General features: G+C 40.6%; 3 protein-coding genes across 6 annotated transcripts; all 3 read left to right on the top strand.

Annotated features, from left to right (window-relative positions):
- Window positions 1–10,620: 10,620 nt before the first annotated feature.
- VPS26A (VPS26 retromer complex component A) lies at window positions 10,621–35,904 on the top strand. The gene is made up of 9 exons (XM_059899445.1): window positions 10,621–10,734; window positions 15,346–15,495; window positions 22,290–22,365; window positions 23,481–23,637; window positions 24,272–24,436; window positions 26,089–26,195; window positions 29,402–29,470; window positions 31,410–31,552; window positions 34,166–35,904. Exons 1-9 carry the CDS (start codon window positions 10,726–10,728, stop codon window positions 34,277–34,279), a joined length of 990 nt encoding a protein of 329 aa, XP_059755428.1. The 5' UTR covers window positions 10,621–10,725; the 3' UTR covers window positions 34,280–35,904.
- Window positions 35,905–40,163: 4,259 nt separating this feature from the next.
- Window positions 40,164–64,028, top strand: SUPV3L1 (Suv3 like RNA helicase). Of its 2 annotated transcripts, none has more exons than XM_059899315.1 (15): window positions 40,164–40,514; window positions 46,019–46,096; window positions 46,483–46,590; window positions 48,051–48,165; window positions 49,322–49,490; window positions 51,288–51,399; window positions 53,452–53,529; window positions 54,828–54,919; window positions 55,902–56,082; window positions 56,619–56,712; window positions 57,443–57,662; window positions 59,670–59,750; window positions 60,107–60,283; window positions 62,744–62,892; window positions 63,551–64,028. In XM_059899315.1, the coding sequence occupies exons 1-15, from the start codon at window positions 40,241–40,243 to the stop codon at window positions 63,984–63,986; spliced, it is 2,364 nt and encodes a 787-aa protein (XP_059755298.1). In that variant the 5' UTR covers window positions 40,164–40,240; the 3' UTR covers window positions 63,987–64,028. The 2 variants fall into 2 exon arrangements, with proteins under 2 accessions (XP_059755298.1, XP_059755299.1); XM_059899316.1 differs by lacking the exon at window positions 40,164–40,514 and adding an exon at window positions 40,543–41,084.
- A 4,324-nt stretch (window positions 64,029–68,352) lies between these two features.
- On the top strand, window positions 68,353–122,902 carry HKDC1 (hexokinase domain containing 1). 3 transcript variants are annotated; one of them, XM_059901003.1, is made up of 21 exons: window positions 68,353–68,421; window positions 73,074–73,291; window positions 78,944–79,120; window positions 79,811–79,894; window positions 84,546–84,708; window positions 90,378–90,526; window positions 90,629–90,748; window positions 94,413–94,508; window positions 95,611–95,713; window positions 97,922–98,105; window positions 100,776–100,931; window positions 102,038–102,271; window positions 103,106–103,410; window positions 105,020–105,165; window positions 105,259–105,378; window positions 114,386–114,481; window positions 114,658–114,757; window positions 116,146–116,329; window positions 118,275–118,430; window positions 118,934–119,167; window positions 121,964–122,902. In XM_059901003.1, exons 4-21 carry the CDS (start codon window positions 79,832–79,834, stop codon window positions 122,109–122,111), a joined length of 2,757 nt encoding a protein of 918 aa, XP_059756986.1. In that variant the 5' UTR covers window positions 68,353–68,421; window positions 73,074–73,291; window positions 78,944–79,120; window positions 79,811–79,831; the 3' UTR covers window positions 122,112–122,902. The 3 variants fall into 3 exon arrangements, with proteins under 3 accessions (XP_059756986.1, XP_059756987.1, XP_059756985.1); XM_059901004.1 differs by having other exon boundaries at window positions 79,726–79,894; window positions 95,614–95,713; XM_059901002.1 differs by having other exon boundaries at window positions 79,726–79,894.
- Window positions 122,903–130,272: the final 7,370 nt, after the last annotated feature.

The raw sequence follows: 130,272 nt of genomic DNA, 5'->3' as shown, positions 1-130,272 counted from the left end.
CTCCCTGTTAGTGGGGCATTAGGTGATCAGGTATTAAATGGAATCTTGACCCAGCTCACAGTGGTCATTTTTCCAGTCCCTAAATGTGTAATTAGAATGGACATAATTGGTAGCACAACCCCACATTGGCTTCTTGACCTGTGTGATAGGAGCTATTGCAATGGGGAAGACCAGGTGGAGACTGCTAAAGCTACCCACTCCCATCTGCCAACAAATCAAAAACATTTCATCCTGGGGGGAATGTCAGAGATTAGTAGTACCTTTAAAAACCTGAAGAATGCAGGGATACTAGTCCCCAGTGTATCTCCATTTAATTGACCAGTCTGGATCTTGCAAAAACCAGATGGATTCTGGGGGGTGAGAGTAGACTATCACAAATTCAACGAAGTAGTAGTTGTACTTGCAGCAGCTATGCCAGATATAGTACTTTTGCTGGAGCAGAGTTACACAGCTTCAGGTATGTGGTAGGCAGGCACTGAGGTGGCAAGTGCTTTCTTTTCCATCCCTATCAAAAAGGAGAATCAGAAACAGGTTATGTTCTCTTGGAACGGATAACAGTATACATTTAGTCTATTCTCAGGGCTATGTTAAATCTTCTACCCTCTGCCATAATATAATCTGAAGACACTTGGACTAGCTGGACATCTCACAGAATATCACAGTGGTCCACTGTATCGATGGATCATGAGCCTGCATCCAGACCCCCATGTCATGGGCCACTGATGGACTGACATCTCTCCCTCAGCTCAAAACTATGGCCGTATGGTGGGGGGTAGAGAGTGTTCTTTATGACTGACAAAGCAGGAATAAGATCAAGCTGGGTTCATAGGTGGGTTGGCCTCTTATATAGGTTCAAGTCAAAAATGGATGGCAGCTGCACTGAAATGCCAATCAGGGGTAGCCTTGAAAATAGCTGTGAGAGGAAATCCTCCCAATGAGCAGAGCTTCAGGTGGCATACCTGGTCATTTACCCTGTGTAGAAAGAGAAGTAGCCCAAGGTTAGGATATACACAGTTTCATGGGTAGTGGTAAATGTATTGGTAAGTTGATAAGGGGCCTAAAATAGAAAATATTGGAAGACTGGGGAGTAAGAAGTCTGGGGTAAAGGCACATGAATGGACCAGTGAGAGAAGATGCAAAGTGTGAAAATCTTTGTGTCAAATGCCAATGCCAATCAGAAAGCATCCAGTACAGAAGAGGTACTAACAACTAGGTAGATTAAATGACGGGCAGGTATTAGTCAGACTCTGTCACAGGCTACCCTAATGAGAGCACAATGAATTAATGGAGGAGTAGCCATAACGACAGAGAGGGAGACTATGCATGGGTTCCCACTGACCAAGGCTACTTTAGCTACTGATGTTGCCAAATGTCCCATATGCTAGCAACAGAGCTCACTGCTGTGCCGCTGATATGGCACCATTCTTCAAGGAGACTTTGGAGGCAGGTTGACTATATTAGGCCACTTTACAGCAAGGAGATTCAGCAGTGGCACATGACGATGGGATCCACTGGTGACCCTAGATGCCACCAACATTATAGAATGATAGAAGGGTCTATCGAAGGCACAGCTGAGGTACAAGCTTGGATATGATATACCGAGGTTGGCACACCAACTGCCAGGATGCAGTATACATGCCAGATCAGTAACTTCTATATTGTGCTGTGCCCTTAATATGTGGAGAATATATGAGTCCAGGAACCAAGGAGTGGAAGTAGGCTAGGACACACTTAACATCAAGGCTACTTGGGGAATTTGTGCTTCCTATCCCTGCAATTGTGTTTTGCAGATTTAGATGTTATGGTACCCTTGGGGAAATGTTTCCACCAGGGGACACAGTAAGAATCCTATTGAACTTTAAGCTATGGTTCTCATCATTCAGGCACTTTAAGCCCTTTGTGCCAAGGGATGAACAGTCAATAAAAAGTAACCATCTAGGTGGGGGAAATGGACCTGATCAGCAGGAGGAGAGAGGGCTGCTGCTACACAATGGGGACACGGAGGACTATCTTTGAAATCCAGGTGACCTACTGAGGCTTCTCTTAGTACTTCCTTACCCAGTTTTGATGGTAAATGGATAAAGTTAGCAGTTAGGCCTGAGAAGTGCATGGTAACCAGGGGCTCAGATCCTCATGGTTGAAGATCTGGGTCAATCCTCCAACTAAGCCATCTAGACCAGTAGTGGTGTTAGCTACGGATGAGAGAAAACTACATTGATAACAAAGGAGGAATTTGACGAGTTTTGATTATATCTTGTTACCAGTTGCAGCAGAAGCAGCTGCAGTTCATTCCACTGACCCTCCCCTCGTAAGTTTTCCCTAAGAACCCTCCAGTGTCCTGAAAAAGCGGCTTCCAGAATTTATATGAAGCAAATGGATCTAAGAGGCACAAAGGTGGACTGTTATGGATGCTGTGCTGTACTGTGTTGCCCAGATTCCCCCTTTAGAACTGGAGGACTTATTCCTCCAGGTACTGGGAAGGTTGGCTGATAGCTACAACTTCTTAGATGAAGAAGCCACATCATCCAAGGTCATGCTCCGTTCCCAGGATAGCTCACAGCCAAAGACTCATCTATGTGGGGGTATAAAGGTTCAGACCTCATGCTCCACTTGGGACAACTCTGAAGGGACAACTGCTTCAGAACTCTCTATGGTGTCACACGAAGACACCATATTGTGATTCCATTGCAGCTCAGTTTATTCCTGTCTAATCCTGCTTCCTTCCAATCCTCCACAGGCATTGATCCGAAGGACACTCCCTAATAAATTTCCTCTATGGGTTTGCATCTCATAGGACACAACTCATAGGAATTATCTTTATAGCATTTTACTTCTGGCGATAGTTGTTAAGTTATACCCTAATCTTTCCATTAATAAATTTATCTGTGATTATTTAACAGGAACTTTGCGAGTTTTTATGCCCAGTAGGACGTTACTGTCATGAGACTTATCTTTTGGGTCCCCAAAAATACATAGCAGAAAAAATAAGGCATGGTTTAGAAAAATATACATACTGTTTTGCATTTTCTAGTTAAGTGATAAGTTTTACACATTTGAAGAAGGGGTAGATAGTCTAGGCTGATTTTTATCAAAAAATGACACCTTTACTAAGAAAGATCTTAAACTTGCCACAAAGAAAATGTAGAATATTTCTATTTTTAGAGAGGTAATTAGACTAATAAAAGAAGTACGAGCTTTAGAATTTCAAAGTCCTGGCTTAAATACCAATTTCACTCTTTATTAGCTTTGTAACTTAAGGCAAGTTACTTAATTTTGCTAATATTGTCTACGGAGGGCAATGTTGTGAAGGGGTTAATTGTGTGGCCTCTGAAGCCAGATCGCCTGGGTTCAAAGCTGTCACTAACTAGGTAACATCAGATGAGTTAACTCATTTAACCTCTCTGTACCTCAGTCTCCTCCTCTTTAAAATGAAGATAATGATAGTGACTACCTTATAGGTTTGTTGAGATTAAATAAATTAATGTATGTAAAGTGCTTAGAACAATGTCATTGAGTGATGAATAAACTTACAAGCTGTTATCGTTATCTGTACTATAGGTTAACAGTATTTGCCTATAGTGTTGTGGTGAAGATTAAATGAGGCAATACATGTGATACGATTAGCTCAAAGCCCCTAAAAAATTGTAATCATGAACATGTGTTATAGCTACTTCATAAGATTGTTTTAAAGATTCCTGGCATGGCCAGGTACTGTGCTAGGCACTGAAGATACAAAGGGGAACAAAGACACACCAGACAGCCTTTGCGCTTGAGTTTAGAGCCTTAACAGGGATCAAGTGAGAGTGAATGTAATATGTTAGTCTTGCCTGGCACAAAGGAAGGTAGATAGATAGAAGTAAATATTCTCAGGCAGGGCTTCCCTGCTGGCGCAGTGGTTGAGAGTCTGCCTGCCAATGCAGGGGACACGGGTTCAAGCCCTGGTCTGGGAAGATCCCACATGTCGCGGAGCAACTGGGCCCGTGAGCCACAATTACTGAGCCTGCGCGTCTGGAGCCTGTGCTCCGCAACAAGAGAGACCAGCGCACCGCGATGAAGAGTGGCCCCCACTTGCCGCAATTGGAGAAAGCCCTCTCACAGAAACGAAGATCCAACACAGCCATAAATAAATAAATAAATAAAATTAAATTTTAAAAAAATTATCAGGCACACAGGGGAAATAGTATATAACCCATGTTCTTTCTCATTCTTACTCCTTTACCTTTTGGGTTCTATTTATCAATCAATCATTTGCCATAATTATAGAGTTTGAGGGAAGGGAAGGGGTTGGGCTTCTTTCAATTTGTACCTTTTGTACCTCTCTAACTCACAGTCACTTTTTCTCATATTATACAATCAACAAAAACCTACTAAGGACCAAGACCCCAGGAATAAACAGTTAAGACTACTCACGATGTAGGGGGGGAAACAAATAAATAACTGTAATACATTACATTATAGATTTTTTTCCAATTTATAATAGTTATAAACAAAATGCTAAGGCAGCAAAGAGAAAGGGATGATTGATTTTGCAGAAGCTTTTTGTCTCCATTCCCTCAGCACGTAGTCTGTTTTACCACTCAAATCACTGCTTAAAATATTAATACGATTGATCTTTCAGAATTCTGTTTGTCTTCTTAGGTTTATACTAAACCAGGGTTTCTCAGCCTTGTCATTATTGACATTTTGGACAGGATATTTCTTTGTTGTAGGGGGCTGTCCTGTGCATTGCAGGATGCTTAGCAGCATTTCTGATCTTAGTAGCACTCAGCCAGACTTGACAATCAAGTGTCTCCAGACATTGCCAAATGCCCATTGCCCCTCTTGAGAACCACTGCACTAAATCAATGATTATTTGTGGACTACAGTCTTATTAGTTATGTTCTCACCTTATAATGGAATAGTAATTATTTATCAGTTATCATTGGTACATAGGAACTAGGGACTTTACGATCATGATCATTCAGCTACTTGATATGTGATTTGACATAAAGGAAATTACATCGGTGATTTATGCACAAATCTACATTTTTAGATGTTTATATGTTGATTACTGGATGTTTTGTTTCTTTATCTTCACAAGGACAACATGCTATTAAAATGGGACTGTCAGAGAATAAGAAAGAGCTCTTGGAAATCAAAAATATAATAGCATCTATTGGTTATCTATTGCTATGTGATAAATTACCTCAAAACTTAGTGGCTTAAAACAAGAATAAACATGTATTATTTCAAATAGAGTTGCCATATGATCCAGGAATGCCATTCCTGGGCTTATATCCAGAAAAAACTATAATTCCAAAAGATATATGCACCCCTATGTTCATAGCAGCACTATTCACAATAGCCAAGACATGGAAACAACCTAAATGTTCATTGACAGAGGAATGGATAAAAAAGATGTGGTACATATATAAATGGAATATTACTCAGCCATTAAAAAAAGAATGAAATAATGCCATCTGCAGCAACATGGATGGACCTAGAGATTATCATACTAAGTAAGTCAGACAGAGAAAGACAAATATCATATATCACTTATATATCAAATTTAAAATATGACACAAATGAACTTATCTATGAAACAGAAAGAGACTCACAGATATAGAGAACAGACTTGTGGTTGCCAAGGTGCGGGGTAGGGGACGGATGGACTGGGAGTTTGGAATTAGCAGATGCAAATTATTATGTATAGAATGGATAAACAACAAGGTCCTACTGTATAGCACAGGGAACTATATTTAATATCCTGTAATAAACCATAATGGGAAAGAATATGAAAAAGAATATATATATGCATAACTAAATCACTTTGCTGTACAGCAGAAATGAACACAACTTGTAAATTAACTATACTGCAATAAAATAAATTTAAAAAAATAACATGTATTATTTCATAGTTTCTATGGATCAGAAATTTGGAAGTGGATTATCTAGGTGGTTAGGGGGGGGTCCCTCATAAGATTGCAGTTAGAATGTTAGCTGGGGCTGCAGTCATCTGAAGATTTGACTGGGGTGGGAGGGTCACCTTTCTAAGATGGCTCAAACACCTGGCTGGCAAGTTAGTCCTAGCTGTTTACAGGAGGCCTCAGCTCCTCATTATGTGGGCCTCTCCATTGGGATACATGACATGGCTGCTGACTTCTCTCAGAGTAATTGATCCAGAAAAGAGCAAGTCAGAAGCAGGCTTAGAAGTCATACATCATCACTTCCACCTTACTCTGTTGCTCATACAGACCAACCTTGATAGAATTTGAGAAGGGACTACACAGAGATATGGATCATTGGGGAGCATCTTAGAAGCTGTTTACCATAACACAGTAATAAAAAAAAAGTTCTAAGAGCTGGAACATAAAATCAGGGAAAATCACCTAGAAAGGAGAACCAAAAGACAAATAGATGGAAAATAGTAAAGAAAAAGTAAGAAAATGACAAAATCAATCAGGAAGCCCAATATGACTAATAGAAGATTCAGGAAAAGAGGAGAGAAAAGAGAAGGGAGGACATTATCAAAGAAATTTAACAAGGTTGTAAGTTATAAAGTCAACATAGAAAAGCAATCTCTCTCTCTCTCTCTCTCTCTCTCTCACACACACACACACACTCAAGCATTGAACAATTGGAAAATGAAATTTTAAAATTCCATTTACAATATTATTAAAAATATAAATGCTTAGGAATAAATTTAACAAAAGATGTATAAGCTCTCTACACTGAAAATTACAAAGCCTTGCTGAGAGAAATTTAAAAAGACCTTAATAAATAGAGAAATATACAATGTTCATGGATTGCAAAGCTCAGTATTGTTAAGATGTCAATTTTCCTCAAATAGAGCTCAATCAATTCCAATAAAGATCACAGCAGCTTAAAAAAAAGTGGATTAACAATTCAAAAATTTATATGGAAACACAAAAATCTTAGAACAACCAAAACACTCTTGAAAAAGAACTAATTTGGAGTAACTACACTTCCTTACTTTCAAGGCTTACTATAAATCTATAGTAATCATGACAATGTGGTTTGTGCAAAGATAGACAAACAGATCAATGAGACAGAATTAAAAGTCCAGAAATAAATCCATAATTATATAGTCAATAGATTTTTGACAAAGGCACCAAAGCAAATTAATGGGGAAAGGAAATTATTTTCAACAAATGGTGCTGGAACCATGTGGACAAAAATAAGCCCTCAAATCTTACCTCACATTATTTGCAAAATTTAATTCAAGATGAATCACATGCTTAAATGTAAAAGCCAAAATTCTCAGGTCATCCAAAAACATTATTAAGAGAATAAATAGTGAAGCTACACACTGGGAGAAAATATTTGCAATTAATATTTCTGATACAGAACTTGTATCCAAAATATTTAATAAACTCAATAATAAGAAGACAGACATCCTAATGAAAAATGGAAAAGTATTTCCACTTTTTCCTTTCTATTGAAGTACAATTGACTTACAGTATTAGTTTCACGTAAAGAACATAGTGATTTCTTATTTTTATATATTTTATCTGTACATTATAATGCTGACCTGAGCATCAGCAATAATAGCGATGAACTTTAAAACATGTATAAAGATGTTGTCCCGTGTACACAAAAAAGCACATTTAACCATAGTGTAGGGCTAATCCACAGATCACTGTTTTCACAGAAATTTCTCCTTTATAAACTTTAGGATTTTTTTGTTTTCCTTCCTTCTACTTTCTTAGAGTTTAATTTGCTTTTGTGTGTGGGGGGTAACAAAACACATAAAATATACCATTTTAACCATTTTTAAGTATAGAGTTCAGTAGTGTTAACTATTTTCACAGTGTTGTAAAACAGACCTCCAGAACGTTTTCATCTTGCAATCTGAAACTCTGTATCCATTAAACAGCAACTCCCCTTTCTCCTCCCCTCAAATCTCTAGTAACCGGCATCCTATTTTCTGTTTTATAAATTTGACTACTTTAGGTAACTCATATAAGTAGAATCATACAGTATTTGTCTTTTTGTGACTGGTTTATTTCTTTTTTTGGCCATGCTGTGAGGCATGCAGGATCTTTGTTCCCTGACCAGGTATCAAACTCGTGCCCCATGCAGTGGAAGTGTGGAGTCCTCACCTCTGGACCGCCAGGGAAGTCCTGTGACTGGTTTATTTCACTTAGCATAATGTCCTCAAGTTTCATCTATGTTGTAGCATATGACAGGATTTTCCTCCTTTTAAAGATTAATATTCATCTGTCCATGAATATTTGGGTTGCTTCTATCTCTTGGCTATTATGAATGAACAGGAACGTTCATATGTGCTGTGAACGTGAGTATGCAAACACCTCTTTGAGACCCTACTCTCAATTCTTTTGGATATTCACCCAGAACTGGGATTGCTAAATCATATGGTAGTTCCATTCTCACCTTTTTGAAGAACCTCCCTACTGTTTTCCACAGGGGCTGTACCATTTTGCAATCTCACCAATAGTGCATAAGGGTTCTGATTTCTCCACATCTTCACCTATACTTGTTATTTTCTTTTTCCCAAATATTAACCATCCTAATGAGTGTGAGGTGACATCTTGTGGTTTTGAAGTGCATTTCTCTGATGATTAGTGATGTTGAGTATCTTTTCATATGCTTGTTGGACTGTTTAATCAGTTTGATTTTTTTGTTACTGAGTTGTAGGAGTTCTTTAGATATTCTGGGTATCTTATCACATATATGATTTGCAAATATTTTCTCCATTCCATAGGCTGCCTTTTCACTCTGCTGTGTCCTTTGATGCACAAAAGTTCTTTTCTTTTCTTTTTTTGGCCGCACAGTGGGGCATGTGGGACTCTTAGTTCCCTGACCAGAGATCGAACCTGTGCCCCCTGCAATGGAAGTTTGTGAGTTTGACGTAGCTCCATTTGCCTATCTTTGCTTTTGTTGCCTGTGCTTTCGGTGTCATAAACAAGAACTCATTACCAAGAGCAATGACCTGAAGATTTTCCCCTATGTTTTCTTCTAGGAGTTTTATAGTTTTAGGTCTGATTTTCAAGTCTTTAATCCATTTTGAGTTAATTTTTGTATATGGTATAAGATAACGGTCCAACTTCATTCTTTTGCACATGGATACCCAGTTTTCCCAACACCATTTGTTGAAGAGACTGTCCTTTCCCCATTGAGTCATCATTGCACCTTTGTCAAAGATCATTTGACCATATATGTGAGCGTTTTTTATTTTTTAAAGACTTTATTTTTCAGAGCAGTTTTAGATTCATAGCAAGTACAGAATTCCCATGTATCCCCTGCTCCCCTCCACATGCTACATGTGCTTTTAATTTCCTGAGGCGAACACAGATTGCAGATTTTAAACCTTTCTTCTTTTCAAATATACGCATTTAAAGCTACAGATCTCCCTCTAAACACTGCTCACTGCATCCCATAAATTCTACTATGTTGTATTTTCATTATCCTTTAGTTCAAACTATATAAAAATTCCCACTGAAACCTTCTTTGAAGAGGTTTAGAATTATGTTGCTCCCCTTCCAAACATTTGTGGATTTTCTGGCTTTTTGTTATTTCTAGTTCAATTCTGCTGTGGTTAGAGACCAAACTCTAATTTCAAGCCTTTTAAATTTGAGACTCGCTTTAAGACCCTGCCTCACAAACCTGATGCTGTTTTGTTATGATGGGAAAACCGGTAGGTTCAGACTCATTTTTTTTCTGCTTTGGTTATGTATACAGTGCACTGCGGTGGCTCAACGCTAAGTTTTGAGATCTTAAAACAGTATTCCTAACACACCACTGTAAAGCAATTATACTCCAATAAAGATGTTTAAAAAAAAAAGGGAAAAAAACACCAGTATTCCATTCAGGGCCCGTCCTCTAGGCTTACACCACCGTGATTAGGCTGCGGTTAAAGACAGAGTACTTTTGAGCAGCATCATTGCGCTTTTCAGGAACGCCTTCCACCCCTCACGGAATGGGAGGGCGGTACAAGTGATTTCTCAGACCTCCACAGCTCGGGGCGGATAGTTTGGGAACTATCTGTGTACTTTACGAGGCAACGGATATAGTATACCTTTTTTTTTTTTTTTTTTGGTCTCCTCATAGGTGACAAAGCTTCTGAGTTCTCAAAACTCAGAAGCTGAGGGAAAAAAAGTAAGTTGGGTAGAGTTCGAGAATGGTGGCAGAATGCCTCATCCCCGAATTGACAGAGCACGTCTCTTGCGAGGCCTAACGAATCAGGGCCTCGGGTAACAGCGCCCCTTCAACTCCTCGGCCTAGTAACCCACCCGCAGAGATGGCCTCCCGCACGAACCTCTTCTTTCCTCCTTTCTTCTTTCCCAGCTGCTCAAACTTCCACTGGAAGTGGAACTGGGTGTGGCAAAAAAGCCCGTCAGCCAACCGCCGGTCAGCGAACCGCCCGTCACGTGACAGACAAGAGGGCACGGAGGAGCTGGGGAACCTACGTCCGCCCTGGCCCCACCCACTTGACGCCACTCAGTGGCCCCACCCCCTCCGCCGTGGGGTGGAGCACGAGGCCCCGCCTCCAAACGGCCTCTCCTCGGAGGGCCAGGCTGACCAGTAGGGCGGGGCGAGAGGCCCGGAGGGGGCCAGTGCTGGGCGAAGGGGAGGAAGGGAAGGGAGGGGTCACGTGCGGCGAGCGGCCCGAAGTCACGTGACGAAGACGCTGGGCGGAGGGAGCCGGGGCTGGGAGTTCTCCTGAGGGAAAAGGAGTGAAGTGTGGGGCACGCGGCGGCGGCGATGACAATGGTGAGTACGCGGCGGCCCGCGCGCTCGCTTGCAGCCCTCGCCCCGGAGCGCGCAGCGGGACGGCCAACGGCGGGCCAGATGTCGCGGGAGGGGCTGCGGGGAGCGGCTGGAGGGGGTAGGCGGGCAGGGCGGGGGGCCGGGTTAGGCCTGTTTGGCCGCCGCGGGGTCGGGGACAAGAGGGCTGCGCCGCCCCTTCCCGTCTCGGCGATGCCCGAGCACCTGCGGGTGGCGGCGCGTTCTCCTGGCCATGTCGGAGCCTCTGCCCGCGTTCCTCGATCGGCTGTGGGGGCCCTGGCTGGGTACCCGGACCCCGCCTCTGCGAGGGCCCGCCGCCCCCTCCCCTTCCAAGGTAGCCAGCCCCTCTGCTCCTCCCGGGCAGCCTCGCTTCCTTTCAGGTGGGGTGACCCAAGAGTCCCCCAGTTCCGGACTCGGGGGGACTTGGTCACTATCTTCCAGTGTTGATCAGGAGCTTGATAAACTCCGTGATTTTTTTTTTTTTTTTTTAGCCTGCATACGGTGATATTCTGCGATTTCCTGAACCCAGTTCAGCCTTGATGTTGACACTTGTAGAATGGGAGAGAAAAAGAGAAGGACGTTGGAGGGGAGGACGTTTTTAATGCAAAAGGCAGTAGTTTCTTGCGCGCTGTTTTAAGCGTTGGGTCTCGTTTCCCTCACCAAGCCATTCTGGAAACTTACCGCTTTGGGATGTTGAAATGGCCTAGGGAGCAGAGGAGGAAGGGAAATCTGAGTACTCTCACCACAGTGGGAAGCACCAGCGTGGGCACGATGGCGTTTAGCTTTGTGTGTGTTGGCGATCTTCTCTAGATTTGATCTCATTTGGCTCATTTTATGGTAGTATTCATTTACTCGGTTCACTTAGCAAGCTTATGTTGAGCGCCTACTGTGTGCTCTCCTTAATAGTACCTGCTTTCCCAAAGCTCACCCGGTTCCGTAAACTGCTTGAGACTTTTGGCTTATAGACCAAGCTAGGTTTATTTAAAAAAAAAAAAAGTTACTTTGAATAAATACATTTTAAAGTAAGAAATCGAGTTGTTTTAATTTATAAAAGAAAGTGAGGACAGACATGTTCATTCTTAAACTTGGAACCTTTTTCTCTTTTTTTTTAACAAATAATTACAATACTTAGGTGCTCCCAGGGGTCCTGAGCAAGACTGAAACAGCCCTTACTCTCTTGTAGCTTGTAGTCCAGAGGGAGATAAACATTTATTTGTGTAATTATTTGTTTAACGTGGAAACAAATAATTACAGTTGTGATAAGAAGGAAGTATTGGGGGACCTTGCCTAGTCAGGGAGTTAAAGAAGGCTTCTTTAGTTGAATATAATTTGCAAAGAAAACTTAAAAGGCCCTCCTATCTTTTGCTTACATTTAAAATTATTACTTTTAATGAGCTTTTGAATTATGTTCAAGAGCAATTTTTATTTTCAAGTTACTCTTGAAACAAACACAATTGTAAAGCTTTATAACACTGAAATGGGCACAAGTGTAATAATATATGTATGAAAATTTGCTGTTTCATTGTTCGTGTATGCCCTAAGTGAATAAATTTTGAGAGCCTCTCTTCTGCCTCACCTTGAGTTGCATTTCTTTACAGCCACTGGATGTAGTGAAATTTCTTTAGCGAGGGCTAAAAAGTTTGTATTTTAACATATACACGTGTAATTTTGCTAGATGGTAATGCTCAGTGTTAGGTTTACAAATTATGTGAAAAATCTTAAATTAACCTAAATTCAGTGATATGTAGTTTAGGCTACGATTGGAAAACTGTGAGAACAATTGCTCTAATATTTAAGTAGTCATATATATTGCCCTCTAGTTATTTAAAGGCCGCCTAAGAGTTTGAACCTGTATATTGTCTAGTATTGCTGCTGAAAATCCCCTATTTTGAATGCTCACTTGAAGATATCTTTTCTAAAAGAACTTGGTAGTCTTTCTCTTAAAAGATTTCAAAACTGCCTTCTGTAATTTCAGCAGAAGTATATGTTAATATATCCTAATCCTCTTTACAGCTTTTATTCCTTTTCCTTCTTCTGGTCTTCACCATTCTGACCATTTTTTTTCCTCTTTATATATCAGAAGTATTATAATTTGATTGTGAATAATTTTAAGAAGATTTTAATTTTGTGACTTTTTGTTTGAAATACAGAAGATGCACATCTTGAAATAAAAACTTTATTTATTTGGCCACACCATGCGGCTTGTGGGATCTTAGTTCCCTGACCAGAGATTGAACCCACGCCCTCAGCAGTGACAGCGCAGAGTTCTAATCACTGGACCGCCAGGGAATTCCCTTTTTTTTTTTTTTTTTTTAGAAATAAAAACTCTAGAAGACTTTGGGTAGAGAATCTTTCTTTCAACTCCTTCTAGAAGGAAAACAAGACAAACTTTTTTCTCAGATATTTTTCTCTCTGTTATCTACATGCACAATTTTCTGGAGGCTTTTACTAAGACTAGTTCATTTTTGATGTGTCCTGGTGTAAAAAACTGGATGTTAACCCAGTGCTAAATTCTCATGGCCTCATTAACTTAACCGTGTTAAAGTGCTGTAGTTTATCATTCAACCTTTTGTTTTTCTGCATATGCTACACTAGGCTTTTTTTATTCCTTCTGATCTCTCCCAATCTTAGTGTTTTGATTGTGTTGAAAAGTAAGTCCATTTTTAATTTTTAGTTATGAAATACTTCATGCATACAGAAAATAATAGAGGATAACACATAGTTTTTACATATTTTTAATGCCTAAGACTTATATTTTTACATATAGTGTCAAAATAAAACTTATTGTTTACAATTACTCATTGTTGTTAGTTAATTGTGAAGTTTTATGTGACTTTTAAGTCTGTTTTATACCATTTTAATTAGTGGCAATTTTGATTTTGTTATTTTATTTTTGATTATTTGATCTTTTAATATCAACTTTCAAATCCCAGTTCAGCTGTATGCGTTAAGTATATGTATATGGGAAAAGTTACCATAATATTTCATTTGTAAAACAATTTTTATAGTTTTCAAATCTCATTTTCCTGCAACCAGCTCTAGGAAGTATTAAGGGGGAATAAGAAAATTAAATTTTATTTTCCTGCTTCTATTTTATAACCCGAATTTTGGACTGTCATCTTCTACCCTTTCATAATTGCTCCTCCCACAGCAGCACCCCCCCCCCCGCCACCCCGCTTTGTTGGCTCAGTGCTTTGCACACAGTTGATAAATAGTAACTGATTTTCAGCTGCTATACATTCTCATATTTGTAACTCTTAGGAGAATGTGTACCATTTTGAGCAAGTTTTAAAGTTAAAACTTAGGGTATGAAAGCTAACTAGGAAGGGACAGTGCACATGCCCTATCATTGATGTTTTTCATTCTAAGTTAGTTCAGAATAGTTTTCTAATTAAAACTGTTTGTCATTTATAATATTGCCAGGAAAGATTAAAACATCTTGCCAAAAGGAAAATTTGCTGGTTATGTCTTTGGAGTATGTCATAAGTACTAATCTGGCAATTCTTTGAGTTGATTTCTTGAAATTATAATCCTTTTGTTAATAAAGGATTAATAAAAATAAAGAAGTGGGAATTCCCCGGCGGTCCAGTGGTTAGGACTCCGAGCTTTCACTGCTGAGGGCCCGAGTTCTATAACTAAGATCCCACAAGCTGCGTGGCACTGCCCAAAAACAAAGAAGCAAGCTCAGAATTTAGGAAAACACTATCTCCTTTGATCATAGTATCACCCTATGACCCACATAGCCTTAGCAGGATCATTAGCTTGTTTGCTGTCCTCCTGAGGACAGAACTGAGCCTTAACGCAAGTTCCTTGCTCTAGATTTTGCTACTGCACCAATACTAACTTCCTGCGGGAGGGCTGGTCTTAACCAAACATGCCTAGTTTTAGCTCACTTCTTTTGCGTATTCACAAAATTTACAGAAATTTTATTAGTCTCCTCCATTAGAGCCAGTTTTATTCCAAGGGCTTACACAATGTAACACATGCTGTTCAGACCTATATAGCAGTAGATTTTACCATAAGTAGTACATTGTAATAACTCATGAGTAATTGGGATTGTATGAGTTTCATTATAGCAGTATAATGAAAGAACCTCATAGATGTATTACTCAAGGTAACCTTTCAAATCCAGATGTTAGGATTAATTTTTTAGCCACGCGGCATGCATGCGGAACTTCCCCAACCAGGGTTTGAACCTGTGTCCCCTGTAGTGGAAGCGGGGAGTCTTAACCACTGGACCACTGGGGTAGTCCTTTTAGATCTTTGGTATATGTTAGTATTTGATTATTTATGGTGGTTGCCTGTGGAAATGATTGAAATTATAGCGTGTTTAAATTTGTTTTCTTTTTTGTCTTTTTATTTTATTGTGGTAGAAAACGTAAAACATAAATATATCCTCAGCAAAATTTTAAGCGTACAGTACAGCATTAACTGTATGCATATTGTATGAAATTTTAGTTTTGATGTAGTATTTGATATAAGTTCTTATTTCTTTGTGAATTCATAGATTAACTGTAGGTTATAGGTAATTAAATTTGAATTAAAAAATGTAGTGACTGACAAAACATAATTATGAACATTTTCCTTTTATTTCAGAGTTTTCTTGGAGGATTTTTTGGTCCCATTTGTGAGATCGATGTTGTCCTTAATGATGGGGAAACCAGGAAAATGGCAGAAATGAAAACTGAGGATGGCAAAGTAGAAAAACACTATCTTTTCTATGATGGAGAGTCTGTTTCAGGAAAGGTAAATATTTTGTTTGGAGAATTACCTAGTTGTAGAGTATTAGAATTAGTCATGAAAGTGGCTTGTGCTGTATCTAAATTTGAATGATTTTATTAGAGATGGAAAATTTTTTTCAGAAGGTCAGTTAAATCCTTGATTCAGTAGAATATTTACAGGAAAGATTCTTAAACTGCAAGGGTTATAGGCGCAGAGTCTAAATTAAACTGTGTGCAAAATTTTGTGTGTTTGTGACTATGTGCATCTGTTTAACTTCAGACAGTTTCTACAGTGGGGCTGTGATCCATTCAAAGTTTGTTTCTCCTTTAACATAAAGTTGAGTTGTGGAGATTGGGGATAATTCTCTAGTATACCTTTCTAAAAGTTTCTTTCTCATTCTTTATAGTTTATCTGTCTGTACTACTGTCACTGTGTCTGTTGATCTCATTTCTTGATACTCTGTAGAGGACTTAAGTACATTTGGAATGTGTCCATGCATGGTCAGATACATTTATGATACCTTCTGTGGTTTAACTTTTTCCTCCTTTTCCTTACCAAGTTATGTATAAGATTGTTCTTATACCTTATGGAACATGATTAGTACTCATCAGTTTGTGATACTGAACAATGGTAATATCCTAGATAAAATCAAGTCATAAAACATTTGAAATAATTTTTCTAAATATAAAATATTAAGAGTTTCTCTCCCCTGCTTGTTAAGGTGATACATACACATGGTAGACAGTTTGGGAAATAAAATAATTATCTATATTCCCATCATATGGAAATAATTTACTGTTAAAATTTGAATGTGTTTCCTCCTAGTCTCTCTGCATTAATGTATGTATAATATATTAAGCATACCTTTTCCCTATTATTGGATATTTAAATAGTTTCTACTGTATTTTTCAGACTGCTTGTAGTATATCACCGTATCTTTAGTAATACAGACATGTTTTTAGTAATAAAACTTTAGTACGTAAGTTTTTCTCCAAATTTCTGTAGGATAAGATTACTTCCTTAGAATGAATTCCTGAAAGTGAGTTGCTGGACCAGAAGACATGAATATTTGAAGGGTATCAATACATATTAACCTGGAGAATTTGCATCAAATCACATGTTCACTTAATGCCTTGTTTCACTCAGGGTACTACTGAATATGGTCACTTTTTAATCTTTGCTATTTCTATAGGCAAAAATGATATTATTCTTTGATAGCATTTCTTTGGTTACTAGATAGGTTGAACTTAGGTTTATTAGCTATTTTACTGCATCGTCTATTCTGGTCCTTTGCCAGTTTACTTACTGATGTCTTAGTGTTATATCTGAAATAAATTTTTTGCTTTTCTACTTTACTCTCCCTTTAAAATGATGGGGAGAAAGAGAAGAGGCCTGAAAGAGAGCAGACAAAATCATTAAAAGGATGGAACATGTCAAACGAGGAAAGGAAATAGTGTTTGTTCTGTAAGAAGCTGCCAAACTGTTTTCCAAAGTAGCACTACCATTTTCAGCAATGAATGAGAGTTCCTGTTGTACCCCATTCTAGCTAGCATTTGATGATGTCAGTGTTGTAGATTTTGCCCATTCTAATAGTTTTGTACTGGTATCTCATTGTTTTAATTTGCAGTTCCCTAATAATATGATGTTGAACATCTTTTCATATGTTTATCTTCAAATATGTATCTTTTTTGGTGAGGTGCTTGTTCAGATCTTTTGCCTAATTTTCATTCGGGTTGTTTGTTTTCTTCTTATTGAGTTTTAAGAGTCGGAAACAGCCCTTTTTGGAAAACAGCCCTTTCTCAGATGTGGCTTCTGCAAATATTTTCTCCCAGTTTATGGCTTGTCGTCTTATCTTCTCATTTTCTTGTTACATGTGTAAATTTCCATTTCCCTGAGCGACTGTTCATATATTTATTGGCTATTTGATGTCCTTTGTGAAATGCCTATTCAAGGCTTTGGGGTTTGGTGGGGGTTTTTTTGGCTCATTTTTATACTCAGTTGACTTTTTTTCTTATTGATATGTAGGTTTTTTTTTTTTTTTTTGGTATGTTCTTGATACGTGCTTCTCAATATAGAGTCCTTTGCATATGTATTATAAATATCTTTCTGGCTGGATTTTTCACTATCTTAATGGTGTCTTTGGATGAACAGGAGTTCTTAATTTTAATACTCTACAAATGTTAGTTTTTTTTTTTTTTTAACAATGATGTTCTTTCTTTAAATTTATTTATTTATTTATTTTATTTTTGGCTGTGTTGGATCCTCGCCTCTGTGCGAGGGCTTTCTCCGGTCGCGGTGAGCGGGGGCCAGTCTTCATCGCGGTGCGCAGGCCTCTCACTATTGCGGCCTCTCTTGTTGCGGAGCACAGGCTCCAGACGCGCAGGCTCAGTAGTTGTGGCTCACGGGCCTAGTTGCTCCGCGGCGTGTGGGATCCTCCCAGACCACGGCTCGAACCCGTGTGCCCTGCATTGGCAGGCAGATTCTCAACCACTGCGCCACCAGGGAAGCCCCTGTTAGTGCTTTTTGTATCCTGTTTAAGACATCTTTGTCTACCGTATGGGCATGAAGATGTTCTCCTGTTTTTCCTATAATTTAAAACAATTTTACATTTCACATTTAGATCTTCAGTTTTTTGGAATTGATTTTGTCTTTGTGATACGGGAGTCAAGGCTACTTGTTTGTTTGTTTGTTTTTCCCACGTGGATATCTTATTAACCCAGGATATTTATTGAAAAAGCCATCCTTTCCCCCACTACACTGCAGCATCACCTTTGTCACTAGCCAGAGGTTGTATGAGTCTGTTTCAACATCTCTATTCTGTTCCATTGGTTTATTTGTGACATATACTTTCATTTCTTTTTTTAAAAATAGCTTTATTGAGTTGTAATTCACATAAAATTCACCCTTCTAAAGTGTACAGTTCAGAGGTTTTTACTATATTTGCAGAATTGTGCAACTGTCACCACTATCTAATTCCATAATGTTTTCGTCACCCCAGAAGAAACACCATACCATTAGCAGTAACTCCCTTGGTGCCATAAACTGAATGTTTGTGTCCTTATAAGATTAATGTGTTGAAACCTAATCCCCAGTGTGATGTATTGGGGGGGTGGGGCTGGGGGAGTTTGGGAGATGATTAGGTCATGAGGGCAGAGCCCTCATGAATGGGATTAGTGTCCTCAGAGAAATCCCGTGTGCACCTTCTGACATGTGAGGACATAGTGAAAAGACAGCCGTCTGTGAACCAGAAAGCAAGCTCTCCCCGGACACCAAATCTCCTGGCGCTTTGATCTTGAACTTCACAGCCTCCAGAAGTGTAAGCAATAAATTTATGTTGTTTTTAAGCCACCTAGTCTATGATATTTTGTCACAGCAGCCCGAATGGACTAAGACACCTAGCATCCACTAATCTATAAATGTGCTTTCTTTCTCTATGGATTTGCCAATTCTGGACATTTCATATAAATAGAATCATAAAATATATGACCTTTTGTATTTGGCTTCTTTTACTCAGCATGATGTCTTCAAGGTTTATTCCTTTTTAAAAAAATTTTGGTAAAAAATATATATAATAAAATTTGCCATTTTAACCATTTTTATGTGTATAATTCAGTAGCATTAATCACATTCACAATGTTGTGCGATCATCACCACTATTTTTTTTATATAAATTTATTTTATTTATTTATTTTTGGCTGCATTGGGTCTTCGTTGCTGTGCTCGGGCCTTCTCTAGTGCGGAGGGCAGGGGCTCCTTTTCGATGCAGTGCATGGCCTTCTCATTGCAGCGGCTTCTCCTGTGGCAGAGCACAGGCTCTAGGGCGCACGGGCTTCAGTAGTTGTAGCACGTGGACTCAGTAGTTGTGGCTCCTGGACTCTAGAGCGCAGGCTCAGTAGTTGTGGCGCACGGGCTTAGTTGCTCCGCGGCATGTGGGATCTTCCTGGACCAGGGCTCAAACCCGTGTCCCCTGCATTGGCAGGCGCAGTCTCAACCACTGTGCCACCAGGGAAGCCCCCATCACCACTATTTTAAAAATTTGTTCATCACCCCAAACAGAAACTTTGTACCCATCAAGCAATAACTACTCTTTTCCCTTTTCTCCCAGTCCATGGATACCTCTAGCCTACTTTTTTTTTTTTAGTAAGTTTATTTATTTATTTATTTTTGGCTGCGTTGGGTCTTCGTTGCTGCTCGCAGGCTTTCTGTTTGCGGCGAGGGGGGGCTACTCTTTGTTGCGGTGCGTGGGCTTCTCATTGTGGTGGCTTCTCCTGTTGTGGCGCATGGGCTCTAGGCACATGGGCTTCAGTAGTTGTGGCATGCAGACTCAGTAGTTGTGGCTCACAGGCTCTAGAGCTCAGGCTCAGTAGTTGTGGCACACGGGGTTGCTCTGCGGCATGTGGGATCTTCCTGGACCAGGGCTTAAACCCGTGTCTCCTGCATTGGGAGGCGGATTCTTAACCACTGCTCCACCAGGGAAGTAAGTCTCTCTAGTCTACTTTTTTTCCTATAAATTTGCCTGTTCTGGGCCTGTTCTATTTCATATAAGTGGTCATATAAGATTTGTCTTTTTGTGTCTGCCTCATTTCATGTAGCATAATGTTTTCAAGGTTCATTCATGTTGTAGCATGTATCAAAACACCATTCTTTTCTATAGCGGAATAATATTTCAGTATATATCTGTGTAGTATATGGATGTACCACACTTCTTCATCCATTCATCAGTTGAGGACATTTCAGTTGAGGATATTTGGGTTCCTATTTGTTGACTGTTAGGAATATTGCTGTACATTTGTGTGTTAAGTTTTTGTGTGACTGTGTTTTCATTTCTCTGGGGTGTATACTTAGGAATGGAATTGCTGGGTCATACGTTAACTCTATATTTAACTTTTAAGGGAACTGCCAGGCTTTTCCGATGCAGCTGCACCATTTTATATTCTCTCCAGCAATGTATGCAGGTTCCAGTTTCTTCACATTCTTGGCAATACTTATTATTGTCTGTATTTTTTATTGCCATCTTAGTGGGTGAGAAGTGGTCATAATGGTTTTGATTTTCATTTCCCCTAATGATGAATAATATTGACATCTTTTCATGTGCTTATGGCTATTTGTATAACTTCTTTGGAGAAAAGTCTGTACCTATCCTTTGACCATTTTTAATTGGGTTGTTTGTCTTTTGACTGTTGAGTTGTAAGAGTTCTTTATATACTCTAGATACAAGTCTTTTGTCAGTTATGTTTTGCAAATATTTTCTCTATTTCTGTGAGTTGTCTTTTCACTTTCTTGGTGGTGTCTTGAAGTACTAAAATTTTCTGTTTGATGATGTCCAGTTTATCTTTTTTAAAATTTCATTTCTCATGCTTTTGGTGTCATCTGAGAAACAGTTGCCTATCCAAGATAATGAAGATTTACACCTATGTTTTCTTCTAAGAGTTTTGTAACTGTAGCTCTTACATTTAGGTCTTTTATCCATTTTGAGTTAATATTTGTATATGGTGCGAGGTAGGGATCCAATTTCATTCTTTTGTATGTTGAGATTGAGTTGTTCCAGCACTATTTGTTGAAAAGAATATTCTTTCCCCATTGAATTGTCTTGGGACTCCTGAAGCATATACTTTTTTAAGTTAAATTTAATTGCCGTCTGTCAAAAAAAGCTACAGAGAAGGAAACAAAATTACCCATAAGCATACATTCCAGAAGTAACTCCTGTTAAGAGTTTTTTCTGTAGTTTAAAAAATATAATTGGCATTATACTTGTATACAGTTTGACCATGCTTCCTTCATGTGACATACCATGCACATCTTCCCACATCATTAAATATTCTTTGACCTTATTATTTTTATACTTTAATTATACTCCATCATATGATATACTACAATTTGTTTAATTATTTACTTGTTTTTCTGAGATATTAATTTGGAAGGCAAGTAACTAACTCATCCTGGTCACAGATATGGAAGATATAGAAACATGAATATTTTAATTATGTAGTTTACAAACAGAAGTAACTGAACTTTAGTTTTATTGGTCCTTAATTTCTGTTGTGTTTTGAAAACACTATTTGGAAGAAAAGCTTTTAAGAGTCATGCTACCAATATTTTTTATAGTAAAGAATAAACCCGGAAGTATGCTTTTTGGTATGTTAGCTAATCCTTAAATGTTTCAAATTTTGTTTTTAATATGTATGTACTTTATAGATATTTTGTCAAATTAAAATGTATAAAATTAAGGTTTCCATTTGGCACATATGAATTTAGGGATTTTAGATTATATATTTAATTTGAAAAGTACGTAAGATAATCATACTCAAAATTTAAATCTTTAGACATTCTGTTTTTAGGATGAGTATCAGACTCAGGGCAATAAGCATTGCTTTTAAGATAGGAATTATAACAATATATTGTTGGTTATAAAAGGCTGAAAGTGATCTTTAAGATCAGTTCTTAGAATTAGTAATAACCTTACATTAAAATGCTGTTGTAGAATTTTTTACCTGTTTGACCTGAAAACATATTTGAATAGTTGAAAGTTTTCCCTTTTATTGAGTCTTTATAGTTTTCCAGCTCTAAAGAAGGATTCCTTACTAACAAAGAAGATGCTTTAAGTGTACGTATAAGTAATAGGTTCATACTGATTGTATATGAGTAGGTTTTACTTTCTCTGGCGCTATAAGGTCTAGGTAGGATCTAGGTATGTGGTGGTGTCTCAGACTTAAGAACTGAATACCTGAAATATTTATATATTGTATTCATCTGGAAGCAATCTGCTAGTAGGCCCACAAAGGATTGTTAACGTCTCTTACAATTTCATGTTTTGGCAGGTAAACATAGCCTTTAAGCAATCTGGAAAGAGGCTAGAGCACCAAGGAATTAGAATTGAATTTGTAGGTCAAATTGGTGAGTTTTAAAATAGTATTACCTTTTTTTCTTTGATAACTGAGTTTGAAGAGAGTTTGATTTGGCACTTAGCTTTATGGAAAGAAGGAATTGATTTTGCGTAATAAAAGAGGATTTATTTTATAAACATTAAATCATGTTTCTTTTAATTGTATTAAATGATATTTGACTAATCCTGCCTTTATTTGTGATTAAACTTAATTACTAAAAGTGAAAGGAGTTATGTAAGCTACCAGCCTTGAAAAATAATTCAAGTAAATTAGTTTACTCACTGAAATTTCCATCTGCCTACATTTTTCACTAGCTTTATTCACAATTAGCAGTGTCACCTTCATCCTTCACTTTCTAATTACCCATGCCATTTGTCTTCCTAACTTAGTGTGTACCTGTAGCCAGACTCACTTGTCAATAGAAAATTCCATGTGAAAAGGAAAAGTGTAATTTCTTTTTGACTTAGATCAACCTTGTGTATGTTTCCATATGTGTATTTCAGAGACATTCTTGATTTAGTAGGAGTTAAACTGTATAAATCTTTTGGTACTGCAGATTCGGAAAAGAGAAAAGAAAATAGGTCCTAGCTTTCTAAGTTTTACTGTACATTTTTAAAGTATCAAAATTGGAATGGGTGGATATTTATTTACATGTCTATTTTGGATGAGATTATATTTAAGGGGCAAATTATAGTAATTAACTGATAGTTGATTTTAGTCTTTTGCGTATTATAGTTTTATCAAGGTAATATATTTGCCTAACTAAAGCAAAACAACAAGACAATACATTTTTTGCCTAGAAGGGAGGAAGTTCAAATAATTGCTGGAAATATGTCTGTTAAAACAGCTTCATACTGGGCAAACCCTAACTGCATTAAAGGAATGAATTCATTTTTTTATAATAGAAATTTTCATTTTGCTATGCTGCTTGAATTTTTTTATGCCTAAGTAGAGCATAATAGGGAGAAGGATAATGGAATTCAGATCATAGCTCTAGTATTTAAAGTGGAGGCAAATCCAACTAATTCTTTCTGTAAAAATTATTTGCTTTGGAAGTAAAAGTTTGGGTTTTAATGAGATGGGTATTAAATATAATTGGTCTTTTTGCTTTTTAAAATTTCTTAGAACTTTTCAATGACAAGAGTAATACTCACGAATTTGTAAACCTAGTGAAAGAACTAGCCTTGCCTGGAGAACTGACTCAGAGCAGAAGTTATGACTTTGAATTTATGCAAGTTGAAAAGCCATATGAATCTTACATCGGTGCCAATGTCCGTTTAAGGTATGAACGTGTATCAGAAACTGTAGACAGAATCAAAACCAGAAAGTAATGACTACTATTGAATGTCTTATTAGAACTTCTAATTATAATTTTTGGACTGGAAGACTTAAGATTTTTAAAATTCTGTCAAATATTTTGTTTTTTTCTGGCTAATGCTCATCTGATGTAGTAGGAGCCTTCTGTAGTTTTAGAGAATCCTATTATGAGAAGTTTTAGTCATACACTTCCCTGTATGAATCGTTCTTAGGTACTTCATTTGTCCTGTAAATGGAATTACTCTCTAAATCCGTTAGTTTCCCAATGAATCTCATTTAGTGTATGGTTAAGAAGTGATCTAGAAAAAAAGAAAAAACAAAAAGCAGTGATCTAGAGAGATGTCCTCAAGTAGGCTTGATGATGGTACTTCAAATTGATCTAAAAAGTATGTACACTATTCTTAAAATTGAACTTTGTATTTTTTCCATGGTGGGGGCATTTATTTAAAAATTAAAACTTCTTCATGAAGTAAATGGAGTAAATTGATCCCTAAGGAGTTCCAGCAAGGAGAAAGCAGAGTTGCAGTTAATGTTTGCTTATTTAAAACACTGAGATATATCACAGGAGATTTAACTTGTCCTCTCCATTAATTTTGTAGGTATTTCCTTAAAGTGACGATAGTAAGAAGACTGACAGACTTGGTAAAAGAATATGATCTTATTGTTCACCAGCTTGCTACCTATCCTGATGTCAACAATTCTATTAAGATGGAAGTGGGCATTGAAGATTGTCTACACATAGAATTTGAATATAATAAATCAAAGTAAGTACCTTTCACAAACAGATAATATAAATGTTCAGGGAAAATTAAGAAATAAACCTTTTATGTCTTTGTAAATTGGTCAAGGTAAGGATAGAATCAACATTAATCTGATGTTAACAGACCAACAGAATCTCTGAGCTGAAAGAAACTTTAGGAATTTGGTTTTGTTTCTGACTCAGTTGCAGATGTCTTTCTTATTCTATTCCTGGTAATCGGCCGTTTTTTATAGAGGATCTCACCATCTCAGAAGGCATCTAATCCTATATGTCTCAAAAAACTTATCTTTTTGTCTTGAGATCATTTTAGCTGGTCATCTCTTTAAAAGTAAGCAAAAACGCTCTTTTTCTGACTACATGAGCAATACATTTTTATTATTAAAACAATTGACAATGTAGAAAAGTCAAAGGAAGTAAAAATACCACATATTTTCACCATTACTACTTAACCACTATTAAATCCTCTTGTATATCTTTCCATGGGAGGGGGTATATATGTTTATATATGTTGTGCATTTTCAGAAATGGGCTCTTATTTTATTTATTAATGCCTTTTAAAGCTTTATTATGGAAAATTTCAAACATATACCAACATATATATCTAAAAATATTAATAATTTCTTAACCTCATCACATATCTAGTCTGTGTTCACTTTTCCCTAATTTACTCATAAATGTTTTTTCCCCATATGGTTTGTTCAAATCAGTATCCAAACAAGACTTGCTCAAATCCAGTGGATCCAAACACACTACATTTGGTTTTTTTATTCTTAAATCTCTTTTAATTTATAGGTTTTCTCTTTTATTTATTTATTTTTCATTAAAGTTTATTTGTTGAAGAAATGGATGTTCATTCTTTTATCCCCTTCCTGTGCACTCTTCTGTTACATTATTTTTATTACTTGCTATGTCCCAGTTTATATCACTGAAATTGTGATACACACACATTCAGGGTCTTAAATTATATTGTTGATAAAATTATTAAATGTTTAGGACCTAAAACTTGTCACTGGAAGCCTCCCTTCAGACTAACATAATTGCATTAATCAACTCTTGGGATATTATTTTGAGATCCAAACCTGGGAGAAGTTTAAAAAAAAAAAAAAAGCCCTCTGGGAATTACAGGAATTCCTAGGTTTGCTACCATATTATTTCAAGGTCCCTGGGAAAAGTCTTTGATTAGTAGGTAGCAACAAACTCAATTTATGGAGTCTCTCTTTGTGGCCAGGTGATTTGTTAGCTGCGCTATTCTAGCACTTGGAGTAATACTGACACTAAACCCATGTGTAGAGTTTTTAATGTTCAAAACATCTTCATACACCAAATAAAAATTTTCAGACATAAAAATCTTAATTTTCCATGCTTACGTTCTTTGGAAACTAAGTTAACCTCTACGTAGGGACCAACAATTAATCAGGCTAATTCTTCCCTCTGAGGTGCATCGATGGTCAAGTAAAGTTTGCTTCCTTATTTTTATAGTAAAATGATGAGTACTTTTTTGAAAAAAGAACATTAAACACATGAATAGTCAGAATGGTATTCTTAAATAGTAATTATCCTACAGATATCTAATAAAGCCTTTCAGGACATATTTCACTCTTTTTGTTTGTTTTGTAAACTGATATTTAGTAAGTGACAAATACTCTTTCCCCAAAGGTATCATTTAAAGGATGTGATTGTTGGAAAAATTTACTTCTTATTAGTAAGAATAAAAATCCAACATATGGAGTTACAACTGATTAAAAAAGAGATCACGGGAATTGGTAAGTTGAAGAGTATTTGAACTGAAATTCATTTTAGTTGAAATTTTGAAACCTTAAAATATTGTTTAAACTTAAAATAAATATCCACCTTGGATACTAACTTTGATACTTAATATTGCTGGCAGTGAGTTACTCATTTATGTTTTTAAAAAAATTAATTTTTGAATAGATAATAAATTCACATGGTTCAAAAATAAAGTGTGAATGATTATACAGTAAAGAGTGTCCTATTTATGTACTCCAGCTACTCATAGGTGATATGTTTATAAGTTTTAAAATCCTTCAAGTATTTATCTATATACGTGCAAGTGCCTCTATATTACACCCCCCCCCTTTTTTTTTAGTTAAGTGGTTATATACAATACATACTTTAGAGTTCCTTACATATCAATGTGTGGGAACACTTCCTCATCTTTCTTACAGTATTCCATTCAATGAGTGTACTAGCTATTGGTGGACATACAGGTTGTTTCTAGTCTTTTGCTATTATAAACAATGCTTTAGTTAATATCATTTCACATATGTGTTGGTTTGTGTGCAAGATAAAATCTTAGAAGTGGAATTGCTGTTTCCAAGGGTATATTCATTTGTAATTTCGATTCATATTATCAGTTTGTCCTCTTTATGGACTGTACCAGTTTGCATTACTACCAGCAATGGATGTAGGAGGGTGCCTCTTTCTCCTTGTATTCTCATAAGCATGATGTTATAAAACTTTTAGCTGATCTCATGGGTAGGGGGAAAAGTTTAATTCATTTTTCTCATCTGAGTGAGGGTGAGCATCTTTTCATGTGTATAAAAGCCATTTGTATTTGTTTTCTGTAAACCACCTATCCATATCCTTTGCCCCATCTCTATTGGATTATTAGTCTTTTCCTTTTGATGTGTAGAAACTCTTTATATATTAGGAAAATCAATCCGTTTTTCTTCTTTTTTTTTTTATTTTCTTTTTTGGCTGCATTGGGTCTTCGCTGCTGCGTGCAGGCTTTCTCTAGTTGCGGCGAGTGGGGGCTACTCTTCGTTGTGGTACATAGGCTTTTCATTGCGGTGGCTTCTCTTGTTGCGGAGCATGGGCTCTAGGCGTGTGGGCTTCAGTAGTTGCAGCATGTGGGCTCAGTAGTTGTGGCTCGCGGGCTGTAGAGCACAGGCTCAGTAGTTGTGGTGCACGGGCTTAGTTGTTCCATGGCATGTGGGATCTTCCTGGACCAGGGATCGAACCCATGTCCTCTGCATTGACAGGCGGATTCTCAACCACTGCGCCACCAGGGAAGTCCCTCTCTTTCTGTATTAAAAGCAGCAAAATTTCCCCAGTTTGTCTTGCTTATGGTGGTTTTTGCCATCTAGAAGTTCTTGATGTTTATATAAGTCAGATTTATCAGTTTTTACTCTTATGGATTCTGGGTTTTATACCACAGTTAGAAAGCCCTTTTTTACACTGAGGTTCTAAAAATAATTTTCTGTGCTTGATTCTACTAAAGTAATATATTATAGTTTAGGAATTTTGTTTAAACTTTTAATTCATTTGGAATTTGTCCTGATGTAAGAGATCAACTATGGATCCAACTTTACTTTTCTCCAGATAGCTGACCAGTTGCCCCCAAATCTTCTATTGGTTCATAACTGCTTTTTAATTTTAATTATTATTACTTTTTTGGCCACGCCATGTGGCTTGTGGGATCTTAGTTATCTGACCAGGGATCAAACCTGTGCCCCCTGCAGCGGAAGTGTGAAGTCCTAACCACTGGACAGTCAGGGAATTCCCTGATTTTAATTAATATTTAGATTTAGTTTGTTCCCTTTAACTTTGCTGGTTTTCTGCTAAAAAGAATTTTAGGCAACACTTTTTAAGAATTTATAATTGGTAGTCATGATTTTAAATATTTGTAATTTCTTAATCTCCATTTTTCACCTGCTAATAAAAGTTAAAGTGATTAGGGACTTGCCTGGTGGCGCAGTAGTTAAGAATCAGCCTGCAAATGCTCAGACGTGGGTTCGAGCCCTGGTCCTGGAAGATTCCACATGCCGCAGAGCAACTAAGTCTGTGTGCCACGACTACTGAGCCGGCGTGCCACAACTACTGAAGCCTGCGCACCTAGAGCCCGCACTCCGCAACAAGAGAAGCCACAGCAATGAGAAGCCCGTGCACCTCAATGAAGAGTAGCCCCCGCTTGCCGCAACTAGAGAAGGCCCGTGCACAGCAACGAAGCCCCAAGGCAGCCAAAAATAAAATTAATTAATTTTTTAAAAAACCTGAAAACTGTCTGTGGTTTAGAGAATAAAAAGACAAGCCACAGACTGGGAAAAAAATATTTAAAAAAAAAAGTTAAAGTGATTTAAAGATATTAAAACCAAACTTCAGGTTCCCATTTGTTGTTTAAAAAGAAATTGTTTATTTAAACATTTTTTTCTAGTTATAAAAATTATGTTCGGTTCTGGAAAATTTTAAATAAAAAATAATTTGTACTCATAATCCAGAACCGACCTTAGCCTTTGCATATTATATATTTTACAACATTGGGATCAGTACTATATGTTTTAGTGTTCCTTTTAAACTTATATCATTGACTGTTTAAAAGAACTGTATGTCAGGTATTCACTTTGATGTTTTGTCTATGTTAAAGTTAACATGAGAAAACATTTTGGGTGTTGCAGAGAAAACTAGCATGTCAGTGCACTGCTATGCATTGCTAGTTTCTATTTTAGCAGATATTAGAAATGATAGAAGGCAGTCTGTGAAGATTATTTCTGAACTGTATACATACAGTTGACCCTTGAATAACATGAGGTTTGAAATGCATGGGTCCACTTATAGCGGATTTTTTTCAGTAGTAAATATTACACTACTACATCATCTGCAGTTGGTTGAATCCACAGATAGGGAGGAACCGTGGATAGGGAGGAGTGGAGGATACAGAGAACGGACTATAAATTATACACAGGTTTTCCTGTGTGTACGGTCAGGCGCCCCAGCCCCTGCAGTTTTTCAACAGTCTATTGAATTACCTTTGGGAGGAAGGGAGTGAGACCTTCAGTTGGGTGGTAAGTAAGTGTAGATCAAGAAATAGAAAAGAATGATCAACATTTTCACAAAAGGGGAAAGTAAATTAGTACTAAAATAATGTAGTCAGAAAATAGGAAGAAGGTATAAGTCTGGAAATCATATTCTAGCAGTATTTAAATTAATATCATTTACATTATTGCACTAGGACCCAGCACCACAACAGAAACGGAAACAATCGCTAAATATGAAATAATGGATGGTGCACCAGTAAAAGGTAATAAACTTTTCATTTACTTTTAAGTTACAGGTAGTGCAGATAGCAGTGTTCATGGCAGATTAGTTTGAAAGTATTTATTCAGTGTGAATATATCTGTGAATTCTTAAAATGATTCTTAAAATGATTTTTAAGATCATCTTTGTATAAATGCTGAGAAGACTATAGTAGTACTTTCTAGTTTGAAATAAGGTTTAATTTTTTACTCAGTTTAAATTTAGAATTTAGAAGAGACATTTATGGATATCTCTTCCCTAGTTCTGAATTTATAATATTTTAATTATCTTTTGTTACAGTAGTTTCTCTCTGTACATCTTTTTTACTCATGCTGAACATAAGGTGCAGTATAATTGAGTATTCATTTCTGTGGGATTTTGGAGTTCTTATATAGCCCTCAAGAAAATAAGCAGTTCTCCTACTAGATAATTTTCAGCATCTAAGATAATGAAGCCAGTATTTATCATTTTAAATTTATGTCTTTGGCTTTTTCTTACTCTGTTAGTAATTACTTCAAAGAGTAGTTACCATTTACTGAGTACCAACTATAGATGAGGCATTGTATTCTCAGGCGCTGTCAAGTTCCCTACCACCCTTTGAGTTAGGTAGTGGTAGCCCTTATTTTATACATGAAACTGAGATTGTAGAGGTTAAAAACTTGTTAAAGGTGATATACTGTAGGGGAGGCAGAACTTTCCCTCTACCCATCTTAGATTTTCAGCTGGAATTCTTTAACAAAAAGATTAATAAGAGAAAAACAGTTGATAAATGCATGTACACATCACCCAGGAGAAACCTCAACAAAAAAGTAACTCAAAGCTGTGACTTAGAATTTTAGCTTATATAGCATCTTGAAAAGAACAATAAATTTGGAGAGAAATGACTGGGCAAAGGAGAGCAGTTTAGGCTTCCCAGGGCGGCAAACTACGGGCAGGTAAATATGTGGGAGAAAACCAATGGAGTAGGCTTGTTTGCAGATTCCTCTGGTGCCATCCCTGGGCTGAAAAGCGGCTGTCTCCAGTAAAAGGAGAATTTATATCCTGCCTTTAGGCAGAACAGGGGATTCTTTTCTGCTTTTGCTGCTGCTTAATTGCCTTCAGCTCAAAATAATCTGTATGTCAAAGAGGAATATTTTTCGGTGATATATTCTGGTTTCCTTCGATAGCTAATCATTGCACAGTTGGAGTTTGAGTCCAGGGGTTTCTGACTCCAGGACTCTTGTGTGTGTACTCTTATGTTATGCAACATAACTTTGTAAAATTCCAGCAGCCACAAATTTTTATGTAAAGTGATGGGTTGTACATCTCTAAGGAAATAGATATACATAAGAAAAGTATTACATAAAAAGGATTCAAAGCAGAATATGCAAATACTCATTCTTAGAGAAGCCATGAGAATCTGAATAGCAATCTTTTTGGTAATGAAGGAATGTCATCATTCTGAACATGTTTGTTGCTTTGGGTGAATTAGTAATAAGTATTCAATAATTTATACACATGATTAGAAATTATGGTACAGATGAAACAGATGGTTAAGTGACTTGGCTGGAGTTGGGATTCAAATCCAGGCATTTTGGCTCTAGAGCAGTGGTTCTCATCTAGGGGCAATTTTGGTCCCCCCTCCCTGGGGACATTTGGCAATGCCTGGAGACATTTTTGGTTATCATTTGGGGACTGCTACTGGCATCTTGTGGGTAGAGGCCAGGAATGCTGCTGAACTTCATACAGTGCATAGGACCTTATCCACGGCAAAGAATTATTGGGCCTCAAATGTCAATAGTGTCAAGGCTGAGAAACCCTTGTCGAAAGCTTTTGTTATGCTGTTGCCTTGTGAGGAACTGAAGCATTAACGTCTTCTCTATGATGCTTAGTTTTAGGTGTTATGTAACTATTGATATATTTAATCATCCTTTAGAATTAAATGGAAATTGCTTTTCTTTCAGGTGAATCAATTCCAATAAGATTGTTTTTAGCAGGCTATGACCCAACTCCAACAATGAGAGATGTGAACAAAAAATTTTCAGTAAGGTACTTTTTGAATCTAGTCCTTGTTGATGAGGAAGACAGGAGGTACTTCAAGCAGCAGGTATGGTGCCACCCAGATGTTATTTTGTTCTTTGTCAATTCTAAAAACACCTGGAAAGCAGCCACTTTTCTAAGCTTTATTGTACTGAGCAAGTAGGGGTTTCTAAGTAAGTGAAAACACTGACAGTATGATATAGAAGTAAGCATGAATGGAACTATGTTGTAATCCATCTCTTCCCGGTCAGTCTGCAGGACTCCAGAATGGGCTATAATTTGGCAGGGTTTTTTTTTTTTTTTTTTTTAATTTAATTTAATTTTGCGGCATGAGGCATCTTAGTTCCCCTGCCAAGGATCGAACCCGCGGCCCCTGCAGTGGAAGTGAGGAGTCTTAACCACTGGACTGCCAGGGACGTCCCTGGCAGGGCTTTTATTGAAACCTTTGTTTTTTATAAAAACAATACCTGCTATTTGTTAAAAAAAAAAAAAATCAGGCAATAAAAAACAGAATGAAGTAAAAGGTCAACAAAAATTCTGTCACCATTGTGATTAGTTTTCTAGACAAATCTGTATATGTGCTTTTAGATCATTATTATGCATATTGTTCTTTTTTTTTAAATTTTTATTTATTTATTTATTTATGGCTGTGTTGGGTCTTCGTTTCTGTGCGAGGGCTTTCTCTAGTTGTGGCAAGCGGGGGCCACTCTTCATCGCGGTGTGTGGGCCTCTCACTATCGCGGCCTACAGGCTCCAGACACGCAGGCTCAGTAATTGTGGCTCACGGACCCAGGTGCTCCGCGGCATGTGGGATCTTCCCAGACCAGGGCTCGAACCCATGTCCCCTGCATTGGCAGGCAGATTCTCAACCACTGTGCCACCAGGGAAGCCCGCATATTGTTCTTTAATTTGTTTTTTCAGTCAATAGTGTCTTGAACAGCTTTCCTTTAGCAACAAATAAAGATTTCCTTTATCACTTTTAATGACTGCATCAACTTGATGGATTTGGGGGTTTCCATTTTTCCATAATTAAACAATCCTCTTATAAATGTCTTTGAGATGACCCAAATCTAATACTTTTTTAAAAAATTTATGGCTGCGTTGGGTCTTCGTTGCTGTGTGGTGGGCTTTCTCTAGTTGTGGTGAGCGGGGGCTACTCTTCATTGCAGTGCGCGGGCTTCTCATTGCAGTGGCTTCTCTTGTTGCAGAGCACGGGCTCTTGGCGCGTTGGCTCCAGTAGTTGTGGCTCACGGGCTCTAGAGCGCAGGCTCAGTAGTTGTGGCGCACGGGCTTAGTTGCTCCGCGGCATGTGGGATCTTCCTGGACCAGGGATCGAACCCATGTCCCCTGCATTGGCAGGTGTATTCTTAACCACTGTGCCACCAGGGAAGTCCCTAATACTTTTAAAATGTAAGATGTTTATCATAAAACTTGTTCTCATTTGAAAATCAAAAGCCTTTGGTGAATTTTGAATAAAAGATTGTGATTAGAATGGTCTTCTGTATTCTGAATCAGATTAATAAATATTTGAATGTCAGTTGAGTGTTCAAAACTAAATTAGAAATTATTCTGGAAAAAAAAAAGAAATTATTCTGTGTTGAGTACTGTGACGAATACAAAAGCTACCTTTTTAAACATGGTTTGTCCTCAAGGTCCTCACATTGCCGATATGTGGAAAGAGAGATTGTATAATTAACAGAAAACTTAAGTAATAGTTTGACAGTAATTTGGAAGAGAGAAAAGTTACTCTGCTAATGCTGCCATAATGCTATATAATTAAACATAGGTGATTTATAATTTCAAATTAGATTATATGAAATTTACAATTTCCAAATCAGTTACATATTGTGGCCCTATTGAGTAAGTATATGCTTCCCACGGGCATTCATTTGGATGTTTAAATTCTGCTATGTTGGTTAAAAAACAGCCTGCCATGACTTTATGAAGCAAGTAATTTTAAGAATTTAGAAGAGAAGAGATCTCAGGATGTATTGGTTAGGGTAAGACTTAGATAGGCAGAGGAATAGGGATTTGAAGAATATAAAGGGGAAGATGGAGGGAAAGTTTAATTTGAAGTGCGTTAGAGGCAGAGAGTAACCCAGTTTGGCTGGTGGGGTACTGGGGTCTAGGTGGGGAAGAGAGTGATGTTGATAAATTGGATAAAGGTTATGGAGGGCTTGAATGCCGGGTTGGAGATTTATCCTGGAGGAACTGAGAACTACTGAAGAGTCATCCAAGCAATGTTTTAGACTAATCTGGAAGTGATAGGAAGGATAGCTTAGAAAGGGGTATCAGGCAAGGGAGGGAGAGCCATCTACCAGGAAGCTATTTTAGTATCTCAGGTTGAAGTGACAAGGGCTTGAATTTGGATAAGGGCAGTGGAACAACAAACAAAAGATAGATTTTAGGAATTCTTTAAAGCAGTAATAGCTAGAACTTTGTGCCAGATTGGATTCATGGTGGTGGCATGCATGGGTGTTGGTGGGGGGGAGCAGAGTTGGCAGAAGGGGAGGCCCAAGATTAGAATTGGAAGAAAGTGAGTCAATAAGGAAAGAGGAGGGCTTTTGTAGGGAAGAAGTTAGTTTTGTTATGGTTAAAATTGAAGTGGCATTATTTCCATGGTGAAAATATAAGGAATAATATGAGGACATTAATTTGTTGTCTTGCATTTGTCTTCTAGGAGATAATTTTGTGGAGAAAAGCTCCTGAAAAACTGAGGAAACAGAGAACAAACTTTCACCAGCGATTTGAATCGCCAGAATCACAGGCATCTGCTGAGCAGCCTGAAATGTGAACTGAATAGGAGAAAAAAAAGAAAAAAACTCCTATATCTGTTGAGATTTAAGTTCGGCAGGTTAAAGATGGTTGCAGCGTGTAGGGCGGGGAAAAGGCCAAAACTCCATTTATGATAGTCTTCCTTTATCTTACAGTGCTGAGTTTATTTTATGACATAACTAAATGTTCTTCATGTATATACATTTAAAAAAATGCTTTCTTTGAAACACTGGAACTTTCTTAAACTGCCGTGTTGTTTTTTTTTTTAACCACACACTTTCATTTAATGATAAGCACTCAGCTGTACATCAGCATAAACATTAAAGATTTTCATGTGAGTAGGTTGGTATTTGTAATTTTGCTTTCTTTCTGCATAATGTTGATTACAAATTCTTTTATTCTCCTTTTTCATGCTAATGATTACCTCTTATTCTCTACATGCAAAAAATTAAACATTTTGTGTTCAAATAAAATTAGAAAAACCTGAGTGGCCCTTAATCCTGCAAAGATTTAAAACGTGGCATCTCAATATTTTTGAAAACTACATTTTTGTTTTTCCATACATGTTTGAGAAATGCATACGAGTGTTTCGCTGTAGGTGCCTCTGAGTCTACCATTTCATGGCTTCCTGAATTTTGTTCTCTTTGAAGTCTTCTGTGGTGTGAATATTAAATTTTTTTCCATAAGAGATTATGTGGCATGTCATTGCAGCTTTTTTTGGGGGGGGGGTACCATATTAAGTAACCATTTTGCTACTACTGTCAGATAGGTACCACGGTATGTTTTCTGCAATGTGGAGTTGACTCTATGTTGGCATTTTAGTTTGTTAAAACTATATAATTTTTCCATAAATATTTTGAAAAAAATTTTTTTTGATTTAAGGAATCTTTTTAGCACATATATGCAAATATAATTTTCTTGCAAATATTCTCTTCCCTTTTCAGGGGAAAATTTGAGGATGGGAGACTCAGGAGAACTGGTGAAGTATGTAGTTACCCAGATCTGGACAATTTCATGTTTGTTAAATTGGAAACTTGACTAGTTCAAACTCAAATTTAAACTAATTCATCCACTCTGTTTAAATTTTTTTAATATTAAATTCAAGTATTATTCAAAGCCTCTAAAAAAGAAGGTGCAGTCATCTGTTTTTATGCTATGCATGGGGTCTGATCGCAAATACACTAAATGTGGGGTGTAGGAACTAAAATGAAGCCTGTTGTGTGAAACTACTTTCACTTATGGTTCATTGGTTTTTGTACCAATATTTTTTTATACACTTCAGTGCAAGTCTTGTCAGTTAACCTTACTTTATGGGTAAGCTAAGTAACCCAAATTACATTTCTTTAAGCCTGTTTTACTACTATGGCACTTTGAAAAATGGTCAGTAACCAACTTCTTAACTGGCAAAAGGTTCCAGGTACCATGTGCTGGAGCATCTATTTTAAATGTGGATATCTGTGAATGGTAATGTTTTCCTTCATGTAAGTGCCTGTTCAGAGTTTCAAAATTTTAAAATGCCAAATATTTTCATGGTCACTTGCATGTAGTAATCTGGAAAATATTCAAAGAAAAATTGAAAAACAATTGTATTTAACCAGCCTCAAATTGTGCAACCATGATGTATAATAAAGAATTTGAAACAGATACTGAGCTTGCTATTTGAATCATTAAAATATTTATATTCTCAAATCTCTTCTCATTGTCATATTTATCTTTGGGGACAGGATTGCTCAGTAGCTTAGGAAGCTATAATTGTGATGATTAGAAGTTTTTATAAATATTCAATTTCAATTTTAAATATATAATGCTTTTAATTAGGTGGCTTAAAACACTGTCATAAATAGGATGCTTACTCACTTTGCTTGAAAGTTTGTTGCATAACCGATTTAAAAAATAAAAATTTGAACTCAGTATTTGGTGAACTGTAAAAAGTTGGCCAGTTAATTAGAAATGAACTGAAAAAGAAATTTGTGTCTTTAATAAAGAGTACAATATCTAATCCAGTGGTTCTCAACCCTGGCTGCACATTCAAATCACTTTAGGAGTTTTTAAAAATAATCATGCCAGGTCCTATCCAGGCCAATAAAATCAGAATTTCAGGGGCCCAGACATCAGCATTTAAAAACTACCCCAGGGCTTCCCTGGTGGCGCAGTGGTTGAGAATCTGCCTGCCAATGCAGGGGACACGGGTTCGAGCCCTGGTCTGGGAAGATCCCACATGCCGCGGAGCGACTAGACCCGTGAGCCACAACTACTGAGCCTGCGCGTCTGGAGCCTGTGCTCTGCAACAAGAGAGGCCGCGATAGTGAGAGGCCCGCGCACCGCGATGAAGAGTGGCCCCCGCTCGCCACAACTAGAGAAAGCCCTCGCACAGAAACGAAGACCCAACACAGCCCAAAATAAATAAATAAATAAAAATTAAAAAAAAAAAAAAAACTACCCCAGATTGGGGCTTCTCTGGTGGCACAATAGTTAAGAATCCACCTGCCAATGCAGGGGACACAGGTTCGAGCCCTGGTCTGGGAAGATCCCACGTGCTGCAGAGCAACTAAGCCCACGTGCCACGACTACTGAAAACCGAGTGCCTAGAGCCTGTGCTCCGCAACAAGAGAAGCCACTGAAATGAGAAATAAGAAATGAGAAGCCCCGTACCGCAACAAGGAGTGGCCCCCGCTCTCTGCAACTAGAGAAGGCCCGTGCACAGCAACGAAGATCCAAAGCAGCCAAAAATAAATTTATTTAAGAAATAAAAACTACCCAGGATTGAGAACCACTGTTCAAACCATTTAATTAGTTATTTCTCTCGCTGGTGAAGAGAGAAATAACTATTTCATTGTTTTGAGTTGTTAGGGAGGAAAAACTTTACCCACTTTTGTGTTTGAGAGCCTACTAATTAAACTGACAGATTAGCAAAAGAAAAGACAGTTCTAATCGAGTTAGAGGAAGTTCACAAAAGTGTGACTTAACGGGGTGGTTAGAATTTGGGGCTTATTTATCTTATTGCTAGGGGAAAGGGGGTGAAGTACGCTTATAAATGACTTAGAGGAAGTTGTGGGGAGAAAGAGCACTAATGGGAAAGCAAATGATTTTTAGGAAAGATAAAACGATCCTTAGGAAAATAGATGGTAGATATATGATAGTTCTGTAACGAAAGTCTGTTTAGGTGTCGATTTCTCGCTGTCTCTGGTGATGAGTTTATCTTCCCTGGTTCCTCCCTGTGAGGGGATTTATGGCAATGGAGTTTTATTGGGAGGCTCTGCTATTAGGCAGACAGAGGATTTCAGGAACTCCAATGCCTTCTAAAAATTTTATGCCCCAGTGGCATATTCTGGACCCCTTCAATGTGGATCAAGTAGTTGGAATACTCAATTCTAATTACCATGTGAGTCAGTAAAGTCTTAAATTGTTCCTTTTATATTCAGCTAAATCTGCTGAACACATATACAGGCACTCTCCAGGGGGTTTATACTAGCCTGGATTGAAATGTAACACATTTTACAGTTTCAAATCGAAGATATAGTGAGGAAAATGTGCACTCTTAAATATGACAGATCCCTTTTTAGGCTTGGGATCTTCTATGAGCATAATTCTTATGTCTCTCCCCTATTTAAAATCTTTCAGTGACTCGATTCCAGGAAAAGCTTAAATTCCCTATTACAAAACACCTTCAGCTCCAGTTACGCCAGACTCCTTGGAGAATGCTTGCCCTTGTGCCGGCACTTCACTTAAATTCTTGTAAGACTCTCCAGGCCACTCTTGTCTGACACCATCTCCATCTCTAAGTCAAAGAGATGTCCCTTTGTTGTGCTGCCAACGCATGCTGTGCACACCTCCAGGACTGTTTACCACACTTCTAGAAGACTTTTTAATTGTATGGACTTAATAAGCCTCTTGAGGGCTCAGCCTGTTTTGTTTTGGTATACTTTGTGCTTATCACATAATACATTCAATATCTGAATAAATGGATGAAGCTTATTTTCCTAGTGCTTATAAAATTAAAGGTGTCCTCCTTTAGAAAAAAAGATGTGTCTAAATGTAATAAAATTACGGATAAGAACTGTTATGCAACTTAGTATTAGAATAAAGAAAACACACTAGGCTCTCTAGGAGTCTTATCAGGCTGGGAAGAGAAACCAAGACAGCAAAGCAGGACCATGTGGACACTATCTACAAGTTCTACAAATGCATTTGATAGTTGCTCCCTCCCTAGGTCTGGGGAAACTGGACCAGATAATCTCTAAGACCCCTTTCCTGCTCTATTACTCCATGATTCTAAGGGATAAACAATTTGTTATCCAGATCATGATAACCTTACATTAGAAAAATACTCTAGAAATGTCAAATTACAGAATTTGTAGGCAAGATGTGAGGGGGAGAAATCTACTAGAATGTGCTTTTGAGAAAACTTATAAACCAGGTTTTGTTAATAGCAAAGGCAAAGAAGACAGAACTTAGTTTATTCCCTACTGCCAAGGATATCTTTACTTCTCCCACTTCCTTTCCCTGTCTCCCATTTATTTCTCTATTTATGCATTCATTCAGCATTTTCCTGAGTATTTCCTTAGTGCTATTTTATTGCCCTACCCTGAAGGAACTATAACCCAGAGCAGTGGTTCTCAAAGTGTGGTTCCGCAGACCAGCAGGGTCAACATCACCTGGAAACACGTTATAAATTCGTACTCTTGGGCCCCACGCTTGACCCTATGAATCAGAAACTCCAGGAGTAGGGCCCCAACAACTTTAACAAACTTTCCAGATGATTCTGATGCACCCTGAAGTTTGAGTACTACTACTCTAGAAACACAATTATGATACAGTTTTAGTGCTTTGATAGCAGTTGTACTAGGCACCCAATGTATTCAGAGGTATGTAGGTGAGAAACGATGACATAACAACTGGCCTGTAGTTCTGGCATGAATAGTTCTTTGAACTCTCATTAGCCTAAGAATAATAAACATTTTCATTACTTAACATTAACCGTTCGTATGACCAAAACCAGATCAAAAACTCTTGAGGGCAAACGGCCGTCTACTTGAATCCCTGATGTTTAAAAAGTATTCGGTGAATCAAAGGCACAATAGCAAATTGTTACTGAAATCTTATTTGACATACAATATTACAAATCATATGCCGTGCTCCTTCAAGTTGCAAGACCTTAATGTTTTAAGTATAATAAGAGATATGAAAAATCCAACGGCATATCTTAAATTTAAGATGTCACAACCTCAAATGAAACAGTATCCAACTAATGCAAAAGAAATTAAACTTTGCCCCGAGTACAGGGAACATATTTTTGCCACGCGGCTGTGACATATCAGCTGCTAGGATGATGTATACAAACTAATCATATTAAAGTATAAGTACCTACACACGTCATACAAGGAGTTTACCTAAGAACTTGTAGAACAAAATTCCTTAACAACGGTCCTGAAGGGCAGATCAAGTTATGTTCTCTAACGCCTTCTATCAGGAAACGAAAGTTAATAGTCTAAGGAACTTTTGGGAAATGCTCTTCAAAGCTTCGAGTCCGCAAGCCACGCTGGCGCCACAACCTAGAGAGTTGCGCCTCCACCAGTCGCACCCACACGGCTTGGCCGCACTGCCCACGTGCTTCTGAACACTTACCCGCAGGGCCAGCTTGCGTCATGTGACACACCTCGCAGGCCCCGCACCTCATCTGTGACATCCCCAAAGGTGCCAGATTATTTTTTTAAAGAAAGCTGGCTCCGATCTCCAATAAAAGAGAGAGAGAGGACAAGGATTTACAAGCACTTATCTTTTGTGATTTTCGCTTCTAAGCTTTTCCTCTCCTTTACGAGCAATCTTCCGGCACTCCTTTTTCCTTATTGATCGGGCGTCTTCCTGGGCAGCTCCGCTGTTCTGGGTCTTTGCGGGCTGTAGGCACTGGCGCTGTGCGTCACTGTCCGCCGCCGTGTCCGCAGGCTGCTCCAGCCAGCCTCTTCTAGAGCCTGCGGTTTCAATGTCCTTCCCCCGGTGTGCCCTGCTGTGGGCTCGGCTTCCCCCGGGGCGCCAGCCTGGCCCCCGGGCAGCCGTCTGCTCTGCCCTTCGCGCCCACACTGGGCCCTTTCCTGGAACTCTGGGGCGCGTTCCTGCCGTTGCCTGCGCCTCTTCTTCTGCCTCAGGAGGCTCCAAAGCTCCGAACACGTCCTTGTTCGTGCCGCTGACTGTGAAACCGCAGGGCCGCAGCGCGGACGGCGATGTCGGGGCCGAGCTAACCCGCCCTCTGGACAAGAGTGAGTGCAGGAGCTGGCGAGGGCGGCGCGGGTGGTGTTGCAGGGCCCGCGAAGAAGCTTACCCCCGGCCCCCCCCGCGCCCTTCCCCTGGAGGCCCGAGGTCCCCTCGAGCGTTGTCATCGTGCCTGTCAGTGTCTGCCTCCCTTATTGGCGTGTGAGCCCTCCACGGCTTGGGACTGTGTCTGATTGATCCTTTGATGTGCTGCCCCAGAAATGGCCTTCTCTCTTTCACTGTTGTCCTGTGAATGGTTTAAGCCCTCTTGTGATGGGACGATTCACCTTTTTTGAGTCGTTAGGTGGACGACTGATTTCTAGCGTACTCTTTCTCCTCCCCCGCTACCCAGAACTATTGCTCCGAGAAGGGACAAGGGAGTGAGGCATTGAAAAGCCAGAGGAAGATTTCTTTCAGGAGTTTTTGTCATTGACTGGGTACCTACGCAAACCAGACACTGTGTTAGGCTGTATGGTGGTTGCCAAGAGGAACCAGACTCACATCCAGATCTCTTCTGCTCCAGAAACTTACAGTCTCGTGGGGAGGAAGGACCTATGGATGACCAACTGTACTACAAGGTAGAACATGATCAGGGTGTGCTCACCAAAGGTGGTAGGTTCCCTGGTCATCCGGGGCTCCAGAGGGAAAGGAATAGCTTAGCATCAGCAAGTGGCAAGATCTAATCCTATTGCTCCCCTGCAAAACATTGTTTAATGTTTTTCCATTGTTCCCAGTTTAAAAGGGTCTTCAATCCCTGCCTGATCTGGCGTGGGTACCTGTTGGAGAAGCATTGTTGCGCGCCACTCTCTTTGTTTCAGTCAAACTGATGAAATGTGCACTGTGCTCCAGGGCTTTTACACATGATACTCCCTCTGCCTAGAATACCTCTGTAATTCCATTTTCTTCTTCTTTTTCTAAGAATAACAATGGCTAATACTCAGTGTTTGCTAGAGATAGGTACTGTTTTAAGCAAGTGACCCATTTAATCTTTACAGTAACTCTTATGAAGTAGACAGTCTTTACCACTGACAGATATTTATCTAGTCACACAGTAGCACATACATAATATATATTATGTAAACATATATATAATATATATATTTTTTCTGGTTGATTGTAACACATACATATATGTATATAAATATATGTATATATATTATATGTATATATGTATTTTTTTCTGGTTGATTGTAACACATTTAGCCATGTGAACAGGATTGACTGCAAGTAGAAAGATGGTGCATATTTGTGATAGTCATTACAGCACTTAAGTGACTGGCCCGATTTACAGTTTACTTACCTTTTCTCCATTTCCCAAATGGTAAAATGAGAATAATATTTTCTTTGCTTACGTCTCTGGATTGTGAAAGTCATGATAACGTGTTGGGCAAAGCACTTTGAAAAGTGTAAAGGGGTGAACAAATGTAAACTAGTATCACTTGTAAACATTTGCTATTTGAAAAATGGAGTTACCCTGCAGTAGAATCTGTGATGTGTGGAAACTGGGAAAACTATTCCCCTAGGAGCCCAAATAATCTATTGCAACTATATAGCGTAGGTTGATGTGAGGATTTAACAAAATACGTATTTTTGGGTTATCGTATAAATAAAGGTTCTAAGCCTCTCTTTCTTTAGGGTGTAAAATAGCTGGTGTAAAATTCCTTGGATGTATTTTTACTCATGATCAGCTGGTCCCACCAGATTAGTGTTTTGAAATCTTTTGGGCACTGTTACAAATTTTTAAGTGTTTGGAAGTTCTAACAATGAAGTGCAGCTACCTTTGATGGCAGAGTGGCCCTCCCCTTTCTTGGACAGCTGACTAAGCTGGAAGTTTTGGGTGATCTCAAGTGGAACAGTGGAGGAGGAAGGTAGCACCCAGGCACTGAGGTAAGCTAGGTGAGCCCTGGCTGACCATGGGTGATTGATGCACCTCACATGATCTCTTTCTAATTTTTGATTGATCACTGGTATGTTTACAGGATGTGACAACAACAAATAATATTCATGGTGAATTTTATTAGCAGCTGTGACTCCTAGGGAAGGTATCAGATTAATTGAGACAGGTTGTGGTAGTTTCCTCATAGATGCTAGTAGTGGTAGATGGGTAGATGCAGATTGGAACTTGGATTCGTAGGGTTGAAGCCACTCAGCTCCATATTAGTGAAGTGAACTGGAGTCAGAGTTTTGGGGGAAGCTTGCTTGTCAAAACACCTGGATTGGTATGTTCTGGCAAATCATTCATGAAGTACAGAATTACGGTGTAATGCTAAGGGGGTCAAGATTATGGAGACAGTTTCTGCATAGGGTATTAGGCGACACTTTTCTGACCAGAGCACAGCTAGCTTCCTGGATGAGAATCATGCTGTTGATTACAAGGGGAACCTTAAGAAAGAACAGAAGCCTAACGAAGTCATTGTAATTTGATGTAGGTGTATCAGGTACAGATACATTTGAGGGTGTAGGGAATAGTCCTCTCTCACAGCCATCACCTGAGAGAGATGCAGAAGGGTCGGAGGCATTTGGCCTAATGCAGCTGTCTGCTGCAATAGGGGCAGTTTCAGTAAATCTAGTACTAGTTTTTATAATTCCCTTTGTGATGATACAAAAGGTTCATCATGAGTTCAGCCACTACTAGAACAGTATTTCAGTACTTCTTCATATTCAACAAGAGTGCTAATACTAGTTGTAATATTAAAGGGGTGGAAACTAAATGCCACTACTAGGTGGTCTTTGGTACAGTCTCTTCAGGATTGATTCTCCCTTTCCTTTTTGGATCCTAGAGATGTTCTGATATATTCTGATCACTTCTCTCCACCTGTGTTTCCACTGTGACTTTGGCGTTTCCAATTCTGTTTTGAAGAGGTTGAGTTTTGTACCTTTCCACCTGCTTCTCCAACCCTCAAGTGATCATAGAACTTTGATGTATTAAGAAATGGGCTTCTAGTTAATTACTGATAAGTACAGTGGAACAAGCGAATTAAAACGTTTTAACAAAATGGGTAAATCATAAGGTTTAAGCAGTCCCAACCATTAGTAGTAGCTACTTTGTTCTTCATCGAGATGTACGTGGAGTGAGTAAAGTGGATCATTTCTGTGTAAAGACTCATGTGAGGTACATTTACATTTTAGAAGAGAACCTGTTATTAAATCCCAAACTCCCATTGTAGGAAGCTGGAAGAAAGCTATTAACTGGTTAAAAGTTGTAGTACTGAGTCATTTCTACTGTGGCTGAAATCTAGAGAGACTCCTTTAATCACCGTTAATTTCAATGAGAAATAACTGTGATCCCCAAATCAGGTCATTCTGTTAAGAACAGTGAGACAGGGACTTTCCTGGTGGTGCAGTGGTTAAGAACCTGCCTGCCAATGCAGGGGACACGGGTTCGAGCCCTGGTCTGGAAAGATCCCACATGCTGCGGAGCAGCTAAGCCCGTGTGCCATGACTACTGAGCCTGTGCTCTAGAGCCCGCGAGCTACAACTGCTGAGCCCGTGTGCCACAACTCCTGAAGCCTGCGCACCTAGAGCCCATGCTCTGCAACAAGAGAAGCCACCACAGTGAGAAGCCTGCGCACCGCAACGAAGAGTAGCCCCCGCTCGCCACAACTAGAGAAAGCCCGTGCGCAGCAATGAAGACCCAATGCAGCCATAAATAAATAAATAAATAATTTTTAAAAAGAACAATGAGACAGTTAAAGCTTAATTTTTATGAAAAACAAAACTATGTTTCCATATACTTCTGTAGTAGATTAAGTTTTCTTCAGTGCTATTTCCATTGTGTTAATGTTTTTGCAGTTATCTTTTAAATTTTAGATAAAAGAAAGTATTGATACAGAGAAACTTCACTTTTAGTATGTGGGTAGTATTCATTTTTTAAAACAGCTGTACAATATGATTTACATATCGTAAAGTTTATCCATTTAAAGTGTAATTAAATGGTGTATTTGCAGGGTTGTGAAACTATCACCATAATCTAATTTTAGAACATTTTCATCACCCCCAAAAGAAATCCCATACCCAGAAACAGTGACTCCCCATTCTCCTAGCCCCCAGTCCCCTCTGCCCAGCCCGTGGCAACCACTAATCCACATTCTCTTTCTGTTTGGACCTTTCATATAAATAGTATACAGTACGTGGGCCTTCCTGACTAGTTTCTTTCACTTAGCATGAGAAAGTTCATATTACTGAAGCATTTTAAATTGAGTGAAGTATCATAATTCTTGCATAACACTGGAGTATTAGTTACAGAAAATGGATTAATTCTAATAAATGTGATGTCTTCAGTTTGTATTGAGTTTATAGGTCAGCAGAATTTCCCCAAGCAATTGCATGTGCCTTTTTTGTCACTGATTTTTCCACTATTGTAAAGAAACTGTTGCAACTACTGGGTACAAAGTAACAGAGACCCAGAAATATCAGGATAGCTGCCTGTGATAGTAGATGTATTTGTATGCATCTTACATTTAGTTGTGGGAAAACCTAATGGCTAAACCAGCGACTTTGAAATTCCCTCATTCTGTAAAACAAAGTTTTGATAGTGAGATGCTTTATTCAGGCTTAATTTCTTAAGTGAGTGTTGTGTGTGTGTTGTGGTTGGATGAAAATGCAGGCCACCTGGTCTTTCTGTGTTTCATGAGCAAAGACTGTATCAGTTTTAGCCTGCCTTCCCAGAAATGTAGAGTGTATGGCTGGATTAGTAAAATGTTTATCTCTACAGAATAATGCAGTAGTGTTTTAACGTGTGCACTGTTAATACAATCTCAGCTTGATTAAAGTATTTTCACCTGTAAAATTAGGGACTCATAGTGGCATGTTATTTCAGCAGGTATCTAATTCAACCTCCACTATAGCACAGTAATTTCTCTGCTGTCACCCTTGAAATACAGTCATCTAAGCCTTGCTTGAGTACTTTCAGTGACAAGGAGCCGGCACTTTTGTGAGGCAACCCCTTTTCCCTGTTCTAATTATTAGGAAGTTCATGTATAAATTACACTGAAATCTGTTTCCTTCACTTCCCACTGACTTTAGTTATGCCATCTAGAACAAAATATGTATAATCTGTTCTCCCTAAAATCATCTTCAAGCTAAAGATCATCCCTGGCTCCTTTAGTCATTCACATGAAAGCATAATGATCTGGCCCTCACAGTATCGGTTATCTTTCTAGATACCTTTAGCTGCTCACTATTTGATGTTCAGAATGGTTGTAAGTAAACAAAACAGAACATGGTTATCTAAAAGTGGTCTGATGGAGGCTAGGGGTGATGCTAATCCTGTAGCACCTTGCTTAGTCTTCTGCAGTATTACAGGAGTATTGCATTGTTTGACTTTATACTTTCTCTAGACACTATTAAACTACAAAGAGTTTGTGATCAACTAAAACCTTCAAGTTCTTGCAACACTCAGTAGACTGCTGCCTTGAGTGTTACGACTTCAGGTTTCTTTTGCTCTTTGGGCATTTCTCTATCTGGAAAACAGATGTTAAACATATGTTAAATTTTTATATCTCTCTTCCAGATGAAGTAAAGAAGATCTTAGATAAGTTTTACAAGAGAAAAGAAATTCAGAAACTGAGTGCTGATTATGGACTCGATGGTAAGGCTAATAAGATTTCCATTAGAGACATTACTGCTTAGATTACAGCTCTGTCATTATTGTGTGGGACCTAGTGTGGCCTGGACATACGTATTAATACATAGTTGTAATCTAGAGAATGTCCCTGACTTCTGCTTCTCTCCAGGCAGGAGCTCGGCAGGATGCACCTGGTGAGCCAGACACACGGCAGGGGAGCTGTGTGTTCAGCTTTCCTTCATGCTCTACTAGAATATCAGTTTTAGCCCAGATCATAACAAGCCAGCTGTACTACAAGAAAAGAAAAAGACACTTTGAGGAGTTAGGTGTGATGTGTATATGTATTTTTTAAAATGAGAAATTAAATGAAAACTAAATCCTAACCTATTTTGATTTTGTGTTTCCCACAGCTCGTCTCTTCCACCAAGCTTTCATAAGCTTTAGAAACTATATCATGCAGTCTCATTCCCTGGATGTGGACATTCACATTATTTTGAATGATATTTGCTTCAGTGCAGGCAAGTGTTTAGAGACTTTTTAAAATCCTGTTGAGCATACTTTCTGTTTCTTCCTATGTTTATTTCTCTAGTTAGGGCTTGTTTGCTTTAGAATAAGCCCTGTTAATATCCTCTGTAAATAATTCAGTGCTTTCATAGGAGGCCTTCTAGGTCCTTTTGCTTTTATAGTGGGTCCCTGAACTGGTTATTATTATTATTATTTTTTTTTAATTATTAGCCCCTTTAATTATTATTTATTTATGTTTTGTTTTGGCTGTGTTGGGTCTTCGTTTCTGTGCGAGGGCTTCCTCTAGTTGCGGCAAGCGGGGGCCACTCTTCATCGCCGTGCGCGGGCCTCTCACTATCATGGCCTCTCTTGTTGCGGAGCACAGGCTCCAGATGCGCAGGCTCAGTAGTTGTGGCTCACGGGCCTAGTTGCCCGGCAGCATGTGGGATCTTTCCAGATCAGGGCTCGAACCCAGGTCCCCTGAATTAGCAGGCAGATTCTCAACCACTGTGCCACCAGGGAAGCCCCTGAACTGGTTATTAAATCACCCGTATGTCTTAGGCTGGAGGAAGACTGGGGTCTTGATCTGTCATTATCTGCTCTTCACTATGTAGTAATATAGGCTACAGTGAAATAAACTCTCACACAAGACAGAATTAATACATAACAGATTCCATCTGTTTCTGCCACTGGCTTGTTTCTCCCTCATATTAGGACAAAGCTCTTGCTATAAAAGAAAAAAATGTAGGAACATCATTATTTTGTTCCCATAGGCAGTTTGGCTTTGGTTATATTTTTATGTATTTGACTATTAGACTTTTGCCCTGGGCCAGGCACTGAGGTAGAACCTGGACACAAAGCAGAATTGGACACAGCCCCACCCTCATCAGAGCCACTAAGGTGTGGAGACTTCTTGCTGAGGAGTCAATTCACTTTCATGTTTTGTCTCTTAGTGGTCTCTGTAGTTTAAAAAATACTTGCACCTGTATTTCTCTTCAGTAACCACAGGCCTTCTCTCTAATGTATATTCCCAGGTCCTTTGTTTTTTGTTGTTTGTTTGTTTTGGCCGTACCATGCCGCTTGCGGATCCTGGTTCCCCAACCAGGGATCGAACCCGGGCCCCCTCGCAATGAGGTGCCGAGTCCTAACCACTGGACTGCCAGGGAATTCCCCCAGGTTCTTTGTTTTTAACTTAACTTTCATCAATGCTGATCTTTACCTGTTTGCATAGAAGAAGTGGAACATGGTTGTTGAAAGCCAATTTTCTGTTTTCCTGGAAAATATAAGTGAAGTAAGGAGGAAAATGTAAGACAAAGCAGGATCTCAGGAAAGGATGGAGTTCCTTGTTTTAGGGTTTTTCTGTTTATTCTGGCGATGTCCCCTTAATTTAGCTCACTAAGAGTAAAGTTCTCATTCAGTTCAGTTATGGGTAACACTTAGATTGCACATATTAATGCAATGTTTTATTTTCCAGCTCACGTGGATGATTTATTTCCATTTTTCTTGAGACATGCAAAACAGATATTTCCTGTGTTGGAATGTAAGGATGATCTACGTAAAATCAGCGACCTAAGAATACCGCCTAACTGGTTAGTTTCTTTATTTGTGGATTTGAAATTTTCAGTTTCTAATCTTGGGAAATTAGTGATCATTATAGATTTTTATTGTATGCTGGATGATAAATCATAAGTTGTCTAGATTGTTTTGTTTTCTCTAGAAAAGTGGGCAGTTTTGGCAGGCAGTTAACTGGTATCTCCCCTTGAATCCTAATCAGGTTTGGTTTAAGGTTTTATTAGGGCAGATCTAGAGTAGCCCTTTAGGGTGTCATCCTTACAATTCAGGTGTGGCCTTTCTGGTGTCTCAGCTGAATACGCTATTAATGAGCTCTCCCCACCACCACTGTGGCTGGAACGCCAGCATCTCCTAGCACTTTGCCACCTCTTTGAGACTTTCCACTCAGACTCTTAGCAAGCTGTCCTCTGTTAGGCCCTGCGCATGCTCAGCCCAGCCCTTGGCCAAGGACCCAAGGAACTCCCACACAGGCTTCAAGGCACCCCCTCTATTGCGCCCTTTTTTCTCTTTCACACTCTGGCCTTCAAATTCCAGCTGCTTCAGCAGCTTTGAACTTGATCTCTACTGCTCAGCTCAGTGGGACTATTTTACCTTGCTTGGGTTCCACCTCCTTGTGCCCTACCGGGGCACAGCAGGGCTCATCTCAGGTGCTCCTTTCTTTTGGGGCTTGTAGTCCTGCACTGCCTCCTGTCCGTGTCCCCAGGCAGCTGCTGTATATATTTTGTCCAGTTTTGTACTTGTTTATGGTGAGAGGGCAAGTGCTCATGGCCAGAAGCAGAAGACTCAGTCATTTTATTGTATATGCTGAAATTCAGAAGCCTAGGAATATTTATTTATAGGGCATATGTAGAGCTGTGGAAATAACGTGGACAAATCTCTGGAGCTGTTAGCAGTTCAAACTTATTTTAGGTAACTCTTGGGGAAGGGGATTTGTACAGTGGCAAGAATATCCAATAAATTAATTTGCATTTGGATTTTTTTGTCCCCTAGTTAGTAAATGCTATTCTTGGAAAGCAGTCATTTTAGTGTGGATATGAAACTCATCATTTAATTTTTCAAAGATGCTATTTTATGAATGTTAAGAGGATGTTTCCTTGGAATTTTTTTCATTTAATACCTTTGCCAGGATTTTGAGGTTAATGGAATTAAGCTGTTTACCTACTCATGTTTTAGGTACCCAGAAGCCAGAGCCTTACAGCGGAAGATAATATTCCATTCAGGTCCCACAAACAGTGGAAAGACTTATCATGCAATCCAGAAATACTTGTCAGCAAAATCTGGAGTATATTGTGGCCCTTTAAAATTACTGGCACATGAGATCTTCGAAAAGAGTAATGCTGCTGTTAGTATATTACCAAATATTCTCTCTTTTTCTTGTTAATTTGGGGGAGAGTAGAGTGAAGGGGGTAGAGGGGCATGTAGTAATTTACTGTTAACAAAAAGTGCCATATTGCATTGCATCTAACAAGCCATCAAGTGTAAGATGTACTGTTATTTTATGTAAAACTGAGAAAGAAGATGATGCTGCCGACTGAATTCTGACATGCCATCCATTGTTAAGAGGTATCCTGGTTTCAGAGATACTAAAATGTGAAAAAACGTGTGTATTAGAATGAGTGAAATACAATATTACAGAATATTTCACATATACAGAGAAATGCAGGGAATAACATTTAGATAACCTGAGTCCACTACCCAGCTCCCATCAGATTCTAATATTTTGCCATACTTTTTTTTTTTTTAAACTTTTTTTAAGAAATAAAATATTATTGGGGAATTCCCTGGCGGTCCAGTGGTTAGGACTCGGTGCTTTCACTGCGGAGGGCCCGGGTTCAATCCCTGGTCGGGGAACTAAGATCCTGTAAGCCATGTGGCACAGCCAAAAAAAAGAAAAAGAAAATATTGATATAGAGGAAATGCCCTCTGAACCCCTTCTTTGTCTCCTCAGAGTTACCCACCTACTCTGTTGTATTCAATTTACCTTTTTTGAAGATTAGACCTTTGATGCTGTCAACTAGAACTAACGATAAAGACTGAGAAAAGGACTGAATGCCCTGTGGTCTGAGGCATCATTTCAGTAAAGGGGCCACATTTTAGTTCATTATTTTATTATGACTTTATAATGAAAGATTAACCCGTTTTGGTAGGTGATTTGCATTCTCTTTTATTATGTTCTGAATAATTTGTGTAATTTGCATACATAATGCCTCCTTATTCATAAATACTTAAAGTATTTCCACAGAACAAAGACTTTCTTCTACATAGCCTCAGGATATTCATTTAAAGTAGCACATTTAATATCGATAGAATACCATTATTTAATCCACAGTCCATATTCAAATTTTGCCAATTGTACTATAACACTGCCACCACTCCATTTCCCCGTCCGCACCCACCCCACCCTCGCCCTGATCCCAGCATTCTGTTCAGGGTCTCCCCCTGTGTTTTATTGTCATGTCTCTAGTTTCCATTAATCTGGGACAATTCCTCAGTCTTTCTTTGTCTTTCATAACCTTTACATTTTGAAAGACTACAGGTCAGTTGTGTTGTAAATTGTCCCTCAGTTTGGATACGTCTGATGTTTCCTCATTAGTTTCAGGCCACTGTGGAGACCAGCTGTTCCAGTTTGCCTGGAGTCTCCCTGATTTAGCACCAAATGTTCTTCATCCTGGGGAACCCCTCAGTCCTGAGTGGACCGGGGTGGTTGGTAACTCAGATACACCATAGCATTGATGTTGGTCCTTCTCAAAGAAATATATTAGGAGGTCTTTATATTCTTAAATTTTATTTATAATATTCTTCTTGAACATAGAAACAATTTCATTTTAATAAACTAAAATGGTACAGAAACTATTGAAATAGTACAAAGGTAAAAAGTGAAACTGCTGCAATTTCTCATGCTTTTGTTACCTGAGAATTTAGCTGATTTGAGATGTTTCCAAGTTTACTTAGGTTATATAAGAGAGTGGCTTTTATTTTCTTATTAAAATTTTTTTTACAGGATTGGGAATATTTTGTTTCAACTATTAGACAAATAAATTTGGCGTAATGGAGAGAATACTCTATTAAACATCCAAAACTTCTTTTTGCTATTGTTTTCAAGGTGGAAATAATTCCAGTTTTCTTTTTGTCATCTTAGGGTGTGCCATGTGACTTGGTAACAGGTGAAGAACGTGTGACAGTAGAGCCAGATGGGAAACAGGCTGCCCATGTTGCTTGTACTGTTGAGATGTGCAGTGTTACAACTCCTTGTATGTATATACCATTTTAAAAACTGTATGGTTTAGTATTTTTTAATTTTAAAATTCAGATGAACATGTGGAATATGTTTTTTATTGTGAAAAAAATTTTAAATTGAGACAAAGAAAAGAATAGTACAGCAAATACCCAGGACTTACCACTACTTAAAAATGCCAAACATTCTCTTATGTTTGCTTTTGAATTTCTTTCCCTTTTTCTCTTAAAAGAACTGAAATGTCAATAAGTATGAATTTTCCTTTGTATCACTCCCCAGTTCAATTCCTCTCCCCTCTTTTGATCCAATTGCTATCAAATATTTGGTATATACCTTTCCCTTTTTTTTTTTTTTTGATATCACTGTTATGTATTGCCTATCAATACTGTGGATTGTGTGTTTTAAAACATTTACATGATTATCATATTGCATTATTATTCCACAACTTGCTTTTTATTTTACACGTTTTTAGATCTAGTCTTGTTTACATATATATGTATCATGAATATATATCACATTTATTCATTTAAATTGTTATGTAGTATTCCATATTATGACTAAAATTATTCATTCCTCTATTAAAGAATATTTAGGTTGTTTAAAGTTTTTCACTATTACATATAGTACCACAGAGAACTTCTATTTAAGTACTGTAGTTTTGAAAGTATTTTAAATGAAAATTAACTTTTTTCCTTATTATGTAGGCAATCATTTCTTCATTATAGAAAACATAAAAATAAATGCAAAGAGAAGGAAAAAAAATATTTCCCAATTCCACCCATCCAGAATCAACAAGTGTTAACCCTGTGGTGTATATTTTCTAGATTGTGTTTGTATTGTGTATGCATATACTTACGTGTGCATCGTGGGTGTGTATATTAAATAAAATAGGGATTATATATTATGTACTATTTGGTAGCTTGCTTTTTTCATTTTAATAATCTTAACTTTCTGAGTAAATGGATAGTTTTCAAAAAAATCCATTTATTCTAAAAGTAATACATTGTAAAAATTAAAATAGCACATATAAATCAAAATTCCTTCTTCTGCCCTCTCTTTTCTAATCTTGTTTGTATACGCTCAGATATGCTAGTAATTTTTAATCTGATGGTTTTTCAGTATAAAATTAGCTTTCTTTTGTTTGTTAAATGTCATTGTGGGCATATTAAATTTTTCCTTTTTTTTAAATATGCTCCTTGCAAATCCTTGGTATTTTGGGAAGCAAACTAAAATATAATTTATATGACTTAAAAAGAATAAAATAATATGGTTGGAAGCATTTTGGCATTAGAAAATAAAATGAGCCACTATTTATTTTACCATAATAATAAGCTTTAAAACCCCTAAGAAGGAGCAGAGCTGGAGCTCAGGGAATTACACGTTCTTCTCCGGTTCTCCTCCTGACACCCGTCTGGATTCCTGAGGCGCTTCATTTTACTGCAGGGTTATCTACTCCTTGGTCCCAGGAGCTACTTCAACTGCTGTGTGGATGTGTTCTTATTAGGCAGATTCTCCAGGCTGCCTCTGAGATTGCAGAAAATAGGACAATTGAACCTGTTCAGTTTGGGAGGCAGTGCAGTAGAGATGGTCTGGGTTTGAATTTCACGGTTTTAAATCTTACACTAGGGCCAGTGACTTAACTTCTCTGGGTCTCAGTTTATTCTTCTGTAAAATGTAAATGTAGGGGAATTTCCTGGTGGTCCAGTGGTTAGGAGTCCTCGCTTTCACTGCCGACGACGGCGTGGGTTCAATCCCTGGTTGGGGAACTAGGATCCTGCAAGCTGCACGGCGTGGCCAAAGACAATTTTTTTTTAATTAAAAAAAAAAAAAAATTGAGATTAAAAATTTTAGAAAAGGAAATGTAAGTAATAATGATACTTACCTAATGGATTTGTTGTGAGGATTAAATGAGTTGTAAAGCACTTAGAACAAGCCTGCCAGAAACGAAGCACCTAATAAGTAATGATGATGATTATGGTGGTATTGAAAGCTTGAATTTTGGTATTGTGATTTGTTTATAATACTATTGAAGTAGATTGTCTTGCTCATGATAACTTTTTATTTCAAGATGAAGTGGCCGTGATTGATGAAATTCAAATGATTAAAGATCCAGCCAGAGGATGGGCCTGGACCAGAGCACTACTAGGTTGGTGGTCTTATTGCTATAAAACCTGTGCTTTGTGACATCTGCACTGGGATTTATCTGCATTTATCTGCTTGACATTGCGAAATAGAGCAGCTAGATTCTCTTTTGACACAAATCAAACAAAAACGTCAGCTAAGTGTGAGCTTTAATTTTCTAAATATTGTTCTAATAATGGGAAGTCCATTTTTTCTATGATAAAATTAGCATAATCACTTAATTAAAGTGTTCAAATCTTGCCATATTTACACAACCACTAGTAACATTTTGGTGTTTCATGACAGTCTTTTTTCTCATGTATATGGTGTTTTGTGAATATATAATTTTTATCTTGCTTTTTTTTTTCAGTTCTGTTGTTTCATAGACTTTTTTTTCATACCACATATTAATGTTGCATGTTCTCCATTGAAGAACTGTACTACACAGTCGTCCTTTGGTATTTGTGGGATGTTGGTTCCTGGACCCCCACAGATACCAAAATCTGCAGATGCTCAAATCCCTTACAGTTGGATGGCTTCTGCATCCATGAATTCAACCAGACGCGGATTGAATACGTTCAGTCCGCGGTTGGTTGAATCTGCAGATGCGAAACCTGTGGATGTGGGATACCAGTTGTAATTTGTCCCAAAGAGTCGAACATTTTTCCCTATGATTAATGATGCAGTAAAAATCTTTGTAGGCGTAACTTTTTATTCATTTTATTACTTCTTTAGGATAGGCTCCTGCAAGTGAGGTCCATAGACATGAATGAACATTTCTCCTGCTTGATATTGGAGTGAATTTTTGATCAGCATGTTGTAGGGCAAGTGTTTTCAAATTTTAAAGCATAGGAACTCTTTGTGTAAACAAAGACTATACACTAAAGCCTGTAATATAAAATAGATGAAAGTGGATATGCTCAGGGGTAAGGAGCTTGGAGTTTCTTCTACCCACCAGCCCCCCAGCCTCTGAGGCACCTCAGTGATTCCATGGAGCCTAATTTGAAAAAGAAAAGTATAGGACTAATGTTCAGTATTAACCATCAAAATGCAGGTTCTAGTTCAGGCTGGCTTCATCCTCTAGTAGACTCAAAACCTTGGCCAAAGCAATTTAAAAACCCCAAGATTTATAAAAGTGGTGATAATTTTTGCCTACTAGAAGGTTTTGTTTTGAGGTTAGAATCATAGAGATAATATGAAAACACTTGGTAAAGTTGTAAAGCAATAGGTAAGCAAACTTAAAGTATTTTTGGTATGTAAAGTATTGCATATTTAATTTTGTACCTTTAAAATTTTAAAAAATGCCAATTTTGCATTTAACAGGACTCTGTGCTGAAGAAATCCATTTGTGTGGAGAATCTGCTGCTATTGACCTGGTTACCGAGCTTATGTACACAACTGGGGAAGATGTGGAGGTACTAGATTATACACTTTGTTCTCAAGGTGGCATAGCAAATAGCCCAGAGTACCCAGGCAGTGGCTTCATAGGCCCCAGATGGTGGCAAAATCAGAACTTGAAAGATTAGCTTCATTTCCTCATAGTTGACTAGATCATACATAGTTGGTTGACCCTCATGAACTAAAGTTCTGACTGCGTGGCTGTCACACCCTAAGTCTCCAAAAGTATAAGGAGATTCCTTATCTTTTCTTGACAAAACCTTTTGGAGTTTAAACAGAACTCTTTAGAATTAAATAAATCAGGAATGTTGGAAGTTGGAGTCTCCAGCAAAAGTTTGTGATTTTCAAAGTCTCAGATGTCAGATATTGGGGACTTTGATATATATCTGATTGGTAGAGATAGTTTATACCCTTTTTCAAATTCCTAGAGTAGGAAGCAACTCATTTCCATTTAATCCTACTTTTTGTTTTCTTTACCAGACTTCTGTAATAAAATGAAGAAATATTTTTAAATTGGTCCATTACTTTAGTTTTGTGCTCAGCTTTCAGGGAGAGATAGTGGAATATAGTGGAAGAAATTCTGGGTTCTAGTCTTGGCTTTGCTGTTACTCACTTTGTGTTTTTAGGCAAATCACAGAAGGCTAGAACTGGAAAAATCCTCATCAGACCTGATCTTTTATTAGACTCTATTTTATTCTTTCATAAAAGGGAAATAATAGTTAATAACCCTTCTGAAATTACCACGTTGCCATAAAAATCAAATATATATGGAAGTGTTTTGAAAATTTATGAAATCCTCTGTAACATTTTGTTAATTTAGTAATACCAGTGAGAATGGATGGTAACATTTATAATATCAAAATAAATGTTTTTCTGTATTTTCTCTTGAAAAAGTTGGAACTTACCAGTTTCTAGCTACTCTTGATTGTGAGTTTTTCACAGTATTAGAAGAAGCTGAGTTAGGTATGTTATTTTACAATATCATATCGTTTATTGTAGGTTCGAACCTATAAGAGGCTTACCCCCATTTTTGTGCTGGATCACGCATTAGAATCTTTAGACAACCTTCGGCCTGGGGACTGCATTGTCTGTTTTAGCAAGAATGATATTTATTCTGTGAGTCGACAGATTGAAATTCGGGGATTGGAATCAGCTGTTATATATGGCAGTCTCCCACCTGGTAATTATTGGCTTTCATCATGACAAGATATGAAATCTCTTGTTTTTGCCATTTATGTTGAGATATGTCTAGAAAACACAGTAAAAGATATGAATTAAGTTGCTTGGTGTGTAATTTGTTATAGGTCATATAAAATAAATATTTCTCTAGTCACCTTTGTGGTGATAGAAGTATTTTAATTATAGCTCTTGTTACTTGCTATGATTAGACTGTATTTTTAAATGTTGAGCTGATGATTTTCTTACAGAAATGTCATTAAAATATGAACTTGGTAATATTCTTAAAATATTACCAGAAATCTATTGATAAGTGTCCTCAGAAATGATAAGAGGATTGTGTTGCTCTTTGTGGGTATACTTAGTGGAATGGAAATAAAGGATACGTGGCTCCTTGAGAATGTAAAGAAATAAGTTTGAAACAATAAGAGGTTTATCCATAAAAATGGAGAGTAGGAGGTAAGGGTTTCCAAGATATATTTAGTGTGATGTAGTAAAAGATTGAGAATACTGATTTAACATAAACTGTTTCTATTTTAGGGACCAAACTTGCTCAAGCAAGAAAGTTTAATGATCCTGATGATGCATGCAAAATCCTGGTTGCTACAGATGCAGTTGGCATGGGACTTAATTTGTAAGTAATCTGTTTTTAATAGTCATGGATATTCAGTGGGTTAGATGGAAATTAAAAAACTTATAATTGGCATTAGAATGACCAGACACTTTGGTTTAGGAGAATGGATATTGTAGTATAGATCTGAGATTTATCTCGCTCACACCTGTTGAGGGAATAAAATGAAAATATCACATAACACTTGGACTTTGGGGTGCTGCTTCCTACCACTGCTAACCTATTGCATTACCTCACTTTATTTTCAGTGTCTCAGTCAACAAGGGTGTGTGCCTGTTGGGAGTGCAGGGCCAGCCACTATTTTTAGGGGTTAGCAATATAAGCCTGAATATTCCTCTCCGGGGAATGAATGCAGCTGTACCTTTATGCATGAAAGAACTATTCAAAGCCATTAACAGCAGTCAATGTTTAAAAGTAGCCTAAGAAGGCTTTGTGTGGTTTATTTGTAAAAAAGTTATTTTCTAGAGCCTTACTGAGGTATAATTTACATATTATACGGTTCACCCATTCTAAATGTATAATTTGATGATGATTTTTAGTAAGTGTACACAGTTGTTAAAAAATGCTATCTAAAGGGAAGAAAAAGAATTACCAACAAACCTTACTTTGTAAACAGTGGGCAATATTGCAAGTAGGCCTAAACTAGAATTAGAGTGAGCGTTTCTGTAATGAATCAAATGATGGACGGTTTTTCAGACAGCAGTCTGTGAGATCATTTGTATTTCTGTTTCAGGAGCATAAGAAGAATTATTTTTTACTCCCTTATGAAGCCCAGTATCAATGAAAAGGGAGAGAAAGAAATAGAACCAATCACCACCTCTCAAGCCTTGCAGATTGCTGGCAGAGCTGGTAGATTCAGTTCAAAATTTAAAGAAGGAGAGGTTACAACAATGAATCGAGAAGACCTCAGTTTATTAAAGGAAATTTTGAATAGGCCTGTGGAGCCTATAAAGGTAAGGTGTAACATAGTAATTGCTACTTCTCTGTGGAGGACAGTCATTCCTTCCTTCACTTACTTTCCAGACTTTTGCCTCAGACACCTGAAAACAAATAAGCAAAAGAAAATTTTATGCCATGAAAATCATGTCAAGAAAACCCTGCTTTGGGCTTCCCTGGTGGTGCAGTGGTTAAGAATCCGCCTGCCAATGCAGGGGACACGGGTTCGAGCCTTGGTCCGGGAAGATCCCACATGCCGCGGAGCAGCTAAGCCCGTGCACCACAATTACTGAGCCTGCGCTCTAGAGCCCGCGAGCCACAACTATTGAGCCTGCGTGCCGCAACTACCAAAGCCTACGTGCCTAGAGCCCATGCTCCGCAGCAAGAGAAGCCACCACAATGAGAAGCCCGCGCACCACAGCAAAGAGTAGCCCCCGCTCGCTGCAACTGGAGAAAGCTCGTGCACAGCAACAAGGAACCAACGCAGCCAAAAATAAAAAAAGTAAATAAAAAAATAAAGAAGAGAAAACCCTGCTTTATTGCTTTTGAGAGGCCTAATAGAGACCCCTTGGTTAGAGAATGGTATGCAAGTGAAAGATTCAGATTTTACAAATGTAACCATAATATAACAAGTTTAGTAAACCTGTTATTCCTTTAGTTCTTCCTATAATCTAGCAGTGGGTGGGGATAGGGGCACGGTTGCTTCAGGTGGGCACACAGCTATGTCAGCAGACTGAAAATTGTGAGAAGCTTGGAAGTAGAAGAAACCTTTGTGTGTGGGGCAAAAATAGCATTAAGCTATACAACTTCAAACCAGTAAGGACAGGGTTAAATTTTGCTTAGTGTAGTTAATGAGGCAGAAGTGTACATGTTTTAAACAAACTGTTAACAAATTAAAGTTTGCCTGGAAAATTCACTAATTAAGGCTCATCTGATTTTAGTGACCCCACGTAAAAGGGTATATAAATGAGAGAATGCAAGGAAAAGTTCCTGGAGGAAAGCTGTGGTTGAAATCATTTCTGTAGCTTTTGTTAAGAGTGCAGCTGAGGGCTTCCCTGGTGGCGCAGTGGTTAAGAATCCGGCTGCCAATGCAGGGGACACGGGTTCAAGCCCTGGTCCGGGAAGATCCCACATGCCGCGGAGCAATTAAGCCCGTGTGCCACAACTACTGAACCTGCGCTCTAGAGCCCACGAGCCACAACTACTGAGCCCACGAGCCACAACTACTGAAGCCTGCACGCCTAGAGCCTGTGCTCCGCAACAAGAGAAGCCACTGCAATGAGTAGAAGCCTGCGCACCGCAACGAAGAGTAGCCCCCGCTCGCCACAACTAGAGAAAGCCCACGGGCAGCAACAAAGATCCAACCCAGCCAAAAATAAATAAATAAATAAATTAAAAAAAAAAAAAAAAAGAGTGCAGCTGATAATGAATCTCCTCCATCTCCCTCCTGTGTAGCTCCTTTCTTGTGTTCATCGTCTTCCTCCCTCCCATGACTCATCTCTCTCTCCTCCTTTCCTCTTTCTTTTTCCCATTCCTTTTCTCTCTTATTTTCTTGCTTATACTTATTGTGGGCAGTTCTTAACATTGTAAATATACAGGTAAAGAGATAGCTGACCTCCAATTTAGACATTTTCTCTTTTATGTATGTATGTCAGTTTTATTGCCCTGGTTAAAGTGATTGGGTTTTCCTTTTTCGTTTTTGTTCAGTGGAGAGAATTGGGACCCCGGAAACTATTTGTGGTACTCTGTCAGGTCATCATAGATTTTAGAAATATAACTAAAATATAAGCAAAAGATTAATTACTCAATGGGTATACTTGGTTAGTTTTACTAAATCATCTCGTCAGCTTTCCCAGTTGGTAATAAATGGCAAAGTATGATGCTTTTCTCTGTTTTACTCAAATTCTTGTCCCTTAACTCATTTGGTAATAGCTTAACCTGAATATAGGACTTATCTTGAAATAACTTAAGAAAACGTATCCTTAAAAAAAAATAAGCTTATGGTTGTTTTTTCTTTACTAAAGGCAGCTGGTCTTCATCCAACTGCTGAACAGATTGAAATGTTTGCCTACCATCTCCCTGACACAACGCTTTCTAACCTCATTGTAAGTAGAAACTCTTACATCGCTTTTCTAAAAAGGTCAGTATGTCAGACAGTTACTGGTTAACCTTGTGGACATGAATGGATAGTCTGTTTTTGTGAAGTTGCTGTTTATGAAGTTTATCTTGAAAGCGGAAACTTTCTCTCCAAATCTTTTGGGACTTTTGTCCTGAGGAATTTTCTGAGTATTTCAGGTCGGGAAGGCTATGGGGGAAGTCTGTTAGCTTCAGGAGGCAGTGAATTAAGCAGGCCTTTCTGGAAGTCTGTTAATGGATTAAAGTGATTGTCATTTATAGACTTGAGTACTTTATTCATGCCCAGCTAGGTAGTCCAGTAATTTAATATATTTTTTTCCCCCAGGATATTTTTGTAGACTTTTCACAAGTTGATGGGCAGTATTTTGTCTGCAATATGGATGATTTTAAATTTTCTGCAGAGTTGATCCAGCATATTCCATTAAGTCTACGAGTGAGGTATGTTTTCTGCACAGCCCCTATCAACAAGAAGCAGCCTTTTGTCTGTTCTTCACTGTTACAGGTAAGCCTTTATCTCTGTGATATTTTGAGTTGTTTCAGGTTGATGCATTTTCCCCAAACAATAGTTTGTTATTCAAAATAAAGAAATAAGAGAGTACCCTTTAATATGAGATTCTGTGTACGAACTTAAATAAAAATGGCTCTTTTTCCTTACAGATAATATTTTGGGGGAAGGAGAAGTCTTGCTTTGTATTTGGGCTTATATGGTAGCCTTTTTGAAGAAGATAAAACAAATAATTAAACAGTTTTTTCGAGGAAAGGGGTCTTTGCCTGATGATATACTTTTTCCTTATTGGTGTTGCGTAATATGTTTTGGAAGGGAGGTGGCTTTGGGGTCAGTAGTGGCAATAGTATTCAGTTTTCTTAACTATCAGGCATTGGGCCAGGGATGGCTGTCTTGTGTGAATTTGGTGCCAAGGTTCCAGCCTCTTTTCTTTTAACTCATTTGGGTAGGGATACAAATCTCTAACTTCTGAGCACAAGATTCACCCAAACGGGGGGACTAGGCAAAGGCAGTAGAAGCTGAACTTCCAGTCTCCTGCCGTGTCCTCTCACATCTCTGGGCCCTTGCTCTCCCTCTTGCTTCTGCTTGGAGCACCCTCCCCCCTAAACCCAGAGGTCTCCTCTTCGAATCTTTTCCTGATTCATCGTTGTAGTTTTCACTGCCATCTTCTTAATAGATGTTAGCTTTCTGCATACTAGCTCTGTTCTTATCAAATCTATTTATAAGCTTATGTTTTAAATTACTTTAAAGTTACATAAATAATACATAAGTACTTTTTTTGTGTGAGCAAAATTAAAACATTAGAGGTTAAATTGGGCTACCACCTTCAGTCTCAGTCCTCTGGCATAACTACTATTATCAGCTTTGTGTATCCTTGCAGACCTTTTCCGTTACATTTGCCTACATACCTGTATGAGTAGAAATTCTAGTTTTTGTTGGGTGGGTGTGCTTTCCCATAAATGTTACAATGAATTAGTCTGTAGCTTGCCTTTTTCTTTTTTCCTTAATGTGTCTCAGAGGTGTTCCGTGTCCAGCTATTTACTGTGTCCAGCTATCACCAGCTCTATGTTTCTTAGAGCTGGCATTTGTGAGAGAGCTAACTAGCATAAGGTTGAAGTTTATGGAACAAAGCCTTAAACTTAAAAAACTGGCCTGGATGGAGCTGGAGCCCATGGCCCTGACCCCATTTACACCATTCTTCAAGCAGCTACCCTAATAAAGCGGAAGCATATTACTAAGGAGTAAGGAGTCTGGAACAGTACAGGTCAATAGTTGTTACGTGTTGTGTTTACAGATTAAAATGTGAAATCTAGAGATATTTCTTTTCTCTTGATCTCCATTATTACTGAAGTAGAAAGGAGCTCAATCCCACTGATGGTCTCTGATGCCCCTTAGGAAGTTGTTTTGAAACTGTGTTCCATGGCTCCTGCATGGGCCTCTCTCCCTCCCCGTCTCTGAGCAGCTCCATGCTTAGCTCTTTTACATATTGGGCTTCCATTAGTTGTTTGTGGCCAAAAATATTAAAGCCACTGCCTTTATAAGATAACTTTTTGGCATATCCTGCTTATTAGTAAGTTAGCGTGGTCACATTTACATTCTTCATGGCTGTCCTACTTGGCATTCATTAAACCTAGCAGAATGCACCAGACTGAAATTAATAAAATTGTAACATTATTTAACCACAATTATTTGAAAACTGCCCTGCCTCTCTAAAGTATTGACTTTCCCTAATTAGGAAATGAACCATTTGAAATCACCTTATCCTTGAAGCTAAAGATTTTAAACTTCTGCTTGATAGTTCTTGCATAGTTTTATTTCTATCTCCTATAGTATATTGTGATGCATAATAATGCGTAGCATTGTCTGGGAGGCAGCATATCCTCCAAGAGTGTCTTGTGGTTCAAGAAGGAGGTATGGTGGTGTTATGGTAATGAGGAAGCTGAAGCACAGTGGTGACTTGGCCAAAACTATATAACTAGTAAAGAGGCAGTCTCTTTACTAGTTTGATTGACTCATGACCAACCTTGCACAAAGCCACCTCAAAGAGTTTGTTTATAATGAGGATATTAAAAAATACAAGCTCATATTTGAAGCTATAGGACTATTGCATGAAGGAATGAGAGTCTTCGGGTACTGTCTGCCTGAAACTTAGAACATTAATTGTTCATAAAAGTTAATAGACAGTCCCTGGAAAGCTAGTTCATGTACATATTGTTGCCCTGGTTTTGGAAGAAAGAAGGAAATCATCCCTTTTTAAAAAAAAAAAATACCTTTATAAGATATTAGATGTTCTCTAAAATACAGAAAAGTATAAAGAAGGAGAGAAACCAGCCTGCCTATTGAGATATAGCCACAGTTAACATTTTGTTGTGCTGTTTGTTTGTGTTTTTTTTTCTGGTCACAGACTGAAGTGAATTCTGATTGTTTTACCAAATTCGTTTCTTCTGTTTCTCTCAGTTTGCCAGGCAGTATAGCAGGAATGAGCCCCTGACCTTCTCATGGTTACGACGATATATTAAATGGCCGTTACTTCCACCTAAGAATATTAAAGACCTCATGGATCTTGAAGCTGTCCATGATGTCTTGGATCTTTACCTGTGGCTAAGGTATCAATTTTTTTCCTGTATGTGCTCTCATTTTTTAAGTAATAGGGCGAATCAAAGGTTTTATGATGGTCTTTTGCACTTTCAAATTAGGGACATATTTGCAGGGTGCTCTATTTTATGTTTCTTGTCCATTAAGGCAGTTGAGCCTGGTTTATACCTATTCCAAAAATGACTTAAGGAGTTCTTACGATTCTAGTTACGATAGGTAGGTGAGAAAGTCCCCTAGATCCTTGTTACGCAAATGGTGATCCCTGGACCAAAAGCCTTGTTATCAACTGGGAGCTTGTTAAAAATAGAGAATATCAGACCCACCCAAGGCTTAATCAAATTCTGCATTGTAACAGGATCCTGAGGTTACTCATGTATACATTGTGATTTGAGAGGTACTGCTGTAGATCAGTGGTTATCAAAGGAGGGGCATGTCCCACTAGGGGAGCATATTGGAATCATTTAAGATATGAGCAATGACCGACTCTCATAACAACATCTTCCTTAGGTGTGTTGGCCGAAATAAAGGTTGAGCAAAGGCACTGGACACAGTTTTGCAAAAACAGAATATTTGGAATGAGTCAGTGTCAAGATGTAGTTACTTCATTGAGATTAGTCCAGCGACTGCGGTAAGAGCTGTTCCTATAATGTAATATGTCTTTTTTTCCAGCTACCGGTTTATAGATATGTTTCCAGATGCCAGCCTTGTTCGAGATCTCCAGAAACAATTAGATGGCATTATCCAAGATGGTGTACATAACATCACCAAACTGATTAAAATTTCAGAGGCACATAAACTGCTGAATTTGCAGAACTCATCAGCAGAAAGCCAGTCCCGTTTGTCAGGAACAGTAAAGAGCCAAACTAGAAGGAATCACGGCACCAAAGCTTTAGGGAGTAAAGCTGCTGGACCACTTGGCCCTGGTGCAGGAGAGAACTCCCTTGCTTCCAGATTGGTGCAGCAAGGCCTCCTCACTGCAGACATGCTGAAACAGCTAGAAAAAGAGTGGATGACACAACAAACTGAGCATGGCAAAGGAAGAACAGAATCTGGGACTTCCTCAAAAGGGACAAGAAGAAAGAAGAAGGAACCCGATTCAGATTAGTTTTATTTTTATTTTTGCAAATAAAAATCTATTTTAAAATCCTTTTTTTCTTCATATGCATTTACTGCCTGGTATGGTACTGTGGCTATCTTTTACTGGTCTTTTTTTTTTTTTTTTTTTTTGTTAAGAAAAATTAACTGTTAAGGATAACTGAACTGCTGTTTGTTTTGTGTCTTAGAGGATTTATTTAAAGATTTATTTAATGGCCATTGGTAGTATAGCACTAAGACAATGCACTATAAGGAACTCTGCATGGGAATAAAATCAGTTTGGTGAATTGTTTTGACCAGTTTCCTATACCTTCGTTGAGGATGTCACAGGTAGAATTCTTTGACAGAGATTGCTGTCTGTTGTACCCATGTACCCGAGGCTGTTCTAGGTGCTGGAAATACGCAGTAAATGAGACAGATAATGTTCCTGCCCTTGTGGAGATTATATTTTGGTATGGTGACAGACAGGAATAAGTTAAATAAATAATGTCAGCTCTGTGAGGGCAAATATTGTTGTCTCTGTAATTCACTGCCATATCTATGGTGCCTGGAATATAGTAGAAGCGCAAATGAATGTGAAATTAATAGATGTGATTTCAGAGATAAATGCTAGAAAGAAGTAGAATGAGGGAAGAGAGTGGTAGTGGTTGGTGGGCTATTTTACATAGAGTGAGTGGTCTTCCCGTGTCCAAAGGCCAGTCGGATGCATAGTGGCCTTTACTTGTCCAATAAAGTTTTAAGCCTTGGTTAGAGATATAGCTAAAAGGAGCTTAAGGACATAGTCTTTGGAGTTGGCTAGATCTTGGTTTAGCTTCTCTCATCACTACCAGTTAGTTCAGTAATCTTACCCTCTCTATGGCTTGGTCTCCACATCTGAAAAAGATGGACAATAACACCTACTTAGAGTTGTTTGGGAGGTTAAATGTGATGAGATGCCATATAGCACAGGACTTGGTATACAGGAAGTGTTTTATAAATGAACCTGAAGGTTTGGGTTCATTCTGGGCTGTGAATTGAGCTCTTAGGTCATTCGAAGAACTAAACTAATTTCTTGAGCAACTGCTAAATCGAGGCTGACTTCAGACTAGGGATTAAACTGATTTGGTTGCAGATGGGTCAAGGAATAGCCAAGTTTACAGTTAGTCATCTCTCTGACTTTTTCTTCAGTAGTTCAGAGTTCAGATGATATTTAATTGATAGCAGTCTTTATTCTTCTAACCTTTGCCTTCATAAAAATAAACGCTGAACAGGCAGCACTGACTGTGTATCTCCCTTACTTGTGGATAATCACTAGTGAAATGCCTGGAAGGGCATATTTCTTTTGATATTTTGTGTTTGAGCAACTTTAACTTCTAGGACTTGCTTTCCGCTGTGACTTACGTCATGGCAGACATAGTCTATTCTTGCCCAGATGGTCTCAAGAAATACCCATGAACTGAACTGGATAATGGGTTTGGTCTCGTATTTACGTGATGAGATACGTCACTTACAAGGGTTATTATATTTTTTCATAAATTTATTTTATTTTTGGCTGCGTCGGGTCTTCATTGCTGCTCACAGGCTTTCTCTAGTTGGCGGCGAGCGGGGGCTGCTCTTCGTTGCGGTGTGCGGGCTTCTCACTGCAGTGGCTTCTTCTGTTGCGGAGCACGGGCTTCAGTAGTTGTGGCACACGGGCTTAGTTGCTCCGCGGCATGTGGGACCTTCCTGGACCAGGGCTCGAACCCATGTCCCCTGCATTGGCAGGCTGATTCTTAACCACTGTGCCACCAGGGGAAGCCCTTAGAGGGTTATTAATTCTCTCACTTTCTCCAGTTTGGAAGCTAGAATTGGTAAGTCAGAGAAGACACTTAGGCAAGACACTTGCAAATTAAATGTTAGTGAAGCCTCAGATAAGAGGAGTGGGGGTGGGGTGCTGTCAGAGAAGGGCTGCTTGAACATTGAGCTACAGAGTGTTTATAAATACTAGTGATAGTTTACTTTTCACGTTCCCCGTCTTTGTGGGGGAGGGAGAGCTCTGTGGTTAGGCAGAAGAAGAGATTAAAAGAAAGATAAAATCAGGTGAAACAAAAAAGGAAAAATATAATTGGAGTGGCCCTGAATAACTCTCTGCAGTGTGTTTAAAATTGTCACTGTGAAATCAGGTCTTCCTTCTCTGCTACAAGTTTGACATGTCACTTATCTTTCTTTGTGGGCTTATGGGGCAAGCTAAGTTCAAGGTATACATTTCACTAAGGTCATGTTTTCAATCTTTCCAAAACTTCTTTTTTTTCTTGCAGTTTTCTAACAGGTTTTGAAATACTTGCCTGAAAACCCTCCTTGGACTACTGTGGATTCAGCTGAAAATCAGCATTGGGTATGGACTGAGGCTTAGATGCCGACCTCAGTTCCATCAGTACAGATCTGGGTAATTTAGTAAAATGTGGTTAGTACATAAGTGGTTAACAATAATAACCAATGACTTGTAATGCTTTGTACATTGTTTATGGATGAGTATGAGTATACAAAATGGAATTGGGTCTTTTGAAAAATGACTTATTGTGAATCACAAACAAAACTGTCATCACAAATCACCAAAAATTCTTACACCTCAGACCTGGGAGTCTGTAATTATGATGCGGTCATTCTTTGTGTGTCCAATTGAAAACAAACCTATGAGGATATAATGAAAAGTTGTGGTTTGATAAGAGAAGCAAATGGATAAATGAATTAGGCTGTTTCCCTCCTCTATTTTCAAAGGTTGTAAAATACATAAACTTGAACAGAGATAACAATGTTTATAAACATGCTTCTGAGCACTATTATCTAAAAGTCTGTCACTCAACATAGTAGGACAATTCCAACAGAGATGATAAACAGTAGTTGTCTTAATGGGCAGAAAGATGCCGGAGAAGGGGAAAAAAGCTTTTGAAATAGGATTGGGTTTTGAAGACTGAATTTAAGAAGCTACTTTTGGCAAATTTGGGTTGAGGAGGCGTTTTTGAAGTCCTTTAAAGCTATGCTCTTAGAATCTGCCCAGAGATTCAATATCATGTGCTCCTTAACCAGTCCAGGCCTTTGAAAAGCCCTTGGTGCTTATAGAGGCTTGGGAAAGGCTTGTAACCTCAGTGACTACTTTGTTGTTGTTGTTGTTGTTTTTTTAACATCTTTATTGGAGTGTAATTGCTTTACAATGGTGTGTTAGTTTCTGCTTTATAACAAAGTGAATCAGTTATACATATACATATATCCCCATATCTCTTCCCTCTTGCATCTCCCTCCCTCCCACCCACCCTCCCCATCCCACCCCTCTAGGTGGTCACAAAGCACTGAGCGGACCTCCCTGTGCTATGTGGCTGCTTCCCACTAGCTAGCTATTTTACATTTGGTAGTGTATATATGTCCGTGTCACTCTCTCACTTCGTCCCAGCTTACCCTTCCCCCTCCCCGTGTCCTCAAGTCCATTCTCTGGTAGGTCTGTGTCTCTATTCCCGTCAGTGACTACTTTGAACTGCTATTTGACACACCTGTAAAGTACAGTGAAATTGATAATTCCCTGCTGGGAGATCGTTTTTTTTCAAGTGCTTGTAATTAGGTCGAGATCATATATATTTTTTAAAGTTCCTTAAGTAATTTATAATGTTCACAAATTGACTTATTCTTTCCTCTTAACAGCTGCATTTTCATTTTCTTAGCATGTTTATCACTCATTGTTATTCTTTAAAAACTGATAAATAGATGTTGACCACATGTATTTAAAAGTAGTATATAATATAAATTCAAAACAAAGCTCACTTGGAAATAAGAACTTTCCCCTAAGCCACACTTCTGCACATTAACTTACCTCTAACTATATACATAAGCCAAGTAAGTGTAAGCCGTGTTTTAAAAATTAATTTTTGTCAAAGGAATATATACATAGCTTTAAAAACCAGAAACAAGCATTTTCAACTCTATTATCTATTTCTTCTAATATTTACCTCATTGACTCTGCATAATATACATCTCCTACTGTCTCTTGAGTCATCATTTTAAAGCATTAGCTACTGATTTCCTGTTATATAGTAGGTGAGGATTTAGCTTTCTTAAATCACTCCTTTCATAAAAAAAAAAAATCACTCCTTTCTTAAATCATTCCTTTTCTCCACTTCTCTTTTGATATAGCTATTATTCCTTTTTGTGGTTGTTAAATCAGTATTTTAAAATTACACTCATGACTTTTCTGCTACTTTCTAGGCAATTTCTCCAACTTTATCTTCTAACCTATTGAAAATTTAATTTTCTCTATGTTAGTTTTCATTTGTTAGAGCTCATTATTTGATAGCTCCTTTTTTCATTTTGAAAATAAGAGGAGTAACAAACAGTGTAATGTCTACATCTGAGAAGAGATTCAGATACACATTTGAAAAGAAAGAGAGTTATAGAATTCAGAAGAATAAAGGGGAGTATGGCAAAGTGGGAGAAAGAAGGTAAGACTTTTGTTGCTTATTATGAGAATGTTGGCATTCATTTTTTTTTTAATTGAAGTATAGTTGATTTACAATGTTGTGTTAGTTTCAGGTGTACAGCAAAGTGATTCAGTTATGTATATATATGTGTGTGTGCCTGTGTATATTCTTTTTCAGATTCATTTCCCTTATAGGTTATTCTAAAATATCGAGTATAATTCCTTATGCTATACAGTAGGTCCTTGTTGGTTATCTATTTTGTATATAGTAGTGTGTATATGTTAATCCCAAACTCCTAATTTATCCCTCCCCCCCTCCTTTCCCCTTTGGTAACCATAAGTTTGTTTTCTATGTCTATGGGTCTATTTCTGTTTCGTACTTAAGTGCATTTGTAACATTTTTTTTTAGATTCTACATATAAGCGATATCATATGATTTGTCTTTCTCTGGCTTACTTCACTTAGTATGATAATCTCTAGGTCCATCCATGTTGCTGCAAATGGCATTATTTCATTCTTTTTTATGGCTGAGTAGTATTCCATTGTATGTATTTACCACATCTTCTTCATCCATTCATCTGTCAGTGGACACTTAGGTTGCTTCCATGTTTTGACTATTGTAAACAGTGCTGCAATGAACATTGGGGTGCATGTATCTTTTCAAATTATAGTTTTCTCCAGATATATGCCCTGGAGTGGGATCCCTGGATCATATGGTAATTCTGTTTATAGTTTTTTAAGGAACCTCCATACTGTTCTCCATAGTGGCTGTACCAATTTACATTCCTACCAACAGTGTAGGAGGGTTCCTTTGAGAATATTGACATTCTAACAGCTGGCAGTCCTGAGTTCTCAGAAAGTAGATGCTTTCAGCGCTGGCCTTTTCTTGGAGGCTTTCAGCCACTAGAAGAGTCTACCTTGAGATGATAGAAGAAAAACCTCCCATGTTTTAGTCTCCTAAGTTCTGCACAGTGATTTAATTTCGTCACCACCTGGTCCATATACTGTGACTTTTTACTCAATTATATGTGCAAATTCACATAAATGATTTCCAGCTGAATTATCAATTCTGACTCCTGTTATTTAATTTTTAGTAATATTAGAACTCATGTATTTTCACATATTCTTTTAACTATAAATCTTGCCTTGATCTTAAAACTTTTTAGCTTCTCTTATTTTCCTCAGCTAATGCTCTTCTTCCCTTACCAACTTAATACATCATATTGTATTGTTACAGCAAAGTTTACAATGTGTGCATGTGTGTATTATCCTTATTCATTTACAGACAATCCTAGTACAACTGTATGTATTTCTCAGAGGCCATTATCTTATTAGTGGAATTTAAACCACTCAAAGCTAATTAAGAGTGCTGTAAAATGTAACCAGAGAATATGAATGTTTAATACAATCAAAAAATATTGGAAAATGTGTTAGAGAACACACCTTTAAATTATTCCCAGAAGTTTTATTAGGACGTTCCCTATAGATTCATATAAGTTTTTTATCAGTTATGGCTCAAAGTTAAATTTCTCTTTTTGAGCTTAAAACTCTTGCTAGGAAAAAAGTACTGAATTTTTTTTTTAAGTGTCATATAGTTCCTCTCCCTCCCCCCTGCTCCCACCCTTGTTTTTAGTTATCCTCTTGTTCTTGTTTCATGGATACAATCAATATCTTATTTCCCTAAAGATATTATAGTTTTTGTTTTAAGTTTTTTTCTGTTTCCTACATTTTTTTTTTCTTGTTTGGTTTTTGCTTTTACCATTGGAAACTTTTCTTTAGTGTCTAGTAGTCTTAGGCTATGTTCATATTTAAAAGTGAGGAATTATGGGACTTGCCTGGTGGTCCAGTGGTTAAGACTCCATGCTTCCACTGCAGGGGGCACGGGTTCAATCCCTGGTTGGGGAACTAAGATCCCACATGCCTTGCAGTGTGGTCAAAAAAAAAAAAAAAAAAGTGAGGAATTAAGCTAATAGGAAGCTCTGTTTACATGGGTAAGGCTTTTGGGTTTTGATGTAGGTTGATTGGATCATAAGCTGGCTTTTTTTTTAATTGAGAAATAATTGACATATAACAGTGTAATTTTAAGGTATGCAGTGTGTTTATATATTGTAATATGATTACTTCAGGAGCATTAGCTAATACCTTTATCATGTCACATATTTATCATTTCTTTTTATGTTAACAGTCGGTAAGATTTAGTCTCTTAGTAACTTTAAAGTTTATAATACAGTATTATTGACTATAATCACTATATTGTACCTTAGATCTCCAGAACTTATTTATTTACTAGTTACAAGTTTGCACCTTTAGTATAGCCCCAATTCCCCCATCCCCAGCCCTTGGTAACCGCATTCTACTCTCTGTTTTTACAAGTTCAGTTTTCTTATATTCCACATATAAGTGAGATCATACAGTATTTGTCCTTCTCTGACTTACCTCACTTAGCATAATGCCTTTAAAGTCCATCTATGTTGTTCCAAATGGCAGGATTTCCTTCTTTCTCATGGCTAAATAATATTCCATTGTGTATATATATATATATATATATATGTATATATATATATATATATATATACATATATATATATATATATATATACACCACATCTTCTTTATCCATTCAGCTGTTGACAGACACTTAGGTTGTTTCCATATCGTGGCTATTGTGAATAAAGATGCAGTGAACATGGGTATGCAGATATTGCTTTGAGATACTGATTTCAATTCCTTCGGATGTATACCCAGGAGCGGGATTGTTGGATCATATGGTACTTCAATTTTTAATTTTTTGAGGAACTGCCATATTGTTTTCCGTAATGGTCATCTCAATTTACAATCCCACCAACTGTGCACAAGGGTCTCCTTTTCTCCATATCCTCACCAATGTTGTTATCTCTTGTCTTCTTGATAAAAGCCATCCTAACAGGTGTGAAGTGAAATCTCACTGTGGTTTTGATTTGCATATCCCTGATGATTAGTGTTGTTGACCATCTTTTCGTATATTTGTTGGCCATTTATATGTCTCCTTTGGAAAAATGTCTATTCAGGTCCTTTGCCCATTTTTAATTGGATTATTTTCTTTTTTTGCTGTTGAGTTGTATGAGTTCTTTATATATTTTAGATATTAGACCTTTATCAGATATATGGTTTGGGAATTCTCCCATTCTGTAGATTGTCTATTCAATTTATTGATGGTTTCCTTTGCTGTGCAGAAGCTCTTTAGTTTAATGTAGTCCCACTTGTTTATTTTAGTTTTTGTTTCCTGTGTTTTGGTGACTTCTCTAGGAAATCACTGCCTGGACCAATGTCAAGGATCTTTTCCCCTGTGTTTTCTTCTGGGAGTTTTATGGCTTCAGGTCTTACATTTGAATCTTTGATTGATTTTGAGTTAATTTTTGTGAATGGTGTAGGGTAAGTTTCATTCTTTTGCATGTGGATATCTAGTTTTCCTAGCACCATTTATTGAAGAAACTGTCCTTTCCCCATTGTGTATTCTTGGCACCCTTGTCAAAAATTAGCTGACTATATATATGGGGGTTTATGTTTGGACTCTCTATTCTGTTCCACTGCTATGTGCCTGTTTTTATGCCAGTACCATACTGTTGTTTTTTTTTTAAATAAATTTATTTTATTTATTTATTTTTGGCTGCAATGGGTCTTCGTTGCTGTGCGTGGGCTTTCTCTAGTTGTGGCGAGTGGGGGCTACTCTTCGTTGTGGTGCGTGGACTTCTCGTTGCGGTGGCTTCTCTTGTCGTGGAGCACGGGCTCTAGGCACGTGGGCTTCAGTAGTTGTGGCACGCGGGCTCAGTAGTTGTGGCTTGCAGTCTCTAGAGCACAGGCTCAGTAGTTGTGGCACACGGGCTTAGCTGCTCCGCGGCATGTGGGATCTTCCTGGACCAGGGCTCGAATCCATGTCCCTTGCATTGGCAGGCAGATTCTTAACCACTGTGCCATCAGGGAAGCCCCTACCATACTGTTGTGATTGCTAGCTTTGTAATACTGCTTGAAAGCAGGTATTGTAATGCCTCCAGCTTTGTTTTTCTTTCTTATGATTGCTTTGGCTAAATGGGGTATAAGCTGACTTTTTTAGTGTATGCCCCAAATATCAGCATCTGTAGGGTTTTTTAAGATATCTTTTTTTATTTTTTAAATTATTTATTTATTTATTTATGGCTGTGTTGGGTCTTCGTTTCTGTGCGAGGGCTTTCTCTAGTTGTGGCAAGCGGGGACCACTCTTCATCGCGGTGCGCGGGCCTCTCACTATCGCGGCCTCTCTTGTTGCGTAGCACAGGCTCCAGACGCGCAGGCTCAGTAATCATGGCTCACGGGCCAAGCCGCTCCGCGGCATGTGGGATCTTCCCAGACCAGGGCTCGAACCCGTGTCCCCTGCATTGGCAGGCGGATTCTCAACCACTGCGCCACCAGGGAAGCCCATCTGTAGGGTTTTTTGAAAATAAACTTAAAAAAATTTTAGAGTAGTTTTATGTTTGCAAAGATAATACAAAAGAGTTCTCATATACCCCACACCCAGTTCCCCCTATTGTTAACATCTTACATTAGTGTGGTACATTTGTTATAATTAATGAACCAAGACTGATACATTATTATTAACTAAAGTCCACAGATCATTTAGACTTCCTTAGTTTTTAACCTAATGTCCTTTTTCTGTTCCAGAGTCCTATCCAGGATACTTCATTACATTTAGTTGTCACGTCTCCTTGGACTCTTTTTGACTGTGACAGTTTCTCAGGCTTTCCTTGCTTTTGATGGCTTTGACAGCTTTGAGGAGGACTAGTCATGTATTCTACAGAATGTCCCTCAATTGGGATTTGTCTGATGTTTTTCTTAGGATTACACTGGAGTTACGGGTTTTTGAGAGGAAGACCACAGAGGTAAAGTGCTATTCTTATCACACCATGTCAAAGGTACATACTATCAACATGACCTCTCTGTTGATGTTAACCTTGATCATCTGGCTGAGGTAGTGTTTATCAGGTTTCTCCACTGTAAAGTACTCTCCCCGGCCCCTCCCCACCGCCTTTCCATGCCATATGCTTTGGAAAGAAGTCACTGTGCACAGCCCACACTTCAGGAGTGAGGGGTGTGTGCTCCACCTCCTTGGAGGTGGGGGGAGGTAGCTACATAAATTATTTGGAGTCATTCTGTGTGGGAAATTTGTCTTTTCTCCCATATTTATTTATTCATTCAATTTATTTACATTAGTATGGCTTGATGGGTATTTATTTTATACTTTGGGTTATAATCCAATAATACTTCATCTTGTTGCTCAAATTATTCTAGCTTTGGTGATTGCAAGCTCTTTCAGTTGGTCTTGTGTCCCTTTGATATATCCTCATCATTTGTTTTTGTTGTTGTTACTGTGTTTTGTTTTTTTAGCATTCTTATTTTTTTTGGCACTACAAGATGCCCAAGACTCATCTTGTATATACTCTGCCTAGTTCTAGAATCAGACATTTCTCCAAGGAGCCCTGGTTCTTTTTTTTTTTGCGGGGGGGGGGGGGGTGGTGTGGTGTGGTGAATGATACTAGAAACCAAGATCTGAGTGCTAGGTATTCTTGTTGCTGCTGAGTATCATTGCTTCCAGGGTCTCTCAGCTCACAGAGCCAGGAAATATATATGAGTATACCAACTTATATGTACATATACATATCTACAAGTGTTTATGTATATATATATATATAGTATGTGTGTGTATATATACAATATATCTATCCATCTGTATTTACATTAAGCTAATCGTGAGTTTATACTGATGGCCTCAACTCTAATCCAGAACCTGGATCATTCTAGCCTTCTCTACTCGCTTGTCTGTGGTCTCCCACTCTAGCAGTGAGAAAACTACCTCCCGCCATCCACCCTCCATTTACTTGATTGTCTAATTCCAGTATACATTCGGCCCTCTGTATCTGCAGACTTGAAAGCTGCGCATACACAGGGCCAACTATATTCATTGTACTACACTTTTTTACATAAGGGACTTGAGCATATGCGGATTTGGGTATCTGCAGGGGTTCCAGGAACCAATCCCCCACAGATACTGAGAGATGACTGTACACTTACAGTGATTTCAGAATTATTAAGCCATGCTCTTGGGAAAAACAGCTTTATCACCCAGAGTACTCACTCATTTCCAGAGTTACTCAGGTCAGCATCTTTTCTTCCCATCCCCTTCAGTGAGGCTATTTCTTACATTTGTAATACTGTTATATTGTCATTCCCATTGCATCATGATATCCTGAATATTTTCTTAAATTCACATACATTAAATTCATTCTTTGTGCTATAAAGTTGTATGGGTTTTGACAAATGTATTGTCATATATTCACTGTTACAGCATCATACAGAATAGTTTCACTGCCCTAAAAACTTCTCGGTGCTTCACTTACTCAGCCCTCCTTTCCAAACCCCTGGCAACCACTGATCTGTTTACTGTCCCTATTGTTTTGCCTTTTCCTTATCTGAGGCCATATAGTTTTACCAGAGGAAAAACTGGATCCCCCAACTCCTCCCAATGAGGGAAGAAAGGGGTGTATACAGATAGATGTTTGCTGGTGAAAATTGGACAGAAAAAAGTGGTTTGGGGTCTCACTGTTGAATTTGAGGGTTTCATTTGATGGCCCTGTTTTCTGTCTTGTGCCTCACTACCACTTGGGTGCCTGATGGTCCCAAGTCCAGGGGCTGTTGGGTTCACTCTCTCCAAAGAATAAACACCTGTTCTCCTCTAGGGGTGGGGGTGGAGTGGTCACTCATTGCTTTAGGCAGAGGGCACACCTGGGGCCTAATTGCTTTTTTATATACACTTTTAGCCAATCTCTTTTTTTTTCAGCCTCTTGCTTTTCTGAAGTATCAAGGCCTTCGATTCCTGAGCATTTCTAGAGTTACAGATGTCATTGCTCGTTTCTTGGTGCAGTCACTCTGCAGGCACTGAGGTGTCAGTGTTTCCTCTGCTAAGCTGTTACTTCTCTGTCAGCTTTCTGTCTTCCAAAATTATGTTAAGCTCTCTTGTCCTTGTGGGTTTATGCCGCACTTATGTATTTTGCAAATACAGCTCTTAATGTACAGTTGTGATAAAAAATAATTGTGTGCGGTTGATTTCTTTCTTTTTTTCCCCCCCTTTTTTAAAAATCAAATTTATTTAGGTATTATTTACATACATAATAATATGCACACATCTTTTAAATTATTAAAGATTAATTAATTAATTGATTTTTATTGAACTGTAGTTAACATACATGCTCATTTCTTCGTGAGCATTCCCTGACTGCTCTTGGGTCAGAAATAAACCTATAAAAAACTATCAGTAGTATTCTTTTGAAACTTGCTGAAGTTAACATTTCTGCTTCATTTGTGGTTGCTCCCATGGCAACACCATAGTAACTGTAACTGCTGGCAGGGTTTGAAAGTTTCTACTTTGACTTTCTTTTATGGCAGTTTGCTCTTTCACACACACTCTTTCTTATTCTTTTGCAGCATGTGGAATACCAGCAGGGCAGACTGTTTTATATTATGGACAACTTAACTTTGGACATATCAATAAAAAAATAGGGGACAGAATTCAAGATCTGTTTTCTTTAGTAACAGGAATAAAATATTTATAAAATTCCTAATTGTTTCTATAATTCCAATAAATGGAACTGGTACCTTCTAATGGTTTACAGTTATGGTTTTTTTTAAAGCTTATTCAAGTTTATTTATTTGCTTATTATTGAGGTATAGTTGATGCACAATATTATATAAATTTCAGGTGTACAACCTAGTGATTCACAATTTTTAAAGGTTATATTCCACTTGTAGTTTTTATAAAATATTGGCTACATTCCCTGTGTTGTACTGTATATCCTTGTAGCTCATTTATTTCATACATAGTAGTCTGTACCTTTTACTCCCCCACCCCTGTCTTGCCCCTCCTCCCTTCCCTCTCCCCACTGGTAACCACTAGTTTATTCTCTATATCTGCGAGTCTGTTTCTTTTTTGTTATATTCACTAATTTATTTTTCAGATTCCATATATAAGTAATATATGTTTTATGTTTTACTGAATGTACTGAAAGGGCTGCATGCATTTTTTTTATCCTAAGGGATTAAATGGGATGAGATGAAATAGCAATTTTCAGAAGGGGTACTGAGCTAGGTGAAGGCTTAGATTAAAGAGATGCTTTTAGTGCGCCCACTATGGGATGCATGGCTTCTCTTATGTGATCTCATTTACTTTTATTCTGCAAATGACCACAAGGGAGCTATGAACCCTTTACAGATACGAACTTGGAGCCTTTGTCTTCAGTCAGGGCAGAGCCAAAGTGGGAAGTCAGGGCCTGTGCACTTTCCAGTGGGCCAGTTTCCCTAGCTTAGGTCCTGTATTTCCCCCGTGCTTTGCTTCCAGGTTAATGAGAGCCAGTGTAGCACAGTGGGTAAGCATGGACTCTGAAGCCACGCTGCCTGCATTCAAATATCTGTTCTACCATGTACCACTTGGGATCTTTGCCTCAGTTTCTCTATCTGTAAAATGGAGAGAATGATAGTTGTGGTGGGAATTAATATTGTAAAACACCTAGTAAACATTATATCAATACAAGTGTTTACTAAATAATAGGTAAATTGTGTTGCACTTCTTGTCCTCCTACTGTGCTCAGTACTTAAAGCAGATATTGTCTTTAGGTCTTCCCATAAAGGCCCAGCTCTGTGGAAACAGAAATATGTATAGATGTGAGAGAGTTCCTTCTTACATGGAAGGTTTGGGCCAGACAGGTAATACGTTTTATCTAAAATGTCACTTAGCGCTAACCCTCAAATGGTGTTCTTAAGCAAAATCTAAGTGCTTATAAGACTTGTATATCGCTGAATAGCTACGTAGAGCTTTAATAAGGGTGAAAAATTCCAATGGTTGAACTGAAATAATCAGATGAGGAATGGTAAAATAATTAATTATTTTGTTTTTCTAAAGTGAGGGGGCTGAGCTAGGTGACTTCAAATACATGTGATCTTTATAATCATTAAGCTTCTTGGTTTAATCAGCTAGCTCAGACCTGGAATGTAGATGCTAATGTGCTTAGATTAAAAAATGGAATGATGTAATAGCTGAAAATCCTCTGGTGTCATTTGCCTAATTAAAATCCCAAAAGCTGCCTATCTGGCACATAAAAGCAACCACTAGATTGCAGAGATCTTTGGTTATAGCTTTGTCTCCTTTTGTCCATGAGCCATTGTAACCCCTTATCCCTATGTTGAATAAGTCAATGACCTTGGTGCTGTACTGCACCTCAGAGGTTACTTTTTAAATGAGGGAATTAAGACAATACTGTTATCACCTGTAGGCAGGTGACCTGCCCAGGATGTTATCCTCATCCAGTGCAGACTCAGGGACAGCACATCTGTTTCAGAATACCAGTTCCACATGGGGAATTGAATAGTGTCAACAACTAAAGATTAGCCTTTGCTTGTTTGTAGAAACGACAAAGTAAAGGAGCTAGAAGAGTTCATAGTCTGAGGGGTAAACACACTGAAAAGGATAGTGTTTCTCATTCTGGGAGACGGTTTTATATCAGTCTGAGAAAAGCATCTGAGTAATTTTAATCAGACACCCTGGGCTTAGGCTAGACTTCCAATGGCTTATCCACATGATGGATGGATAAAGAGCACTGATTGGAGAATCAGTGGCTTCTGAAGAGGCAGCTGTTGAAGGTTCTGGCCAGGCAATTGTCTGGCAATTGTCTTGATTAATGAGATTATGCAGTTGCAAAGCAAACAAAGCTAAGGCTGCTAAGTTGACCAGGAAAACTCATTTTTTTCCCTTTGTATTGTAGAGCAGGTGCCTATAGGAGCAGAGAAACACTGGGGTGCCCAGCTGACCTTCATTAACATCAGATCAGTTGCTAATTTTAGTAAACATTTGATTAGTATTTGGGATGTTATGGTCAGGAATTTCTTCATTTGTCATTTTCCCCCACTGGGAAGATGGTGTTGAAGTGATATCTCTGTGTTTAGTTTTCCAAGTACTATTGACCCTTGAACAACTCAGAGGTTAGGGACGCTGGACCTTCCACACAGTCAAAAATTTACTTATAATTAATAGCCAGCCCTCTGTACAAGTGGTCCCCCCGTATCTGTGATTCCACATCTACAGGCGGATTCAACCAACCCTGGATCATGTAGTACTGTATATTTACTATTGAAAAGAATCCTTATGTAAGTGGACCCATGCAGTTCAAACCTGTGCCGTTCAAGGGTTAACTGTGGTTGGAATTCTTGACAATAACCCGACAGAATGCTGCTGCTAGTAGTAGCTATTAACTGAGTATCTATTGCATGGAAAAGGAAGAAAGGCAATATTATGTGTTGTTTAAGAGCTGGGCACTGAAATGAAACTCCTGGGTTTCATTCCTCACTGTACTATTTACAGGCTTTGTGATTTTGAGCAAATTAACCTTTCTGGGCCTCAATTTTCTCATTTATAAAATGGAAATAGTAAGTGCTCCATCCACGTTAGCTGCTGTTGTTAACAGCGTTGTTGTTGTTGATTTCATCAGCTGACCAATGACTGCGGGAAGAGTGCAAGGTCTGTTGTACCCATACATTGACCCCTTTCTGGGTCCTTCTCACATCAAGTATGATGGAGGGAGATAAGTGAGTGAACCAGATATCCTGGTGGTCTGAGACATTTCCCGTCTGTGACTTCAGTTTTTCTCTCCAGCAGCAGCTTCCCAGTGAGTACGGGTGACTTCATTCTTTCTCATGGATAATTTTTTTCTGGTTCATTAGCTGGGATATCAAGGTTTTCTGGCTTACCATTGTGAATAGATAAACCGTTATTGATTTTTTTCCATTACCAAGGGCTGTAAGCTAAGAGATTTGATTGGTCACAAATGAAGGAATTTGCCCCAACATTCTTGAAACCTCTCTGACCAGGGCAATACTTAGTCTTAATTAAGATAGCGCTCTTGAGGAGCAGAGAGTTATTCCTGTGCTGAGAAGAAAAGGACTAAAGAGAAAAGCCTGAGACTAGACATTTGCAGAGCAGCTCAGCTGGTTGAGAGTTGGCTTTGTTTAACGCCCAGCTTCTCAGAAGATTTTCCTCGGCTGAGTGGGCTTGGTGGGACATTAGCTTGAGAGTGTTGCTTAGCAACGAGATTTTGTGGGACCCGATTCTCAAAGAGTCAAGCAACCCATCCCCTGCCTGCCCTCCACCAACCCTCAGCTACCATCCTGAGCCTCCTATTAGACAATCAAGTGTGTGCTGGAGGGAGGGACCAGAGACAGGGGGCAAAGTTTAATCATTGAACTAAGCAGACTGGAAGTATTTAATCTGTAGCACCTAGTTCCCCGGAGGGATCCAGTCTGGACTGGAAGTGGGCAGCGCTCCAGAGACGTGGGAGTGAAGTATCTGCTCACCTCAGGAGAAGCCAAACTTGGGGAAAATGTTTGCGGTACACTTGATGGCATTTTACTTCACCAAGCTGAAGGAGGATCAGATCAAGAAGGTAAGGACTCACAGAGCTGAGAGATACCTGGTTCAGGCTTCCCTGACAGAGTTAATCGATCCCGTGCCTACATGTGAAGAGATTTAAGAGAGCTTATTAGAAAAGGTACACGGTGCACAGAGGCAGTAAAAACTCACAGAAGGGGAAGAGGAAGTAAATCTCCCATGGGCTGCACATTGCATACTGTCCTGAGCCTTCAATTTCACTCGGACTTCCTGGCAGATGCCAGACGGGAAGGGGATGAGGAGAAAGTCTTTAGAAAGCTTGAAGACAATTGTGTTTGATGTGAGGAATGTTTGGGGGAAAGGCTATAAAGGAGAGTCATTTTTAAAGAAAATTTGAGAACTCAAAGTAATTCACATGATTCTTCACATGCTTGAAAGGATATAAATACGGATACCAAGAGGGGTGTGAGTTTTTTGCGTACAGTAATCAAAATATGTATTGTTGGCACGTGCTGTTGGCCAGTGGTGTGCTATTAATGATGTGCATTATTTTGCCACTTTGCCCAAGAAACCTGTCTACAAAATTGATTCCAGGGTCGGCTGGTGAAAAGTTGCCAAGGCTCAAATGGGAGCCAGCCACCAGCGTTCTCTCCTGGCAGCCTAGAATGAGCCCAGCCTGCCCCTCTCGCCACACCAGCTGCCAGTGACAGGGCTCTGGGCACAAGCATCTCTCAATTTATAGATAACAGAAGTCCTCCCAGCAGGTGGATTTAGCCAAGATTACCCAGGTATTTAAGGTGGAGTGAGGATTAAACCAAACCTCTGAATCCTCCTTCAGCATTCTTTCCATTGTGTCATGATGCCTCCTGGCTTTTCAAACTGAAAGAAAGCAAGCATGGCACCTGGCAGCCCTCCTGTGCTGGGTGGGATAATCTCCCACTACATTCTGTTCATTAGGGAGTCGGGTTGCAGGTTATAGCAAATCTTAAAATATTGTAAATCAATCAGAGTTATCTTAATTTTCATTTATTGATTAGATTCACGGAGCTCTCTACTAGCTTCTTAAGGAGGTGGAAAAGTCCTGTACAGCACTGCTTAAGAATTCATTTTCTGTTACGACCTCTTAGTAAAGATGTAACCTGCATGGTGTCTCTCCAGCCCTCAAGGGGAGTCTTTGGACCTTTATACCTCTGGTTCTAGCAAATTAGTTGCGTTTCCTTGGGCCCCTTTGTGGTGGTTAACCTTTAGTTACACCCAAGAATCAGGCTAGACATGTTTGTCCGCCAGCCCCGGTGCAGGCCCAGGAGGCGAGATTGCAGCCTCCACTGATCTGTTCCAGGTCCTTCTGGGAGGAGGGTCAGCATTTGTCAAGGCCCGGGGTTGACCCCTCTCTCTCTCCCAGGGGAAGGCAAGATAGCTAAGAGTGAGCTGAGCAGGGATAGTCAGGAGCACTTTCCAGCCACCTTGATGAGTGCGCCAGCAGGTGTCTGGGGTAGCAAGGGTGGCTGGTTTATGAGTTGCTGCGTTGAGTCACAGGTTCTGAGAACACCAACTCATTCACTCCTCCTCGTGGTGACAGCACACCTGGTCAAAAGGCACGGGCTCTTTCTGCGTCCCGGTCAGGTAGCCAGTCCCCTCCATAGTTTCTGTGCTTCCTGCTTCTAGAGTTGTCAAGGTCCTGGGTGCTACTTGCCTACGAGGGTTACTATTCAGACCCTGGAACAATTTTTTAAAATTTCCTTATACCAACATTAAAACTAAACCAAAACAAAACAGGAAGGAAGGGGAAGAAAGAAGGAAGGAAAGAAGGAAGAGAAAGAGGAAGGAAGGAAGGAAGAGAAAGAAAAAGAAACGAAGAAAGGAAGAGGGGAGGAGAGGGGAGGGGGAGGGGAAGGGAAGGGGGGAGGGGAGGGGAGAGGAGAGGAGATCTTTTCCAATTCGATGTAGTGACATTATTTGACCTATTGATAACATTGGACTGAGTCTGGTCACTGACCTGCAGATTGTTCATTCATAAGAGAAGAACTGGTTAGGTTTTCCCCTGTGTACTTTTTACAGTTTAGTAAGTCAACATTACGAAAAGTGGAAATGTTACCTTTAATCCCACCCTTCTCACAAACACTGTCATATTTGCCACGTGGAAACCCTTGTCTTTTTTCACAGTGGATGTTTTTACAGTTATATTGAGTATACCACTGTGGATCTGTATAGTTCACTTACTGTTATAACGTAACCACTTAAGTACATTTCTCCATAATTATCTTCCTAATATTCAGTCAAGTTGGATATGCCATAATTTAACCTTTTCCCTCTTGTTGGACATTCAGCCACTTTCGTAAACATTTTTTTAACAAATAAAATATTGCTATGATAAACATTGGTGTGTATTTAATGTTCTCCATATTTAGGATTGTTTCCTAAGGATAGATTCCCAGAAGTGACATCACTGGGTTCAAGAGTTGAACCATTTTATGACTCTCGATTCATAATACAGGATCTTTGGACTAAGTGATCTGTAAAGTCCCTTCCGGCTCCCACATCCTGTAATTCAGCAGCTCTGAGCTTGCATTTTTGAATTTGCTCTTCATACGTTAAATGTGATGCTTGTTGGCTCTTTTGTTTAGAAGATATCCCGTGTCACATGGTTTGTGAGTCACTCCTAGAGTGGGCTTGGTTTTCTGAACTCAAGTACCCTTCCTTGGTGCCTGCGACGTGTGGGCCTGCTAATACAGGCCTCAAATCACCTGTTTAGATTTAAAATACAGCCTTTTTGTCCCAACGTATGTTTCATTCTTCCCTTCTAACTACTGTACCAGGTGCTGTGGAAGATACAAAGAATAAACAAGAAACTGATGCTAAGTTGACATTTGTCTGTCATAACTTTAACTTACTGAAAGAGCAGGAGTAGTGACCCAAAGTCCTGAATGACTGTTAAACTTCAGCTGGCAAACTACCCCCAAAGGGCCTCAAAACCACTACTTACATACAAAGGATGATGCTACGGGGTTACCTGGAGGAGGTCTTTATACTCTGGGGCTGAGCAGAAATGAGCAGTACGTTCAGGGGCACTGTCTGAAGGACCTTGGGGTGACAAAGAAGCAAGTTCAGGTTCCGTGTAGTACATCTCACCCTTCCCCAAGCCCCAATTACTTGGGTCACGTCCCTTCTGTCGGTTTTCTCCTTGTGTGTTGCTGTGCCAACCAATTAGTCATAAACAGACTCGGGGTGAACAGAAAGCCCTTAATGAAGCATGACCTGGTTCCATCCTATCTTCTCAAATATGCTGAAAGCCCAATTGTCCTCTTTTGTTAATGGCTCTCTGATGGTTTTCTGGCCTCTCGCTGGCCCCCAAGCCCCTGGAGCCATGGACCACTTCACTGGCTTAGGACTCCATACTGGCCCTGGACTGAACTGGGATGCCTGGCCTCTAGGCCTGGCTGATGACTGGGTACCTGTCTTATGATAAAGGTCATGTGACCCCTGGACTTTGGTATAACTTGTCTGTTGGGCTTGTGGGTCCTGCACAAAGCTGTGAAGCAAAACCAGGCCATGGAGCGAGGAATATGGAGACTGCATTATAGTCCCAGGGCTGCCACTTACCTATGGCTCTCTTCCTAATGCTGCTTAATGGCTCTGAGCCTTGGAGTCCCCATCTCTCAATTAGGAGCAATAATTTGGCCTTACCTGACTGCCTCAAATGGATGTCTTGGAGGTTAGATGAGGTGACATACATGAAAGCACTTTGTATACTGCAACAAATGTTCTTAGCCTTAGATAAAAGTGTGGGAGAGCAATTCCTGCAGGCATGTGCCAAGATGAAGCCTCCTTGTGACCTGGATGAATAGAGAGGCTGTTCAGTAGATGAAGCAGGGTGGCAATACAGGGCACCTATGCCACTGTCCCTCCTCCTGACACTCCATCCCAGCGAGCCCTGGGAATCTAGGCTGCCACCACCAAGTGATTAGTGTTAGCATGGGGAGGAAGGTAATATGATGTGACTTACTACCTTCAGATGGACTGTGCCCAGCAATAGTAATTTTTACATCTTCCCTCCACTGGGGTAGCGGCCCTTTGTCCCAATTTTCTGGTTACTTGAGTGACATGCACTCATTTCCAATAGCAATTTGATCTGGCTTTAAAAATTAAACTTCATCTTAGTCAAAACAACCTCAGTTAAAAACAAAATGGAAATTTAAAAGCACTGGACTTTAGAGGTTGCACTTGGAAACTGAATTTAGCTCTGATCTTCCTGGCGGCCCATAAACAAGGGGAAACGTGTGAATATATATTGTTATCATTGCACAAAAGAAAGCTTCCATGTTTAGGAATTTGAGGTTCAAGCTATAGCTAGTCTTTTCCAGAGGAGAGGCAATAGGACAACGGTGAGGGCCTTGAACCGGGAATTAGAAATTGAATCCTTCTTCATTTTTGCCCCTCCATTGTCCCATCAGAAAAATGGGGGAATCATTTTTTCCTCAGAGCTTGTTTTTCAGAGGAATAAGTCCCCACCTCCCTGGCTTTCCATTCCATTCTGTTCTAACTCCCCAGCTTGATGAGTGGTCAGGCAAGGGACCTTTGGGAATCCACATCAAGAAGCTGTCCCGAGTCAGGAATGCAGCTTCATGCCTGGAGTGGGAATTTACAGCCTCGAATGGAGGGCAGGTGTCCCCGGCAGCCAACCCTGATCACTCTGCTATCTGTTCCAGGTGGACAGGTTCCTGTATCACATGCGGCTCTCCGATGAGACCCTTTTGGACATCATGGCTCGGTTCCAGGCTGAGATGCAGAAGGGCCTGGGGAAGGACACCAACCCCACAGCGTCGGTGAAGATGCTGCCCACCTTTGTCAGGGCCATTCCAGATGGCTCAGGTGAGTGGGGCTGGGGGCTGCCAGGGACCCTGATCCCCCTGGTTCCCTCTTGGCTGATGGGTAACTGAAGTTTGCTCCTGTTCCCTGGCTTACCTCTCCAGCCCTCTCTCCACATCCCCCCACCCCCCGACTCTCTATGCTTCAGTCATGCTCGGTACCAAAAGTTTTGAGCCAAAGTTCAAATGCACCTTGTTTCTTCCCTGCCTGCCTTGGCCCTACACACTCTGTTCCCTCTCCTGTTGGAGAATCCCAACACTCTTCCCCTTATGAACACCAGCTTGGCTTTTCCATCTCAGTGTAGAGGTTACTGCCTCCATCTGGAAGCATCCCCATGCTGGATTAGGTTCTTATCAGAGCGCCTGTCACCCTGCTGTGTATGAATGTCTCCCCACTGGACCAACACTCCCTGAGGGCAGGGTCTGTGTCTTCTTCACCACAGCGCTCTGAGCGCTGCATAGTGCTTGATGCATACTAGGCCTGAAATATTTGTAGAATGGATAGTAAATGGCATTTCACTCCTAGGTATCTAGATTCTAGGCTATAGATAGGAAGTAGTGGAAGATAGTATGACATAGTGGCAAAAATATTAAATAATAATTGAAGAAACCTAGGTTCTAGGCCCACCTCTGTCATATCTCAGTGACCTTTGGCAAAATGTTTAGCCTTAATTTTTCTATCTGTAAAATGTGCTTTCTACTGCTGCTGTAATAAGTTAGCACAAACTTAGCAGCTTTAAACAACACAAATTAATTTTCTTACAACTCTGGAGGTCAAGAAGTTTGCAGTGGGTCTCCCTGGGCTATAATCAAGGTGTTGGCAGAGCTGCATTCCTTCTGGAGGCTCTGGGGAAGAACCTGTTTCCTTGCCTTTTCCAGCTTCTAGAGGCCACCTGCATTCCTTGGCTCATGCCCCTTTCCATCTTCAAGCCCCAGTATAGCATTTTCAAATCTCTGACTCTGACCCTTCTGCCTCCCTCTTCCACATTTAAAAACCCTGTGATTACATAGGCCCACTCAGATAATCCAGCATAATCTCCCAACCTCAAGGTCAACTTATGAGCAATTCTGATTCTATCTGCAACCTTAATTCCCCTTTGTTACATAACCTAACATATCCATAGGATCTGGGGATTACAATGTAAACATCTTGGGAGAGCCATTATTTTGCTTACCACAGCCTAGAGACCTCTGGAGGGAATCTATGAGGTTCCATCAAAATCCTTCACTCTCAGCCTCTGGGTAAAGCCATAGGAGGGAAAGGAACTGGTATCTACCAGGCACCTATTATGGTCATGCGGTGCTAGGGACTCACTGTCTCATACAATCCCCATAAGAACCCCATGGTGTGACTCTTATCCTCAGGTCAGATGAGCGCAGTGAGGACCAAGGGTCTTCCTCAATGTCAGGGCCCCAGTTCTGCAGCCAAGTTCCAGCAGGGGCTTTGGGGCTCTTGAAGGAGCAGGGACCTTTGATCGGATTAGCGGGCTTTGGGCCCCTCTGGGACAATGCCTGGGCCCAAGTAGCTTGGCTCTGCCGTGTGAGAACTGGGAACTGTGATGGGAAAGACCCGTTCCCTTGCTGGTGGTGGTTGTGTAGTGGGTGGTGTACCACCATGGAGGAACGCAGGCTGTGGAGAGAGACAGTCCTGCTTTGAAATCTCTGCTGAGTTCTGACACTGCTCTTTGAGAATGCTGTGGGGACTGTGTCCTTGATAGATCATCTGGGGCATTCCGAGGAAGCACCTGAATCATGAGGTGTGTGAGGGAGGGAGCCCCAGGTCAGAGTCCTCCTGGCTTTTGGTGCTTTGGTTCCTCTTGTAGAGGTGTGTCCCCAGAAGCAAGGGAAGTGGACTTTGATGGTGTGAGGCTGCTGGCCAGGTGTGCCTTCCCGACCCCGGCTGCTTCAGGAAGGTTTGGAAGTGAAACCGACCAAGTTTTAGAAATTGCGTTCTCCTCGGGCCAGGAGACACCACCTCCTTTCTTCACTGTCTCCTTAGAGCCTCTCATCACACAGTAAATCTCACCAGTGATCCTGCTGCAGTGAGGTCCCTGGGCCCAGAGTCCCTGTGGAGCCAGGTGACCTTGTTAAGTCCCAGAACCACTGTACTCCTGTCCTCATTAGTAAAAGGGACATGGCCAGTTTGTCCCACCAACTTGTAGGGTCGTTAGGATCAGATAAGGTCATGTGGAAGGAATGCTCTCAACTATTCAAAATGTCCCAAGTCCTACAGAGCTCCTGGGAGCTGGTGCTATGATTTCATAATTATATCCTCGTCTCTCTCCATTTCAGAAATGTATTCAATTTCCAGAGAAATCCTTTTGAGTTTGCCTACTCTCTAGTTTCCCCTCCTTTCATCTGAACCTCCCTGAGAGAGGGGGTAACCTGATTGAGCCTTAGTTACCTCCCAGCCTGTCAGTCAGGGAGCAGCAGTTGACTGTTTTTACAAGTGCCTTAAAAGCATGGTTATCGTTTGTGCCTTCTCTTCTGCCAGTCACAAGGGAAGGGGGACAGGAAGTGCCCATCTTGTGATTTGAAGGTGACAGTGGTTCTTTAGGCCCCATCCCAGCTGCCTCTCTTCTTGGCCTCTGTCTCCAGGCAGCCCCCTAGGCCTCCCGGAGGGTGAGCCTTGCAGGTTGAGCCCAGGAGCCCCAATGTTGTCAGCTGATGGGCTCAGGGGTCTGCATTAGGACAGGGGTCCCGCACTTGCCTGAGCATAAGACTCACCTGGGACGATTCCTAAACATACGGCTTCTCAGGCCTCTCCCCCTGGAGATGGTGAATCTCCAGGAATATACACGTTCAGTCCTCCCGCGCCTTTGGGAGATGCTGCACTAGGGAGTGGGGAAGGAGCCGGAGCACAAGCCCTGGCAATGGCTTAGGAGAAGGAAACCCCTGGTGTCCAAGGCTGCCTGGAGCCCCTGAAAGGTCACTGGAGGATCGTCTACAGCTGGTGGATTCTCAAGGACACCTCACCTCCTTGAAAGATCATTTCTTTTTTTAAAAATTAGTATTCTTTTTATTTTTTAAAATTGTGACGTAATTGACATATAACATTAGTTTCAGGTGTACAACATACTGATCAATATTTGTATATATTACGAAAAGATCACAACAGAAAGTCGAGTTACATCCATCAACACACACGGTTACAAATTTTTTTTTCTTGTGATGAGAACTTTTAAGATCTCTCTTAGCAACTTTCCAATATGCAATACAGTATTCTTAACTATGGTCACCAAGCTGTACCTTACAGCCCCATGATGAGAGGTCATAATGATCTTAATAATCACCATAAAGATCCTGATGGCCCCCCCTGCCGCTGTTGCCCTCTTCTTCTAGGCAGGTCCTCCTTTCCCTGGGGTCCAATGAGTCCTTTCTCTGTGTCAGAGTCACAGAAGGGATCACACCGTGCGGTTTTTATTAAAATCCTCCAATCTATCCTGGTTGGTGTCAGAGGCGTTTTCCCAACATCTCAATCAGGTCTTGGTTAAAATCTTTCTTAAAATCTTTCTGTGGCTCCCCCTCACCTTCTGGATAAATCCCAAATTTCTTGGAGGTGGGGTGGCTTTTCCAAATCCTTCCTAATTTAACCTGAGACTGCCTGCCAGTCTCATTTCTGTCACACGTCCCTCCTGCTCAAAAGTGCAGACCTTTCCCGCCCCAGGCAATCTCATTCCTTTGCTCATGGCCTCCTCTCCCTGGACCCCTGCTCGCCTCTGTCTGGCTGGCTGACTCGCTCTCTTCATCACTCAGCTCTGTATCACTTCCTCTGGGGTGTTGACTCCTGCTCTGATTTAGACACTGCCCCTTGTGCTTCCCACAATCAGAGCACGTGCCCTACTGTGTGGAAATGGTTTATTTACTTGCCTGTATTTCTGATGGGCTTCCCAGGGGGCCCACAGTCTTTCATCTTTGCATCCCTAGCACCTGGCATGTCACTTGCCACAAAGTCAGTGCTCAGTAAATGTTCATACGTACATGGATGGTGGGATCTACCCTCTTTCCTGTGCAACACCTGTGATAACACCTGTGAAAGCATCTCTTGCTTGGTACATGATGAGTGCTAATAAAGTTGCACAGGATTAGGTCCTTGGAGTCCCTCCCTGAATAAATGGCTCCATCAGGTTCCTTTCAGGGCTGATCTAGGGAGATAAGAATCTTGCTTTCCAGAAATCTCCACAAAAGCAAAATATCCAGCTGGCTGGGTCTGTAAATGAGGACTCTAAACCTTGTTCCACGGACCTGCAGCAGCAGCTTGTTTAGAAATGTAAAATCTCAGGCCTCACCTCCACTGAATCATCATCTGCATGTTAACAAAACTCTTGGGTGATTTACATGCACATTAAAGTTTGAAGAGCGGTGCTCCACGCCATTGGGAGGGCTTGCCACTAGTTCCTTGATTGCTAGGAACAGAGAAACCCAGTCAAGGCAGGTCAGGAAAGGAGGCTTGTAGTACAAGGACACATAAACCCAAAAGGGAGACACACAGGACCTTGTGGGAATCTGAGGGCAGGAACCGTGGTACACTCAGGCTTCAAGGGAACTGGAACTTAGGAATTTTCCTCCACGGTTTCAGCCTACATACATGTGGCCACCTTGCCTACCCAGCTGACCTCTGATGTTTGGGATGCTTCCACTTCAGTTTTTACCACCTACTAGCAATTTTCCTCTATGTTTTTCACATTTCACAAGGAGTGAATCTGAATGGCCAGCTGGTTCCTTAGATTCATGCAGCTGTGTTTAGGGTCACATGGTACCAAAGAAAGGCCACTTGGGTGACCATATTTGTGGTCACAGAGTTTCACTTACACGTGCCTTGGCCATATGTCATGAAGCATGCCTGGTACATGCAGCCACTTTTCCAGCACAGATAATTCTATACAAAGACTTGTTGGCTCAAGGGTTTGCACACATGAGTTCCCATCCCATATCTGTGGCTGATGCTGAAGATACTGGCAGGGTCCTAGGCAGGAGCTCTGGCTGGAATCTGAGTTGAAGTCATCAGGGTGGGCTGCCTCACCCCAACACATGTGTCATTTCCACCTTTTTATTAATAGCATCTGTCTTATACTGGACTCGGTCAGGTTACATTTTTCTCCTTTTGGAGTGGCTCTGGCCCAAAATATTAAGCATCCTTGGCTCCTTAAGGACCAGCATTTGGTTCTTGTCTCCTTTCCCTCCTGGAGTGTCTCCTCTCTGCTCATAAGACTGAGCCTCGTATGGGGCTGCTTTCTCCTCCCTGCACTCCCCCTGCCTTTTCTGCCGTTTGCCCGTTTCCCGGAGTATCAGCTCTCTCCTCCCGGTTGCCGGGGTTGTGGCGGGCTAGAATAAGCTCCACTGTCAAGGCCCATTTCTAACACCACCTGTGTGAAGGGAGTTCACATTTGCCCTCTCCAGATGAACACGTTTATTCCCTACGGGATGGCCCAGTGGGCAGGGCTGAGGCTGCAGAGGCAGGCAGACTTGGGTCACACCCTAGCTTTGCCCCTTGGAGGGCACAAATCAACGGGCACACTTCTGGAGTCTTGGCACGTGGGCATAGTGATACCTGGCTTGTGGGGTGGTTATGAGACTTCATGACATTTATTACAGTTCCAACTTCGAATGCAGAGCTTGCTATTTAGCAGACCCTCAATAAATGATAACTTTTTTGGCTTTGTTTTTTAATAGAAAACGGGGAGTTTCTTTCCCTGGATCTTGGAGGATCTAAGTTTCGAGTCTTGAAGGTGCAAGTCTCCGAAGAGGGGAAACGAAATGTCCAGATGGAGAGTCAGTTCTACCCAACACCCAATGAAATTATCCGAGGGAATGGCACAGAGGTAGCAGGGCAGGGGCTCTGTGAAGGTGGGGGAAGGCCTTGGCATCAAGTTCCTGGGTGACCGTGCCTTAACCCCGTGTCCTGTGCTCTCTCTTCTCTGCAGCTGTTTGAATACGTAGCTGACTGTCTGGCAGATTTCATGAAAACCAAAGAGCTGATGCAGAAGAAATTACCTCTTGGCCTAACCTTTTCTTTTCCCTGCAAACAGACTAAATTAGAAGAGGTAAGGCTGGTGCAAGGGAGGGAAGGAGCTGGATAGGATTTGGGTTTGGGGCTGGAGAATGGCACGTGCAGGGGTCAGGCTGGGAACAGGAGAGATCAGCAGGAGTTTTCTTGTTTGTTTTTTCTTTTTTTTTAAACAGTGAGGTGGAATTGTGAGGCAGGGAATATGTTAACATGGCCGCCTTGATTTTACACTGTGTCCTAGGGGCACAGCACAGGGAACGACATGGTTTTCACCACCAAGCTCAGTGGTTCTCAGACCTTGGTTACGTCGGAATCCCTGGAGGGTTTCTTAAACACAGATTGCTGGCCCCCATGCAGGAGTTTCTTAATCAGTGGGGCCTTAGATTTGTATTTCTAATAGGTTACCGGGTGATACGAATGCTGCTGGTCTGGCGACCACTGTCAGAAGCATTGACACAGCTAACTAGGATAAGAGGGGGAAGACTTGGGGAGTCTCCCTCTACAGTGAGCGCTGAGGAGGAGGACTGAAGTGGGGTCACTGGAGTGACAGTGTTACTGAGCAGACCCAGCGCCTGGGATGTATAGTCTCAGCTGTGCCACTAGCCAGCTGGAGTCTCCGGTAATCCACCTCTGTGTGCCTCAGATTTTCAATTTGTAAACAGGCAGAAGGCAAAGCTGATCTTATGTGAATCTGTGACAATAAACAGGGGGCCATATAAAAGGACAATGAGCTTTCTGGGGCCAGGGGGTTATTGTCACAAGTCAGGTCTCCCCAGGCCACTCCTGCCTGGGGTAGTGGTCTGTGAGCTCCTGCTGCACAGACTGGTCATGACACCCAGCTCATAGTCAATTCAGGGACCACCTTGACTTGGGATGTGTTTGATATTGTTGGCTTGAGCCGCTTATTGATAATGGGATAGTGGAAAGGGAATGGGTTTTCACATTCCGCAGACCTGGCTTTGAATCCTGGCTCAGAACAAGTTGTGTCCCCTGGGCAAGTTACTTAACTTCTTGTGTCCCTTGTTTTCTTATCTGTAAAACAAGGTTAATATCTACTTGCTGGGCTGAGGTGAAGCTTAGACGAAGCATCTGTAATGCGCTGAGCACTGTGCCTGGTGGATCAATGGTAGCTGCAAGGTTTTGACAATTGTCCCTATACAACTTGTCTCTTCATTCTTTTGTACCTTGTCGCCCAATTCCACAGATGTTTCTGGAGGGCAGGCACTATTTTATATTGTTCTTCCTCTCCATCCCCAGGGTCTCTGGCACAATGTCTTATATTTAATAGTTATTTGATAACTATCTGACAATTGAAAGGTGCAATCAGTCATTTATTGGATTCCGTTGAATGGGAATTTGCCATCATCTGTCTATATGGGAGATGGGCTGAGGTTTACTTTTTAATTATTTTCTTGAGAAAGAATTGGAAAAAAATAGTGTGAAGAAGGTTTCAGGGAATGTTAGAAGAGGCCAGGTGGAGCTTCGCTTGTGTTTGCAGTCTGGAAGAGCAGAGTTCCCCCGAGTCAGTAAGGGAAGTGGGAGGAGTCAGGAATCAGGCCTTAATTCACCAAATAGTTAAACACCTCTTATTTGAGCTTAGGAACAGAGACCTCAAGAAGAAGGAAGATGATGATGATGATGATGATGGTGGTGATGATAGACTGTATCTCAGATTTTGACACTGTGTCTTGCACTATGATGAACTCTTTATGTGTATAACTTCATTTAAATCCCAAAGCAATCATATGAGGGATATATAATTATTTCCACTTTATATTTGAGAAAATGCAGTTCAGAGAGGTTAAGAGACTTACCCAAGGCCACACAGCCAAGAATGGCTCAGCCCAAGCTCACAAACTCCTTGACCACACTGACTTTCCAAAACGACACAGGTCTAGAATGTTGTTTAAAATGCCAGCAGGTGCCTGAAAGCATTTTGACCCATTTTGTGTTGTATCCCAATGAGGGTTTTCAGACGACATTTAAACGAGGCAAGGGTGGCTTGATTATATCGAGGAAGGGAAAACCTTTTTCTCTTCAAAGTCTAGTTGAATTACCTGCATTTTATAAAATTTCCTCCCAAGCTGCCTTTCAGTGAAGTCTAAAGTAGAAAAGCTTCAGCCACAAGGAAATGCGTTAGTAATAATAACCGAGAGTGGGCATAGCTGTTTAACCGTGATTCTGCTGCAGATGTAGATTTGTGACATGAAAATTAGGGCTTTGGAGAAGGTGGAGTCTGATGAGCCATGTAAGTGCAGAAGGAGGTGGGAAGGGGAAGACTTCTTATGAGGAGGTATGGCTAAGGGGGATTCTTTGTAAAACTAAAAAAATGATTAAAGAAGATCAGGGCATTGGAATTAAAGGAGGATGTCACTTTGTTGTTGCTGTTGTTTTGTTTGTTTAAGTGAGGAAACGGAAAAGTCTTAGCCAAAGAGAAATTTCTTTGTGTGTGTGTGTGTGTGTGTGTGTGTTTCTGATGATAAAATGGTAATACTTTTTCAAGGTAGGAAAAAGAAGAGAGAGGAAAGAGGGTAGGAATTGAAAAGTTTAAAGAAGAAAATAGAAATCTCCTCTAATCCCAACCTTCAGAGATACGCCCTACTAGAATTGTTGGGTTTTCCTTCCAGTCATATCTATATTAAATACTGGTGTTATACTGTATGTGTAATTTAAAAATATGTAGTTGTATGTACAGCTTTTTTTTCACTTAACAGTATATCACATGCATTTATTCCCCACTGCCCCATATATACTCCCCCCAACAGGTCCCACACTGTCCCTAGCATCCTTTCTGGGGGGACACCACCCTACAATCTCTCACTCCTCTGTCTGGTGGGGCAGGGATGTTAGCCCATGAGGGCAGAATTTCGAGCTACCACTAGGTAGCGCTGTGGTGCAGGGAAAAACCTGGTCACTGAAGGGGGGCGTCAGAGACCTGTGTTCCAGTTGGGCTCTGTCCTTCACTCACTGTGACACCTGGAACAGCTTCCTTCCTCTCTAAAGCTTGGCTGCTTTATCCATAAACTGAGGGGGTGGGGATGGTCAGGGAGTTAGTAAGTTTGGGCTCAGCTCCTCTTGACTATGTGACCTTGGGCAAGTCTCTTAATCTCCAAGTTCTCTTCCAGTCTGAAAAATTCTGTGATTATTTGCTATGTTAGACATGAAACTCTTGAGAAACACCAATTGTAAGCAGATAATTGATAATGCAAATTGAGAACTATTTTTCTAAGTTGAAATGAAGTCCCTGAGGGAGTCTTAGAAGGTAACATGTCAGTTCTGCTTTGTGGACCTGGCAAACCAGGCATTCTGCACACATCATGCATCTACCGTATGCCGGTACTTCTATCAGAGCAGTCCTGTGACAGAGGCAGGGAAGTGATGTTTCCATTTTACAGATGAGTAAACTGAGGCTCAGAGAGGTTAAATGACTTTGACAATGTCTTATGAATCTAAGTGTTCTGACTCTGCAGCCATTGTTCTTTCTGCCTCTATGTATTATGTTTTAAACTGCTCAGATGAGAGTAATAAACATGTCAAAATTATTAGAAAAGGCCTCTGGAGAAATGTTGAAAGGATTGGTGTGATTCAGCTTAAAGAAGAGAAGGCCACAGGGGGATACACTTTAAGCATGAAATTTCTGCAGCTCATTTTCAGAACTGAGTGCCTTCCTCATTTTGTCTGGATCTGAAATCTTCCCCCAGGGTGTCCTGCTTTCATGGACAAAGAAGTTTAAGGCGCGGGGAGTTCAGGGCACAGACGTAGTGAGCTCTCTGACCAATGCTATGAGAAAACACAAGGTAAGGAATCCACCTCCGCGTGGGGAGGTCTCCCAGTTCTAGCCCCTTTCTCTTGCGGGGGTAAGGGGAGAATGTGGGGGAGGGTTGTCTGCTACATGCCTGCCCTCGAAGGAGAATCAGAGACGGATTTGATCTTAGGGAAGGTCTCACTGTAGCACAGATGCTGCCGATTTGGATAAACCCACCTGTGGGCCTTGGCATGTGGAGAGTGTTCCGATCACTGTTGAAGGGTGACCCGCACTTCCCTAGGGCCTCCTCAGCTGCCACAGCCCCTGGGGGTCTTGGTTAGACCTGATGCTGTGTGTGATGCTCCAACCGCCACCTTTCCTCTCTGAAGCTTAAAAGGTCACTTTCTTTCCTGTCTGGCTCTCGATCCCACTCTCCACTCTCTACTCATTGAGTATCTCTGTTTGTTGAATACATTTTATGATAATTTAAAGAACTATAGAAGCAAGACATGCTCCTTGCAGAGCTGAGAAGTACACAAATAAACCCAAATGACTTGCTACCCTGACAGCATGAGGAATATATTGATGTATACCCTTCCAGTCTTTTTTCTCTTTAAAGTTGCTCTCATGTTCTTTTGTATCCTTTGTTTTTCTCTTATTGTTTTCATTTCACTTTAAAATGCTCCCCCAAACCTTGTGGAACCACGGTGTAATAACCCACGTTGACTTGGTAGAACGGGAAACCCATGGTGGTGCCCACAGAGAGGACTTGGCTGAGGCTGGTTAAGATGTCCCCATGGGCAAGGACTTTGGTGTTTTCTCCTGGAAACGCTATTGCTCCTAGGATAAACATGCTTTTCTCAGGGTCCCTCAAACATGGGCTGGAGTCCTGGTGATCGGTCCCTCGTATTTTCATTGCTCAGAGGCTTTCACCCACCGAGCAGGAGCGTGAGTTTCACTCTTCAGCTCCCAACTGCTCTTTCTCTCCCCTGAACCTTGACAAGGGCCTTATTCCTTACAGGCAGGCCCAGAAGGCAGGATCTAGAGATTGTCTCAACCAGGCACCTTCACTGCTTTTGCTTCCTCTGTGGGGAAACATAAAGGGATAACACCTCCCTCCCACCCACTGATGCCCTCTGGGACTTGTGTTCCAGCAGGATTTAGATGTGGACATCCTGGCTTTGGTCAATGACACCGTGGGGACCATGATGACGTGCGCCTATGATGATCCCTACTGTGAAGTTGGTGTCATCATTGGTAACTCAATTTGACTTGCTTTTTGGAGGAGGGCGAAAGGGGTTGGTTTGGGGCTTCGTTTCGGGGAACTCTGAGTAAATTCTGTGGGAAGGTTATTGGCACTTTCTACTTAGAAGAAGCAACATAGGGAGATGGAAAATTAATATATGCATTCATTCAGCAAGTGTTTACTGAGTGCCTGTTGTGTGCCAGGCCTTGTGCTCTGCATCAGATTCTCAGTGGTGAGAGTCCCAAAGGTTCCTGAACTCATGAAGCGTTCAGTGCGGAGATGGGTGAGAGACCGAAAAGGCCTAAACAAGTAATATAATTTCAGGTGGTGGTTAGTATGATAAGGAATATAAAGCAGGGTGATGTGACTGAGAGTGAGTGTGGTGGGGTGGTCAGGCCGGGCCTTGCTGAGAGGTGACATTTGAGCAGGGACCTCAGTGATGAGGAGGAGGGAGCAAAGCAGAGCTGGTGAGGAAGAGAGTCCCTGTGGCGTCTGAGATGGGAATGAGTCTGGGGTGCTCGAGAAACCCTAAAAGGCCGAATCAAAGCGAGTGAGGCTGAGGGTAGAAGGCCTTTCACGTGAGAGAGTGGACAGGACTGGGCAGGTGGCCTAGGACACGGAGCACAGTCACTGGAAGGCCTTTGGCTTTTGCCCCAGGGGAGGCAGGGCGCGGGAGGACTTTGGGTGGCGGATGGCTAAGTGGGGTGTGCATTTTTTTTTTTAATATAAATTTATTTATTTTTTGGCTGCGTTGGGCCTTCATTGCTGTGTGTGGGCCTGGACCAGGGAGGCCGCAGCGCAGCGGGTGGGGGGGGGGTCTGGTGGGTGGTCTCAACACCTGAGCTGGGAGGGGCTCTCCTGGAGGGGTCCGTGAGAAGGCTGTGCAGGGGACAGTAAGGCCAAATGGACCGGGTTTATAGGCTGTTCTCAAACATCCCTGCAGCTTCCCTTTTCCTTTACCGCTATTGGGGGAAGTTTTCTGAATTGCTTTTTCTTAATTTCCAACTCACTCTCCTCAGCCTGACTTTCCCAAAGGGCAGGGTCTTTACAGCGGAGGGGCTTGATCTGCCTTCCTGTTTCTGGAGCCCCACACCTCTGGATGGGCCTGGCGCTTGTCGGTCATGGCATCTGCTACTGCCCACTGTGTCTGTCTTAGCGACTGTGTCTGGTAACCTGCCAATTGGGTGCCATGCCCAAACAGTGTCTGTGCTTTTCTGAGAAAAGCTTTTTCCAAATATTCTTTTATACTCTGATTCTCTACATCTCTTACTTCTCATGTTGGCTTTAAAATTCTGACACCAGAGTATCAGCCAGGGGAAGATACTTTAAAAAAAATAATTTTTTAAACAGCTTTATTGGGGAATTCCCTGGCAGTCCAGTGGTTAAGACTCCCTGTTTCCACTGCTGGGGAGCTGGGTTCGATCCTGGTCGGGGAACTAAGATCCCATAAGCCACGCGATGTGACCAAAAACAAAAACAAAAACAGCTTTACTGAGGCATAAAATCCTCTCATTTAGTTGTATAATTCAGTGATTTTTAGTGAATTTATAGAGTTTTGTAACCATCACCACAATCCAATTAGCACACTTCCATTATCCCAACAGGTCCCAAACCTATTGGCTGCAGATTGTGCCTATCTGCAGCCACTCCCCACTACTCAAGTGTTTGAGGTATTTCCTTGGAGTGAGTTTGTGTTTGAATAATGGCATGTTGCTTTCTTATGTGATAGCTAATCACTGTCAAAGATAAGGATGTAGCTTATGCTAGGAACAATTTGTGGCAGGCTATGAGTAAGGAATATTTTTAGTATCAAATAGAGAAGAAGCTAAGTAGCATAGGGAAAGGATTAAAAATATTACTCTGGGTCGGTGATTTTTTTTTAAAACATATTTACAAAGTTTGGTTAACTCATCCTCCTCTTAGTAAATATACTGTCAGTTTTCATACATATTCATCAGGGACTTCTTCACAATTGACTCCATTGATAACAGCAAACCATTAACACCCTGACAAGTGTTGACTTGACATGTCAGCTTTATTCCTCATGAACTCCCCGGCTCGCCAAAAGCTGCTTCCCTCAGCGAGAACCAGCCCCCCCGGAGTGGATCAAAAGCACTTTGTGATGCGTTCAGAGGACTCTTGGGCAGTTGAGAGTCCCCTCTGTCTTTGTCCAGCTGGGAGCCCTCACGTCTCTGTTTTCTCCCTGATCCCTCGTCCAGGCACCGGCACCAACGCGTGCTACATGGAGGACATGAGCAACATCGAGCTGGTGGAAGGTGACGAGGGGAGGATGTGCATCAACACCGAGTGGGGGGCCTTCGGGGACGACGGGGCCCTGGAGGACATCCGCACTGAGTTCGACCGGGAGCTGGACCTCGGCTCTCTCAACCCCGGGAAGCAGCTGTGAGTACCCTGCGCTGTAATCTGGGAATCAGCACCGGGAAATGTCCACTTACTCAGGTACGCTTTACACCTGGGAGGCTTCTTAGCTGTGACTCGTTATCCATCACAGGGAGTTTATGAGTCAAGGCTTGTATTTCAGTTTCACCGGACAGATGAGGAAAGTGAAAGCCAAGGAAATTGAGCGATTTCCCGTAGCTCATATCCCTGATTCGAATTCAGTCCAGAGGTAGGGGAGATACAGCTGTGAACTAGGTGTCCTGGCTTCTTGGCGCATTTGGATGAGTGGCCACAGAACAAACCAATGCAGCCTGAGGAAGCACACCCTCCTCGTTTGTGTTCCCCTTCCGCCCCGCCCCCTCCTGCTCCGAGGCCTAATCATGCAGCACCTGGTGTGACCCTCTCAATCTCAGGTCTTGCCGAGCCTTTCTCTGCTCTCATCCCACACTCACCTGTAGTATAAGTGTTCGGGGTCTGTCTCAGCTCTGCCTGTAGGCTGAGCTCCCTGAAGGCGGCTACACCTGTGATTTTCCTTTCCTTTCTACACATAGGGTCTTACATATTATTGCAGCTCATTAAGTGTTTGTTAAAAAAAAAAAGTGTTGAATGAAAAACCGCTTACAATTTTAAAAAATAATTTCAGACTTACAAAAAGGTAGTGAAAATAGTATAAAATTCCCCTTCACTCAAATTCCCTAATAGTCACATTCTCTCTCTGTGTATATGTATATACACAGACACATAAAATACACATATGTCTATATAAAATTATTTTTCTGAACATTTGAGACTAAAATCGCAAACGTAATATCCCTTCACCCCTAAATACTTCAGAGTGTATTATCTGAAAAGAATTACATTCTCTTATATAATTAAAGTATAATTATCAAAATTAGGAAATTAACACTTAATCAGTTCTAATCTCTAATTTACAGGTCTTATTCAAAACTCACCTGCTGCCCCACTAATGTCCTTTATAAGAAAAAAAAAAAATTGTCCTGGTCCAGGTCCAGGATCACACATTACATGTTGCTGCCGTGTCTCTTTAGCATCCTTTAATCTTCTGTAATATCTGTTTGGTTTTCATGATCTTCCAGCATGCAAGCCATTTATTTCACAGAATGTCCCTCAACTTGGATTTGTCTGACGTTTCCTCATGATTAGCTTCAGGCGATGTATTTTTGGCAGGACTATCACACAAGTGGTGTGTGTCCTCCCGTGGGCATCGGATCTGGAAGCACATGTTGTTTGTTCCGTTACTGGGGATGCTAACTCAGATCACTTGGTTAAGGGGATATGAAAGAGGTTTCTGCACCGTAAGGTCATTATTATTCCCTCTATAATGAATAAGTATCTAGTGAAGAGATACTTTGAGACTATATAAATACCCTGTTTCTCATTAAACTTTCACTCTCTAGTTTTAGCATCCATTGATGAATTTCTAGATCCATCATTCCCTCTAGGTTATTAGTTGTTATTCTACTATAAGTAAGAGCTTTCCTATCTCCTCCATTTATCTACTTATACTAATATGGATTCTTTTTTAATTTAATGAGTTATAATTCCTTCCTATTATATTTCTTTTGATATTCAAATTCTTTTCAGATTTAGCCAGTGGAAGCTCCTTCAAGCTAGTCCCTGTGTCCTTTTGACATGATTCCATCACTCTTTAAGTACTTCCTTATTTTCTGGCACAATAAGGTGCTCTAGGCTCACCATGCACTTTCCCAAGAAGCCCTGGTGAATAAATATTTTAAGTACCTCCTAGAAACCACTCAACACTAGAAGTGCATACCTGGGGAGCAAATTTCTGCTTTGGATGCACCTGGTCCTCAGCACACACCCATTTCACTGGTGACACAGAGCAGCCACAGCCCAAGGAAGTGGTGCCATTTTGGGGACTTTATCATCCTCGTCCTATCCATTTCACTTAAAATAAATTCCACTCCCCCAAACCCAACCTGGATTTCTTTTGATTGTCTTGTTTCTGCAACGTTCTAAGACTTTATGTGAAATGGATAAAGTTGATTAGGAAACACGTTGTCCTTGATTTTGTATCTTATGTTTGCAGAATAAAAATTATATTTAATAGTTTACTTGGGAAACAGTAAGTAATTGCTTGTTGTATGCAGACTGAGAGTCCAGGTGTAGGTAGCCTGGTGGGATATTTCATCCATAGTATTGTAGAACCTCTCTGGAGCTATCCAAGCCCATCTCACAGACACAGCATGTTTCTCTCTTGGGCAGAAACATGTGTAGGAGTTGGAAACATTTGAAATTGGGATTTGTCATGCTATGGTTGGTGATGCTGGGAAAGTACCTGAAGTCTCTGAAGTTGAGATTCCTTATGCCTAATATAAGAATGGCACCCCCATGGCCAAGGGTGATTTGAGATAAAGATTTTTGGAATCAAGCACTTTGTTATCAGGAAAGAATCTTAGGTTTCCTCTAGTTTAGTCCTCCCCTTTTATAGGTGAGGAGAATGTAGCTTAGAGAGGATGAGTGGGTTCCCAAGGGCACCCCAAGCTGGGACAGGGACTGAGGCCTCCTGACCTGTAAAGAGGCCCTTCCACTACTCATGCTCCAAACCATGGGCTGTGGCTCATGGGCTTTGAGAAAGGATGCTGCATAACCAGAGGCATTGCTGCCACTGATCTGTTCACCAAATTGTAGGTTTGAGAAGATGATCAGCGGCCTGTACCTAGGTGAACTCGTCAGGCTCATCTTGCTGAAGATGGCCAAGGCAGGCCTCCTGTTTGGCGGCGAGAAATCCTCCGCTCTCCACATTAAGGGCAAGATTGAAACACGGCACGTGGCTGCCATGGAGAAGTAAGCTGCTGGCAGGGTCCCTTTCACCTTGACTCTGCAGAGGGTTAGGGTGGGCAACCAAGGAGTGGTGTGCTCATGGTGGTGGTGCGCAGAAGGAACCAGATCTTCCTTCTTCGCAGGACGATTTCATACCTGGGCGCAGCTTCAGGTGTATTAGCAATGCTTGCCACGCCTCACATGTGGCTTCTTGTTGGTTTCAGCAGCCAGGGATTCTGCTGTCGGAGGTCTGCACCCTCCTCATGTTTTGTTACCTTTTTCCTCACTGAAGTGGTGACATAACATTTTTAGGGTCACAGACCCCTTTGAGAATCTGATTTAAGTTCTGGACCCTTTACCCCCAAAATGCGCATTTGCACACCATTTTGCTTATAATATCAGGGCATCCTTGGACCCGTTAAAACCCAAGCATGGAATCCAAGTTAAGAATTCCTGCTAAAGCAATAACCTTCTCTACCTGGTGCTGTCAGGGACTGGCTTTGGCTTTGGCTTTGGTGATTAGGGGGCTCACACAAAGGTGTGTAGTGGGGAGCTGACTGGTGATGGTGGCTGGCCCCCGTCGACCCAGGATCCTGTTCCTCAGGCTTAGAAACCCTGGCATTGCCCTGAGCTTTGCAATCAGCTTAGATTCTGAGTTCAACAAGGTGACATCTGACTCCCAGAGTCTGTGTTTATGCAGAGCTTGGCAGAGACTGAGTTTCTGTAAAAGGCAGTATAGCACAGGATGCTTAAAAGGGTGGGCTCTGTAATCGAACTGCCTGAGTTCAAATCCTGCCCCTTGCACTTACTAGCTGTGTGCCTGTGGACAGGTTACCTACCCTGTCTGTGCCTCAGATCCCTCTTCTGTACAATAGGATAATGACAGTACTCCCCCCAGGATTGTTGTGAGGGCTGAGTTAACACATGTGAAGTCCTTAGACAAGCACCTGGCACATAGTGTGCAATAAATGGTGGCTGCCGTGATCATTGTTGAAATCGTCATTATTATCATATGACTATGTGCCAGCCTGTTTATTTTCACAGTCCTGAGAGGTGGGAATGCTGGCTCTCTGAGGGGGACTCCCACGGGATGGAGAAGTGCGGTCCTCTCATTCCTGTCCCCTGGCCAGGTATAAAGAAGGCCTGGCTAATACAAGAGAGATCCTGACGGATCTGGGCCTGGAGCCTTCAGAGGCCGACTGCGTCGCGGTCCAGCACGTCTGCACCATCGTTTCCTTCCGCTCAGCCAATCTCTGTGCGGCGGCCCTGGCAGCCATCCTAACACGCCTGCGGGAGAACAAGAAGCTGGTGCGGCTCCGGACCACGGTGGGCATGGATGGCACACTCTACAAGATCCACCCCCAGTGAGTGCTGGCCGCCGGCCCACACCCCCTGCAAATGACTCCAGTCTGTCTGCTTGGAACCGAGTCCAGTTTTGTCTCTAAACTACGCTGCTTCTCTGGGTTGCTGGACCCAACTGTCTTCTCTGGTTCTGAGATTACAGGGGAAGGGGTGAATTCAGAGATTACATTCATCTAGCTGGCTGGGTTGCTTTAGGGGATCATTCTTAAAGGAATATTCTGCTAAAACCAATTGCCTGACTAGCAAAGCCGTGTGTTTATCCATCTGTCTATCCATCTATTCATCTATCTATCCATTATTATTGAATACTTGCTATGTGGTAAGATTGGAAAGTAAGATACACCCAGTTATAAATGGGGAAAACTCAGGATGGCAGGGGTTGCTAAGTCCACATGAAAGATACCAGTAGGAAGACACAGGGAAATGAGAATTTCCCAGAAGGAGGGAGCACGAAAGTCCCTCTGACTAACAGAGGTGTTATTGGAAGTCAGGTGGGTACACCTGGGAAGAGCTGGGGAAAGAACCCTTCCCCTTTGGGCAGAGATGATGTTCAGCCAATACATTATGTGTGGACATGCCCTACTGCTTATAATATTAGTGATAAAATAACCACTTCTTTGAGCCTTCCAAGTGTCCCTTCCACTGTCCCAGCTGTCCTGGTCCCTACCCCCAGTCACCCCCATCTTCCCCCTCCATCCAGCAACTGAAGGGGTGAGCCTTGGCCCAGCAGGGCTCCCCAGGAACCCGTTCCTCTGCTACACCTGCGTCTGTTCCTATTGGCTGGGCCCGGGCCTTTATGATGTTTACATATTTTGCCATCCCCCCTCCGCCTCCAGATACCCAAAACGCCTGCACAAGGTGGTGAGGAAACTGGTCCCGAACTGTGACGTCCGCTTCCTCCTGTCGGAGAGTGGTAGCACCAAGGGGGCCGCCATGGTGACCGCAGTGGCCTCCCGCGTGCAGGCCCAGCGGAAGCAGATTGACAAGGTGCTGGCTTTGTTCCAGCTGACCCGAGAGCAACTTGTGGGCGTTCGGGACAAGATGCGGGTTGAGCTTGAGTACGGGCTGAAGAGGGACACCCACCCGCTGGCCACGGTCAAGATGCTGCCCACCTACGTCTGCGGGATGCCAGATGGCACAGGTGGGCCGTGCACAGCTCCCTTCTCTGATGGGCCACCCAGAGCTCGTATCAAAACTCCTTAAATCCAGTTAGGTCTTTTGTTTCAAGAGCCTTGGGTTCATGTCTAGAATGGAGGGAGGAGGGTTGGGGTAGAAGGTTAGTACTCTGCTGAATCTATTTGCTTTGGTTGATCCACGGCACTGGCAGTGAAGAATACCTAAGTTAGGTTCCATGTGTGTGAAGACCCAGATGCTGTTCCCAGGGGCTACCATCTGGACACTTGGAGTGTCTGGCTTGTCTTCCACCCTCTTCTCTGGCTCTCTTCTCTCCTGGGGCTTGGCTCTCTTCCTCTCCCCTCTCTTCACTTTCTGCCCCTGACTTTTCCGATACTTGATCCTTCTCCTGGTCCTCTGTGCTCGTCTGACGGGAGCCACAAAACAGTAAGGTCAGTTCTTTAGACAGGTTACTCCACCTCTTTGAATCTCATGAGTCTCACCCAGATATAATGACCTTTGTAAAATGCTTCATATCTTTAATTTGCTTTTGAACGTTTAATTTCATTTTGTGCTCACAACTACTCTGTATGTTATATAAAGAGAATGATTCCCATTTTATGGATGCCAAAACTGAGACTCAGAGAGGTTAGGTGACATACTCAAGGTCACACAGTTGTACTTGGAATCTCTCAACAACAAAGATCTTTTCCAGAGCCAGTATTGTTCGAGTCTACTTGGGGGGAAAAGAATAACAGCAGTAAAAGACACTATTCAACTATTCATTCTTTCATCACTTTTATCCTTTTGCCTTTATTCCTCAAAGTTTCATTAAGCACATGCTACTTGTCAGGCTCTGTTGTAGGCACGGTAACAGAGCAGTGAAGAAAACACAGTCCCTACCCTTATGGAGCCTAAGTTCTGTTGGGCTGGCAGACAGTAAACAAATAAACGCCAGGTGATGCCGTGTAATGACAGGGCTATGAAGAAAAATAGACCACCATCAGGGGTAAGAGAACTGGCTGAGAGTGAGGTCTTTGGCAAATTCAAGGAACAGCAAAATGACCGGTGTGGCTAGAACAGAGTGAATGAGGCAGGGAGAGAGGTGAGGAATCACACAGAACAGACTGACATGCTCTGCAGTGTCAGAGAACCGAGAGGCACTGCACTGTGGGGGCCCTGGACGGTGATGGACGTCAGACTCGATACAGTTTCTTATTAGTCAGGTGGGGGTGTGAGAATCCAGGGAAGGGGAGAGCAGGACAGAAGAATCATTTCATGCTCAGGATGAACAGTTCCTCTAGGCCATATAGACAGGATGGAAGCACCTTCCCGAGTCCATTGTAGTCAGGTAGCCTGGCCTGCATTCACCCTCAGAGGCTCCCTGAGCATAAGTATCATGTGTGGCCTTTACCAGACAGCAAGAAAAGCAGGCTGGCCTCAGATGGGCTCAGGGTGCCTGCCCAGTGCTCTGACACTGTGCTTGGTGACCGCCACGCCCCTTTGGCCCATGAGCCCCAGGCGGGCAGGCTCTGGATCTGCTCACTTTCAGCATCACCTCTTCCTCCCAATGCCTGCACACAAGACCCTGCTTGGTGCGTGCCGGTGGAATGCAGCCCCCACTTTCTCCACCACAGAGAAAGGCAAGTTCCTCGCCCTGGATCTGGGGGGAACCAACTTCCGGGTCCTCCTGGTGAAGATCAGAAGCGGACGGAGGTCGGTGCGAATGTACAACAAGATCTTCGCCATCCCCCTGGAGATCATGCAGGGCACCGGCGAGGAGGTAAATGCCGGGCAGGGGGTTGCGCACTCCGAGGTGCCAGCCTGCCACCCCGTACAGTGCAGGCCTGGCATGACTGCCGCTCTCTCCCTGCAGCTGTTTGACCACATCGTGCAGTGCATCGCTGACTTCCTGGACTACATGGGCCTCAAGGGAGCCCAGCTGCCTTTGGGCTTCACATTCTCATTTCCCTGCAGGCAGGCGAGCATTGACAAGGTAAGACGGCCCAGCCAGGTGGGCCCATTCCCTCCTACACCCGGGGAATCTCGAGACAGCTCTGAGTCACTGTTCATTTTATTTCGGGGCCTCAGGTTCAGGGCAGCTGGGGAGACATGATCGAGAATTTGGACCATTTAATTTTTTTCTATTTACTGTGTTCCCTTTTCATTATTATTGTTTCTTTGATTGAAGTTTACAAAACAATTTAGTGTAGTATACAATAAAGGGACACATGGATAGGGCTACTGTTAAAAGAGAGTTCAAATCATATTATCGAGAGATAAGAAGAGGTAATGACCAGTTAAGGCCAGTTATAACTCTTAGTCCACAATATTACCTGGGTCTTCCTGTGTAAACAGGGAAATGCAATAGGTCGTAGGGTTTTTATTGTCTGATGAACAAAAGCATACCAGTGCATCAGAAGAAATGCATTTCTTTCCTGATATTAGAATTTCAGGAGTTTATCACATAGACACTTACCTAGTTGACATTGAAGAACATCATGGATAATGATTTTAATAAATTATTCATAATAATTTAGAAATGTACATCACAAGATTTTTCTTGAATTTCTTGGATAAAAGCACCATTCACCAGCTTATGGAGAACAGAGCACTCTCTCTTGCTCTCTGATAGGCTTATGTCAACCAAGCTTACAGGACTGGCGTAAAAGCAGAACACCACTCCTCAATTTATAGAGAGAACTCTGGTCAGCACAGCAAGTCAGCCAGAGAGCTCATGACAATAATAAGAATGACTCAAAGATTTGTTAAGATTTTGTCTAATCCAGTCAATGTCCCCATGATGTACACAGTATTTTTGCTTTGTTTATTTTACCATTTTTTATTGTGGTAAAATAGATATAACATTTACCACTTTGACTGTTTTTAAGTGTACACTGGTACACTTAAAAAGTACAAGTGTACTGTGGCATTAAGTACACTCACATTGTTATGAAACTATCACCACTATCCATCTTCCGAACTCTTTCATCTTCCCAAACTGAAACTCTATACCCATTAAACAATAACTCTTCATTTGCCCCTCTCCCAGCCCCTGGTAACCTTTCCTTTACTCTCTGTCTCTATAAATTTGACTATTCTAGGTACCTCATATAAGTAGAATCATAACAGTATTTGTTATTTTGTGACTGGCTTATTTCACTTAGCATAATGTTCTCAAGGGGTCATCCACGTAGAATTTCCTTCCTTTTTAAAGCTGAGTGATATTTTATTGTATGTACACACACTATTTTTAATCACCATTTTGTAGTTAAGAAAAACGGAGGCACAAAGAGGTTAAGTTGTCCAGGTTACCACATCTATAAACAGTGGTAGAGGAGTTATTCCAGGACACTGGCCTGAGAGCCCAGGTTCTTGCACTCTACCCTCGGGATCAGGACCTGGAGCCCAGTGTTTTTGGACCATTTTTGCTATAATGCACAGTACACTTACATATATATAATCAAAATAAAAAAATCCAGGAATAGTACCTATCCTTATTTTGTGCATTATACTCTATTTTCTATCCTATTTATGTATTTATTTATTTTTGGCTGTGCCACACGGCTTGTGGGATCTTAGTGCTCTGACCAGGGATCGAAGTTGGGGGCCCCAGCAGTGAGAGCGCTGAGTCCTAACCACTGGACCACCACCAGGGAATTCCCTATTTCACTTTTCATATGAGGAAATTGAGGCATGCAGTCTTATCCAATCGGTAGCTGCAAAATCAGAACTGAAACAGAGCTCTGCAGGGCTCGGAGAATGCTATGAAAACACTCTTCACCAGGCCTACCCCCACTGCCCCCCAGTCATTCAGAGAACAGGGAGAGAGGGGTTCAAAAGGCAAAATTATCTGGTAATATGGCTAGATCTCTCAAAATTAAAAATGCCAGAATGCTAAGAGCCATAAGATCCATTTCTCAAGATTCCATTTCTTAAAATGTACCTAAGGAGGAATGAACAAGGATGTTCACTACAGCATCACTTTTTAATAATGAAAAATTAGAAATAACCCAAATGTCTGGCAATGGAGAATGACTAAATAAACTATGGTATTTCAGTCATACAGAATTACTTGATTTTTATTTAACAAACACATACATAGTGTTTGCTCAGTGCCGGACACTGTTCTAAATGCTTCACAGATATTACCTACCTAGTCGGGAGGCAAGAGCGTGCGGTAGTTAAGAGCATGGGTCTGGAACCACATTGCCGCAGGTTGAATCTTGGCTTCTCCACTTACTGGCTGTGTGACTTTGGGCGAATTATTTAACCTCTGCACCTTTGGCTTCCTCATTTGAAAAATGGCGATTAAAATAGTACTTGTTATATAGGGTTTTTTTTTTTTTAAATTTTCTGTGCAATTATATTTGAGGAATATTTTCCATATTAACTGACCTGGAATGGTCTAAAAGATATATTACTGAGAAAGAGAAACAAATTGCAATAGTCCACACACAGTATGAATTTATTTGAAAATACATGTAAGCAGAGAGAAAAAGGTCTGAAAGGATTCATATCGAACTGATAATAGAGGTTACCTCTCAGGTTTGGGGGGATGGGGAATTAAAGTGGACTTTGTCCTTATCGATAATACTTTAATGTTTTACAAAGGTAATGCATTCCTGTATTACTGCTGCCATTAAAGATTAATGCAGAGGGCTTCCCTGGTGGCGCAGTGGTTGAGAGTCTGCCTACTAGTGCAGGGGACACGGGTTCGAGCTCTGGTCCGGGAAAATCCCACATGCCGCGGAGCTACTGGGCCCGTGAGCCACAATTACTGAGCCTGCGCGTCTGGAGCCTGTGCTCCGCAACAAGACAGGCCGTGACAGTGAGAGGCCCGTGCACCGCGATGAGGAGTGGCCCCCGCTTGCCACAACTGGAGAAAGCGCTCGCACAGAAATGAAGACCCAACACAGCCATAAATAAATAAATTAATTTTTAAAAAAATTAGAACGATTTACTTAAAAAAAAAAAAATTAACGCAGGAATCCCCATAAGGTTAACAGCTGATCTTTCAGCAGAAACTCTGCAAGCCAAGAAGGGTATGGCAGGACATATTTAAAGTGATGAAAAGGAAAAACCTACAACCAAGATTACTCTACCCAGCAAGGATCTCATTCAGATTCGATGGAGAAATTAAAACCTTTACAGACAAGCAAAAGCTAAGAGAATTCAGCACTACGAAACCAGCTTTACAACAAATGCTAAAGGAACTTCTCTAGGCAGGAAACACAAGAGAAGGAAAAGATCTACAATAACAACCCTAAAACAATTAAGAAAATGGGAATAGGAACATACATATCGATAATTACCTTAAATGTAAATGGATTAAATGCTCCAACCAAAAGACACAGGCTCGCTGAATGGATACAAAAACAAGACCCATATATATGCTGTCTACAAGAGACCCACTTCAGACCTAGGGACACATACAGACTGCTAGTGAGGGGATGGAAAAAGATATTCCATGCAAATGGAAAACAGAAGAAAGCTGGAGTAGCAATACTCATATCAGAAAAAATAGACTTTAAAAGAAAGACTGCTACAACAGATAAGGAGGGACACTACATAATGATCAAGGGATCAATTCAAGAAGAAGATATAACAATTGTAAATATTTATGCACCCAACATAGGAGCACTTCAATACATAAGGCAAATGCTAACAGCCATAAAAGGGGAAATCGACAGTAACACAATCATAGTAGGGGACTTTAACACCCCACTTTCACCAATGGACAGATCATCCAAAATGAAAATAAATAAGGAAACACAAGCTTCAAATGACACATTAAACAAGATGGACTTAATTGATATTTATAGGACATTCCATCCAAAAACAACAGAATACACTTTCTTCTCAAGTGCTCATGGAACATTCTCCAGGATAGATCACATCTTGGGTCACAAATCAAGCCTTGGTAAATTTACAAAAATTGAAATCAAATCAAGTATCTTTTCTGACCACAACACTATAAGACTAGATATCAATTACAGGAAAAAAACTGTAAAAAATACAAACACATGGAGGCTAAACAATACACTACTAAATAACCGAGAGATCACTGAAGAAATCAAAGAGGAAATCAAAAAATACCTAGAAACAAATAACAATGAAAACACGACCCAAAATCTATGGGATGCAGCAAAAGCAGTTCTAAGAGGGAAGTTTATAGCAATACAATCCTACCTCAAGAAACAAGAAACATCTCAAATAAACAACCTAAGCTTACACCTAAAGCAATTAGAGAAAGAAGAACAAAAAAACCCCAAAGTTAGCAGAAGGAAAGAAATCATAAAGATCAGATCAGAAATAAATGAAAAAGAAATGAAGGAAACGATGGCAAAGATCAATAAAACTAAAAGCTTGTTCTTTGAGAAGATAAACAAAATTGATAAACCATTAGCCAGACTCATCAAGAAAAAAAGGGAGAAGACTCAAATCAGTAGAATTAGAAATGAAAAAGAAGGAGAAGTAACAACTGACACTGCAGACATACAAAGGATCATGAGAGATTACTGCAAGCAACTATATGCCAATAAACTGGACAACCTGGAAGAAATGGACAAATTCTTAGAAGAGCACAACCTTCCGAGACTGACCCAGGAAGAAATAGAAAATATAAACAGACCAATCACAAGCACTGAAATTGAAACTGTGATTAAAAATCTTCCAACAAACAAAAACCCAGGACTAGATGGCTGCACAGTCAAATTCTATCAAACATTTAGAGAAGAGCTAACACCTATCTTTCTCAAAATCTTCCAAAATATAGCAGAGGGAGGAACACTCCCAAACTCATTCTATGAGGCCACCATCACCCTGATACCAAAGCCAGACAAAGATGTCACAGAAAAAGAAAACTACAGGCCAATATCACTGATGAACATAGATGCAGAAATCCTCAACAAAATACTAGCAAACAGAATCCAACAGCACATTAAAAGGATCATACACCCTGATCAAGTGGGGTTTATCCCAGGAATGCAAGGATTCTTCAATATACACAAATCAATCAATGTGATATACCATATTAACAAATTGAAGGATAAAAGCCACATGATCATCTCAATAGATGCAGAAAAAACTTTTGACAAAATTCAACAGCCATTTATGATAAAAACCCTCCAGAAAGTAGGCATAGAGGGATCTTACCTCAACATAATAAAGGCCATGTATGACAAACCCACAGCCAACATTGTTCTCAGTGGTGGAAAACTGAAACCATTGCCACTAAGATCAGGAACAAGACAAGGTTGCCCGCTGTCACCACTGTTATTCAACATAGTTTTGGAAGTTGTAGCCACAGCAGTCAGAGAAGAAAAAGAAATAAAAGGAATCCAAATTGGAAAAGAAGAAGTAAAGCGGTCACTGTTTGCAGATGACATGATACTATACATAGAGAATCCTAAAGATGCTACCAGAAAACTCCTAGAGCTAATCAATGAATTTGGTAAAGTAGCAGGATACAAAATTAATGCACAGAAATCTCTTGTATTCCTCTCCACTAATGATGAAAAATCTGAAAGAGAAATTAAGGAAACACTCCCATTTACCATTGCAACAAAAAGAATCAAATACCTGGGAACAAACCTACCTAAGGAGACGATAGACCTGTATGCAGAAAACTATAAGACACTGATGAAAGAAATTACAGATGATACAAATAGATGGAGAGATATACCATGTTCTTGGATTGGAAGAATCAACATTGTGAAAATGACTCTACTACCCAAAGCAATCTACAGATTCAGTGCATTCCCTATCAAACTACCAATGGCATTTTTCACAGAACTAGAACAAAAAATTTCACAATTTGTATGGAGACACAAAAGACCCCGAATAGCCAAAGCAATCTTGAGAAAGAAAAACGGAGATGGAGGAATCAGGCAGATTCCATACTATCAAGACAGTATGTTACTGGCAGAAAAACAGAAATATAGATCAATGGAACAGGATAGAAAGCCCAGAGATAAACCCACGCACATATGGTCACCATATCTTTGATAAAGGAGGCAAGAATATACAATGGAGAAAAGACAGCCTCTTCAATAAATGATGCTGGGAAAACTGGACAGCTATATGTAAAAGAATGAAATTAGAACACTTCGTAACACCATACACAAAAATAAACTCAAAATGGATTAAAGACCTAAATGTAAGGCCAGACATTAACAAACTCTTAGAGGAAAACATAGGCAGAACACTCTATGACATACATCACAGCAAGATCCTTTTTGACCCACCTCCTAGAGAAAGGGAAATAAAAACAAAAATAAACAAATGGGACCTAATGAAACTTCAAAGCTTTTGCACAGCAAAGGAAACCATAAACAAGACGAAAAGACAACCCTCAGAATGGGAGAAAATATTTGCAAATGAAGCAACTGACAAAGGATTAATCTCCAAAATTTATAAGCAGCTCATGCAGCTCAATATTAAAAAAACAAACAACCCAATACAAAAATGGGCAGAAGACCTAAATAGACATTTCTCCAAAGAAGATATACAGATTGCCAACAAACACATGAAAGGATGCTCAACATCACTAATCATTAGAGAAATACAAATCAAAACTACAATGAGGTATCACCTCACACCAGTCAGAATGGCCATCATCAAAAATCTACAAACAATAAATGCTGGAGAGGGTGTGGAGAAAAGGGAACCCTCTTGCCCTGTTGGTGGGAATGTAAATTGATACAGCCACTATGGAGAACAGTATGGAGGTTCCTTAAAAAAGTAAAAACAGAACTACCATACGACCCAGCAATCCCACTACTGGGCATATACCCTGAGAAAACCATAATTCAAAAAGAGTCATGTATCACGATGTTCATTGCAGCATTATTTACAATAGCCAGGACATGGAAACAACCTAAGTGTTCATTGACAGATGAATGGATAAAGAAGATGTGGCACGTATATACAATGGAATATTGCTCAGCCATAAAAAGAAACAAAATTGACTTATTTGTAGTGAGGTGGATGGACCTAGAGTCTGTCATACAGAGTGAAGTAAGTTGGACAGAGAAAAACAAATACCGTATGCTAACACACATATATGGAGTCTTTAAAAAAAAAAAAAAAGGTTCTGAAGAACCTAGGGGCAGGACAGGAATAAAGACGCAGATGTGGAGAGTGAACTTGAGGACACGGGGAGGGGGAAGGGTGAGCTGGGACGAGGTGAGAAAGTGGCATGGACATATATACACTACCAGATGTAGAATGGATGGCTGGTGGGAAGAAACTGCATAGCACAGGGAGATCAGCTGGGTGCTTGGTGACCACCTAGAGGGGTGGGATAGGGAGGGTGGGAGGGAGATGCAAGAGGGAGGGGATATGGGGATATATGTATACATATAGCTGATTCACTTTGTTATACAGCAGAAGCTAATGCACCCTTGTAGAGCAATTATACTCCAATAAAGATATTGAAAAAAAAATTAATAACACATGAGAAGGGGGAGCCGTGTGCAGCTGTCCATGGTTCTGAATGATCCAGGGTACAGCTGCATCTCCTGACCCAGGACACTGGGCCTTCAGGCCTCTCTCGCAGCAGTTCTGACAGGTTCATGAAGACACAGCTAAGAAGGACGGGAGACCAATGGACAGCTGGGAGCAAAGCCACTGATGACTGGGGAGAAAAAAGAGAGACCTAAAAATTGAAGTATAGTTGATTTATAATATTATATTAGTTTCAGGTATACAACATATACTGTAAGCTATTTTTATAGCTTATACTCCATACAAGGTTATTATAAAATATTGACTGTATTCTCTGTGCTGTACATTACATCCTTGTAACTTATTTATTTTATACCTAGTAGCTTATACCTCTTAATCCCTTTCACCTATTTTGCCCCTCTCCTCACCCCTCGCCCTTCTGGTAACCACTAGTTCCAAAAAGAGAGACATAGGTGTGGTACATATATACAATGGAATATTACTCAGCCATAAAAAAGAATGAAATTGGGTCATTTGCAGAGATGTGGGTAGACCTGGAGACTGTCATACAGAGTGAAGTAAGTAGAAAGAGAAAAACAAATACCGTACATTAACGCATATATGTGGAATCTAGAATGAACTGGTTTGCAAGGCAGAAATAGAGACACAGATGTAGAGAACAAACGTATGGACACCAAGGAGGGGGGCGAAGTGGTGAAGAGGGATGAATTGGGACATTGGGATTGACATATATACACTAATATGTATAAAATAGGTAACTAATAAGAACCTGCTGTATTAAAAAAATAAAATTCAAAAAAATTTAGAAATACTTTTTCTCGGTACTATAAAAATTGTACATGCTAATTTTAGGAAAATTAGAAAATATAGGCAAACAAAAAGGAGAGACTAAAAGGTACCAGTAATCTTGTACCCAGAGGAAACTACTGTCAACCACCTGGTGTATGCCTTGTTCCAGGCCTTTTTCCGGATTTGAGTGTGTGTGAGTTTTAAAATAATAATAGAATAATTCACCATCTGTATTTGTTTAATGTGACTGCACTTAACAGTGTATGGTGAACATCTTTCTCTAACATCTAACGTCTCTTAAAGCATTATGTTTTTATGGGTGTAGAGCATTTCCTATATTGATGTACAAGATGATAGATCCATATTGTTGGAATGACAGGATGCCTCTAGTTTTTCCTGTGAAACAATGCTTTGATGAACATTTTGCAGCTTTATCTTTAATCACAAAGATGTGATTGATTGGGTAAATTAGAAGTGGCCTTTGTTCTGTGCAGTCATGGCCAGGGAACGTGAGTTGACCCTTGATAAATATGAATTGCTGCAATTATTCCTCAGCAGTGGACCTTGTCTGAGCATCACGGTCCGTGGCACCTCTGGGCCCAGTGTTAGGGCTACAGATGGAAGCACAGTCAACAGCATTTGACTACCAGTCAGCTATAGTGCCTTGCATCTATTTGATGCTGAGATTGTGCAGTGGTCCCAGCAAACTATTGCTCAAATGAATTTGCCCTTCTTTCTTTCAGGGAACACTCATTGAGTGGACCAAAGGCTTCAAGGCTACTGACTGTGAAGGGGAAGATGTGGTGGACATGCTCAGGGAAGCCATCAAGAGGAGAAATGTACGTTATGGTGTTGAGGCTCATGCCTGACCTTGCCCCTTCCCCGAGACCCCTCTGCTCTGCCATCCTATACCCAGCCCTGTGACTCTGGCCTCTGCCCACATCAGGCTGATGTGCTCCTCCTGAGCCTGTTTGGCTTGCACATCCTACTTGTAGTAGAGCTGCTTCCTTTGCAGGAGTTTGACCTGGACATAGTCGCAGTTGTGAATGACACAGTGGGGACCATGATGACCTGTGGCTATGAAGATCGTAATTGTGAGGTTGGCCTGATTGCAGGTAAGTGATCAGGCATGTCCCATTGGCCTACTCCCATCTGATCTTTTCCAGGTTCCCTTTTAACATAGTGAAGGGCAGGGGGCCATTGTTCCATTACGTAGAGGTTCTGAAGCTAGCTTTGTCCAAAGTAGAGACAAAGTTAAGATTGGGATTCCAGGTCTCCTAATTTCCAAGTCTTTACTTAACATCTTTTTCCCTAAGGGTCCTAAGCCAAGGTTTTCCTTTCTGTTGAGGAAGGAGAATAACATAGAAAGAGGGGACTTTCAAATTAGGGCCTTGGGGCAGATTATCCTGGGAGGAAGGAGACCACAGCTGGATCAGGTTGGCACGGGGCTGAGGGAGCTAGATATTCATGCTGGCTCCAACATGCACCTCCTCTGTTCTCTGACCTCTTCTGGCTGTCAGGATGCACAGGATGGGGAAGAGTTGGAAATAAACCTAGGAGAGAAGAAGGGAGTAGTCTGAGGTATGATATAGGCCTTTTAAGGGTCTTTTGGAAAAGTCTGGCAGTGATTAAGGGCAAGGGTGGATTCCAGGGGATACTCTAAGAGGTGAGGGGACAGGTGGTATTTGAACAGGTGGAGACAAGGGTGATGGGCATTCTAAGTGACAGGCACAGGTTAAGTAATCACAGAATCTGGGAAAGTTGTTCCAGCTGGTTGTCTGGGCTTCCTGAGTTTAAGTAGTACATAGAACAGGAGATGGGGATATATTGAGATGTCTTCAATGCCAACTAAGAGGTTTCATCTCACTCCAACACTTACCTACTTTGTGACCTTGGGAAGGTTGCTTATTCTGTCTGGACTTAAGTTTCCTCATCTGTGGGAAGGGCTGGGCTAGATCTAGGAGGACAAAGCGGTAAGATTTGTTTGATTGATGATAATAGTTGCCTGGACTGTTGTGTTGAGAATAGTTCTGAGACCAGGTCATGGACAAAGGAGAAGAGGGTGGCTTTCAGATGCCAAGTGTCTACTTATCCAAGACTAGATGATTCCTCATAGTCCCTTCGAGCTCTGACTGCTAATTCTGTGACTACTTGGAGCTTACTTTGTGTGCCTGTGGCTTATCAATAATAATGAGGAGGAGGAGGAGAAGGATAATGATATCACAGGTACCAATTCTATGTGGAGGAAACTTACGAACATCGTCTCATTTTTTTTTCTTTATAACAAATCTATAAAGCAGGTATTATTTCCTTTACAGATGAAGTAATTGGATCTCTGAAAGATGAGATACTTGTCTAGGGTCACCCAGCTATGAGTGTAAAGCTAAAGTCCACAGCCAGTTGTACCTGACTCCAAACCTAAATTCCTATCTACTGTACCCTGCTGGCTCTTTAAGACGTAGTGGTGTCTTTTGAAGACTAAAGTCCCATCTTGACCTTTTAGGAACAGGCAGCAACATGTGCTACATGGAGGAGATGAGGAACATTGAACTGGTGGAAGGGGATGAAGGGAAGATGTGCATAAACACAGAGTGGGGAGGATTTGGAGATAATGGCTGCCTAGATGACATCCGGACCCAGTACGACAAGGAGGTGGACGAGGGGTCCTTGAATCCTGGCAAACAGAGGTGAGGAGGGCAGATGTGTGCATTCATGCAGGTTGTGCAGTGTACGACTTCAGCAGATCTAAGGGGGCACCATTTTCATGTTACAGACACCATGGTTTGTATATTTATGACAACTCTCCATCAGATGTTAGTGAAATGTCTTATTTGAACCAAAGCATAAAGCTATGACAAGTTTCCAACAGAGAGAAAGAAGGTGAGCCTTTTTCTAATTACCACAGTGTACCATAAGGTCTAGTGGTGGCTTTGGAAGTGAGGCAGAGGTCGTCAAAAAGTCCATTCACTGTGGACTGGGTGTCACAGAGCTGGGACACGGTGACTTAGTGGGCCCTCTCAAGATGGGCGTCTAGTAGGTCCAGTTTAGAGGTCAACATCCTTAGTCTTTCAAGAGCAGGCTGCCAGGTTGGTGATCTCTGTTGTTCTGGGGGTGGGGAAGTGGCTGCAGGTGACGGTTGGGAGTCCTGGTTCTCAGCCATGACGTTGTGTTCCAGCATGGCTCACAGTCACTTTGTGAGGTGTATTCCAGTTGATAACCATACTCAAAATACTGAAAATAATGATGGTTTAAAAAAAAACACAAAACAGAGTACATTTTCACTTGCATTCTTATATACTTTCTTGAATAGGAGAGAAAGGGGTAGACAGGGATAGAGCTAGCCTGTGGTGGATTGATCATTAGCCTGAGCCCATCCATTATGACAGGGGTTGGCAAACTTTTTCTGTAAAGGACCAGATAGTAAATGTTTTACTGTCAGGCCATATAGTCTTTGTTACAACTAAACCCAGTGTCTTACTACATAAAATAAGATGAAAATGTAGATTTATCTTGATGGACGATACCCAAGTGGAAAAGTTGAGCAGATAGGAAATGTAATGGGATGCCTGGGCCACAGATGCCTCGCTGACTGTTAAACTGAGAAAACTCAATAGGAAGAGGCTTGACAAGACCAAGACCAGCCCTGGTGGTCCCTCATCTTCCTTTGGCACTAGTCTTTGTAGGTGGGAGGCAGGTGAATTGTGGTAAGCCCAGCTGAACCAGGGACCAAAACACAAGGGACCTTAACAAAGGGCCTTATCTCTAAATCCCAAGTTGGGGCATCCAAGTTTTGTGTCTGAATCCACTGGAAACTCACATTTTTGGAGTGAGAGTTTAAGGGGGCAACATACTTGAATTCACCTGCTGTCACCATTATTTGTCTAAGTGTCAGTTCTTTAGACTGATGAGGTCCTGAGCAGTTAAGAGAACACAAGTCCAGCACGTAAGTCTCAGGCACACTCAGATTTCCATTTGACCCTGCAGGCAGGGGCAGTCCAGCTCTGCATCGTTGTTATTAATACTGTCACACCTACCTGGGCAGCGTGCCTGATCAGTGCCTGTCAGTTGCAAAGCTCCTTTTTCTCTTGCACCTTCCGCCTTGGAGCTCACGGCCTGATAGGAAGGGGGAAGGGAGCTAACGTTTTGGACCACCCTTGGTGTGTGCATACAGTTTAAAAGTGTTATCTCATGGAGCAGGAGCTCTAGTGGAACAGGTTTCTTCAAATACAAAGCCAAGGAGAGCTAGCTTTGGGGCCAGGAAAGGGACTCGCTTTAGCTTAGTGTCTACTGTGCACCAGACGGTTGCCTCCCAAGAGTCTTGTGGGGTCAGGGTTTTGCTCCCTGTTTTATAGATGATGGTTTAAAGTGCTTGCTCAGGTCATGCAGCTAATGTGTGGCAGAGCTGGGACCTAGTTCTTGCTCAATATGGCTCCAAAGCCTGGCCTTCCCACATCATACTGTCTCCTGCATGCACTTCTCTGGGCCTGCTGCCCACTCTGACCCACTGCAACCCAGGCAGCTGGTGGATGCCAATGGCATGCCTTCCACACTCTGACCTGTGATCCTTTCGGGAACTACTCACCAGCACTGATTTTCCTGCTCTCGCCAACCTTATCCCTCTTTTCTAAACAGATACGAGAAAATGACCAGTGGGATGTACCTGGGGGAGATCGTGCGGCAGATCCTGATTGACTTGACCAAGCAGGGTCTCCTCTTCCGAGGGCAGATTTCAGAGCGTCTCCGGACCAGGGGCATCTTTGAAACCAAGTTCTTGTCTCAAATTGAAAGGTGACTCGTGATCAATTTCACCTGCTCGATGTGAAAGACCCTATGTTGGATGTGCCGCTGTCACACCAGGTTCCGGCAGATTTGAAATTTGAAAATAAAAAGAGTAAGGGCCTGGCTGGGCAGAGGGTTGCCTCCTGGGGTTGCTCCCTCTCTCCAGCTGTATCAGGACCACAGCACCCAGCTGAGGGTCCAGCAGCCTGTCTGGGCCCCGAGGTTCCTAAATGGTTACACAGGAGTTAGCTTAGGGTAAAAAATGATCCTCTTTTGATCCTGAAAAGATGATGTGCTCACACTTTATTCTTTAAAGATGATGGGACTTCCTGGGGGTGGTAGACCTTCTTGAATCTCAGCTTCTAAGGCATCCTGCTCCAATCTTACCATGGCTTCGATCATTTTCTTCTCCCTCCCGCTTGAGCATCTAGGGATGGGGGCCCGTGAGCCCTGCGGAGCAGGTTCTAGGACCCCAGGAATAGGTCCTGACATCCTGCTCTGCTTGCCTGCAGCGATCGGCTGGCCCTCCTCCAGGTCAGGAGGATCCTGCAGCAGCTTGGCCTGGACAGCACGTGTGAGGACAGCATCGTGGTGAAGGAGGTGTGCGGAGCTGTGTCCCGGCGGGCGGCCGAGCTCTACGGTGCCGGCCTGGCCGCCGTCGTGGAGAAAAGGAGGGAAGACCAGGGGTTTGAGCACCTGAAGATCACCGTGGGTGTGGATGGCACCCTGTACAAGCTGCACCCGCAGTGAGTGCTCCAGAGAGGCAGGGGTGGGGATGCTGAGGCTGAGTGTGGACCCTGGTGAATCTGACGGACAAAGTGCAGGCCCTGGGGGCTCTGCTTCCTAGTGCTATGATGTGGGGTGTTCACCACCCTCTCTGAAGCCCAGGCTCCTCATCTGTAACAGGCAGGCAGTAATAATCTCTACCTCCTAGGCCTGCATCAGGGTTGAGTGAGTTCCTACATGAACAGTGCTTTACACAGTGCTCAGTAAATGCAAGTGATTATTATCAACACAGTCTCACCTGACCTCACAGGGAGCAATGAGAACTGACTGTTTTGCACAGTATAGAGCATGTGACAAGGATGAGCTCAGAGTCAGGAGGCAGAAGGATTAAGAGTGAGTTTGAATCCTGGCTCCACCACTTAGAAGCTGGGGGGCCCAGGGCCAGTTTCTTACCCCCTTTGACCCTAATTCTTTATCTCTAAAATGGTGACAAAAATCATACCTACCCCATAGGTTGTCAGGAGAATTAAGTCAAATAGTGTCTGTAGACTACATGGCACATCAAAAAGATGGCAATGGAAGCTCTTATTTTTATTTAATGTTTTACATTTTGTTTTGACGATGAAGAAAGGTATTAGCAAGCTTATAAAAATTTCCAATTATGCTGAAATTTATACATAAACATATTATTACTGCAATCCTTGATCCTTAGCCCTTCCTATGATGCTGACTAATTATCCAGAATAACTGACTGATATCTTTTCTTGGTTTTCCCTTGGGGGGTCACATATTTTTGGTGTGGTTCCTACAAGCCTCCTCCTTTGAACCAAGACCTGACCAAGGGACAGAAACCACATGATCATTTCAATAGGTGCAGACAAAGCAGTTGATAAAATCTAGCACCTTTCATGATAAGAGCACTCAACAAACTAGGAATAAGGGAGCTTCTTTAATCTGATAAAAGCATCTATGAAAAACCCACAGCTGACATCATACTTACTGGCGAGACACTGGATGCTTTTCCCTTAAAATTAGGAACAAGACAGGGATGTCCACTCTTGCCACTGCTGTTCAACATTGTACTGCTTCTAGCACTGCCTCCAGATGGTTGTGTGGTTTTGTCTCTCAGTCAAGTTTTGATTCAAGGGAGAGGCTTATAGGAACCAGACCAAAAATACGTGACCTCAAGCAGAAAATCAAGGGTGCGGGCTTCCCTGGTGGCGCAGCGGTTGAGAATCTGCCTGCCAATGCAGGGGACACGGGTTCGAGCCCTGGTCTGGGAAGATCCCACATGCCTCAGAGCGACTAGGCCCGTGAGCCACAATTGCTGAGCCTGCGCGTCTGGAGCCTGTGCTCCGCAACAAGAGAGGCCGCGACAGTGAGAGGCCCACGCACCGCGATGAAGGGTGGCCCCCACTTGCTGCAACTAGAGAAAGCCCTCGCACAGAAACGAAGACTCAACACAGCCATAAATAAATAAATAAATATTAAAAAAAAAAAAAGAAAGAAAATCAAGGGTGAGTCTACACAAGGCAGTTAGGCAAGAAAAAGAAATAAAAGACATCTATATTGGAAAGGCAAAACTAAAACTATCTTTGCAGATGACATGATTTTGTATATAGAAATCCTAAGGAATCCACAAAAAACTATTGGAAGGAACTGAGAAACAAATTCAGCAAGGTTTCAGGATGCAAGATCAGTATACAAAAATCATTTGCATTTCTATGCATTAACAATGAATAATCTGAAAATGAGATTAAGAAAATAGCATCAAAAAGAATAAAATACTTAGTAATACATTTAGTAAAATAAGTGTAAGGCTTATACATTGAAAACTACAAAACATTGTTGAAATAAAGAAAACCTAAATAAATGGAAAAATATCCCATGCTAGTGGACTGGAAAACTTAACATTGTAAAGAGAGCAACTTCCCAAATCTTTTTTTTCTAATTGAAGTATAGTTGACATGCAACATTATATTAGTTTTAGGTATACAACATAGTTATTTGACATTTATATACATTACAAATTGATCACCACAATAAGTCTAGTAACCATCTGTCACTGTATAAAGTTATAGCAATATTATTGACTATGTTCTCTATGCAGTACATTATATCCCCCGACTTACTTATTTTATAACTGGAAGTTTGTGCTTCTTAAAACCCTTCATCTATTTTGCCCAACCCGCTAGTACCATCCCTTGTGACAATCACCAGTAGTTTGTTCTCTGTAACTGTAACTCTGTTTCTGTTCTGTTTGTTCATTTGTTTTGTTTTTTAGATTTCACATATAAATGAAATCATGTAGTATTTGCCTTTCTCTGTCTGACTTATTTCACTTAGCATAATACCCTCTAGGTCCATCCATGTTTTTGCAAATGGCAAGATTTCATTCTTTTTATGGCTGAGTCATATTCCATTGTATATATATATATATATATACCATATCTTCTTTATCCATTCATGTATTGACGGGCACTTGGGTTGCTTCCATATCTTGGCTATTGTAAGTAATGCTGCCGTGAACATAGGAATGCATATATCTTTTCTAATTAGTGTTTTTGTTTTCTTTGGATGAATACCCAGGAGTGGAATTAGTGGATCATATGGTAGTTGTATTTTTAATTTTTTGAGAAACCTCCATGCTGTTTTCCATAATGGCTGCACCAATTTACATTCTCACCATCAACTGATGAATGGATAAGCAATCTATTTTCCATCTGTGCAATGGAATATTACTCATAAAAAGGAAGGAAGTACTGATACATGCTACAACTAAGTGCTGATGATGTTTCTCTTTCTCTTTTTTATAGCTTTTCTCGGATATTGCAGGAAACTGTGAAAGAACTAGCTCCTCGATGTGATGTGACATTCATGTTGTCAGAAGATGGGAGTGGAAAGGGAGCAGCTCTGATCACTGCTGTGGCCAAGAGGTTACAGCAGGCACGGAGGGAGAACTAGGAACCCCTTGGGGTTGGGCCGCATGTGTCTTGGATACTGACCAGCCTTTCCTCTGGCAGATGAGTTGGTCAGAGACCAACAGGCAAGCTTCTGGCTGACTTCACCGTCTAGATAGCCAGAAGAGAACCCCAGGTTCTTGGGTACTCTTAGCATTTTGTTACTGGTTTTCAAGGGCATTAAATGACATCTCTATTTGGCATGTTTGGACCAAAGATGGGCCAACTTATAAAATCAAAGCATTGGGCCCAAGAGATCCCCTTTCAGCAAGTCTTTCAGTTGAGACCTGAGCTGTTAGTTCTCTATGGCTTTGGGTCCTGTGGCTGCTGGGCTCGGAAACAAATACACGATCTGCCCATGTGGCCTGGCTGGCTGAATTCCCCAGTGGGATGCTTCAGCCATTGCTTGTAGTAGATTGAGCCATCTACTTGTGGATGCACATTTGAGAGGGATAGGGGCTTAATCAACTGGAGATCTAATCTAACTTGTCATTAACTTGTCACGTTGACTTCAAGCGTGAAGAGAGAACAAAAACTTTGGAGTATTCAGCCCCAGGATGAAGAAGCGTTGATTGCCAGTGAGCCCTGTAGGAAACTTTTCATGCTTAAAGTGAGTTATATCAGCACCCTGTAGGATTTTGTTTCTCAGTAAACATGTGTGATGGGGAGGGTGCTGTTTGGGGCACCTGTTATCATTTTACATGTGGTTTTTGTCACTGCTGATGATAGTTGTTTTAAGGACTGTTAGGTATACGAAATCCAGTAAATGAATAAAAATATTTGATTTCCCAAGAATCTTTGCATGAGGTTTTAATACTTTATCTGGGAGGCTCGCTTGGTAACTTCATGCTCTGTTGGTGGAATGAGGGACCCATAGAGTCAGAAGTTGCTGACAGCATCTCTCTAGTTCAAACTTCTTACCAACAGGGGAAAAATATATGGAATATCTTCTATAATATCTTTGACAGATTATCCGAATTTCATTTAAATGAATACTTCCTGTGACTGGGCATTTACCACATGATCCTATAGCTCTTGCTTTTGAACAGCTGGAGTTGACCAGAAGTCCTTTCACCCTCCAACCTAACCTCTGCCTCTCTGGAACTTGGCCCCTCCCACATGCCCCATCAGTCTCCATTCTACCCTCCAGAACTAAGAGGAATTGGCCTGTTCCTGACCATTTTCCCAGTGGACATCCTCTCTCTCTTTCTCTTCATTTCATCACCTACCCCACACCTCTCCGCCCTTTATCTGAACCACCCATAACTTTCTACCTTGTCACAGAGTTATCTGTATGCATTTCTTATCTGGCCTAGTAGATTATAAGCTCTTTGTTAGATACGTTTTTGTTTTGCCCCAGTGAACTCAGTGCTGTGCCATTCTTATTAAATACTTACTGGATGGAGGCATGATTGAAATAAAGTGTTCCAAGAAATTTTTCTTAGAAAAAGTGGAGACCATTATCATGAGAAACAAACTGAAAAGAATAATATTCTAGATCATCCAGGTTGATTTATTCTGATTTATTTACTTATTCCTAGTGCTAATTGTCACCACTTGCTGAAGCAGGATGTTCAGACAGACAGAATGGAGGAGGCTGGAGGAGGGTAAGAGAGGCCAACTGAGGCTGGGGACAGATGAGGGGGCTGAGGTTCCCTAGGAAATATTTTTTCATGCATTTATGAAACAGGTATGGAGATACTGTTGTGGACAGGTTCTAGATTTACCAAAATGAACTATTTTGTATTTTAGAGTTATACCTCTCTGCAGAGATGTTGTGTGGATTTGTTAAAATTATCTTTTTGTATTTTGAGGTTATGCTTCCTTGGGGGAAATGTTTCACCTTAACAGATTTTGTCTTAGTCAACCCCAAACCTCGTTGTCCTTGTTATCTTTCCCCAGTTCTCCTATTCCTCGGTAAGACACCCCCAGCTCCAAGTCCCTCTCTCTCCTGGTTCTGCTGGGGGGGGTCTCTCCCTTTGCCATCCTACCTGGATGGATGATCTGGCCCAGAGATTCAGGGAGTTGCACCACCACATTCTCCTACAACCTGGTCTTTCAGCACATGTTTGGTAGGTTCAAGGTCACCTGGCCTACTTGTTTTTCAGTTTTGGTCTCTTACAAGAAAGAGAAGCCCCAAGGTATCTAGGCAATCTTGTACATTCTGACTAATTGATAGCATCATAGAATCCTTGAACCAGAACGGAACTGCAGAGAGGGCAGACATCCATTTTGCTGTGTTTGGACAGGCCAGCCCCTGAAACACCCGGGGCAATGGAGGGCTAACTTCTCCTCACAGTTTACTAGGCAAGACCAGCAACCATGCAACCAGGTAAACTGTCCTCGTGCAAGTCCCACAGACATCCTCTTAGGAAGGGCTTCGTGATCATCTACACTTTCTACCCCTGTGGTGACTCTCTGCCAGTAACCTTTTGGCTAGAAAGAGCTGATGAATATAGATTTAAGAACTAGATTTTCCCCATGATTCTGACTCTTCAGAACAAATGACCTCATTCCCACTTGTCTGTCTTCAGAAATCTTGTTTCCTCTTCCTTCCTTTAGCTGGAATGGGCACTCCATGGGAATAAGGACTTGGGTCTCATTTTTCCTTTTGTCCCCAGAGCCTACCACAGTGGCTGGCATTGAGTAGCCATTGGACAGTTCTCTAAATGAATGAATGAATAAATGCTAAAACAAGCACGTGAATGAATTATTGCTCTCCTTTGAATCACTCCATTCTTCTATCTCACCCAGTGGCACTTGAGCCTTATACACAGTAGACACTCTATAAATGATAGTTCAACAAATGCTAAGCCCTGTTCTAGGCACTGAGGACCCAATGAAATGTAAGGTACCATTCCTGCTTTGTGAGAACTCACAGGCTAACAGGGAAGGAAAGACATAAAAGTATATGCAGTACAGTATGGTAAACAGGAACAAGATGAACACACAATTCGTGACCATGTCCTGCATCCTTTAGGTCGGGAACTCTCAGTCTTTGTGTGTGTGTGCGCGTGTGCACCATAAACCCCTTTGGCAATCATGTGAAACCTATGGATCCTTTCTCAGAATGTTTTTAAATGCATTAAATACCTAGGATTACAAAGGAAGTCAGTGGTAGTGAATTACAGTTATTAGAATATTAAAGTGGTAGTATGGTAATAGATGTGCTTATTTGTTAATGCATTCTATGACAAGTTCCAGCAGGAACCTAATAACAAGCATAATTTTCCTGATGAGTGTAAACAGTATTTTGAGACATTTGTAATAACAGCACACATATGAAAACTTCCATGGTTCCCACTGGAGACAAAGTTACAGGTGCTGCTAAAACTACTGTGGTTTGCTGCCCACATTCATAATGGAAGGAGAGGCTAAATTTCAATTAGAGGTGATTGAAATAAAGTTGAAACTCTTTCCCAGAGAAGTTTATGAACTCCTCGCTTTGAGAGTCCCCCCCCCCGCACCCCCCCCTACCATGGGGCCCAGGTTAATCATCTCTGATCAAAATGTCCTAATAGAACTGGCAAATTTAGGTATAGCATCTTAGATGGCAGAGAGGCAGTATGCTTGGATTCAGAAGAACTAGGTGTGCTATTTAACCTTCCTGAGCTTCAATTTCCTCATGTGCAAAAGGAGACTTTATAACAGCCTAACATGGTTATGCGAACAACACAAGCTAAACTGTGGACATGTGGATAAGCTATGAGCCGTTTGTACACGTGTGAGGTGGTGTGTTAAGGTCGGTAACCGTTGTTGGGGGCCCGTCTTATCATGGGTATGATCAACATTCAGGTCCCTCCAAGCCTATTGTCCGAACATATGGCTGGCTAATGACTGGCAACTGGGGGAAATGCATTTCTCACAACCCCTTCCTTCCACCTCTGACATCTTGATATTCCCTCTCTTGCCATTTCACAGTAAAAATTCCTGGTGAACCATATTTTATTAGAGAAAGGAGGGGACTTGGGAGAGGTTGGGTAATAACAGGGGAATCTGGTAGCTCATATCTGGGGTGAAATAGGAGAGGCGATTAGAGTAGAAGAGTTGGATTCTTTTCCGGTCCAGCCAGGGAAAGAATGAAGCTGGGGAGAAAGTGAAAATACTAAAAAATCCTCCAAGTTTTTTTGTGTTTTGTTTTTGTTTTTCCTAATGAGAAGGAAAGAGATAGGGAGAAAGGTAGGTTATTGACAACTTGGAATCAGAATGGCTTGAGGGACTGACCTAAAGAACAGGGTTGGACTAACAGCACAAAGGACAATTCCAGCGTCTGCCATTCACATCATGGTCTGTCTGTGGCCCAGTTCCTAACAAGTCACCTCTGTGGTAGCTAGCATGGTCTAAAGTGGCCTTTCACAAAGTATGTTCAAAGTTCAACTGGATGTTCCCAAGTTCACCAGTTCCTGGAGTCAGTCACCCTTTCCTTTAATACTTAAATAAGATGGCTTATTTCTCCATCCCACATACTACAGAGAGGTCTGTCTCCCACCCTAGTATTTCAGCAATTCCTGGAGGGAATGCTTATATCTTCCCGTTACTCCTCTAATTCCTGTCTCCAGTTTGCTTCCCCCCATCTCAATTGATCCCACAATTTCTGCAGCTACTTCCTCTCTCTCTGTTTTGCCGGCTATGTGGAACTGTCTCTTTTTGATTCCCCAAAACACCGTTAACTCAAGGCCAGTGGCAGGAACAGACTTAGCTAAAGGTTTGGGGATTGTGGAGGGGGACTACGTCACACAATAGGAAACTATTTTACTTTTTTACTTTTTAATTTTTTTTTGTCCATGTCTCGCGGTTTACGGGGATCTTAGTTCCCCGATCGGGGATTGAACCCGGGCCCCGGCAGTGAGAGCGCCAAGTCCTAACCATTGGACCACCAGGGAATTCCCAGGAAAAAACTTAAATATGAAATACTAGATATCAAAGTTTTATGACCATCCCTGCCCCAGAGAACTTCTCACTGGCCATCTTTCTCCATAGGCTCTGCTGGCTACATGTTTTATGGATTCTTCCCACTTTCTCTGGAGACTTCTTTCTCCTCTTCTGTGAATTCTGGACTCCTCCATAAAATGAAAACTTCCTATAGTTTTATTTTACAGAGTAAGTGATTCTCCTATGGTCTCAATCCACCCCTAGGGCAGCCCAAGGGACCACACCTTTCCCAAACAAAAAAGCCTGTTAAGGTATTTGGATGAACACCTTTGAGAGAAAAAGAAGGATTTTCTCTCTAAAAGGAATTATTCTGTTCTCTTAGAGTCAAGCTACAACAAGCATTTTTCCTTGACATACAGTAAATTGCATATATTTAAAGTATATAATTTGATACAATTTGATGACATCATTACCACAATCAAGATAATGAATATTAACCACCAAAAGTTTCCTTGTGACCCTTTGTAATCCCTCCTTCCTGCCCCTCTCTTCCTCCTTCATACTTGGGTAACTACTGATTTGCTTTGTTTTTAATATAATTTCTTTTGCATTTTTTAGAATTTTATATAAATGGAAGCATACATTGGTACACTTTTTTGATCTAGCTTCTTTCACTCAGCATACTTATTTTGAAAATCACTCATGCTGTTGCAAGTACGAAGTGTCCATTCCTTTTATTGCTGAGTATTCCGTTGTGTTAATATACCACAGTTTGTTTATCCATTCACCTTTTCATGGGTATTTGGGTTGTTTCCAGTTTTTGGCTATTAAAAATAAAACAGCTATGAACATTGTATACATACAAGTCTTTATATGGATATATACTTTCATTTCTCTTGGGTAAATACCTCAGAATGGAAAAGCTAGGTCATTTGGTTAAATTTTTAGGCAAAAGCCAGATTATTTTCCAAAGTAGCTGAACCATTTTGTTTTTTTAAGCTCCACTCATAAATGAAATCATACAGTATTTGTCATTGTCTGGCTTAGAATGTTGATTTCTTAAAAGTACCTTAGTAGGTTGTCAGTCTCTTAGGACTGATGTTAAGAAAGAGCTGTTCTGGTAATTGTATTGATGTTGTATTGCATCTGTAGATCCATTTGGGGAGAATGATCTCTTTAAACTGTTAATTCTTCCTAGTCATTAACATGGGATGTCTCTTTTTTGATTATATCTTCCCTGATGTTTTCCAAAAAGCTTTGTAATTTCCTATATAGGTCTTGCACTCTTTTTTTATCTTAGGTTTATTTTTAGGTAGTTTGTAGTTTTGTTGTGATTATAAATTAAGTCCTTTAAAAAATTTTTAGTTCCTAATTGTTTGGTTGCTGATGCAAAGAAATGCAATTGACTTTAAGAGTAAATTGCAAAGATTATGACCCTTTACCCCTAAAAAAGTCATCATGTATTTATTGGGAACAGCGACAATCTCTTACAAAACCACAGTGCAATTATCAAATTTAGGAATATCTTATTATTTCTAATTATTTAGATTATTTTGAATTTTATGTATTGACAATCATATAATCCACAAATAATATCAGTTTTATTTCTTCCTTTCTACTCTTTTCACTTTTAATTTTCTTCTTGTCATATTTACACCATCTAAATCATACAGTGCAATGTCGAAGTGAAGTGATGGTAGTGAGCATCTTTGTCTTATGCCTGATTTTTATAGGGTATACCCAAACATTTCCTCATGTAGAATAATTTTTGTGTATTTTCTTAGGAGTAACTTTTTTAAATTTATTTATTTATTTTATTTATGGCTGTGTTGGGTCTTCGTTTCTGTGCGAGGGCTTTCTCTAGTTGCGGCAAGTGGGGGCCACTCTTCATCGCGGTGCGCGGGCCTCTCACTATCGCGGCCTCTCTTGTTGCGGAGCACGGGCTCCAGACGCGCAGGCTCAGTAATTGTGGCTCACGGGCCTAGTCGCTCCGCGGCATGTGGGATCTTCCCAGACCAGGGCTCGAACCCGTGTCCCCTGCATTGACAGGCAGATTCTCAACCACTGCGCCACCAGGGAAGCCCAGGAGTAACTTTTATCAGAGTAAATAAGTTCTCTTTCGATCATAGTTTATGAAGACTTTCTTTTCCCATGATCAGGTATTGAAATTTATCAAATTATTTTACTATGTCTATTGATATATCTTAATTTTTTCTCAATTGCTTACAATAATGAGTACTATCTATTAGTTTAATAATATTAAACCATCCCTGCAGCCCTGAGATAGACCCATCTTGGTCGTGGTTCATTACTGTTTTTATAACTGTTAGATTTGATTTGCTAATATTTTATTTAGAACTTCTGCATCTTTATAAGTGGAATAAGCTTATAAACTTTCTTTTTTGTACTGTCATTGTCTTGTTTTTGTAGGGTTATACTAGCCTCATAGAATGAGTTTTTATTCTCTGGAAGAATTCATTGAAAGTTTTGTGGAACTCACCTATAAAACCATTTGGGCCTTTTATTTTCTTTGGGGTAAGATTTTTAATTACTGATTCAATTTTTTTGAATAATCAGATTATCCAGGCTTTCCATTTTTTCTTAATCAAGTTGGTAGATTGTATTTTTCCCAGAATTTATCCATTTTGTCTTCTTTTTAAAATATATTTGCATAAATTTTTTAGATTTATATATAATTCATGGAACATAACATGCACCATTTTAAAGTATAAAATTCAGTGGTTTTTAGAGCGTTAACAAGTTATGCAACCATCACCAGTATATAATCCCAGAACATCTTCATCATCCTAAAAACTCCATACCCATTAGCAGGTGACTCCCATTTCTTCTAACCCCCAGCCCCTGGCAACAACTAATCAACTTTCTGACTCTATGGATTTGCCTATTTTGAAATTTTCATGTCATGGAATCACACAACATGTGCCCTCTTGGGTCTGACTTCTCTCACTTAGCATAATGTTTTCAAGGTATTCATTCATGTCGTAGGATGTATCAGAACTCATTCCTGTTAAATGCCAAATAATTCCATTGTATGTATATACAACATTTTGTTTATCCATTCATAAGTCGATGGACATATGCTTGCTTCTACATTTGGCTATTATGAATAATGCTACTATGAATTTTTTTAATAAGTTCTTGTGCGAACATATGATTTTGATTCTCTTGGATGTACATCTAGGGATGCAATTACTAGGCCAAATGGTAATTCTAAGTTTTAACTTTTTGAGGAACTTTCAAATTGTTTCCCAAAATGGCTGTATCATTTTACA

The sequence above is a fragment of the Balaenoptera ricei genome, chromosome 16 (assembly GCF_028023285.1).
Source record: "Balaenoptera ricei isolate mBalRic1 chromosome 16, mBalRic1.hap2, whole genome shotgun sequence".
In the NCBI taxonomy this organism is placed as follows: Eukaryota; Metazoa; Chordata; class Mammalia; order Artiodactyla; family Balaenopteridae; genus Balaenoptera; species Balaenoptera ricei.
This window is presented reverse-complemented; position numbering and strand designations above follow the sequence as displayed.

Bases quoted from the DNA above. Each gene is read 5' to 3' on its own strand.
- VPS26A (XM_059899445.1), top strand. The intron at 22,366-23,480 runs GTGAGTTTTAAA...AAAATTTCTTAG, and splicing joins TGAATTTGTAGGTCAAATTG to AACTTTTCAATGACAAGAGT. The intron at 29,471-31,409 runs GTAATAAACTTT...CTTTTCTTTCAG, and splicing joins GGATGGTGCACCAGTAAAAG to GTGAATCAATTCCAATAAGA.
- SUPV3L1 (XM_059899315.1), top strand. From the start codon at position 40,241: ATGTCCTTCCCCCGGTGTGCCCTGCTGTGGGCTCGGCTTCCCCCGGGG. The intron at 46,591-48,050 runs GCAAGTGTTTAG...TTTATTTTCCAG, and splicing joins TGATATTTGCTTCAGTGCAG to CTCACGTGGATGATTTATTT. The intron at 60,284-62,743 runs GTAAGCCTTTAT...TGTTTCTCTCAG, and splicing joins TCTGTTCTTCACTGTTACAG to TTTGCCAGGCAGTATAGCAG.
- HKDC1 (XM_059901003.1), top strand. From the start codon at position 79,832: ATGTTTGCGGTACACTTGATGGCATTTTACTTCACCAAGCTGAAGGAG. The intron at 79,895-84,545 runs GTAAGGACTCAC...TATCTGTTCCAG, and splicing joins AGGAGGATCAGATCAAGAAG to GTGGACAGGTTCCTGTATCA. The intron at 100,932-102,037 runs GTAAGCTGCTGG...TCCCCTGGCCAG, and splicing joins CACGTGGCTGCCATGGAGAA to GTATAAAGAAGGCCTGGCTA.